Source organism: Eucyclogobius newberryi, unplaced genomic scaffold (genome assembly GCF_026437365.1).
Source record: "Eucyclogobius newberryi isolate DKJ021-1_F unplaced genomic scaffold, fEucNew1.0.hap1 SCAF_2, whole genome shotgun sequence".
Taxonomy (NCBI): domain Eukaryota; kingdom Metazoa; phylum Chordata; class Actinopteri; order Gobiiformes; family Gobiidae; genus Eucyclogobius; species Eucyclogobius newberryi.
Window position 1 is genome coordinate 32,942,692 of NW_027315834.1, and position 144,179 is coordinate 33,086,870.

Genomic DNA, 144,179 nt, shown 5'->3' on the forward strand with positions numbered 1-144,179 from the left:
TTTCCATTTCTATACGGTGAAGGCTGTTTCTTTAGTTCAATCGACTGAACTTCAACCTATAAGGAGGAACTGTTTAGGGTGATCTAATACTGTGTTTCAATGGCAGCACTGATCATAAAGACCTCTAGAGTCAGGGGCAATATGGATCTCAATGTTCCAGTCTACACCATTGCTCCCCCCGACATGCACAGTCACTCGCTAAAACTCTCATTTACACAAGGTCATGCCTTGATTGGCAAACAGAGGGGTGTGGTCTGGCCTAAGTTATACTCTACTATCCAAGGTATAGTTTGTCCCAGGACAGTTTATCCCCAGGTTTACTTTGTTCTAGTCCAAACTATACCCAGAGCATGGGTTAAACTGGCCTGTTACACCTGAGAGTTGCGTGGTCTTTGCAAAACATGATTGTAAGATAAGATAACCTTTATTTCTTTATTTGGTGTATAGGGATTATAATGTGAAAAAAAAAACAATTCTTAAATTCAAGTCAATGCAAACTATCTTTTGATAGTGTTAAGTTTTGACCTTTAAGCCTGGAACAAGCAATACAATCAAACGAAGTCCAAAGTGTGTTCGCTGTAAAACTGTGTCATTCCTCTTTAACATTCAACGTTGATACAGAAGAGCAGTTACCGTGTCCTTCCAGCTCGCCCCGCACCAGATAAACGCACCGCCTCGCCGTCGTTTCCACACTAAACACCTCCTCGTCTTCTGTCAGGACAAATTTAGACAATGTTCAGAGACTATATTCATTTCTAATCGACTTTGCTCACCTGTCCTTGTATTACCTGTTCCCCGGCCCCCCTCGCCGCCGTCCTGCTCTCGGCTGAGTGCGTGTTTGAGATGGACGTAATGAGACAGCTCTATGCAGAGAGGGAGATGGAGGGGACGGGGGTAGTGGTGTAAACAAGGTGAAAAATAATCAGGTGACGCTGAACTGGTCTCTGAGGTCCCGGTGCAGCCAGCGACACAGCCACGCAAATATAACTCACATTCACCTTCCAAATGACTTTTGTTCTACGTGGTTCAATGTTGAGTCCAGCCAATGGGATTTGACTTTTTGTGGTTGGAATAGTAAAGAAACCAAAACTTTGACGGTCATCTACAGAAAAGATGGTTTGTAATGCTTTGTGTTTTTCTCTCCAATACTAAATAGAAGGAAATATTTACAGGAGGTATAGCCTGTTTGATAAGTTCAGCAAAGCCAGCAGGTTATTCTTGGCCAAATTAGGGGTTATTATTTACATGCACGCTCAAGTCTATCCAGCCGCTAGTTCCTTTGTTTGTTTGTTTGTTTGTTTGTAATGATCAAAGTTGTTCTTTTATGGGGAGTGTTGTTACTCCAGTGCCTTGTGCTGTATGTGCCGTATATACGCCTCAACAAAGCAGAAGTGCAAGAAGAACTAAGTCCCAGGGGACTCCTCCGTGCCGCTCCCTTGAAAATCTCATGCAGTCCACAGTTTTTGTCCATGTAAAAGCAGAAAACCCAGGGTCCAAACATCACTGGTGTTCATAAAATGATCCAATTGTCCATGTAGTTTTTATTCTTCAATATAATGTAACTTGTGATTCATTGATATATATATAGTGTTTCATGCACACAGACTAATGATGGATGCACTGGCCTTACTGCCCCCGGTGGTAGTTAATATAGGCTGTGGGCAGGTGCTCTGAGCAAGTGAACCCACAGAAATGTTAAACTTCAGAAATATTTCCCACTGGCCTTGTTCCCTGTGCTTTCTGCAGACTAATGCAGACACGCAGAGGAAGAGGCTGGCCACGCAAGAGTTCACCACCGTCTTCTGGCAGCTCTGTGGGCGGAGAGCAACATCAAGAGCCAATAAAATCACTTTTTATTTGACTGTTATCTAACTTAAACTGAGATCTTGTTTTCTGTTCTGAGCAGAGTACATTATGTATCCGTATTCCGCTGGTACCTTTAAGTAGAGCGTACAACCACATAAGGACGACTGTGACCAACAATGTTGCGTTCCACACGGAAATTGGAAAACAAAAAAAGACAGAGCAGGTCATATATCATTCTTTTAACGGTGGAAAATACTGCTCTTTTTGTTGTTTTTGGCTTAATGTTTAACTATTGCTCTTTTGAAATCGCTTGCCAAATAAACACACCACATCACAATTGCACCAGAATGAAAGGTCCTTTGATAGAATGAAAGCTCTGTATTCTTACTCAGCCTTTTAAACTGCAGCTATGGAAATTAATGAATTGTATGGGGCCTTTGTATCTCTGTGTAAAATGGCAACTTATTTTTTAAAACTTTCTTTTCCAGTCTTATGTTTTTGTCTGTCTTTTTGCATCGTCTACTTTCATCACAGCTACAGTGGTGAGCGTTCTGTGTGCGTTTTGTTAAAGTGAGAAATGTGGCTCGGGCCTTTCAATTGCCAATCCCATACAGTACAGTGGTCTGCTCCTGCTGCAATACAACCGTTCCCCCCCCCAACTTGGCCTATAATCAAGGTTGCAGTGGCTGGATCGATACGACCATCCAGTCCTGCTGTAAACTATTTATTAAAACATCAAATTGTCCGGCCCTGTGGGAGCGTGCCCAGTGATTACCTTTGCAAATCAATTAGGCCACCAAAGCCATTGATCAGATATGAGGCTGTGGTCCAGGCAGTTTGTTTTTGGAACAAGTGAAGGTCAACATGTTTCTACCAGATTTTCTTTGGATTTCTTTCTTTGCTATTGAAGGAAGTAGAATTAATGTAAGAGGCTGAATCAATAAAGGAGCAGGTGGAGCTACCGTGGGCCCCTCTTCTCTTTGAGATGGGGAATAGTTTGTGAGGTTGTAATCAGTAATCCTGCATCATGTTTGGCCCGAAACATCAGCAGAGTACAAACAGCGCTTACAGTGGGACAATATACTTCTTATATCATTCTGTGGTCAATGCTGCAGCACGAGCTCAAGGTAATATCATGCTAATGTTGTATTATGGAGATGTTATCAATTTTGAATTTAAATGGCTGTATATTAGCTGTATAACAACTGCCCCGTCTTCCGTGCTTGCTTTTTGCATGTTGGTTTAGATCCAAACTCCTCACCACCACAGCCAATAAGAGCTTGTTTCTATTCAAATTTGGAAGTTAAAAAGTTGTAGAGGAAGACTATTTTACTGCTGTATTATTACTTAGATCTGATGATGGCACTTTGAGATTTGTTATATAGTGTCCCAGCTGATGAATGAGATATATGAAGAGGATCAAATGGTATAACTTCACTGCTTTATAAGTTATTAATAATAATGTGATCATATCCAGTCATAGCCTACGTTATTATTGGATTGTAACAAATGGACTTCACCCACATTTACAAGTTTAAAAGCAGATAGTGACAGATAAGACTGATCAGACATTGTCTTGAAATAAGAACAAAGCTCTAAATTACATTGAATATTACATGAATTTGAGATAAAAAAAAAACACAAAAAAATACAAATAGAGTATGGATGTCCTCATCCTCCTTGACAAATTACAGTAAGTGTGATTGTGCTTGATGATAATAACATATGAAGATGTAATTGTCCTGTAATAGCTCATATAAAGTAAAATAAATGGTAAGCTGCACTTACATCTCTAAGAAGCTACAATTAAAAACACAAGCTATGTATGTAATTAGAATAAGATTCATAAACAGCCACAAGCACTTGTGTGTGGTGTGGATCTTTTTTATTTTGTATGCTCACAAAAGGTATACACATATTATATAGAATACATATTAACCTGTTTGGTTTTACACAGCCTTGAAAATAATACTCATCATATGAATTGAATAAAATATACTTAGCATTAAACTTGTCATACGGTTCATGGACAGGATACACACATGCGGGCGTGTGCCTGCGTATGGATACAAATCTATAATTAAACACAATGACTGGTATAAGGTGCATGAACTATTTGTAAATGAAGATGAAGCATTTCAACAATACTGTAAATGGATATCAGAAATGACCGTATTAAAATGTGAACCATGAACGGCTGAGTGCGTGCGCCTTGGTATGAACAAGTCTATTTACAATCATGTGTAAATCATGGGACATGGACAATTAGGAAGTGTATTTATTATGTAAGTAATTTATTAGATCTGTGTCACATGGAAGCAGCTGTGAATATGAAATGGATTGGGGTTGGCTCCCACAAGCTTTTGCCTCAGCCTACTTCCTTTAGGCTCTGCACAACATACATGCTACGTAAATGTATCATGTATAATAATAAAATAAAAAATATAGCCGCAAGCGGCAATGATCGGCCCTCGCCACGCCGCCGCCGCCACGCCGCAAGAGGAGGGGGGGCGCTAACGCGCCCCAATTGTCCTTTTATTACGCCTACTGCTGAATCTGTGACGCTGTCACATCTTCTCCCCTTTGTTTTACCATCAAAAAGCAATTTTATTTTGAATTCTTGGCAAAATGTGCGGCTTTGCCGCACAGACACCGTGACTCTTTGAATAAAAATGTGTATAACTTTTACCCCTGAAGATGAGTCTCACCAAATTTCAGGTTAATAGGGCTAACGCCCTGGGAGGAGTTTGTGAAAGTCTAAAGTGTAAACATGTTCTGGCAATTTCCCCATTGGAATAACATGGGAGGTTTCGGTCATCGCTAATGCAAAGCCGTAACAATTATGACATGGGTCTCATTGACTTTTTTGATGGGGATGACAAAATTGAGTTGTGTGTCAAATTTCATATAATTTCGCAAAACTAAACATTTAACTTACATATAAAATCTGTAGGGGGCGCTGTGGCGCCAAATTAATTTAATTCACTTCAAGTAGGTTTAGGGCAAAGAGTTTAACAACTGATTCTAATTTGACGCAATTCTGACTTTATTTGCGCAAACGGCAGAAATTTTAAATATGGGAGATTTCTGAAATTCTAGCTACAGTTTGCGGCTTCGCCGCACAGAGACCGTGACAGGTATCAATGTAATTTGGATAGCTTTTGATGTCCCACTCCTCAGTAGCATTTTCACCAAATTTCAGCTTTTTAGGGCCAACGCCCTGGGAGGAGTTTGTAAAAGTAAGACGTTTGGAAAAACTCCCAAGTCATAATTAGCCATTTTTGAACCAATATGGCCAACATTTGGTTGGGCGGACGGCGTTGCCGTAATAATATTTTTTACTTCTCTTGTCACCATCTACCTTTGCGCCAAATTTCATGATTCTACGATAAGATTTTTTTTGGGTCATCAAGAAGAAGAAGAAGAAGAAGAAGAATATTCCGATGCGAAAACAATGTTTCCCATTTATCAAATATCATAAACTATACATTTTCGGAAAGCGCTCGCGCTTTCCTACCTCATGGTGTGGGTCCCTGGTCACTGACGGGTACTTTCGATAATTTTGAGTGGGCTCCGCCTACTTTGTGTTTTTGGCCCTCTATACAGTAATAATGTTCAATTTTTGCATTACATGCTTATATGCACGGAACATGCAAGAGATGGGGAACGTATTCGTGAGATATTAGCGCAAATGAGTGCTTTATAAAGTGCTCGTTTAGTGCGACCTTGTGGCGCTCGGGCCTAATAAAAAATAGCCCAAATAAACCAAACTAAACCAAACAATTTTTTTACCATGCAACAAATCCTTATTATGTAAATCATCTTCATCAGATGGAGTCCGTAATGTGGAGTTAATGATCATCTAAATGGGTTCTTAATGTGATTTTAAATTAATACAAAATGCTAGTGCTTTATTTTAGTTGTAGTGTACCAATCATTTACCGTACTTTACAGGTACAAGACCTTTCAGAAACAAATCTATGAATCCTTTGCTCTAGTATCCTTAGTGACTGGCTGATTTGATTATTATATGGATCTTCCCCTGGAGCAAGCGTGCGGTTTGAATTGAGAGCAGAAAACATTCTGGTCCACTCACCCGCAGAGTTTGAGCAATAAATACCTGTCGAGTCGAGAGCGCACGGAACAAAGATTCAAAATACTAACACTGGGAGATGTGGTGTTGACTTGACCATTGTCAAGTATAACGTGCAGACTGTAAAATACAAATAAACAAGTGGACTAATAGCTAGTATATCACCACATTATAAATAAAGCCCAGTTGAGTAAAAACATAATAAAAGAGGTGATTCAGGAGCAGCCAACGTCGCCCACAGGCTGATGGGAGCTGGTGGTCAGTGGTCTCTCCAGAGCAGGGAACAAATTAAGGCAGATGGTCAATGGGCTTCTTTTGTTTCTCCCCGAGTTGGAAAACAAAAGCACTTCTCCAGACAAGCTGCCGTGGAGGTGTTGTATTCCCTGCAGCATGAAGATGTGAACGTCAATGTAATTAGCGCCCACATCCTCACGCCACGCCGCGATTAGCATCAGCGCAGGTAGGAGTGTGGCAAACTCAGCTCGAAGGTGGCTGTCTCCTCCGAGACCTTTGCCATTTCACTACAAGAGGGAGGTTTTCCTGGGGAGGCAATTATTCATTAAATTAGTGTGGAAACAGGATTTTGCTGCTTGTGTACTGATGAATTACAGTGGCCAGTAATTTGCACGGTAATTAAAGATTTGAGCCCCCTGATGCGCGACAAGCATAAATCACATTTGCAAAGATGTCGGGCAGACTCTGGGAGCCACTCTCGTTACAGGCAAGTGTCCCACTCAGAGCCTGGGCTGAACTTGTTTTATCAACCACTTTTCTACAACCTCTCTCAGCCTCTCCAACACTCTGACTGCAACAGAGACAAAGCAAAGTAAAAGTAAAATGGTGTGGAAGTTGCATTAATGAAATTTCCCCATGTGGGACAATAAAGGAATATCTTATCTTATCTTATCTTAAGTTTAATAAAGTATATGGAAATAGAAAAGCTACCCTGGCTTTTCAAGTTCTCATGTTTTCAATAATTTGTCATTTATTATTTAAGTCAAATGGACAGCAACAACGAAACATTACATACATACAAATCAAAACGACTTTTGTTAGCAAAAGCATTCAGCACATATCATTCATGCATACAGAAATACTGGACATCAGCTTGTCTCACTTCTTTGGAAGTTGGAAACTGTAAAAATAAATTAAATTTCCTGGACAGGATTAACAATGGTTATTTGAACACATGATTAAAGCTGAAATAGAGCTGAGTCTTACTAAACATGCACGATTACGGAATGAAGATTGAAATGAGTAAGATTTCCCATGTAAAAACTCGAAAAAAAGGACATTTTGCTGACTTAGCTCATGACAAATTAATTCAATTTGTAATACAATAACTCAGACCTGTGCCAATGCCAAATTAACCCTGACATGTCCTAGTTGTAGCTTTAGGTTAACTCAGCACACACTATCACCGCCCTCTGCTGCAGTGTCATTAATTCTAGTATAAGTGAGTCCTTGTGTATACCTAGTTGTGTGTATTAGTTGGCCTTTCATTTTTGCCCCAAGAAGCAGCCAGGCCTAATTGGAGCCTCTCAGCATGAATGTTCTTTCCCCGAGCCTGTCTATACTAAGCCTTTATGTTTATGTAACCATCCTTCACCACCAAAGGCATGGGTCAATCTGAAGTATAAACGTACAGGCATTTGTCCTGGGTTTGGTTGGAGTTTGCATGTTCTCCCTGTGCCGTGGTTGTGGATTTCCTTGGGGTACACTTGGATTTTATTTTATTTTTCATTGGGAATTATCACAACGTGTCTCTGTAGCAGTTTTTTGTAAAAATGCTTTTGGTGGCCATTGGTCCATGCAACCTTTTTGTGAAAAATAAAATATTTTTTTAAAAATAGCGCAATTTGATGCAAAGAGGAACATCTCTGCTGTAACAATTTAGTCCATTATCAGGATTCTTGATAACAAGCTCAGGGGTTTACTGTTTATTGTCAGTAATAACTTGGAGCTTTCTGTAAACCACATGGGGACAGAACTGCAGAGGCGAGATGTGAACTCAATATTGCATCACTTCAATAAACAACAGATCATTAGGAAAATCCCATTACTTTGAAATGTAAGTGTGCTGTGCTCTGTGACTGTAAACTAAATATTGCCTGTAGCATATAATTCAGGGTAAGCTTGAGTACAGTAGCCACAGACTCTCGTGAAGCAGAGCATTCTGGAGAAAATGTTATTGCTGATGTCTCTGGGGAGATCTTGGTACATTCCAATACTGTATATTGTTTTTAAGATGTTAATTGAGAAAGCTGAAATCCTCAGTTTGATTCAACGTAATGAACCAAGAAATGTAATTTAAAGTTCATGTATTTTACAGCCAGTCCTTTGATATATGCTTTGGTTTTAGATTTATATTATTTATCCAAACAAAATATGCTGCGAGCCAGGCTGGTGAAATACTCACTGGTATCATAAATGTGGCCAACAGCAGCCCAAAGTTGCCTCAAATCAGCTGATTCATTACATCAAAAACATTTCAATATTAACATTGATTGCCATAACCCTGAGTCTGTTTGATCAAAATGTTTATCAGATTTAAGTATAAACCCTTTGTGTAACAGAACGACTGCACTCTAAAAGCTGGTACTGTTCAATAAGTTAAGCTGAGTTTGTGCATGACGCATCCACAAGGTTCACGGCGTTTACACGGACCAGGGTTTCCAAATCAGCATCAGGGAAAACTGTGCAACTGACGGTCTGAGCGGCGGAAATAAGGTCAGATTTCTACTGTCTGACTATAAATACTGCCAACGTCTTCTCCGCTGCCCTCCGTGTGTCTCAAGTGGAATTTACATGCAGAAAGTATGATTCAAGCTTTAATGTTAGCCTTGTTATGGAAACTAGGCCATGTCATGTCATCCTATCTATGCTGTTTTTCTGTGTGCAGATGATAAATGTGAATATAAGACTATGGGTAACTGATAATGTGAATATAAGAATATGGGTAACTGATGAATGTGAATATAAGACTATGGGTAACTGATGAATGTGAATATAAGACTATGGGTAACTGATAATGTACTGATAATGTGAATATAAGACTATGGGTAACTGATAAATGTGAATATAAGACTATGGGTAACTGATAATGTGAATATAAGACTATGGGTAACTGATAAATGTGAATATAAGACTATGGGTAACTGATAATGTGAATATAAGACTATGGGTAACTGATAAATGTGAATATAAGACTATGGGTAACTGATAATGTGAATATAAGACTATGGGTAACTGATAAATGTGAATATAAGACTATGGGTAACTGATGAATGTGAATATAAGACTATGGGTAACTGATAAATGTGAATATAAGACTATGGGTAACTGATAAATGTGAATATAAGACTATGGGTAACTGATAAATGTGAATATAAGACTATGGGTAACTGATAATGTGAATATAAGACTATGGGTAACTGATAAATGTGAATATAAGACTATGGGTAACTGATAATGTGAATATAAGACTATGGGTAACTGATAAATGTGAATATAAGACTATGGGTAACTGATAAATGTGAATATAAGACTATGGGTAACTGATAAATGTGAATATAAGACTATGGGTAACTGATAAATGTGAATATAAGACTATGGGTAACTGATAAATGTGAATATAAGACTATGGGTAACTGATAATGTGAATATAAGACTATGGGTAACTGATAATGTGAATATAAGACTATGGGTAACTGATAAATGTGAATATAAGACTATGGGTAACTGATGAATGTGAATATAAGACTATGGGTAACTGATAATGTGAATATAAGACTATGGGTAACTGATAAATGTGAATATGGGTAACTGATAAATGTGAATATAAGACTATGGGTAACTGATAAATGTGAATATAAGACTATGGGTAACTGATAAATGTGAATATAAGACTATGGGTAACTGATAAATGTGAATATAAGACTATGGGTAACTGATAATGTGAATATAAGACTATGGGTAACTGATAAATGTGAATATAAGACTATGGGTAACTGATAAATGTGAATATAAGACTATGGGTAACTGATAAATGTGAATATAAGACTATGGGTAACTGATAAATGTGGATATAAGAATATGGGTAGAGAGAACATTACAGCGGGTATCAGGTTCAATAAGGAAATGTTTGCATCGTGTCATCAACACATTGGCGTACTTTAGAAACTGGATGCTGGAAGTAACAAATACAAACAGCAATAATTTGTCTGTGCACAATACACAGTCTACAACAAACAAAATGTTATTATGCAATCGTATTCAAATAAATTGGATATAATTTCATATCAGTCCCAGGCTGTGTGTGCAAACGTTCACGTCACTATTGTCTGTGATTTTGAGATTGATGGCTCCAGCCATTAAAAACACAATGGAATGAGAGCCAATATGGTTTTATATTGTGCTATACCTTCAAAAAAATGATACAGAAGAAAGTGTTCCAAAATATCATACTTTTTTTGGACCTGGATACACTCATTCAGGCTGAGAGCAGGTGGAAAACAACATGAGATATTTGCACACAAAGCCAGTCTAGCTTTTCTTTACTTAATGAAGGCAACTCCTGTGAGAATAGTCTCAACGTTTGTATTTCCCCCTCTCAGATACAAAGTTAATTTCCAGATTCGTTGTCAAACAACATCTGAGGCGCTTGCCATTGTTTAATTAAGTGGAGGTGCGCTTGGTTTGTGTATTCCTCTGCTTGCTGCACAATGGAAGCCGTCCTGTGGGAACACGCTGGTTTGAGAGACTGGCGTGGGTGGAAGAGCGGAGATAGACTTGCCAGAAAAACGTACAGTACTCCACCAACACACTCAAACGCCCCAGGGAGCTCGTGCAAAAGAATTCCTCCTGGATTTTCCCTTTCAGCCTGCCATGCGCTCCCTACACGCTCTCTCTCTCTCTGTTCCTCATTTGGTTGTGGTAATACATCATGGAATATCAAAACCATTCAGAAGAAGCAGAAACTGAAGGCTGTGGTGGCTGTGAATAATTGGTTTCTGTGAGGTGCTACGGTCCCCATTGAACCCACTTGACTCTCCGTGGCAGTGTATATGATAAAGAGACGAAGAAAACCCAAGAGGCAGGCAGATCACAATGGTGCTAAGTGGACCAAGAGCTAAATGTGTAACGTCCACAAGGTTGGTGCAGGTTTGTGTGTTTAGAAAATTATATAATTAATGGTTGGGGGTAGAACCATTAAAAAAATTATAAAAATCCAATCTTGTTTCATGAATATCTATCAATCCATCATCTGCAGTGAACAATGCAGTGGCAAAAGACAGGTCTTTAATAAACTTTCAGTTAATGGAAAGCTATTTTTGTAAATTAGTAATTTACATATAAGTGCCACCGGGACAAAAAGTCTGAACAGTTGCACTGATATAAATGTAATAAAATATGTATCTTGTATAATCATGGCAACCTCTTTATGCTATTTTATATTTGTTTTTAAATTGTTTGCTATATTTTGTTCTAAGTGGACAAATATCTGGAAAGGAGGACCTTTTTTTGTCAAAATTCATTTGAATGTGTAATATTGAGGAATGAGTTTGTGCTTCCTCAAAAACTGGGCCATTGTCTGCACATCCATTACATACAATATGAACTATAATTGTTGCAGTAGAAGGTATAAAACCCAGGCATGATTGCAAATTAAAAAAAAGTCCCAAAGTCATATCAATCATCTCATAATATTGTGTTGTAGTTCCAGACTGATGGGGGTTTGGTCTGTAATTTGAGTACAAAGCGACTGGGAGAGTGTTTGAACAGGTGCAGCACTAAGAATGTGTTGTCTGAACTAAACTTAAAATGAAAAAAGACAATGCTTTTCTATTTTTACCTACAAAAAATAAACCTGCATGAATTGGTCAATACTGGTCAAGATTAATTCATTATTTAAGAGCCTTTTTGCAACCTTTGAACCTTTGAGCACAAACTTGCTATGATTAACCATTTCTCTTTAACGCAAGAAAATGCTCTTTTAACAGAGGATTAATCACAGCAAAGACAATGGACTGAGCGAAAGAGCGTGGGCCCTTTGAAGTTCGCTGTTGTATAACTCTCAACTGCCCTGAATCCTAATAAAGACCTCATCTGAGCGCGGAGCAGCTAACTGACTGAATATCACCAGCAGCCTTCAGCCCCATCTGTGTTTGCAGAGCCACTTCCTGTATCCTTGCTCCAGCTCTCAAACACTATGCTGACACCCCAAGATCCCACAGCTATCTTCAGCCAAACCCTGTCTCTGCTGCCTCCTCTGTGCAAAGAGCTGAGGAGGAGAGGACTGAACATGCCCTGTGGTTCAGACTGAGATGAGAGCGAATCTCAATTTACCATGGCATACGATCGCTCTTGACAGCAGCAGACAGTCACCGGAAAACAGGCCATGCTTTAAGTCTTTGTGCGAAAGGATCTTGGAGTGTGACCCGTAGCGTTGCGCAGATGATGTGTTCACAGTTACGTCGTTGTCAGATGGAAATTACCTCAAGTTGCGTCAAGGAAAGTCAGGTATTTTATAACAAATAACAAACACGTAATTGACCTTTAGCCCTTTATATTGAAGCCATAACATTGGATCAATAAATAATTATACTATTGGAACTGGTTCTACTCAGGAGTGGGCAATAGGAGTGTCCCAATTAAACGATATGATGTCAATCCAACAGAAATGTGTAAAAACTAGGGCTGGGCAAGTTAACGTGTTATTATCGCGTTAACTCATCACTTATTTAACAGGATCAAATATTTTAACGCGCATTAACGCAGGTTGGATTCCCCTGGTCCGCACCAGTTCTAAAGCCTCGTACAAACCGCTGCGGCCGAATCGCGCCCGACGCAGAATTTGAGCGCGTGAACATTAGAAAGACAAACGCACAGGACGCGCGTTCTCGACGCGCCGGACTCACGTCCGTAGAATACACTCAGCAAAAGACGTGCGTCCGAGTCGTCCTGCACATGCTCAGTGGAGGAGTTGTGCTGTGCTGCTTTTCTCGTGGTGTAAATGGATTTTAATGTTGGACCATGGCTTTGGTTTATTAACTTTACAAAGTCAGCGGCTATAGGCGCAGCCGAGGCAACCCGCCGGGGGCCCGCGTGAGCAGGTCCCGACGGGGGCCGTAGCTGGGGAGATCCGCGAGAAGGGCCCGGCGCGCGTGAATAATCTGGTGCCTTAGCAACTGGCTTAGTGCAGAGGAGTAAAAAAACACCAAGTTTTAGGAATCTACAAACTTTTCTCGTTCTTTTCAATGCCCTGCCAGTGGCAATAAGCTTTAGTTTTGTGTTTGATAACATTGTTTAAGTTCAAATGTACACAATGTATTTATTTGTATTTAACTGGTTAAGTGTTTGTTTGCACAACTAATGTTATGGCGCTTTAGTGTCAAGTTCTAAGAATTTACAAACTGTACTGAAGTGTTTTCTGGTTTAGGGACATTTGGTACTAGACTGGTTATGCTGCTCCTTTGAGTGTCTGATGTTTAATGAAATTACAATGTTTCTGACGTTACCTCTGAAGTGGCCTGTTCATCTTTAATGATTGTGGCTCAGGATTTTGTGGCAAGTGAATACTTAATATTTGCTACTGAATAAAAATGCTGATGCACTATACACTTCTTTTGAATTCATTTTGAATTTTGCACGTAAAAATGCGATTAATCGTGGTTAATCAGGGAAATAATGCGATTAATCGCAATTGAAAATTGTAATCGTTGCCCACCCCTTGTAAAAACATGTCTTTAAACATATTAGTTATATTGCTTCTACAACTATATAATTATGTTTGGGCTTATGTAAAATATAGACATTTTATGCACAAATGTAATACCTTTATCATAGGTATTACGTTTGTGCAAAAATATCTCAAGGTAAAGTATCCATTTTGAACATGAATGTTGTTTATTCAAACAAGAAGAGAGCTTTTACTTGCTATGATCAATATATGGATTTGGACATTGACCCATGACCAGTCATATGCTAATGTGATCCATGTGTAGTTCTCACAGCTTCCAACTTTGACAACAGGGATATGCAGAGAACACAGCAATGAAGAAGAAGAGATAAAACGCTTCACTTTTTCCACATTTTGTGATTTGTCAACATGAAATAAGGTTTTTTTGAATCTTTTTCAAATGTATTAAGAAAAAGTCTAGGGAAGGGTACAGAAATATTTGTGCAGTATTGAATCCTCCTGTGAGCACAGTCCATCATCTGTAATTGGAAAAAGTTCGCAACAACCAAGACTCATCCTGGAGCTGCCCGCCCAGCCAAACTGAGTAATTGGGGGAAAAGGGCCTCACAGAGGTGACCAAGAGCCCAATGGTCACTCTCTCTCTCCTTGTCTCTCTCTGTGGAGAGAGGAGAACCTTCCAGAAGAACAACCATCTCTGCAGCCAATCAGGCCTGTATAGAGTGGGCCGACAGAAGCCACTCTTCAGTAAAAGGCACATTACAGCCTGGAGTTTGCAAAAAGGCCCCTGAAGGACTCTAAAACCATGAGAAATTAACTTCTCTAGTCTGATGAAACAAAGCATGAAGAATGGGTTGAATAGCAAGTGTCATGTCTGGAGGAAACCAGGCACTGCTCATCACCTGGCCAGTACCATTTCTACCATTTTTGGGAGACTAGTCAGGACCAACAGAAAGATGAACGCAGCCGTTTACAGAGACATCCTTGATGAAAACCTGCGCCTGAAAACCCTAAGCACACAGCCAGGAGAACAAAGTGGCTACAGGACAACTCTGTGAATATCGGTTGGGAGGTTCTGCAAAGAAGAACGACAAATAACAAACTGCCCATAAATAAGTGTATCAAGCTTGTAGCATTATGCTCAAAAAGACAAGGCTGTAATTGGTGCTAAAGGAGCTACAAAGTATTGAGCAAAGGCTGTGAGCACAAAAAAAAAAAAAAAAAATTCAATAAATGCGCAAATAATTCAATAATCTTCTTTAATTTTGTCATTTTGGGGTATTGTTTGTAGAATTTTGAGGCAAATAATGAATTTAATATATTTTTGAATAAAGCTGTAAAATAAAATGTGAAAAAGTAAAAATTATATTCTTTTTTTATCGCTTTTGCACATTTTCTGAAACTTTTCATAATCCAGCAAACTATATCACACTTTGCAAAACTATTCACTTCAATGGAAAAACTGTTCAGGAAGTTTGCAGAATCTAACTTTGCAATTAGAACTTAGAACACTCTTGTAAAATGGACACTTTGTGTGAGTTAGACCTTTGCTGCAAATATGCATCATTATTTACTATTCATGCAACACAAAATAATTAACATTTGAGCTAATATCAGTTTTTTCATACTTGGACACTGAAGTCTGCAAACGTTCATTACATTTCTTCTACAGTCTGTCACTAAACGGACTCCTGTGTGTTCTGTTTTGTGTCTTTGGTCAATGAACCTGGCTCAGAATGTGCAGTTCTGATGTGGACAGACTGTAGAACATGCAAAGAACATGTTGCAATTGCAAAATGTGTTTAAATACTTGATCATTGTTTTAGGTACTCCAAAACGTGTTTTATAGTTTTGATTTGAGAGCTATAGCTTGAGAATCGATATAAGACAATGCCACTATAGTAGTGAGTACATTGGTATTGGCCTAACTGTACACTATATACGTCCTTATAGATTCAAACTGTATCTTTTTATTTCCAGTCAGAAGATTACCAGTTCAATGAAGCAGTTGTGTTTGTCAAGTCTGAAAATAATTCAGAATTGATTTTAACACATCGCCTCATTTCTATTAAAAGTAGACATTTTTTGCTTGTCTCTTTTTAACAAATTTCAGTCAGCATTGCATTGTATAACTCCCTTGAATACTCCTCCGTGATGTACAGTAGAGTTTTCACATTGTTTCATTTTGTTTCATATCAACTTGCACATACATGTTCAATGAAAAGGGTTGCCAGGAGTGGACACAGTTGTTTACAGTGCAAATGTATTTTATTTGTTTGTTTAGTTTTCAGTGGAACAATTTACATTAATAAACATCATTACAATGTAAATTTACTCCAATTAGCCAAAAGAAAAAAGAGAAAAAAAAGTCTACACTGTCCATGTTCATCCATGAAAAATTATAATTCAGGCCTGTTCTATTTTTAATTTAAATGAAGGTTGAGATGCCAGTGTTCAGCATGTGAAACCCATTGAACTGATGTTGGCTGTACTAGGATCACATTCAGGTGAGGTCCCGGTGTGTAACTGGCTATACTTACTGGCTATTACTTTTTAAACCCAATTTACACAGGGACAAAGGGGAAAAGCCGGTTGACATATCACTGACATGTCAGATAGTGGCAAGAGCACTTTCTCACTGGGACTCATTGTGCACTTAGGCAAGACACTACAGACACTGTAAAATGACGTGTTTATGTGAGCTATTGCATGGGAATGGATAAATCCAGCTTATATCTCAAGTATGTTATTAACATTATTAAAACTATGACGGGGTCACATAGGTCAACATTCAAAACACCGTGCTGTATCTCTGTTGCCTCAGCTGCTATGGAACTATTCATATTCCTAGTAAAGCATCACCTCATCTCCTCCTCTCTGCAGCCTATGAACATCTGCGTCCAAATAGAGTTGTCGAAACATGAGAATCCGGGGCTTAGAGAACAAAAGGAAAAGGCCAAGTTTGTTTGAGACGCGTAGAGTCTGTGAGATTAAGGCCGTCAATCCAGGCCTCTTTAGCACCTAGCCCGGCCTCCTCTGGGGATCATGCATAAAGTTGTACTGGAGACAGAGGAACTTTTTGCATTGAGCAACACACTCCTGCCCTCTCTTTATTCGCTCATATCTGTGTGGCTCAGGGCTGCGGAGATTTAGGCGAGGCGAGTGGGTGGGAAGGTTCTGCGTTGGAGAACTTTCCCTGAACTCAAGCTGGCTTTGTGTCTCGTTCTTTCATCTGGGGTCACGGTCAGTCGAAGGTTTATCTCGTTAGAAGCTGCCCCAAGATGAAACAAGGACCAAGTCAAGGCACACAACATAGGGCACACTAATTCTGATGGGGCTGTGCAAAGGACAGTGCCAAGTATTCTGGCTGGACTGCAAGGTCAAATGTGGGTCATATGGTAGTGTGTAATTATGAATTCAACTGCAAAGTATAGCTTAAAATAACCAACAACGCCAGTTGAAGTCATAGGTCCAGCTCCTAAACATAATACTCTAGCACACAAGTTTGTTACATTGAGAATGAAGCAAGAGGTTACTTTTACTCCATTTACTAGTAGTAAGTAGTGTAAGATTTAGTTTAGTTACTTTGTCTGGTAAGACAGTACCTGTGACAAATATCAGTACATTGAAGTTTGTGAAGAAAAGTTGAAAAATAAAGAAGAAAAGCTGAGCTCCAAAACAGAATCCCTCTGTCTTTGTCATAGGCAACATGTCCAAAAAGACAATTTACACACAGTTTAGATAAGCATCTAATGAATAAAAGGCTGTATCACAAATGATTATTTATCAAATCATAATGATCTTATTTGTAATATATGGATTTTGGCCCCTATTTACAGTATGTTTGCTGGATAACAGTTATGGAATTATGTATGTCACATCTGCTGCTTGTGTCCAACGAGGAAGTATCATTCTAAATGTCACAAAATGTCTAGGCGCAGTCAGGGGTCGGAGGGTGTCCGGTTTGGGGACCACAGGATCTCATCTCTGCTGTTTGCAGACGATGTTGTCCTGATGGCCCCATCAAACTCGGACCTGCAACATGCACTGGGACGGTTTGAGCCGAGTGTGAAGCGGCTGGGATGAGAATCAGCACCTCCAAATCCGAGGCCATAGTTCTCAACCGGAAAAAGGTGGCTTGCCCTCTCCAGGTGGGTGGGGTGTCCTTGCCCCAAGTGGAGGAGTTCAAGTGTCTCGGGATCCTTTTCATGAGTGAGTGAAGGATGGAGCGTGAGATTGACAGGCGGCTCTGGACTGTTGTGGTGAAGAAGGAGAGTTGAAGGGCAAAGCTCTCGATTTACCGGTCAGTCTAAGTTCCTGCCCTCACCTATGGTCATGAGCTTTGGGTAATGACCGAAAGGACAAGATCGTGGCTATAAGTGGTCGAAATGAGTCTCCTTCGCAGGATGGCTGGGCGCTCCTTTAGAGATAGGGTGAGGAGCTCGGTCACAGGGGAGGAGCTCGGAGTAGAGCCACTCGTGGGCGCCTCCCTGGAGAGGTGTTTCGGGCATGTCCCACCGGGAAGACCCAGGACACGCTGGATGGACTATGTCTCTTGGCTGGCCTGGGAACGCCTCGGGATCCCCCCGGAGGAGTTTGAGGAAGTGTCCTGGGAGAGGGATGGATGGACAAAATTGTCAAACTGGGAAAATAGGCAAATGTTTTAATAAAATCTTGAATATAATCATGTTCACTGTGTTTTAGGGAAATTTAAAGTCTTACCTGTCATATGCACTTTAAATAGCCTGATTTGGGCAGGACAGTCCATAAACAAAGGAGAAGAGAAAAAGACAATCCCACATTACACAGAGTTAGCTAGTGGACCCAATGTGTGGGGAAGACGGGCCACCCAAACCTCTTCTAAACAAACAATGATTAGTAGGTAGTAGGGCTCAACTGAGCAGACCGCCATTGTGCAAAAGTGCAAAAGAGGCTTAAGGATATATGGCTCATGGAGCCAACCTGGAGAAAATGCGTTAATCAGAGGAAGAACAAGTGACTTCAGACTCTTACGGTTTAGCTCTGACACCACCTGATGGCTGCTTAATAAAAGTCCACCCTGCATCCACCGCAAACACAGATACGGCTGAGTTTAAAGTCGAATTTTGGCAAACGTAGCAAAAAAAAAACCTGGAAAAAAAATAAATGAAGGAATAGGTAACACTGTTTTGTCATGTAAATTTATCAGTTTGTGTCAATTGTTTCAGTGTTTAGTTACACTTTAAAAAGGTTGTTTGTATTTCAAGCATGGTAACACACACAAAGCATATTAGAATGTTAAAATTGTGAAGGAAATATTTGTTATAATAACGTATCGTACCACTACCACAAGCTCAATGCAAACATTGTATTTTCATTCTTACTGTAGTAATTACAAAATGCCAAGCAAAGCTACTTCCTTTACTGTCATGAATGCGTGTGGATTTATAATGTAACATAGAACTGTTTCCCCATGACTGGGTGAATAGGGGGCATACTTTGATGACATGTTTGGATCGCTCCGATAAAGATGCTGTCAAAAAAGCTGTGACGAATTTCAACAAAAGACTATTCAACTCATTTGCACCACCACAATTCTGACAACTATTCAGACATCTTTGTGAAAAGCTTGTTTTTTACTCATGTGTTATTGGGTTACTGTCAATCTCCTTTCAGAGCAAGCTTCATCTCATTTTATGATTGCAAATTCATCTGGTCTGCAGTGCGCAATGGCGTATACATTGTTATCACAAGCTTCGGTCTGCCTATTTTCTCTCAGGTGAGTTTGATGACATTGATGACTTACTCAAATTGCCTGCCCCTGTGCATTCCCTGTTGTATCGGATGTAATGTCCTGTTTGGTTTGATCTTGCTTTTATCAATTTTGAAGCAATTTTTAGCTTCACAATAGACTGAGAAATGTGTGTCAGTGGGCAGACAATAAAATGGCTTTGAGGGAGAAATCATTTCTGCAGACATTATGTGCTGCCAGATGCTTTGGTGTTCATTGTATTGGTACCGCTTTCATTTTAACACAGGGGGATTCAGATTTTTTTTTTGTAGTGATATGAATCACCACAGAAGAGAAAATGAACACTTTTACCAATTGAATGTGTCCTTAGCCAGTGTGCAAAAAATATTCTCTATTTAGCTTACATCTGCTTGCATGTTCTACCAAAATTGTGACTTTAGCTGTTTTGATTGTAATGCTGGGCTGAGTAGTAAACACTTGTATTGTCCTGTAAAAGATAACTACGCTGTAAAGGAAAATGTTGAAATCAAGGAAGTCTGATTTGAAGTCTTGTATATTCCGTGCTGTGTTCCTTTGTCTTTAACCCCTGTGTAATCCGAGCTGTGTCGTCTTCATACAGCTCAGGGGACAGCGCCCCACAGCCGTGATCCATCTTGGTGCTAATTAGAGATGTCTTCATATTATTGGCGTGAACTGGGCCGGATGCTGGATGATGTCAGCACCAGGATGTGCATGCTCTGAGATAAATTTCTCATCAAATTTCCAATAACTAAATATAGCTATAACACTCCTGAGGACAGTTTTAATTACATTAAGGAGGACAACAGTGATGTATGACTCCAGCACCTACCATAATAGTGAAGACTGGCCGCTGGAGCTTGGTTTCATTCCAAAGTAAGCCTGTAGGCTCACCTCATGTGTGATGTCATAAAGCCTATTGCTTGAAAACAACGTAATATTTCTGAAAATAAATTGCACACATTTCCTCTTTTATAAACTACAAGAAGTTGAGTTGAACTTGAGTGATTATTTGTGTTCCTTACTTTAAATATTCTCTCAAAGTTTTTGTTTCATAAAGTTTTCACAGAATAAACGTCTCATACTATAATCATAATAATTGATTGGTGCATTCATCATGTTTAAGTGTGTGGCAAACTGCAGACTCTTTTGTTTTGAAAATTCCGCAGCTCAAGAACAAATGAAAGATTTCCAGTTGGAGACTAGTGTGAATCTGCCTCTGTGCAGAATGTGATGTTTGGAGCACACACAGCAAGTCAATGGAAACAAAAGAACATTAGACCTTACGGAAGATATGCATGATTAAATGTCTTTTCCAGTGAGCTGCCGGTCCCTGGTGCACAGTGGAATTACAAAACCCTCATTAGATTATGGAACTAGGGAGCGTATGGTGAGAGAAGATCCCTTTGATGTTTTCATGTAATGACTACAGCAAAAAGGGATAATTTAACCTTCTAGTCACCTTAAAAAAGTCACCGTCATCACCTTTTGAAGTGTCATCTCATAAAACATAAAATCAACACAGATAATTTTTTTTCTGATCGCTTCATCCACTTCTACTCTACACATACATGTGCATATCATATATATAATAAATACATTATATGGCCATTGTATTGTAAAAGTACACTTTTTTCCCTTTTTTTATTTTACAAATTAATTACATATTTCCAAAATTAAAAGAAAACCAGCTGAATTTAGGAGAGCCTATTATATGTCAATAATTCACAATATTCTAAAAGTGACAAATTTTCTAAATTAAAAAGTGAACTTGAGTCGATACTTCATGGTGTAAACATATTCTATGCATTACTGTGTTTTGAATGGTTTATGTACAAAAATACTGCATTTCTCCGTTGACTTGTTTTGACTAAAACATTATAATGGAATCGATTCCAATAGAAATCTGATCAAAATGGTTTGATTGTGTTGGTCTGAAGGTAAAGATTGTCTGAGAGGCACAGGCACTGTCACCCTGTGAATGCCCCCCAATGGCCCCTGTGTGAACACATCAATCTGCTCAGAGTCCAGTGTCAAAACAAGTGAACCTCTAAGAGCCACATTCATCTACTTATTGGCCATGAAGATGAAGTGTAAATAAAGACAAATAACTGCACTGGTCATTTTCATAGCTGCCATTTAGGTTGAGAAAATGAGTAGAGGCTTTAGTAAAGAGGAGGCTCTTGAGGCTGTTATGCAGCTAATCGAGGAAGAAGGGTTCAGCAGCCAAAATGAAGAGAAGGATTAGAGCTTGAGTTGTGGAGAAGACCACAGCATCAGTATGGACAAGGTGTCAGATGTGGAATTTGATAAGTTGGAGGCCGACAAGGGGAATGGTAGTGGCGTGTAGGAGAGAGAAGAGAAGGAGGCCAAAGAGTAGAGTTTAAGGAACAATTAGAAGGTCGGTGAGGAAGACAAGGAGAAAGAGTGGGGGACAATGGAGAAAAAGAAAGTCAACAGTTTGATAATGAGAGCTGTAAAGAGAAGAGGAAAATAGAGGAAGAGGAGGATCTTATGGGGAACGCTTGGAATGCAAGAACCTGTGCCATTATCATTAACAACTCATCAAGACAGGACTATTCATGCCATGAGTGAGTTCACCTTGGCTGGTGTGGATGAGTTTGGATGGTATCTCATGTTTGTTCCACCATATTGTCTCCACAAAGGTCAGCTTCTTTCTGAGGAGTTCCTCTGCCAGGCGTGAGGAGGTAAAAGCTTGTTGCTGGTGACTTTGTCATTTTGCAACTCATGGGTCAAGTGTGTGGCCTGATTCAACTCTATCATGTGGTCTGACACCTGTTTTGTGTGCACCAGTACTTCTAGCTTCATTTTCAGTTCATATCTTGAGCTCTCATCTTTCTCTTCATCTTGGCTTCTGAGCTCCTCTTCGATCGACTGCAACAACCTTAAGAGCCTCCTCTTTACTACAAACTCTATGCATTTTCTTACTCAAAATTGCTCCTTTGAATATGTCCAGAGAAGCTTAACCAAAGGCATTTGTCTTTATTTACACTTTGATACATAAAAAAATATCAGCCACCTTCTTGCGGTCTATTTGTTTTGACACTCGTCTCTGGGCAGATTTATGTGTTCACACAGGGGCCACAAAGGGACAGTCACAGTGTGATAGTGTCTGTGCTGGACTCACAGACAAGCTAAACCTTCCGACCAATACAATCAAGTTTCTTCTTCTTATATTAATATTATTATTATATTTTAGTCAAAACATGCATTTATAATGGAACTCAATGGTGATATGCAGTGTTTGTTTTGCCTCTCACCTTCAATACACAGTAATGCACCAAAAGAATTTTCACCAGAAATGATGGTCAGTGTGGCCTGCTGGAGCAGCAGCATCACAGAGAGGGAGAGGAAGAAGCTGGACAAAGTCATCAAGAAGTCCAGCTCCGTCCTGGGCTGTGCTCTGGACTCGGTGCAGGAGGTGGGGGACAGAAGGGTCCTGGCTAGATTCACATCTATGCTGGACCATGAGTGTCGCCCCCTGCAGGACACTGTCCGCTCTGGAGAGCAGCTTCAGTGACAGACTGATCCACCCTCGCTGTGTGAGGGAGACGTTTCACAGGTCTTTCCTTCTGCTGCTGTCAGACTCTACAACAAACACTGTTAGTACTGAACACGGCCATTCATCTTCATACTCTTGTGCAATACTGTCTTACTCATGTGCAATACTGGGACATAATCATGTGCAATACTGGGACATAATGTCAATCATCCTGGTGCAATATTTTTATATCACAGCTGTAAATAAGAGTTTTTTTTTATTATTATACTTCTGTGCCTAATCTGTATCTGTCCCTAATCTGTGTTGCACAATGGAATTTACCCACTGTGGGAGAAATAAAGGTAAATTTATCTTAACTCCGTCATTGTGCTTGTACGCTGTCTGACCAATGAGCTAATAAAAGATAACAATAATGAGATGATTTAAAAAAAAAAATGAATACAATGAGCTTCAATGATCAATTATGAATAAAAAGACATACATTCAAGCTTAAATCTGTTTTCTAAGGACATCTTTATGTCAAGACACAAAAAGGGTTTTCTAAGGACATCTTTATGTCCTTAGAAAACCCTTTTTAATCAACTATGCGAGCAGTTTATTGTTGTAAGTCTGCTTTCCTTCTTACTTCTTCTTCTCTGACTACATTTCTATTGGAGTATAGTAAAATACATCATTCATCATTATATCAACATTTTAGTCTCATAGCATCCTGCCGCTTTCTCCTCTTCTCAAATCAAATCAAATCAATTTATTTTTGTAAGGCCCAAAATCACAACAACAGTTGCCTCTGAGGGCCACAGGGAGACATAAATTCCGGCTGTCCACATAAATGTAATCGCATGGCCCAGTCTAGAAGGTCTGTGGCCTTTGGAATTCCACCAAATGTTCAACATTTGTCGTTTTGCTAAAGGACTGCTGGGGTTGAAAGACTAAGAGAGATTGATGTCTGAAGGGTGCTCCGGGAAGATGCAGAGCAAACATGAGAGAGATGCTCAAGGCAGCTCTTGTCTTGTGTTCACAGCACAACTCATTTCTAAATCATCCATTGTGACGAAGAGACAGTGTGACGATAAGACTGCTCAAACATTTAGCTATAGTAAATGTGCGAAACAGATTTGATATATTTTTAAGATTAGTTTTGTATTCAAATGGAAAGGGGTATGAAATTCTATCATATGGGGAAGCAAAGGTCATTCAGTGGGGCATTATTAATGTTATTATTATTGGATTATTATTATTACATATCACATTGCCAAAGTTGGTATAATGGAAAAAAAAATGCACAAAGAACAGTAACACTAATTGAAGGGTTGTGCACTTATAACAAGAAGCTACCTAACATTGGGAAGGCATTCAAACAATGTGGTGTCTATATTTATTTAAAAACACATGTTAATTATGTCCTCATGTCTCTGCTTGCCAAGTCTCGGAGAATTTGAAAAGATACGACCAATTTTGTTCAATAATTCTCCCAATGCACTTCCTTGCTTGTGTTCTGCAATGTAATCTCACCTCCCTAAAATGTCTTTTGATTGGAGTTTTCTGATTTGAGTCTTGAGGATTGCTTCGGTGAGTGGTTTGAGATGAAGGCCTGTGGGTCCCTTTACAGCGGAGATATAAATATTTTAATAAGCAGTTTCCCAAAGCAAGAGGAGGTAATTTCTCGCCAGGGTCCCTGCTAAAACCTTTAACAACCTCTCGTATAAACAGCCAAACTATTATAAAATGTGAAGATGAGCCTCAGTCAGGGAACATGTATAAAAAAAAAAAAAAAAAAAAAAAAACATGCCAAAGTGATGAGATAGCAATTGGGAAAGCCTTAGGGAGTATGCACGCAGTATAGCAATTAGCCTCCAAAAGGGAAAGCATTGTTACACGTGCTTTTCATGGTTTATTTTGTAAAAGAGTGTCGCAGCATGTGTTAATGAAAATTATTGGCGTTTTAATTTATTTTTAAAATGTGTTTTTCTGTCCTTTGCAGTGCTAAGGATAGAACCCTTTATACTGTGTGTACTTCTGCTGATACAAAGAGGCCCTCTGTAGTTTATGTCAGATTATGTATTTGTTTTTTTTGGGTTGGGTTTATCACTATTTAAAATTACCTTATTCATGGTTTAGTCTAGTTTAGGTCTTAGTTTGGTACTTGGAAGCCCAAATATGATTGAAATTGGTGTGACATGTAGGAAGTGGAACCTTCCAGAGCCTCAGCACATGTTGTTGAAGTTCAGAATATCAGTTTTGTGAGCGACTGAACAGTTCAATAGCTGTGGCTTCAAAAGCCTCTGAAGGCTTTCCAAATGGCAATGCAGACCTAAAATTGTTGTATATTTCATCATTAGAACATTTTTCAAATGATGTGTTTATAATTTTCTCTTTCCCCAGTTTTAAGTGCAGATCTATGTTACTGCAAATTGTAGGCTGACGACCCTGAAATAATCCTCCATGATATAAATAGCACTTCAAATTCTATTAAAATTCATATCCACGTCAAGATACAGTCCAGTTCATGAAGAAGACAGACAATGCAATGCTTTTACTAATTGTCAAGACTTTATATTTGTCATGAATTTGACAAATTATATTTGTAAAGATAATACACCAAATCCCCTATGACTGGAGCATAAGTCCTATATATATATATATATATATATATATATATATATATATATATATATATATAGACCGCTGGAACACCAGCTGCCACAGTGGGGCGCTAGAGGAAATGTCATTGCGTCCTTAGGCAAGGCACTTCACCCACGAAGCGTGATATAAATACACAATAATAAAACATTATAATAATGTACTGAGTGAGTGCAGTATTGCAGAGAGAGACGTTTAGGTACACAACCATAGTTTATTACGGCTCATCACTTACACAGACAACAGACGTGTCAGCGATACCTAGGAAAGGTGAACAGCAGAATGCTCGGATTGGTTGAAGTGTTTGTCATTTTCACTTGAGGACCAGATGCTACCTGTTTAATTTACACACTGTCACTGCGCTGTGATCTGAACTCAAGAGAAGCAATACATAAACAAAACCTGACAGGAGTTAAAGGAAATGACAGTGGTTTTCACAGCTAAGACAAACTGGGATCCTTTTCAATGTTGTCAGCGATCATAGTTGTACAATGCTAGCTGTAAAGTGCTGTATATGTTTGAGAAAACTATCCACATATTGCATATATACCTTCTGTCCAGGAGTTGATGTGAAAAAACTATAAAAAAACACGTAATGAGTACATAAAAGAAGATGAACATTAATCTAAATTCCAATAAGCATCTTAAATTGCAGGCAGTAACTGTGTCTAATGACGTTTGAAGTAAAGTTTTCTTCACTCTGCAATTAACTTTGATATAAATCGAATTAGACTGTATAAATCCTTAAAATTTGCGACCTGTGACAGAAAATGGAGCAGGAATTGCAACTATAGCCAGAATGATGAAACACAACCATTATTAGCTCATTCCGCCATGTTTGATACGAGCGTGCACAACTTCCATCGAGAAGCACTAAACAAAACCATATATTTTATTAAGTGAATAGAACATGGGATTGTTTGGCAAAAAACTTTGGGTTTATTTTTTAGGTCAATTACTCAAGGACTTCTTAAATAATCAGCATTTTGTCCAGGGATAGAGCTTCTTTTTTCTTATTTCTATCTATTATTTTACAATCAGGGTTAGGAACAGTTCATTTGGGTTAGGTTAAGTCTTAGGGACTCAGGTGACTTTGACCTGACCTTTGCTTCAACATAACCTGACCATAATGAACTGATTTATTTGGAACTACAATAGGTGATGTGATTTGTGCAGTTAAACATGCCCCTCTGAAATATGATTATTGTCACCGGCTAGCATTAGCCGGTGACACACTCACGGATGATTTTTGCTGAAAATAAAACACCATGAACACTCAAATTCACAGGCTCCTGAAAATGTTATGTTCAATGTAATGTCGCTGAAAATGATCTAATAATTGACCAATTGTCCACTACAATTTAGATCTTACACTTTCTGTACTGGGCTTTTGTCTGGTGTATAAGAAAATAAATAAAATGGCTGAACAAGCGAGGTAAAATTATAAAGTGACAAGCTGACCCATGATAAAAGCACATTTCCAACCTACTGTTCACCGTATAGAAGCCTCAATTTTGGGATGAACTTTTCCAGAAAGGAAATGTAATTTCTCTTCAAATGTACACAAAGGCAGAGTCCCCATTGTATTCCACTTCAAGCAGTACATGATAAGAAAATCCTCCATCTGGTATAAGGCTATGTATAAGTTGTCAGACGTGCTGATTGGCCAGTTTTTTCAATTGATCCTTTTCAAGGTTCATGTCTGGAGAGTTGTTTGTCACGTAGCATTCATTGTTCTGTCCAAAATATTAGTTATGCTCCACAGAACTTGAGTCTCTATTTACAGAAAGTCCATTGCATCACATCACATTCTTCTCTTTTGATGATCCAAGCAACAGCTTTACCTAAAAAAACAAAAACAAATGTTAGTAAAAGGTGAAAACCATCACTGCTAAGTTATCATCCCTTATCTGGTGACAGTATAAAAGTTACCCAAAGCATCTCTCCTGTGAAGGTCCATTTTTATAAATCATCCGACAAAGGATAAATATTGTTTGCATTGGGATATCTGGAAGTTGTTACCTTTGATTCAGGACTCAAAGTTCACAAAGAATATGCTGGATCACTACTACTTAAATGTATGTTTTGTATTACTTAATAGGAATAATAGAAATGCAGTTTAGCTTGTAATATAGCAACACAAACCAGTGTTTAATTCTAAGATGGCATCAAATCGTCTGCTTTTTCACTTTTCCTTTTCTCACCCTTTGCGGGTGGTCTCATCCCTTCATCTGAGTTTGGGTCCTCTTCCAGAGAACTAGGAGCTTGATGGTTCTGCACAGTATCTTTGCTGTTCCTAGTACTGCACTTTTCTGGACTGAGATCCAGTTTGAAGGTCACTGCCCCGAGTGCTCCGATGACCACGGGCACCACTTTCACCTTCACCTTCCACGCCTTCTCCAGCTCCTCTCTGAGCCTTTGGTGTTCCTGTTCCTGCTGCTGATGCTTGAATATGGACTCTGTCTTTCACCTGCTGCAGATTTGTGCAACAGTCTAACTATTACTAGGCTATGTAAAGCTATTTAATTTTGTATATACATTTTACGTTATGTTAGGCCCGCGACCCACCGAAGCATCAAAATTCGTGCCCAGTTGGGCTCTAATCCTGTGGCTGTCTTGTATCTGCTCCTCGGTTTCCTTATAAAAGTTACATTTCAGGCGTGGTACAGTCCTCCTGTTTTGCTCCTTGTTTAGTCCTGGTTCAGTATTGGTTAAGTCCCAATTCAGGCCTGGTAACTGTGGTTTTAGTCCTACTTTAGTTCTGATTCAGGCCAGGTGTTTCCGTCTTTGTTTAGTCCTGGTTCATGCCTTGAGTAGTCGTGGTTCTTCAGACCAGCTCTCTCACTAAACATGTGGGAAGTAGATATCTCTGTTTTGGTTGTTTTTCTATAGTAAATGTTATTGACACGTGTGGTAAAACTCCATGCATTGCCTCCGATCGATCGCTAATTCTCAGCGTGCATGTGTAATTATGTATTTAGCGTCACGCTCCATTTGAAGTCTTTATCAGGCCGTTTTTCAGTTATTCCTGCAGCAGGCCTTAGATCTAAAAAGGCTTTGCGCTTTCACTGGCTTTTCTTGTAAAGACATTCCCTTGTGTATTCATGCACCAATACAGGAAAGGAATGTTTTGGTCAGATTTTGCACAGAGTAGCTACTGCTCCAGTGAGCATTAGTACTGGGTGATACAAAATTATCCATCATTTTTTGCATTATGTAACTTGTCTGGTGAGGGTCCACCCTCTGCTTCTTATTGCTATTGCTGGATCAGTCGATACTAGCTAGCCTTAGCTAGAGCTCACAGTATGAAAGCTATTTGTAAAAAGATCTATTTAAACATCTATAATTCAATGAATAGGTTACAGGATGGAAAGGTTTATTAACTCTGACTGTGGAACATTCCTATTTTTGTATATGCTATTTAGATGTTCTTAAAAACCACCAAATACTTCACAAAAACAGAAATATTGTTATGTCAAGGGGCGCTCTCAGACCGACTCAAGTGAGAACCAAAGTGAGAATCCACTTGAATGAGCAAAAGCCTTGAAGTGCGAGTGCATCATATCATGGGACATTTCAGCCCATATAGTTTGACTTCTCCCACTCGTTAATGAAATAAAATGTGGGTGTTGGATTAGATGGTTCCAAAAAGTGTGGGTGTCACATCCCCCATGGTGAGACGTGGCTGTCTATAATGATCAATATACAATTTCCATAAACTTGAAATTGAACTATTACATAGACAGAATTGAATCCATGCAAACCCACTGTGTGTGGAAGTACATATCTGTCTGTGAGATTGGCACGCCTCGGTTTTTGTCTGGTCCGCTTGTGAGCTGTCAGGCGGGGATCACCTCTTTTCTCCTACAGCTTAAATTGCCTGTCATCTCTCCCAAGTGTTTGACTGCCAGACACTCCAAAACGCTTGCCCCAAAAGTACAATGGGCATGGGACTCATTTATACATTTATAACAATGTCCGCTAACGATTCCGACCATCTGTCACCTGCCACACAGTTTGGGGAAACCCACAGCGAACTTGTGAAACAACATTATCGCTGGAAAACTTTAGAAAGAGGACAACATGATAAGATAAAATGCACAAAATGGGCATTTGTTTTGTTGCTCTGCTGCAGCATAGCACATTGTCATATAAATAATTATCAATCATGGAGCAAGCAAATTCAAAGCAAAACACTCTCAAAACATTAGTGGTAAGACTTCAAAAGAAAAGAGATTTGCACAAGCGTAGGCAAAACAGATTACATCAATTTAGCAACGCAATAATTTTGAGCCTTTATGGAGTCATTTACTCTGGGAGCTGTCTGAGTGATTAATGGGGCACTAATGTGAGAATAATTCAAGTTTGGAAAGACAAAGACCGGTGCAGCTTCTTGTCAAAATCAAAAAAAAAAGTGATTTGAGTGAAGATGATGCTAGTTTCTTGAAGGTGCACTGGGACTTTTCTGATGGGGTTTAGTGTAGCAAACTTATCTCTTCAATTAGAGAGGTTTTATTGCTCAAAAATACAGATATTGAGCTTGCCTTTGCTCTGTTGGTGTGAGCGGCGTCAACTGCTTACCTCCATGGACATAGATAAGTTTATTGCCATGCAGTGAAACCTTTCAGGCAAACCAGTAACATCTCCATCAAAGCGGATCCTCCACCAGAAACGTTACATAGAAGACATAGACTGTATTTATGGATTATATTTCCCGCATGGAAATTCTGCACGAAAATGAGACCGAGCACGGAGGGAAGCGGAGAAGATGTTGGCAGAATTTATAGTCTGTGCAGAGAGAGCTGTGGCGGTTCACGGCTAGTTGCTTCTACAATCTCGCTTCTGATTAGCTCTGTGGTTGCCACGAAATGAACACTCATATTTCCAAATATGGGCATTGATGCAGATAAGTTTATAACTGCCTGCTGCGATTGGCTTCAATTGGTTCCACAGTATTGGGTCCTTTTGTCCACTCACATATACAGTCTATGATGATAGAGCACCTTTAATATAAGAGTACCATAAGAAGATGATAAAGAATGAGAATGTATTGAGTCACATGTTTGGAGGGAATTCTGTTGGAAGAATGTGTCTCGTTCCTGTATAAGCCCATGTCAAAGTGCTCATTACTCACAGGGAAATGCAGACTGTTGGAGAGGATGTGGCAGCAGGAGGTTAACCACTATCATGTGTTTCGGGATTGTCCCGTTGCTCAGAGGTTTTGGATCGAGTTCAATAAAGCCTTATGGACAATATATGACATTTTCATTCGGCTGGAGTTCAGTGTTTGGGCCTCAGGACTCCTGCCATGGATACAATCGGTAGATTATCTCTGGAGCATCCTCCTGGGGCGGGGCCCTCACAAACAAATGCATGACACGAAATGCACCAACAATCAAAAATTGGACAGACATTATATTGGACATAGGACAATAGAAAAATGGAACAAAACACATTTAGATTTAAATTGAAAATTTTCTGTGACATTCTGTGGCGTCATGTATTAGATTCTATTGTTTTATAGGATCTTATTTTTTTTCTCTGTACTCTCTCTGGTCTTGCTCCGTTTTTTGTTTTTTCATGTTCTTTAAAGCTTTGAAAAAACAAAAAAATCTTAAAAAAACAAAACAAAAAGACTATAAATAATATTAGAATAAATTGGGTACTGACAAAATGCTAATTTAACTGAGACTGTTTTCCATATGGAAGATTCTCACAGCAGGTGTAGGGTGTTTGTGGAGCTGAGCCGTATAATTGGCAAACCATGGTCTTTCACAGCGCGGTGTTTCCACTGTGTAAGTGTGGGCTGTTCAGAGAGTGCACGGTGTATTTTTAAAGGCAGCTGTAAAATTTGACGAAAAAAAATGTGCTAACTGTTTCAATGAAATTATAAAAGTGTGAAAACAAAGATTAAGGATTGCTCTTTTCATGTGTGGCTTTAACATGAGATTTGCTGTTACAGGCAGTGCTGTAGTCAGAAACTTGATTGCTGTGGGATAGGTTTGAATCTTTATATTTCAATCAGTATTCTTCTGAAATGTTGACGCTGCAAGCGAATTTAAGATGAACGTTTTTGATTTCCCAACAATAGTAGGATTTATTAGGAGTACTGTACATTCAGTTACAAGTTACATTGTTTTTATTTAAATAAACATCAGAATACTTTAACAGAGTGGTTCCCATTGACAAGACATTCAAAAGCCCAATACCAGTGCTTTAATTTACTGTGTACAGAGATGTAAAGTGTGTTTAAGGTCTTCACTGGGATCAGGTGTACAGTTGCATCTCATTTATAGTTACAGTACGTAGTATTTATTGCATCTCTTTTGCCTCCTGTTTACTTTGTTATCAAAAAAAATCCTATTAAACATAGCGGTTTCGGGTGACTGGAGCCTATCCCTGAGACTTTGGACGTACGTGGTTCTTACTTGGTGGTGTACTTTTTGTGTGTAGGTACAAAAACTATTTTTCGAGATCAACCTGAATGAGTAATACTTAGCTGTGCGACTAAATTGATTTCATAAGAGACACCATACAAGTGACGTGACATAATTACATTTCAGTTGAGTGCTTGCATAAGCCGACATGCTGTTTCACAGTCAAATTAGACATTGTAAATTTGTTTTAAGAATATAATAAAGTTAGATTATCTTCAAGTGCCGACACAGTATGCAACAGTTTCATAATTCAACTTTATTGATGTATTATTGATATATATATATATATATATATATATATATATATATATATATATATATATATGTATATATATATACATGCACGTGTGTTGAAGCGATGTGATGCTCTCCTTGGTTTGTCCGTCACATGTCCCGCCTCCCCCGTGCAGTTGTTTGTCTGTCTCAGTTCATGTGTGTGCACAGTGCTGTGGTTTGTTGTCGTTGAGATTATACAGCTAAAAACTGTTTTCATCCAATCTTTCTTTCGCTCAATCCGTCTCTTAATCACAGAGTTATGAGCACAAACATATGATGAACTAATACGTCTCTAGATTTGATATCACGGGTGGCACGGGTAGCGCAGTGGTTAGCACTCTCTGGGATCGATTCCCGCAAAGTTTGCATGTGCTCCGGTTTCCACCACTAAAAACATGTACATTAGTCCCTCAGTGGAACATCAGTCTTAGGGACAACAGGTGGAAATGAGCTGGAGCTACCTGATACAATGCATCTCTCCTGATAAGGTTAGTGTATATTGTGCACTGTCTCTGTCTCAGATAAACTAACTAATTAACCAGTTGTGCGGACAAAAGTTTTGGGCTTTAATTTTTTTGTCAAGACAGTCCAGTGTTTAGTGCAGCTCACAGAGGCTGTGCTCAGTGCACTGGAGAACAGAACTGAGAGCACAGAGAGGCAGCACTCCACTGAGAGTTTATCATCAAATTGGAGAAAAATAACATGTTTACAACGCCAAACATCAATTTTACAAGAACAACTTGAGGCGGGAAACAGCCCAAACTTTGAAGGTAAGCAGCCTAATTAATACAAATGCGGCTGCCATGGCTTGTTATTGCTCTGTGTAAAGCATAATCCTTCTGATCAACTTTTGAAACTTGAATGATTTAAACCAACATTGAATATGTAAACAATATAAAACAGTGTTAAATGGCGTGTAGATGCACAGTCTAGCGAAGCAGAAGCAGCTTTGATGTCCAATGTAAGTTGACGCTTCTAAATATGTGCGCATATGCAGCTTTGTTACGTGATGCTGTAGCTCCTGATGTAAGTGTGCAGTAACAATGCATATTTTTCAAGGTATCTATTGTAATGACACCTTTACAAAAAAAAAACATAAAAGTTACTTTGTGTACATTTAAATAAAAACAGCTCAGTCAAATAAAAAAAAAATGTCTGATTACCTGAAATCCACTGTGTCATTTCTGGCATTACCATAGTTGTTCTTTGTCAGCAGAAATCTGTAACAGTGAAGGGAAAGAAGATCAAAAACTTCTATTTTTTATACACACACACACACACACACACACACACACACACACACACACACACACCACACACACACACACACACCACACACACGCACACACACACACACACACACACACCACACACACACACACACACCACACACACGCACACACACACACACACACACACACACACACACACACCACACACACACACACACACACACACACACACACACACACACCACACACACACACACACACACCACACACACACACACACACACCACACACACACACACACACACACACCACACACCACACACACACACACACACACACACACCACACACACACACACACACACACACACCACACACACACACACACACACACACACACACACACACACACACACACACACACCATTTTTAGGTCCCACCTAGTCCCAAATCAATAGCATTGGCTCCAGAAAGGTGTGGTGCGGACAGTTTTAATAATTAAACAACCCAAAGCAAGACTCAAGTCTACGCCTCGTCATAACACACTAAAGACTACAGGGGCTCGGCTTACAATGTTAAAAGCAGGTAATTGGAGTGAATAATCGGACAGTTTAGAGGCTCAAAGTGGCAACCCATTGATCAGATCTCCCCGGGGTTCAGACACTCACAGCACAGAAGAGAGCTGGGGAGAGGAGAGCTGACCTTGGGTGGACAAGTCACGGGTTTAAGTGCAGATCTAAAGGTCAGAGCGCTTAACAACACTTAAGCTTGAGTGTGTTAATTAACAGAGCAAATAAATCATGTGTTTTGAGACCGTCCTGTTGTTCAGAAATTAGGGAATGGGATTAAGGAAGCGCTGCAGATTGCTTTTAGCTCTGGCATTCCATTTGATTTCCAAACTATACGTATGGGCCTCAAAACTCATGCCATGGACACAATAAATAGATCCCTTTAGGGCAGAGCTTCTCAAAGTGGGGGGGCACGCCCATTTGGGGGCTCAGGCCCGTGCCAAAGGAGGCATGAGAAGTTAGGGTAATTGTCTCTCCGCGACCTTTCCCCCCTCAGCGCCTCTGCCCCTCCACATCCGCTTGGGTCCTATCTCCCTCCGTGCTCAACTCCTCCCTTTCTAAATTGTAAAAGTTAGCATTAGCATTAGCATTGTAGTCTCTCTCTCCAATTGCATTCCGAGCACGGTGCAGAAGGCAGTCTGTGTGTGACACAGGGCGATTGAGTGATCGACGGTGATAGTCTTCTCGGTGAAACAACTGGTGAAGCGCCAGTTCTCCGCTGTCTCACTGCAAACACATGTCAAACATCTGCCCAAAATCGGAAGAGGAGAGAAGAGAGGAAGCGAAGTGCAGAGGAAGAGGATGAGAGGTGCAGAGGATGAGAGGTGCAGAGGAAGAGGATGAGAGGTGCTGAGGAAGAGGATGAGAGGTGCAGAGGAAGAGGGGGATAGGTGCATAGGAAGAGGATGAGATTTGCAGAGGAAGAGGGGATAGGTGCAGAGGAAGAGGGGATAGGTGCAGATGAAGAGTATGAGAGGTGCAGAGGAAGAGGGGATAGGTCAGCAGGAAGAGGATGAGAGGTGCAGAGGAAGAGGGGATAGGTGCAGAGGAAGAGGATGAGAGGGATATGTGCAGAGGAAGAGGATGAGAGGTGCAGAGGAAGAGGAAGACCGATAGGAGCCCTCCGAGAGGCTGTGTAGAAGATTTTAAAGGAATAACTGAGTCTCATTTCCTCGTGGCGGGGACAGCCGAGTAGTTCTCCCACATGTCAATCATTCCCTGCGTGCTACTGCACACCTGCAGCCTCATTCCCAGGATAGCAGCACGTTTCCCTGGCTGCGCATTCACCAATGAAAGTCAGTCTGAAAGCCTTTTTAATTACAATCACACTCAAAATAAGTAATTAACAGCATTCAACTCGAGTGAAATGCAATTGTGATTGTTTTATTTTTTGACAGTAAGAATATTATACTATATTATATATATTATATCATATTGTATTATAATATTTGTAATCTGAAAAGTTTGAGAAGCACTGCTTCAGAGCATAATATTTCTGGCTCCAGGGAATAATACCATCAGAAATAAAACGGATGACACAAACCAACAGTAAAAAAACAAAAAGCCCAAATTGTAACCGACATTTTAAAAATGGAAATATTACTTTCGGGCTCAATTGGAAAATTTACTTTTTATCACTATCTAAATGGGACATAAATGCATTCACTTCTTTTTCAATGTCTTGTACCATTTCTACTCTCTTTTTCATGTTCCGCTGGGATTTTTTAATATATATATATCCATCCATCTTCTCCCACTTCCATCCGGGGCAGCAGTCTAAGCAAGGACTCCCATATTTCCCTCTCCCCAGACACTTGAGGCGTTCCCAGGCCAGCTGAGAGACATGGTCCCTCTTCCCGGTGGGACATGCCCGAAACACTTCCCCAGGAACATCCAGAACAGAAGCATTCAGAACAGATTCCCGAGCCACCTCAGCTGGCTCCTCTCAACGTGGAGGAGCAGTGGCTCTACTACGAGCTCCTTCCAGGAGCTATAAGCAAGCCCACACCAGCCCGCCGCCACTCCCCATGGGCAACGAAGTGAAATGTCCACCCCCTCTCGATGTCTGAACTGTGCGTGGAGGTGAAGCCGACTATATCTAGTTGATACCACTCAACCTCCCACACAAGCTCAGACTCCTCCCCCCCAGCGAGTTTACATTTCATGTCTCCAGAATCAGTTTCTGTGTCCGGAGATCTGGTGGTCGAGGCCAATGCCTTCAGCTGCCACCCAGATCTCTCTGCACCGGTTCTTTTGGTGGTATTTACCTTGGTGGTTTTGATCTTGTTGCCCATAGCGCAGCTCCATCCCTTCAGATCAGGAAGTACCTTGCACTCCTCTCCATCAAGGCACGGATGCATCTGACACCACCACTTCTGCTCCACTATCGAGGCTGGGCCAACAAGAGACACGTTTAGGTTCAACGCTTCACAACAGCACACATCCTTGTGTTAACATAATATAATGAACATTCATTATTGATTCTTTCTTTTTTTAGTGGTTTTGCCTTATAACTGAATTGAAAGCAATAATAGGATTGTAGGGTCAGATCTTTAAGCATACACCGATACACATATTTTTTTTAAATGTTAAAATTTCCATCAGCATTTGTACTAAAATGCCCCTTGGTCAATGTGAAAATTTCACTCGAAAATTAAATGTTGACCCTATTCAATTAATGTAATCTTTTTCCACTAAGCTTTTTTATGTAGCAAATAAAGCAAAGCAAATAGATGGAATTTACATTTTAAGATCTATTCATCTTCATTTAACACAAAATATTGAAATAGAAAACATCATATAACATTTAAATAGAAACAGTTCATCGGAGTGTTGCAATAGTTAATTCAATAGTGATTCCATTTTGTAACCAATGTTAACTCAATACTCACCCAATGATCTATTTTATTATTTTATTTTATTCAACTGAATTCTGAACTTTCTCCACTTAGGTTACTCATGCAAAAACCTTGGTTGGTCATTCAACCAGTCCATAAAGTAATCCTTAAGCTTTGAGTGTGTCGTAGCAGACATGATTTTCATTTGGCGTATTACAGAGGTCATTACGCACGTTCCACATTCCCCTCCACTTTCATTAGATACATATCTAATGAACAGTACGGCTATTATATTCCACTCATAACAGCACATTCTCACTGCACTAAATTACTCTGAATGGATACTTTACGACATGAGGGGATCCATTGATATCAAGGCATTGGTAATGGCAGCGGGTCAACAGCTAACAGATGGTGCTAGTCTAATAAGGCCCATTAAAAAGCCTCATGGTGTGGATATTAATAAAAACACAGAGCACAAAGGATACATTGAGTTTAACTATTATTGTTGCTTTGTGAAAAAAGGCAGTTGTTCATATGAACTTATCATACCTTTTTACCTTTCCTTCTCTTAGCTATTTATATCCATGCAACAATATATAAGGACAGTGTATCATAATATGGACAAAAATGTAACGTGTAAATATTTGTACTGCCAATGGAAACTCAAAGCAGCAGTGCATAACGATTACTAAAAATCATCAAATTGTAGTAGTGCCAACAACAGTTTTGTGGGCGCTCATTGTCCAGCACAATGGAAAACTACTTCAACAATCGTCACTTTATCTGCAAATTAAACCTTGTCTGAACTCATTAACAAAAAAAATGTGTGTACACTGCAGATATTTTTGTTACATTCATGTACAATGAACAATACAACTACATCTATTTCTGAATTTGAGAACTCCCCCCGTGCGGACACACAAAAAAGCAAAGTGCTGTTTTTTTATTAGCGCGACGGATCGCATCGCATCTCTCATCTCCTGTAGATTTTCGGCTCTTCTGAGTCAGCTCGAACTGTCTTTCTTAATTTTGTCCTGTACACTGAGGGAACTATATTATGATAGATCCATGCGCTTAGACACGTGGAAACATGCTGCTCTCATGGGGACGAGCCGCACGCGGCTGCAGGTGAGCAGTAGGTGAGTTCTATGATTGATACGTGGCAGGACTAATCGGCCGTCCACGCCACGAGGAAATAAGACTCAGATTTGGTGCCAAAAAATCGTCCATTACGCCTTTAAATAAGAAGGGCTTGCCATCTGCTTATCACCGTGGAAATGTTCTTATTTTGCCTGGCATGCTCCAGAGTATGGCATTTAACATGTTTGTTGCCATGGAAATGCCAGGCCAGGTTACAGGTCACTTCCTTGAAAAGTATCTATGTGACATTTTGGAACTCTACATGTATTACACGCTGTCTTAAATTTTCAAATAATCACAACTAAATGCAGGGATGTGGGAGGGGATAGGGGGTAGGTGAAAACAGGAATTCTCTCAGCATGCAAGCCTCAGGACAATACAAGATTACTCAAACAAGCATGAACCAAGCAATCGAAATACAACTTTGAGGAAACTAATGATGAGGAAACACGTCTGTAAAAAGGTTAAAAGTGCATTCAATTTGATTTTGTATAATATGTTCCCTTTAACCTTTAGCAATCTTCTATGTTTTTTTTCATGTAATACCGGCTGTGACCTACAAATCTTTATGTAGATTGGGAATACCACACTGTCAGGTTACTTTTGGACACCTCTTTGAGAATTTTGTGGCCAGCACTGGTCAATTACGAATTCAGAACAATGGAGGTTTTCTCAGATGTCTGGAGCCCCATTTGCCTCCATATAAAGAGGAGGATTGTCTCTCACAGTGTGTGGCTAAAAGTAATCCCTGGCTGTAAAGAGAAAGAATAATTAAAAGGTTAAGTGCTGATCATTTTTCGCTGCAATCACCCGCAGAGCTCTAAACTCCCGCCGGCGGCTCACAGCTCTAATTTGCTCAAAATGTCAATAGTAAAATGTCAGGGAATAGGTCAAACAGGACTGTGCTGGGAGTGCAGCCTGAACCAGAGCTGCTCAGACCAAAGAGAGTCTCTGACACATTAGCATGCTAAGAGCCCCTGTGGGTCATTGACTTTACAGTGAGCACTGGACAGAGCACATTCATTCATATATTGGTGATTAAAAGAACCTTCAGGGAATCAGATATCACATTACCATTAATTATAGTGGGAATAACACAAGGAAGTTAAGTGCTGCAAGTTATACAGAGTACCGTTTGTTTCTATACAGGAGGTGCTGGTGGATAATACATTTCTTTCTTTATCCACCTTAATCAAAAATTAGCTAGGAATAAGTGTATTGACTCAGTAATTGTTGTGATAAAGCACAGGGAACATACGCAGCACAGTCTGAAGAGGAGGTGAGAAAAGTACTCACAATTGAGAGTTTATAGTGTGGAAATTCTAAATTCTGTTTAAGAGTAAGTGACCATACCAACTTGTCAATAACAGATCTCATCAGATCTCGTAAGCTGAGCCGAGCCTAGTTAGTACTTGGATTGGGAGAGCACTGGAATGCCAAGTGCCACAGTGGGGTGATACTGACGGGGATTCACTGTCGTTCTATGTCGTTTCACCGAATCACCAGGACAAGTTCCTAGGTTTGTGAATTTTTGTTCATAGACAATGGCAATAAACCCCTTTCTGATTCTGATTCTGTATCCTTGGCCCACTTTGCCTCCAGTGTCTGTGTATGCTGGTGTATGAAGTGTGTGAGGTGAATGTGGGATGGATGGCTACAACAATCCAGCGTGTTTACAGCTTTTGTATCATGTATGTTCATTCACATGCACTGACCCGACCAAATAAACAAATAATAATGATAATCTATTTTATAAAACAAATTCATGAAAAGGTAAAGCTGCAAATAGATGAGGTATCGCTTAAGACAAAAAAATGATACATTTGAAAGTTGAGTTAGTGAATAAGACACGTACCGTCTACACATGAAGGTGCAGCTCTGGTCGTGCCAGCCACTTGCCCAGGGAAACACGAACACTTGACGGTTTGTGAGCGCTCCTCAATCTTATTTTTGTTGCAGCAGCGATGCAGTGCCACCACTTCACAGGTCCCTGTCCGGACCTGATGAGTCGCTGTGGAGAGAGACAGAGGAAATGGGTGAAAATGGAGTCTATAGAAGCTGCACTGAACATGGCATTGTTGTCATCTGCTTGGAGTTTCTGGTGGTTGAAAAACTGAAATTCAGTTTATAGGAGAAAAACCCACCACATTGTAAAATATTGAATATTTAGGTTCATATTTATTTAAGTGACAGGTTATGAAGTGTTCATGAATTTAACGGCAGAGGGGAAGACACTGTTGCAGTTCTGAGAGGTTCTGTTCTGCAATGGGCAGTATTTTTCTGCCAGAGGGAAGCAGCTCAAATAGTTTGTGTCCAGGGTGAGAAGGCCAGCTGCAATCCGACCTGCTCCTGCAGGACGCAGCCGAGCACCTTCTCAACAGAACAAACAATGCACTCTTTATCTGTCCCTGGCCCCAGCAAATACACTCGATGATGAGGAGGTGAGGATCATGGATCTCTTAAATATCTGGTTAGGGTATTGCTAGCTTAAACCTGTCGTGAGCTGGACCACAGTGGTTAGTCGATTGGTGCGCAGCAAGCTTTTTTCCATTCAGCAAAATGTAAAAACAAACTGCTCGTGTTTAGCTAATACAAAGCTAACAGTTGGATTTTGTGGCAATTTTTGCCTGTTTTCTCCATTTTTTGAAAGTTAAAACTCTTTGGTTTTCTTCTTAAAAAGCACTTTTAATCTTCAGCCATGGGCCGCTCTGATTGGTCAGAGCCACTACCCTGCGTCACTTCTGGGCCACACAGCCCGGAAGATGCTAGCGGCTAAAGGCTAAACTGTCAACATGCTTTAATGGACTTGGAATGGCTAATATATAATGCACCAGAATGCCGAAAATTATGGTTGAGGGTCCTAGACCTCACATGCATTTTTATTTATGCAATATTTATTCAATTGTATTTACACATATATATATATAACAAAAATAAATAAAATGGTCACTTTAAGGTTATATTGCAGACATCAAACCCCTACGCATTATTTACACGTTTCGAAGTGGGTTGGGGGCATGTGAGCACCACTGAGCATTTCTGCTTAGGGCCTGCACCTCTCACAGCCACATCAATATGGAATTACAAAGCATCTTTTTTGTGAATTGCTGAGATCGGCCTTATGAAGATTAAGAATAATTCGGTGTGTTAGATCACATAGCAGACCCTTGCGAGCTGGGCCCTTGCCATGGAAACGCAATCCGCCATTTACAGAAGAAGCCAGAGACGCTCTGAAGTGAACCGGTTCGGGAGAACAGGACAAGTGGAGAAGTGGCTATAGAGACTACAGATGGTGGACGACTTGAAACAGTCTGAGACATGGCGTGCTGAGTTTGACTGTGAACCAGAGCTTGTCATTGTTATAACTCACCCTGATAAGTGTTGGAACCGGTCCACTAAACTTATGGCCGTGACACTAGTCCTGTCGAGTTACCCAAATGTTTGTCAGTGAGGTACTTAGAAGTAGCCAGTTAAATATTGCATGTTTGCAACTACTCAATCAGTTCATCATTATATAAAAATTACACCTCTGATAACTACATACTTATCCTTGAGTTTAAAAAGACTAACACGTTTTTGTGGCTGGGCAGCAATAATGTTTTTAAATTGCGATTAATTGCACACTTCAATTACGATTAATCACAATGAATCCATGTTGCAAGAAAAGGTAAATATTAAATTACTTTTTTGATCCATAAATAGCTCTTTATTTTATCTTCAAGTCAAAAGCTGTTGTAGAATTGACCCTGTTGTGCTATTTTGACTAGGATAGGATTTTCATTGTTACCAAGCTAAAGTCCAAATAATAACAATAGGCTTACTTAATTGTTTTGCCATTGTCTTTATTAGATATTTTCATGATTTAAAAGTGTATTTTGAAGCTAAACTGTTTTTGTTTTTTTATCAATGCATATTAAAAATCTAATCTGCGACTCTTTTTTGCTCACTAAGCCTAATACAAGAGTCCTGTTCCGGTCCTGATTCGGTTCTGGTTCAGTCCCAGGTTCAAACCAGCTGATAAAATACAATGTGGAAGGTACAACATCTATGTTTTGATTGTTTTCAAAGTAAACATCACTGATCAGGTTTTTTTGACTGATACACGTAACATGCTTTACAAAATAATTCATTGCGACAATATTGCGTTAACATACCCAGCACTAGTTAGAACTGACTGCAGCTGAGCCTGTGACTAAACAGATATTTCCAATGGAAGTTTCATCATCACAACTGTCATCTGACACCATCAAGAGTCAATGTCACTTTGGAAGTTGAAAGAGCGGCACTGACAATGTCACAGTAAAAGCAAGTTCACAAGTATTAAAATACTCTTTTCTCTGTGAGAGGCCTGTTTGAAATGTATTTTATTTATAACAAATAAAGCGTATGATGTTGTTGACGGTGATAGCAGTACTTTTTTGTACTCTTAGAAAGGCCGATTGAGTGATATAGTGATAAAAAATCACATCAGATGATATTATGAATCAATGTTTTTTTGTACAACGCAGATTTTTGCTCGAACACATAACGTTTTTGACACCCATTTCTACTAAAGTAAGAGTGACAGTTGGATTTAACAAATCAGTGAATTGTGAAATCTTAGTTGCAGCAGAGGTCTTAAAAAAACAACACCAAATGCATAAATTGTTATAAAAATTGTAATCTTTTCCAAATTTGAATTACTGTCTGTGTGCAATAATGATCACTGATAGATTCGCTATTTTTTTTTTTTTTTTTTAAAGACACACTTTAGACCTGGCATTGCTTGTACTAGATTTGATAAAACTGGTCAAGTAGAGCGCTGAAATACTTGCAGATTGCTCCCCATTGTCTGAATTATTTAAAGCCTGTGCTGTTCCATCCTTGTTTTAATTGCATGTGACATTTTGGTGACGTGTCCTTCTGCACAGTCTACAGCCGAGGTAAACAGTAAATTTAAACTGACTGGAGTAGATCTGCTTCTAACTGTCTGTGTACAGTGAAGCGAATGGGCTGAAGTGAGGTAATTAGCTTTTCACTTGGGTGCTGTGTAATGCTGGATGGCACACTGATGGAAAGTGTGAGGAGAAGGGCTGATATTAAAACTGACGAAAATGTTCAGCAACTTGAGATCCTCAGGGGAAATGTGGATATTTTAGAGGTAAATATGACATATGATGAGACTGGGTTCGTCGTTAAAGATACAAAAGCACCACACACAAGGTGGAGGCGTCGACGAGAGAGTCGATACATACTCTCAGCACAGACGTGTGCAGAGGCAGATAACGCGCTGACGTCTATGGACGCTCAAACATGGGAAAGAATCAATCTAGAAGCGATGTGTCCATCCCGGAGACATGTGTCACGCTGGTAATGTCAAACAAAAATGAGAGAGTGTCTGGAGTGTCTGGCAGTGTGGTCCAATGGACTTGGCTTTCCTTCTGGCAAATCACTAAGACAAAATGTATGTTTTATGTCAGCAAAACTGTTAAATTTAATGAATGGGAATGAAGGTTTTGTGATTTCGGTCATGTCTTTGTGATTTTAATGATTTTTTTTTCCTGTTGTGTGAAGCACTTTGAATTACCTTGTGCATGAAATGTGCTCTACAAATAATCTTGCCTTGTCTTGCCTAAATTAAATGGGCTCATAAACTGAAAGTGCAGTCTTGTTATGGGGAGGAAGAGCGTTCCAAAGTTTGGGATCGACTGCAGAAAAGGCCCGTTCGCCCAGGCTTTTGAGTCTCATTTTTGGGACACAAAGTTGGAAGTGGCCCTCAGACCTCAGGAGTGTAGGGAACACTGAGGTCTGAAATGTACGCGGGGCCAGTCCGTGAAGTACTTTAAAAACAAACAATGACATCGTAAAATCGAATCTAAAATGAATGGGGAGCCAGTGCAATGAGGATAAAATGGGTGTAATATGTTCTCTAAGACGTGGGCTAGTTAAAAGACGTGCTATGGAATTTTTAACTAACTGTAAGCGTGACAGGTTAGCGTGGCTGATCCCAGTGTACAGAGCATTACAGTAGTCAAGACGTGTAGAGATAAAAGAATGGATCACCCGCTCCAGGTTGCTAAGAGATAAAACTGATTTGAGTCAAGATAAAAGCCTCAGGTGATAAAAACTAGATTTAACCACAACATTTAGCTGCTTATCAAGCTTACACTCTCCATCAATGGTGACGCCATGGTTGGTGGCTGTAGACTTAATTTAGGGTTGGAGAGACTCTAAATCAAAACCAACTGCTTTATTAGGCTTAAAAACAACTGTTTCTGTTCTTGACTCATTCAGGTTAAGGAAATCCATAGCCAACCAAGCCTTGACATCATCCAAACATTTCAGGAGGATGCCAGGGAACTATTTTTTTACTGGCAGATAGACTTAAAAGTGATCTGATATCCCATGTTTTCTTGATATTTTACCAAGTTATAGGAGGTACAAAAAAAAAGAATAGGTCCAAGAATAGAGCCCTGTGGGACTACACAATGTAGAGGAGCCTGTGAAGAACAGTCCCCAACTTTTACATTAATTTACCTGTCAGCCAGGTAGGACCTGAACCACTCGAACGCTGTCTCCCTGACACCTACATAGTGCTCCAAGCGAGATAAAAGAATTGTGTGGTTCACCATGTCAAAAGCAGCTGATGGGTCTAAAAGCAAAAGAACAGCTGCACTCCCAGAATCACCCATTACAAACAGATCGTTAAAAGCCTTTAAAAGTGTAGTTTCTGTGCTATGAATTGACTTATAACCTGATTGATAAATGTCCATTACATTGTCTTTTTGTAAAAAAGAGTGTCGCTGAATAAAGAAGTTAGGCTTCTATTTAGAATTTCCAAAACATTATGCCCAATAGTCACCCAGACCTCTTTGAACAGATGTGCTGGAATGTGGTCTGTGGGACAAGAAGCAGACAAACAGAAATGTCAAAATCAATATACAAAGCTCATGAACCAAGCTCACGAGTTAATGAACCTGGAGTAGAAACATCACATTCTTTGTAGACACTAAAACATTTCAACATTGTAGCTTGTCGTTGAATTTGAGATCACATTAGAAATGAGTCTGCTGCTTTAGAATGTAAATCCATGTTTGCTCACTTTGGATATTTTATTGGCTAAATATAGACAAATACCTCTCTGCTAATATACAGTTCATCGTACAAATTCCCTGTTGCTTTTTGCAAAACACAGCATAATCCACAGTCTTAACAGCGATTGCAAATGTTGACAAAACCCAAACAACAGACAAGCTCTCTCCTCTTCTGTTAGCTGCTCCAACAACAGCCCCCTCTAGGTCTTCCTCTTGCATCAAAATCATCCAGGAAGTCGCCCAAAAGATCCAAGCTGCTTATGCATCTTCTGCCTCCGTACACAGACGGTATGAAAGACAAACACTAAACCAGGACTGGCTCATAGAAGAATTGCTCATATGTCCCCATGGACCGCCTCTTGGGTTTCTGACTGGATTTGGGACTTGGATGCAGACTCAGCCTTCCTCTGCCAGCAAAAATAGAGAGGCATTTTCCCTTGGGGGGGGCACCAAACTATATCAGTGCACCTGCCAGTTCCCTGTAGGGTAGTGGGCTTTTTAGTTTTTAGTATTAGGTGAAGTATGGTGCCAAGAGATGCGGATGAATGCACTCAATCGCAATAGAAATATGACAATTGAATCTGACTCCAACCAAAAGATACATCCAACAAAATACATTTGATCAGATATTCCTCATCATGACCAACGGGTTTCAAAATCCTCATTCCGACTACAAGAAAACTCTTGAAATTGTAATGAAGTTGTAACATAAGCAGTGAAGTCACAAGCTGAGTGACAGAGAACATAGAGATTAGTATCTGAGTATGACCTGTGCTTCCGGTGGTCGGCTCCAGCCGGCTGCAGTGTCGGAGTTCAGAGGTCAACTCTGACTACATGTCTAGCCTTCTCATAGCCCCATGTAGCACTCTCATCTCCTGTCTAATAAAGCCTACGGTCAACAAATTCTTCGAAAAAAAAGAAGAAAATAATTTGTCCCAACCTGTTCCAACCCCTCATCCTGATCCTTTTGCATGGCCATCACTTTTACAAAGTCATATTCTAATTCATTACATTTACGTTCTTTGCACTGCAACAGGAACCCAAGCAACAAACAAACCCACTCTCCACAGTAAAAGAAGTCCATGAAGCGCTGTTTATGATCAGCTTGCCTCTCTTTCCATGTACGCATTGTTGTGTTTGAGAAAAAACTAACAAAATTAAGATTCCTGGTCTTTTTTTTAACTTACAGTTGAAGCAATGTCTACATAGACACAGGATGGAGAATAGCCCATGGCTAAAATTGGGCATATTACTACATGCATATCATGTATGGTCATCAACATGCACTGTTCCCACTAAATAAACTAATAATAAGAATTATTATTATTATAATGTTTGAACAACACCCACTACAAAGTGTCTTGTGACTTTTACATCATTAATTCAATCAAATATTTAAAAAAAATGCTTACAAAATGGCCCTCGGTGTAAGTGTGTAATTATCTCCTTCATGTGATTGCCCGAGTATGTTGCAGTCAGAAAAAGAGTGCCGTTTCTTTGATGTATTGCTAAATCATGTATCTTATTGAAAAGTTAATGAAGCTTTGATATACAAACAAGCAACTTTAAAGCAGATCCTGGACTCAAGAAAAAAAAAAGAAATCTGTAAACAGTGCAGTGTGTACTCAGTGTTTATTCCTTTTTTAGTAAAAAGTGATGAAACGTTTTTCCTCTGAATTTAAATTACTTTCCTGAAGCTTCCAAACATTTGTCTATGGAGACAGAGGAGGCTGACTCATGCTTTGTTTTGTTCATGACTGTGTAAAGAATGATAATGAGCTGTAGATGTTAATGTATGGACTTCGGGTGAGATCAAATTATCTTTGAAAATGAATCTAATTCACATGTTCGGCAGCTCTCCGCTCAGGTTTCTCCGGTTGCTCCAGCGGCATTGAAGGATGGGTCAAATGCAGAGAGTGAATCATTAAAGTGAACCTTAACCTTAATTCCATGGCCCACTAAAGACCAGCCAGCTCACTCCAACTCCTCAGTTTTAATAACATATATACATTGCCTTAGATTAAGTGTATTATATAAAGTTTAAGTGTCAAATATGATCACAGTATCATCTTTTCATCAGAATGGTACAAACTTAGAGACATTGGAAGTCTAACGGTTTTAGGATTCATGCTGAAAATCCTGTTGATAAGTACTAATCAGACACAGTTTGACTTTTTTGTTTACAATAAAAGCATAAGTGGAAAAAAAAGTGCACTAATTTTGCTGGTGGGGGTTCTGCCACCTGCAAGTCTCTGCATTTATCCTATTACACATCTCTTATTTGAGTCTTTCCTGTTTTTCATGCTCAAACGAATGTAAGCGTTCAGCTGCCCCAGTACATTTCCCGTCTCCACAGACGTGTTCCTCCAGGAGCGCCTGTATTTGCAGCTCTAGGGCTCAGGTTAAATGGTTCTCCTTTGTCCCTGTGGGATCAACCACCTGAAGGTCAGACTCTGCTCTGTTTACTCGCTGTAAAAATATGAGGCGTTGTGATAAGACAAAGGGCTGTAAAATGTTTTGCCAAAATCTCTGTTGGCAAAGAGTGTGTTTAGTTGTACACATGGCCATTAAACAAAACAACAAAACTCCTAAAACATTTCGAGATATACATTTTTCTTTTATGTAATATCACCACTAGTTTCAGCTGTAGCGTTTAATAATTTTAGTATTAATATTACTGTTATTATTGTTAGTCATATCCAAACTAACAATTTGACAAAAAACTAGGATTTATTATGTTGCAAAGTTAAGAATGAATAATGTTTTTGCACAGGGTTTTGATATATTTGATTAAAAGATTTTTATTTCCATAGAAAGTCAAGATTGTCATTTTTTGCAAATTTTTAACTGAACATTGCCGTTGTATTACAGTAAATAAGAAAAAAAACCATGTGAACAGCTACAGCGATTGATCGATAGGTCATAGCAACACACATCACCCATAATTATACAACATGACCATGATCGATTTGAGAAGCAAAAAAACATATCGTCCTCACTGACCTCGAGTTGATATTGTGTCAAACGATTCAGTCCATCAAAAGATTTATTCAACAACACAGAAAAGCCTCACCCGATCTGCGAATCAACCTCTACACCACCACCAATGTGTGTAGTGTAGTGTAGAGTAGTGTAGAGTAGAGTAGTGTAGTGTAGAGTAGTGTAGAGTAGTGTAGTGTAGTGTAGTGTAGTGTAGTGTAGTGTAGTGTAGTGTAGAGTAGTGTAGAGTAGTGTAGTGTAGTGTAGTGTAGAGTAGTGTAGTGTAGTGTAGTGTAGAGTAGTGTAGAGTAGTGTAGTGTAGTGTAGTGTAGTGTAGTGTAGAGTAGTGTAGTGTAGAGTAGTGTAGAGTAGTGTAGTGTAGTGTAGTGTAGTGTAGTGTAGTGTAGTGTAGAGTAGTGTAGTGTAGTGTAGTGTAGAGTAGTGTAGAGTAGTGTAGTGTAGTGTAGTGTAGAGTAGTGTAGTGTAGTGTAGTGTAGTGTAGAGTAGTGTAGAGTAGTGTAGTGTAGTGTAGTGTAGTGTAGTGTAGAGTAGTGTAGTGTAGAGTAGTGTAGAGTAGTGTAGTGTAGTGTAGTGTAGTGTAGTGTAGTGTAGTGTAGTGTAGAGTAGTGTAGTGTAGAGTAGTGTAGAGTAGAGTAGTGTAGTGTAGTGTAGAGTAGTGTAGTGTAGAGTAGTGTAGTGTAGAGTAGTGTAGTGTCGTGTAGAGTAGAGTAGAGTAGTGTAGTGTAGAGTAGTGTAGAGTAGTGTAGAGTAGTGTAGAGTAGTGTAGTGTAGTGTAGTGTCGTGTAGAGTAGAGTAGAGTAGTGTAGTGTAGTGTTGAGTAGTGTAGAGTAGTGTAGTGTAGTGTAGTGTAGAGTAGTGTAGTGTAGTGTAGTGTAGTGTAGAGTAGTGTAGTGTAGTGTAGTGTAGAGTAGTGTAGTGTAGTGTAGTGTAGAGTAGTGTAGTGTAGTGTAGTGTAGAGTAGTGTAGTGTAGTGTAGTGTAGTGTAGAGTAGTGTAGTGTAGTGTAGTGTAGTGTAGTGTAGAGTAGTGTAGTGTAGAGTAGTGTAGTGTAGTGTAGTGTAGTGTAGTGTAGAGTAGTGTAGTGTAGAGTAGTGTAGAGTAGTGTAGAGTAGTGTAGAGTAGTGTAGTGTAGTGTAGTGTAGTGTAGTGTAGAGTAGTGTAGTGTAGTGTAGTGTAGTGTAGTGTAGTGTAGTGTAGTGTAGTGTAGAGTAGTGTAGTGTAGTGTAGTGTAGTGTAGTGTAGTGTAGTGTAGTGTAGAGTAGTGTAGTGTAGAGTAGTGTAGTGTAGTGTAGTGTAGTGTAGTGTAGTGTAGAGTAGTGTAGTGTAGTGTAGTGTAGAGTAGTGTAGTGTAGTGTAGTGTAGTGTAGTGTAGAGTAGTGTAGTGTAGTGTAGTGTAGTGTAGTGTAGAGTAGTGTAGTGTAGTGTAGTGTAGAGTAGTGTAGTGTAGTGTAGTGTAGTGTAGTGTAGTGTAGTGTAATGTAGAGTAGAGTAGTGTAGTGTAGTGTAGAGTAGTGTAGTGTAGTGTAGTGTAGTGTAGTGTAGAGTAGTGTAGTGTAGTGTAGTGTAGTGTAGTGTAGTGTAGTGTAGTGTAATGTAGAGTAGAGTAGTGTAGTGTAGTGTAGTGTAGTGTAGTGTAGTGTAGAGTAGTGTAGTGTAGTGTAGTGTAGAGTAGTGTAGTGTAGTGTAGTGTAGTGTAGTGTAATGTAGAGTAGAGTAGAGTAGTGTAGTGTAGAGTAGTGTAGAGTAGTGTAGTGTAGTGTAGTGTAGTGTAGAGTAGTGTAGTGTAGTGTAGTGTAGAGTAGTGTAGTGTAGTGTAGAGTAGTGTAGTGTAGTGTAGTGTAGTGTAGTGTAGTGTAGTGTAGTGTAGAGTAGTGTAGTGTAGTGTAGAGTAGTGTAGTGTAGTGTAGTGTAGTGTAGAGTAGTGTAGTGTAGTGTAGTGTAGTGTAGAGTAGTGTAGTGTAGTGTAGTGTAGAGTAGTGTAGTGTAGTGTAGTGTAGTGTAGTGTAGTGTAGTGTAGTGTAGTGTAATGTAGAGTAGAGTAGTGTAGTGTAGTGTAGTGTAGTGTAGTGTAGAGTAGTGTAGTGTAGTGTAGTGTAGTGTAGTGTAGTGTAGTGTAGAGTAGTGTAGTGTAGTGTAGTGTAGAGTAGTGTAGTGTAGAGTAGTGTAGTGTAGTGTAGTGTAGTGTAGTGTAGTGTAATGTAGAGTAGAGTAGTGTAGTGTAGTGTAGTGTAGTGTAGTGTAGAGTAGTGTAGTGTAGTGTAGTGTAGTGTAGTGTAGTGTAGTGTAGAGTAGAGTAGTGTAGTGTAGTGTAGTGTAGTGTAGTGTAGAGTAGTGTAGTGTAGTGTAGTGTAGTGTAGAGTAGTGTAGTGTAGTGTAGTGTAGTGTAGAGTAGTGTAGTGTAGTGTAGTGTAGTGTAGTGTAGAGTAGTGTAGTGTAGTGTAGTGTAGTGTAGTGTAGTGTAGTGTAGTGTAGTGTAGAGTAGTGTAGTGTAGTGTAGTGTAGAGTAGTGTAGTGTAGTGTAGTGTAGTGTAGAGTAGTGTAGTGTAGTGTAGTGTAGAGTAGTGTAGTGTAGTGTAGTGTAGTGTAGAGTAGAGTAGTGTAGTGTAGTGTAGTGTAGTGTAGTGTAGTGTAGTGTAGAGTAGTGTAGTGTAGCAGTTTCCCTTTTACAGCTGGAGACTGTCAGAGCAAACTGTGCACAGATCAATGAGTACAGACTTTAATTAAAATAAATCCAATGTCCCGAGGACTTTTGGGACCTATTGCTGTCTCTGTCCTGTTCAATAAGGACAGGCCCACACTCACAGAGGCCCACACTCACAGAGAGGCCCACACTCACAGAGAGGCCCACACTCACAGAGGCCCACACTCACAGAGGCCCACACTCACAGAGGCCCACACTCACAGAGGCCCACACTCGCACAGGCCCACACGCACAGAGGCCCACACTCACAGAGGCCCACACTCACAGAGGCCCACACTCGCACAGGCCCACACGCACAGAGGCCCACACTCACAGAGGCCCACACTCACAGAGGCTCACACTCACAGAGGCTCACACTCGCACAGGCCCACACGCACAGAGGCCCACACTCACAGAGGCCCACACTCACAGAGGCCCACACTCGCACAGGCCCACACGCACAGAGGCCCACACTCACAGAGGCCCACACTCACAGAGGCCCACACTCACAGAGAGGCCCACACTCACAGAGAGGCCCACACTCACAGAGGCCCACACTCACACAGGCCCACACTCACAGAGGCCCACACTCACAGAGGCCCACACTCACGTCTTCTGCAGTAGTATAGTGGCACAAGTATATAAGGTGTGTAGTTAAAAGTGAATTATGATCTTAGACCTATTATGCTGAATTAACCATATTAGAATTGCCCCCCCCCTTCTCATTAAACCACTCACAGTTGTATGTAGAGTGATTCATGCATATTTTAGTAAAGACAAGACGCCATTGCTCCGTCTGTTCAGGTCGTCATAACTAACTGTGTCACGCCCATTTCTCTTTACTTGCTTTGATGATGAGGTTTTGGCAGCGCTGTGTCGCCATTTGGGTATATATTTAAAAATACGGAAGTAAGGTGTCTCGTTCAAACTTCTTTCATTCCACTGCCATGTTAGATTAGAACTATGTACAAGACAAAAGCACAATAGGTTTTCTTTAAGCAACACTTACAACAAAACGGGACAGACCTTTTATACTCATTCAGTTGTAGGAGATATTTTACTGGTACCGGTACAAATACTGTAATGTTATTCTTGTTCTCCCACTTAGAAAAGAGGGTGACAATGTCTTGGGAGAGAAAATTGACCAAGACATGAAAAGTAGTCATTTAATACGTTTTTTAAATTAAGTTTTTTCCCAATGTTCAAAGCGTGAAGTCTCTGCTCTGTCTACAGAGACATCATAAATCTCCAGGTGGGGGTTGTATGATGATACAACCTTACCCGCATTCCTGTCACCATGGCAACGTTAGGAGGTCGTCTACAGTTTGCTACACAGAGATTCATTATTGTGAAAAAAAAAACATAAAATCTCTGATACAATAAAGAACATGAATGACAATGATTAATTTAACCATATCTATACAAAAGGCTATAAGACTAAAGTCTGACCTGCTCAAATAAGGAGCAAAAGGATGTTCTTGATTTTTTGGTTCCATATTATCCTTTGAATGGTAACAGGTCTACAGCAACAGAAATAACACACAAGGGAAATTAGAGGCTTCTAGTTTGTTGAAATCTATTCTGATTTATGTGTCCAGAATGATGAGTTTTGAGTGGATGTCTGACAATCAAGGACATCAGTCCTGTCTTATTCTTGTCTAATTGGTGGACAGAGGTGCTGTCCATCATGTTTATAAATGGACGCTTCCCTCTCTGATGCAGTGCAGTTCTGGTATATCACCAATTACCTGAGGCTGCTATTGTCAGCGGGACATAGAGATGAAGAGCCTCTTCAGGAGGTGTTGCTGACTCCACATAATTGACCTCCCTGGGCTTTAACTATGGACAACGCCACTGTAATATACTATTGCCTACATTGACAAGTTTACACTGCTGCCATGCAGCAATTTCCCATATTGTATTGTTTTATTTGCTTATCACACCAGTTAACCGAAGTGAAAAATCAATATTGGCTTTTCAGGTTTCTAATAACTGTGCAAGGATGTACTTAGCTAAACTCCAGTTATAGTTTATTTAACAAATAACAAAACAACTTGTTATTTGGCAGTATGATGTTTTTTCGCCTTTGAACCCGATTGTATGTGTTTTTTTATAAACTCCCAGAAACCTACGAGAAATATAAACTTGTGGGCTTAATGGGAGCGAGGTATTTGTCCATGTCCTTTCTTTTTTACCTTTCAGACAGAAGCAGCACTGACAATGAGCTTTCTATAGTGTGTTGAATAGACGAGGAGCCTCCGAGGGCCCTCCAGCTTCTCACACAGCCCTGAGCGTTCCCTGTGCGCATTATTGACATGTTGCAGATGTCGTTGAACTGTCTGTTTATAGTTCTTTAAACTCAGCCACAGAAATTGCTCTCAAGGTTTTATGATGTTTACGTGTAATAAAATGTACTTTCACTGGGAGCTACTGTTTATGTCTGGGGCAATGTTTCAGTGATAAAGCTGAGCATTTTGTGGTTCAAAATAAATTTTAAAATCGTACCTTTTCTCTATGTGAGCCTTAAAATAACTTACATCATTTCAATACACATTTAAACATGACCTCTACTCAATATGGACAGGTTGGAGTGGCCCATACGCAACATTTATGATCAAACAATAACCATAATCTGGCTTTATAATGATAATTATTGTACGTGTAATAAAAATGAGTGTATGAGTACTCACCTAAGGAGCCCTCTGTTGGCTGCAGCATGTCCCACAGGCAGACCACCAGCACCATGATGAGAACAGCCCCACTGCTTCTGCTCTGAGCGTATCTCTCACTCATCCTGCATTCAAAACAAGAACAAACTCATTATTACCACAGTCTTTTCCTTCCCTTCTTCATTGGTTTACGCACAGACATTGCAGTGGAGCCGTCATCAGACTAAATGCACCGCCACAAAGAGGCAGTTAAACTCATAGCTGGCTCGTCTCCTGTGTTTATATAGAGTTAGACAGTCTTATCTTGTCTCCACACAAAACAAACTACAGCTGTGTTGGTGTAAAAATATCTGTATCTCCAAATCCTGTCTACTCACAACCGCCTCTCACTCACAAAATGCAATAAAGCAAAGTCTAGAAAAGAGCACTGCCATCAGCCACAGGTTTGCCACATAAAGTTTATTATAGTTTAAAGTTAATTTTCGGATTGAATTGCCTTTGAAATTGTTGAACCACCAGTGCATGCAGTAGTATTAGTACAAATTAGGCATTTGAAGTGGCAAAGCGCCATAATGTATACTGTGATAATTATCCCGCAAAGCCAGAATGATGCAGTACTACTAATGTAAGCTCTGTCATATTGATCTAGACTTACACTCTTGGAAATTGTTGGTGAAGAGAAGAGACTTTCAGCTGAGTTTCAGCCCCAGTGACATGCAATAATGATAAAACAATACAGCATCATATCTACAGGTTTTTACCCTTGTTCTCTGTCCAGTCCAGCTAGTTTCACAAACACATTCACTATTTTCTATCATATATTTATACAGTGATCCAATACAGTAGGTAGGTTGAAGATGTGAGACAGGCTTCTACTCTAACAAAGTTCAAATCTAAGCTAAAGACAGTTTTGTTTAGCTGTGCGTATGACTGAAAGGATTTTTCTTCTTCTCTTTTATGACTTCAATTGTTTTTAATTAGTTAATTTTATTGTATTTCTGTTTCTGTAATTTCTTTGTGATTTTAATGCATTTTTCCTGCTGTGTGAAGCACTTTGCCTTGTGTATGAAATGTGCTCTACAAATAAACTTGCCTTGCCTTGGTAAATGTGATGAATCCACAAACAAACATGGGTATATACATATTCAGAGGGCAGGCAGTGGGTGAGCTAATGCCAAAAAGAGTCTGTCTCCAGCAGAAAGCCTCCAACTGCTCGTATCAGCTTGTCCCTCTCTGCTCTGCCTCTCTCTGATGAAGAGTCTGGACCACACTCCTTGATCCATCCGACCCACTGTGAGTCTCTACACTGACAGACAATGATCACATTTCAAACAGGGCTGCAGTTCGGTAATTACTGGAACAGACTTGGGATCGTGTGGCATCGTGGTACCGTGTTACAAGCAGCATTTTCTCCTTGGTTACCGCCTCCTGCAGCCCCGTCGCCGCCCCCGTTGATATATAGATTGGTTGATCCTCTGTGGGGTTCTCATGTATTTTCTGCAATTAATTTCATTTTAGCAATCCGAACATGACCTTTCTTGTGGATTATTTTACAGCCGCCACGTGTGGCCCGGCACCAGGAGACCCGATAATGACGTAACATAACTGTATACTCTGTGTGATCGGGGGGTCAAACCTATGCTGAGCCTCAACTAATATCCAAAATGTTGACTTATCTTATTAGATGCAGTTGTTAGGATGTTTAGATGGTGAAATGTATTAATTTCAGAAGGTTTCAAGTGTGTGTGTGTGTGTGTGTGTGTGTGTGTGAGTGTGTGTGTGTGTGTGTGTGTGTTTGTTTTGAGTGTGTGTGTGTGTGTGTGAGTGTGTGTGTGTGTGTGTTTGTTTTGAGTGTGTGTGTGTGTGTGTGTGTGTGCGTGTGTGTGTGTGTGTGTGTGTGTGAGTGTGAGTGTGTGTTTGTATGAGTGTGTGTATGTTTGTATGAGTGTGTGTTTGTTTGTTTGTTTGTTTCTTTGTTTCTTTGTTTGTTTCTTTGCTTGTCAATCAAGCTGCAGCAAAGCCAACATTCACTTCAATACTTTAGTAAACTTAATCTCGAGAGTAAGTTTCTTAAACTTATCGAGACGACTCATTTTCAACTGCAAAACTTGCTTGAGCGAAGACAACATGTCACGCTGTAGTTTGAGACATCATAAGTCTAGTTTTGTACTGTTGTCCTTGCCCCGCCCTCTTCCAAGACACACTTCTTAACCTTCACTTTCATTCTGACAGATTTACAGCGTGTGGTTGGGACAGTCTGTGTTTATAATGGGGGAAGCAGGAAATGTGTGCTTCCAGTTCAGAGCTCTGTGTGAAACAGAGTGTTATGGCCGTCTCAAAGTGCACTGCTGTAAATTCCTGTAAAGTCCCCGCAGGCCGAACCGCTGCAGGAAGACACATCTGAGATTTGTTACAGTTTGAAAACATTTTATGCCTTTGATCTTGGTGCTTGAATCCACCTGTAAAAAAACACTGCTTCCGGATCTACAATGGTGTTTTTTTTTTTAGCTCATCTTTGATTTAGTGTCAATTTCAGAGCTGAAGAAAAGATTACAGACGTTTGGTATTGTTGTTGACTTTTGGGGACTTGGGGAACAGACAGTACTCGGTTGGGTCATGGTGTTTTGGTTTGGATTTTGGGTTTATTTACTCAGAGCGCCTGTTTCAATAGACAATCTGTGACGCAGACAGTGGGAGTTGTGAACAGAGAAGCCCCTCTCAACTTTGAGCACATCTTTTTTGAAGGCCTCTCCGATGTAAACTGCATGTTATTTGACCTGCACTTTACCAATAACTACTTGAACAATAGCTGCAAATGCTGTTCATGCTTAGTCACTGTTAAGCTGTTCAAATTAAATTCCTTATTCCTGGTAATTACTGAATCATTAATGTAGGATGGATTGATCTTGATGAATCAGGGTTAGATGTGAATTGTGTGTATTTCCGTCCACATTTATGTATCAGATTAATAAAAGTTTGGAAGAAATTTGTGTATTATTGAACTATGCAAATAGGACTAACTGTTTATTATAATAAACTCTTTATTTAAACCTCTTTAGATTTGATATTGTATTGTCAAGAGGGACTTGTGGCCATAAAACAGTTACACACATTAACACAAACAGTTTATCGACAATATAGTTGAAAACAAGGGAGAACATATGGAATGAATAATGAGTTTATTTGCAAAAAACAAATCTGTGCCATTAAAAAAAAGGTTGCAATTTACTCTTTGCAGCAGTATTTTCAAAGCCAAATCTGTTAAAAGAATTTAATTTCTTGATAAAACTCAACTACATTAACGCATGTGGAAGATGGTAGAAAAACAGCAACAATAACACATATTTGAACACATTCCTATAGTATATTGATTTGCATATATAAGTTAGCTCTAGCTCTCAGTTCTGAACAGAAGTCTGCTGTTGCTGGAAGTTTCTAATAGTGTGTTTTCTTCTCTCAACACTTCATGTATTATGTATGGCTATTGTCACAGAACAGGCCTTGAAGTGCAAGTCTTAATATATGCTAATGATTGCCATAAGCACAAAACACGAGACGCGCAACGGAGCGGACGGGAAAACAAATACAAATAAACTACAGCCTCAATTAGATGTTTAATTATCTGCAGATTGTTGGGGCGTCTTCATCTCGTCTTCCGGCAGCAGCGGTGAGACTTCTATCTCCTCGCCTCTTTGAGCAGCACTCACAAAACTTTCAAATGCAAATGAACACCTTTTTGAGGAATAATGCATATTTCTTTGACTGGTGCCACCTCAGTAGTTCTCCCAGGGTTTTATGTGCGAAAAAAATCCAGAGATAGAATTTCATCCCTTTGAGCAGAATCAGTTGTTGAATGTACTATGAGCCTGTGGAGGAGATTTCCTACAACTTAAAGACGTGGATTTGTCTCAAAGTGAATGTAAACTGAAATGCCCATCACTGACTACAACGTAAGAGTCTAAAGTGTCTAAAGAGCAGGTGGTACTTTTTACTCTAAATTGAGTCATTTCTTGGCTCATACTTTGTCTACTTTGGTCCTTTTATTTTGAAGTAACTGTATCTTTCTCGGGTACATTTTTCTGATACTTGAAAACGAGATGATGCAGCTCAAAAGGGCCATCCAAAATAAATAATATATGTATCCTCCCAAGAACACAATACTGACTTAACCATGTGCAATAATGTCACATTCATGTGCATAACTGTTGAAAATAGAGTGTTTATTTTACCATTATTATTAGCATTGTCTTAAGCTAGCTGTTTTTTTTTTATTTTATTTCATTTTATTTTTATTTGTATCTTTATTTATTTTCCCCCTCCATTCCTTATTAAGAAATGAGAGGTTTGTCTATAGGAGTTTTTGTTTATAAGAGTTTTGTGGACAATAAAGGAATATCTTATCTTATCTTGTCTTAAAAAATCTACAGTCCAGATTTGTTTCATACAAAGTTATTGCTTCCAATGTATATTACAAGAACTATCTTTCGAGTACGACTACTCCACTTAATGTCTTCAAGCCTTTAGCTGGTGTATCGTCCCTCACACAGATCTCATTTCCCATTTGGGCTCATGGTCTCATCTGATACAGTGGCATTAAAAGCTAAATATAACGCTCTATTGGATCTGACAGCAGAACAAAGAGGAACACTTCAATGAATGCAGGAAGATCTCTGACCTCTTTTTAATGGCTGTCCCATTTGTGTCACTTATTTGGCTTGATTTGACGGGCAGATACACAGCTATTACACTTCTCATTAGAGAGTGGAGACCGTCGACCTTGGCCTATTTCAAGTCTGTTGTTTGCAGAGAAGTTGAAAACAGTGCGTCACTTTTGTCACCCGCTCTCTGCGTCAAGGCCGAGTTAAAAGCTGCACTTTTTCAGATCAAAGCAGGTCACTTCATTTGCATATTATCGTTTTAAAAGAAATCATGCGTTTGTTATATTCTGTCTGTGGAGGGAACAGTTGGACAAGTGTTGATGATATTGTACAGTGGCAGCTCTATCCCTGAGCAGCTTTTATGTTTCAGGAGCGTCTTCTTATCCCTAAACTGGTTTAAATTCCACTAAAACCAAGTGGATGATGTTCTCAAGGTTGAATAACTTTACAGTGCCGCCTGTCATTCATATACTTGAGGAAACGATATTTAAAGGGTCAGCTCCTACAAGCATCTGGGAATTTTGTAGACACCAAACTCTCCTTTAATGTGCAAAACAAGCTTGAGGTGCAAAATTGGCTTTTTGTACAGAAATACATCTTATTGTTGTGGCATTTGTTGTGACGTGCTTCCTTCACAACTCTGAAGCCTCTCGATCTCGTTTATTCCAGTGCCAAGTGTCTCACCTTTGTATCAAAAAGGTTGGTTGGCCTTGACTCGCTGTGTTTCGCCGAGAGCACATCGTCTTTTACGATTATTTGGCCTTGTTCCCAAATGGTCGAAAATGTTTATTAGATGATCTGTTCCTCATGTGAACTCTCAGGTTGGAAAGACGGCTCAGGACAAACTGGAGCGACTTGTCCCAGCACAGATGTTTAGGGTTTAAATGGAAGACTCTCTAGGTTAAATTGTACATATTTGTATCGTATTTGTGTTTTTAATTGTATGTATAGTATTAACAGGGCGCTCTTCCAAATGAGAGCCTCTATAAATAAAGAGTATTAATAATACAAATAGTAAGAATAAGGCAAAACATAATTTATGCACTATATGTCACAGAATCTAAGTTTAGTGTTAGGATTACTGTGAGAAAAGATATTAACATTATTTAAGATGATTGCCTAACACCAGACACACAGCCAGCTCACACCAGATTGATCTGTGTCTCATTCTGAATTTAGTTCTTCACATGAATCAATCTGGAAAGTCTCTCGTCCAAAGCCGTCGGGATGTTAAATATACATGTATTCCCTTGATGTGACTTTTTTTAATTGCTGATTATATTTGTGCATAATTACTGGTTAGATTAACCAAACAATTTGACATCCCTTAAATCAGGGGTGTCCAACCTTTTTTCACCAAGGGCCGCATTTTGAAACTTATACGGGGTTGAGGGCCAGAAAAAACAACGCTGAATTTGTTGAATACATTTGACGCCTCACCTTTAATAATAAATCGAACATTAATATTACGTTGGTATAACATCAAAATGCTTGAATTTTAAAAAAATTACAGTAAAAAGAACAACTTTTTGGTTTGGACAAATTTAGTCGGAAGCCAGAGGGCCAACAAAAAATTGTCTGAGGGCCGCTTTTGGCCTCCAGGCCGTAGTTTGGACATGCCTGCCTTAAATGCACCAAGAATTTCCAACAATATCTCAAGATCACATGTTCAGATCTGTTCCGTTGCATGAGGCAGTGTGGGCCGCGCTAACACTACTTCAGAAGTGCAACGAAGCAGACTTGTTTCGATGTTTTGCGACTGAATTTGATGGGGATTACCCGCGGCCCTCAGTCCCATCTCTATCTGACTGTGCACTTGGACCATGACGGGAGCTGTCACGTCGGACCCTGCGAGGGGGAGATTGAACAAACATGGCGCATGGGCCCAAACACAGATGTTCTCTGATGACAGTTTGGGAGGGAGGCTCTCTCCGTCCTGTCACTGCAGACAAGGGAGTGTGCCCATCGCTTTGTCACACGCTCCACCAAACATCTGCAGCCAATCCCGCCTCGCTCAGTCCATAAACAAGACACGACAAGCTGTCAGGGCCCACTGAAATTAATGTATGAGCACGGATGATGAAAGACCACTGGTGTAGATACGTCCACTGATGCCAAGATTGCTAATCATACGGCATCTCGAGCCAGGATTGTAGTTAAAAAAAAATATATTTTTATAAAGCCCAAAAAACACAGCAGCAGTTGCCTCGCAGGGCTTCTTAAAGTTGTTGCATTCATTAACAGAAAGTTAGAAAATCAACATTCGTCAATAATAGGGAAGCAGATTAACCAATGTTCACAGAAAATAAACAATAAGTAACTTACACCATCCTTCTCTGCAAGTAAAATGTACAAAAACACTTGTCAAATCAATGTCATTATTCTATGTTGTGGCCCTCATTGCACTTGCAGTAAAATGTGTTTCAACAAAATGTTAATTCAGGTATTTCGCCAGACCAGATGTTGATTAACATTCTAAACATGAATAGACATAATATTAATTATTTTGATTTATAAAGTGGCTTTCACGACCCCATTGCATTTTTCATTCACTCCACACTGTAGTAAGTGAGCTTTAGTCGCTGCAGCCTGGGGCAGAGCAACAGAGCAAAGCAAAACACTCTTCATCATTGGCCCCTCCGGCTAACACCACTCACTCACTCACTCACGCTTCACCCAGGGGTAAAGGGTCTTGCCCAAGGACACAAGGGCACAGTGACCGTAGAGTCACTTCTTCCGTCTGTGGCACTTTGTATTCCACTGGTGGAAGAAATTACACAATTGTGTAATCTTCTTTCAAATGTAGTGAGGAAAAATTACAAAGTTACCACTTTAAAATGTTCTTAAGTAAAGTACAGATAACTAAAGAGATGACGTAAGTACAGTACTTTTATTGTCTCCCATCCAGTACTATCCAGACCTGCACTTCAGAGATCTGACTTCTCATTTATTCACTTAACTCCATAAGTTGACTCTTCTTTTGAAGATAATTTTAGTCAGGTCATTCATTCTGATTGCATTTAAATTGTATTCATTACATTTCATACATACTGAGAGCATAGAAATAACGTCAGGATGCGCTACTGGACACTGATGCTAAGTGCTCTTAACCACCGTGACCTTCTCGTGCCATCTGAGAACAAATCCCCATCTAAACCACAAATGGTCGCAACCTTAGTTTTCCTTTGATCAAAATGTCCATGCATCAACGTCTCGTGATCCAGGCTCGGATTTCAGGCCGAAGCCGCTGCACTGCCGTCTCCTCCAGACTTCTCACGCCATGTACGGTATTAAAGCTGGCATTTCACATAAGGGTTTCTTATTAGACTCATTATGAAATATCCATAACAGTGGTGTAAACATTTTGGGAAATAAGCACCTCGAGCTGTGAACAGAAAGTCAGGTGAGGCTTTGGGTTTCATACTATAATATAATATCTACAAGGAGAAATCTCTATCTGGAGGTGTCATATTAGACCTGTCAGAACACTATGAAATACAATACAGTGAACATCTTGTTTCCAAAATTATCTTTACTATTAATTTAGCTTTACTTTGTCTGTTTTGTTTCATTTAGATTCTTATTCTACATGTTTATTGTCATGCAATAAACACTGCTTGTGCCCGGAACTATTTAGTTTAATATTTTAGATCAGGAATACTAAATGAAAATAAGATAAGAGCACTCATAAAATAAGGTATTAGAAATAAAGAGGTATGAAAATAAAATATCTATTATTGACCATAATAAAAACATAAAAAATGAAGCTTCCCCTAAATTCTAAAGGGAAAATACAGACAGTTGATATATTGAAGGCATAATATTTTTCACTTCATTGCTCAGTAAAAACAAAATTACTCAAAAATTAGCATAAACCACGGCGTCAATTTCACAAGTACAAATAAATGTTAACCCCTCTTGCTTAGGGGCCTATTTTTCCAAAAACACCTGAAAAATGGACCCCCATTTCAACCTGAAGCTGTTCCTGAACCTCTGGAGCCTTTGTGAAGCTGAGACTCTGTAGTTTTGGACTCTGACGTCTGTTTTACTCTAATTATAAGTAGAAATCAGACTTTAAATCCCGGCTGGATTTTTTTTGTTAAATATATGAATGAGTAAAGCTGGTTTCTGGAGGTATCGGCTGATTGACACTAAAATGAGCGTCAGTTGGGTTTTGACAATTACTTTTTAAAAGCTGAAGGTAAAGTCACTGAAAATTTGTTTTAGGGACTTGTAATAAAGCAAACAATGTCCAGGTGGAATCCATGTAAAAGTTATTTTTTTTATTTTATTGTAGGGTATTTGTTTCCTTGTGGGTTTGGCGTACAAACTGATGCTGATGCTTCCCAGAATGATTGATTTGATTGGAAATAAGTGGATTACAGCTTTATTTGTATGTACAGCTCATCAAGCAGCTTGACAGTTTTATTGTATAAGATGGTGGACAAAATGGAATAAAGAAAGAAAAAGTCCAACGTCGTGGGACGCCATAAGCACAGGTTAAAGCTGTGTGAAGTGGCCCTGTGAGCATGAGTCAGATTTATAAATCCTTGGAGTGTTACAAAGGACATGGGGAAGTCAAACCTCTAAAAGTACATCCAAGTAGGTTAAATGTATTTGTCAGCTGCTTTTACATTACCCTGGTGTGACTGGCCGGTCCTGAGTCCCTGATGTGATGTCTAAACCGCACATTAGCACCATTATTATTTCATATTTGACTATTTTATATGTTGTAGTCAGTATATTTTATTATCGTCACACAATGTTTCTCGCATTGATATTTTAAAGTGTGTATTTATTTATTTATTTTAATATATATATCCTTGTGGAGTAAGATGAATTCTCGCAATATTTCCTAAACTCACAAGAATCCATCTTGAGCCTGTTCTGCTGCTGCTGCATTCGAGCTTAAATTCACCTGAGGATTTGAGCTATTAGACCAATCTCAGGGCAGACTGGATTAGGCAGTAGCCAAAAATGAAGCACTCAAACCAAACAAACCAAAACATAATTTGTGCTACTGATGGATGTACCGTACAAAAGCCTGCTTTAGCTGAAATTATCCTTTTGGGGGAAAGGGGCTGAACGAAAATGTATTTGTGGATGAAAAAGGTCTTTATGTTATTCCTCACCTAGAATTAGCAAAAGTATGATTTCTGTTGTTTTAACACTTTGCTCCAATCAGTTAGTAGTATTCGACTGAATTTGCAGCGTGTTCCCAATCGCTCTGAGAGTGATCTCAGAACGATAATGAGGAGCACTCCACATGAGGGTAAAACATAACACATATACATCTGCCTTTTGCCGTCTAATAGAAACACCTTGTACGCTTTAATAAGTGTTAACTTCAAGGTATGAGTTTGAGAGGTGTCAGGTTCCTCCCCCTGTGTGAAAAACACAACACTTAGAATTAAACAAATAAAACGGGTTGGAGGAGTTGGTGAGTTAATACATTTAACGCTAAGAAAAATGCATTGTTAAGTAATTCTAAATCTTTTATAAGATATTTAGAGTAAGTATGCACATGCAAAACACATGCACAATAGGTTAGATATTCATGGTGGTCCTGAGCAAGCCAAGCACAAGATCTGGAGATGGGTCCCTGTGAGCCCACTGCTCCTGAAGAGAGGCCCCAGCGGCAGGATGGGTCAAATGCAGAGGACAAATTTCCCTACGAGGAAAAGTAAGTGAACCTTAACTTAAAGACATGTGTTTTTTATAGGCTAGTTAATCTATGTAACACATAGATTATTGTTTTACGTTTTGCCTATTGATCTAAAACAATGTAATCATAAAGACGGGAGGGACCACTGACAATCTGCCCCTTTACAGTACATCACCACAAACGTCATCAAAGTGGCGTCCTGCCGCACCATGACGACGCAGTGTGTAGTTGTCGTTCACGATAAAAGGCATGTTTTTTTTATAGCCCGATGTGTAAACCTTTTTGTACAGGACAATAACGATTACCCAAACATGCATGAATCACTTTAAATACAATTTTGAGTGTGTTAAGGATCAGGGGAAACCATTATAACATGTTTATAACACAAAGTTGGTTTTGTAATAATACAATAATGATATACTGATCATTTGTCTCTTTTATAGCTTTAATGGAAATGGCGTCAGCGTCAGAAAGAAGGATCTGGGTGAAAGAAATGTCATGTTATTTAGTTTTGTTTGCTTTGTGTACAAAATATTGTGACAGCGTTCCTTCTATTTCTCACTGTGTGTGATTGAAAACCTTAAGAATCTCGGCTCGGGTTTGTTGCAGTCAATAATTGCAATTGGAAACAGCACCAGACAAATCTTTGTTTGTCGAGAAGAGAAAGTAAAGACTAGAGTGTCGAAGCATGGGGGTTATTTTTAGATATCTAATGAAAGTCTCAGTGATGCACGCCTGACAGAGACAAGTCGAGTAGTGATTACATTACTCACACTTACATTACTATCTATTTACCTTATGGTTAAAAGTTCATAAAAGTTCCTTGATTTTGTACAATAAGTCTCCTTTAAACGTACAGTTGAAACTACCAGAGCTGTAGAGGTGTTAATTTATGCTGCAGAAAGGAAATAACTTGTCACCAACTAGTTATTTCACTGTTTCGCTGGAGAAACAACACAATTATTTTAGTAATTTGTGCATGTTGATTAGTAAGTGTCAGCCAATCACAGCTCACCTCTCGACTGATCATCTCTCAAGATAAAACACGAAAAGATAAACTTAATCATGTTCAAATCGCCCATTTTTATTTACTTTTACCTCTTCATAATTATTTCATATCTTCGACTTTCCTCAAACGTTATTTCCCCCAGTTTTCCTTCTCGCAGATATCATTACAACCACTGCGCCTGTTCGTAAACTTCCTCCAAACTTAAAATGAAACCAACCAAAGTCAACTATGAGCTTAGGGAGAAAAATGATTCCTTTGTAATTAATTTAAAGTTTTACCGTCCAGTATATAGAGCCCACACTCAATTACATGCTGCACTTATTCCACTTAATTTTTAGGCACCCTCATCGATCTCGGAGGGCGAGGTTCAGGCAGCGTGAGAGTGGTTAGAGGACTTGTGGCGGATGCAAATGTGTTATGGATTCATCGCTGCACTGGTCACGGGGAAATGTGGCCATTTTTCTCAATGCAAATGAGTCAATTATAAACTTGTATCTGTTGTTATCACCAACGGAGGATTTGAATTGGCCGCAAGCATCGTATTCTACTAACTTTCCAAATACCAAAAGTGCAATTGTACCGTAGTTTCCGGACGATAAGTCAGTTTTCCCGGGATGTGTCTTATACTTATACTTATAGCGACTCGTATGTGATTTTATTCGTTATTTTCACAAAGCAGCAGCATTTCACATGTTGATTATTTTCACACTGACAACCTCAAGAGGGCGCTCTAGGCTCTAAGTGACACAGAAGAAGAATCTGCACTTCCTCTACCTCTGGACTTTGTGGAGTTGTTTAGAAGTGACACCGAGAAAGAAGAATTCAATGGATTTAGTGATTTGGGGTAAAACTGATGCTTTGGTAAACTTGTTAGCATGTTCTTTATGCTATAGTTATCTGAAGAACTGTTCATATGTTACGTTAACATACCAGACACTTACCACAGTTCTGTCTGTGCCTCATGTAGCTGAAGGTGTTAGCGTTAGCATATGTACAGCTATTCACCATGTTCTCTAATCTGATATTATTTCAAATTACATTTCAAGATGAAATGTCTGTTTTTGGTCTTGGATGTTATCAAATAATGTCCCCTAAAAATGCAACTTATACTATTAAAGTTAGAGGGATTATTTCGTCGCTCTCACACCGAAGAATCCCTAAAAGCATGGAAAAGTTGCCTGCTGTCCTATAAGCAGGCTCTGCGTAAGGCCCAAACCAGATATTATTCAAATCTAATAGAAGTCAACAAAAGTAACACTAAATTCCTTTTCAGCACTGTAGCTAGGCTAACAAACTGTCACAGTGCAGTAGAGCCCTCAATCCCAGCTACACTTAGCTCTGATGATTTCCTCCTATTTTTTAACAATAAAATAAAAACAATCAGAGATAAATTAGATGAAATTACCCCCGCTATTAGCCCTGAACTAGCCAAAGCTGTAAATCTAACGTCCCATATAAATCCACCTGTAAACTTAGAAAGGTTCACAGCTGTTGATCAAGCAGAGATAACTTCAGCCATTATGTCCTCTAAAAGCTCAACTTGTGTCCTAGACCCCATTCCAAGCAGACTCCTCAAAGACATTCTTCCCCTAATTATAGACCCTATTCTTAATATAATAAATACTTCACTCGAAAGTGGCTATGTTCCACAGTCCTTCAAACATGCAGTCATTAAACCTCTTCTGAAAAAGCCTAATCTAGATCCCGACCTATTGGTAAACTACAGACCTATTTCAAATCTTCCCTTCGTCTCTAAAATCCTTGAAAAAGTTGTAGTAAAACAGCTTTGTCGCCACCTGCAGGACAATAACTTATTTGAAGTTTTCCAGTCAGGGTTCAGAGCCCACCACAGCACTGAAACTGCACTAGTTAAAGTCACAAATGATTTGTTATTAGCCGCTGACGATGGACTGGTCTCAATCCTGGTTCTGTTGGACCTGAGCGCAGCGTTTGACACCATCGACCACAACATTCTACTGCAGAGGTTAGAATGTGATGTAGGTGTTGGAGGAACAGCCCTCAGCTGGTTTAAATCCTATCTATCTGATAGGTTCCAATTTGTTAATGTAAACAAGAGCTCCTCACCATGCTCTAAAGTAATTTACGGTGTGCCACAGGGTTTGGTACTCGGTCCAATTCTGTTTACTCTTTATATGCTGCCATTAGGCAACATGATCAGAAAGCATGGCATTAACTTCCACTGCTATGCAGATGACACTCAGCTGTATTTATCAATGAAACCTGATCAGAGCGATCAAGTAGACAGACTTAGTACTTGTGTGAAGGAGATAAAAACCTGGATGACACTAAACTACCTGCTTCTTAACCCTGAAAAAACCGAGGTCATTGTGCTTGGCCCTAAGCATCTACGAGACGCTCTATCTGAGCAGATAGTCACACTGGACAATGTCAGTGTAGCCTCTAGTTCTACTATAAGAAATCTTGGAGTCTTATTTGACCGGGAGCTCTCATTTAAAGCTCATATAAATCAAGTCTGTAAAACAGCATATTTCCATTTGCGCAACAAGAGCCAAAATCAGAAGAATCCTGCCTAAAAGCGATGCTGAAAAACTTATCCATGCATTTGTAACGACTAGATTAGACTACTGTAACTCCCTGCTTGCAGCGTGTCCTAAAAGCTCCATAAAAAGCTTTCAACTGGTTCAAAATGCAGCAGCAAGATTACTAACAGGAACAAAAAGAAGAGAGCACATTACGCCAGTGCTGAAGTCTCTTCACTGGCTCACCGTCGAGTCTAGAATCAAATTTAAAATTCTACTCTTGACCTACAAAGCCATAAATGACATGGCCCCATCCTACCTCAAAGATGCTATAGAACCATATCATCCAAACAGAGCTCTTCGCTCTCAGAATGCCGGCCTTCTGGTGGTCCCAAGAGTCTCTAAAAGTACAGTAGGAGGTAGAGCGTTTAGCTACCAAGCTCCTGTGTTATGGAATCAGCTCCAGTCCATGTTAAAAATGCTGACACAGTCTCTTCATTTAAGTCCAGGCTTAAAACGTTCCTCTTCGAAATCGCTTATGGTCAGACTAGTTAGGAACAGAAACATAAACCCACAGCTTTAGCTACGCTGCCCTAGGAGTAACTATGCTGGGGAAGTATGACAGCTTGAGCACTATCCTCTTCTTCTTCTGACTACTTATGCCATCAAACAATATTTATTTTTTAATTCCACTTGCAAACTGTTCACCGCCTTCTTTTTCTTTCTCTCACTCCTGAGGACCTGTGGACCCAGATGCCCCTCCCCTGGTGAAGTGGTCCCTGCCCTGTGTGGACGGTCCCCCATCTGCCTGAAGAGTGGGTCCAGCTCGACTCCGACGGTCCCTCATCTGCCTGAAGAGTGGGTCCAGCTCGCCCCCGACGGTCCCTCATCTGCCTGAAGAGTGGGTCCAGCTCGCCTCCGACGGTCCCTCATCTGCCTGAAGAGTGGGTCCACCTCGACTCAGACGATCCCTCATCTGCCTGAAGAGTGGGTCCAGCTCGACTCAGACGGTCCCTCATCTGCCTGAAGAGTGGGTCCAGCTCGACTCCGACAGTCCCTCATCTGCCTGAAGAGTGGGTCCAGCTCGACTCAGACGGTCCCTCATCTGCCTGAAGAGTGGGTCCAGCTCGACTCCGACGGTCCCTCATCTGCCTGAAGAGTGGGTCCAGCTCGACTCAGACGGTCCCTCTTCTGCCTGAAGAGTGGGTCCAGCTCGCCTCTAGACGGTCCCTCATCTGCCTGAAGAGTGGGTCCAGCTCCAGTCTCCTCGTGTCCGTCTGTCCGTCTGTGAGAGTCGGATCTCTCCTTCACTGGAACTCCTCCAGGTTTCTACGCTTTTTTCCCAAAGAGGTTTTTTGTAGTTTTTCCTGGCCGAGAAGGAGAGTCTAAGGACAGAGGACCCTGGGACATTGTCCCTCGTCACCACAGACATTGTCTGACTCCCTCGCCACCACAGACATTGTCTGACTCCATCGCCACCACAGACATTGTCTGACTTCATCGCCACCACAGACATTGTTGATTCATTTCTCCCTGTGGCCCTCAGAGGCAACTGTTGTTGTGATTTTGGGCCTCACAAAAATAAATTGATTTCATTTCATTTGATTTGATACTTGCACAGTTAGCATACGTTTATCATACAGCCACTTTACAAATACTCTGATCATGATGACGTCGACACGCTTACCTGATCTTAGCCTGTATGCAAACTATTATTGTCTTTTAAAATCATATACGTTTTTATTGTTTGTTTATAGAAAAGCAATCTCCAGTTCATACATTTCTGGCACTAGTATCTCTCACTACAACGTAAGTTACCTCAAGAAAGACACAAATTGGCGAAAATGATATCCTTATAACAATATTCAGATGATATTATAGCAATCCAACAGAAATGTGTTGAAACGTGACTATGTTCAACTATTCAACTATTAGTGGAAGTTTAAAAGAAAACTAGGTAGTTTCTGTAAAACAAATCACAAAAGTTCGGACATATCACCTTGTGTGAAAAGTGTATTACAGAACCTTTTTTTAATCAGCTCAGTAGCATTTTTTTCTCTAAACAATATACTCAATATTAAAATGTTGCATTACCTTCCAAACAACATGTATTCATTTCGTTTACATTAAATTGTGTGAATGAAAAGGAGCTGTAAACGTATATTATCTGCCCCCTGACAATATAACATTCCCGATATGATCTCAAATTCAATATTGTGTCCACCCGTGTGTACGACTTGCATGTAAACTTTACATTGTGCACTATATTTTCACGTTATCCAGGCTTGATGGCATAAATTACGGCAAAATCAATCCAAACAGCCGTTCCCGCTCCCAACCCTGCAATGTGTCGGTAATTCAGTGACAGTTAATGTGAGATGAAAGACTCGATATAGATGGAAAATCAGACGCCATGAACAACAAAAACACAGAACCATCAATTAAAATGAGAGAAATCAAAGCGACTGTAATGCCAAGCGTCCTCTCACTAAAAGATCGGGCAGCTCCAAGTTAAATTATTCCTGATGACCATTCAACGTGTCAGAGGCCAGAACAAGTAATTAAAGGCAAGAAAAAATGGGAGATTTGCTCAAATTAATCCACAAGTTTTCCCATTTTCCCAGACAAAATGCTGAAATGGAGGGATATAGAAATGTAGCAGAGCATGGCAGAACTAATTCCTTTGCACGTCCAAACTGGAACGAGAGAAGGCTAATGGATCCGCGGCTATGTGGATTTAGGTGATTAAGAACATGGTGGGCCCAGCACTGCCTTTGTCAAAGCAAATGCATGACAATAAATGTGAAGATGTGGAATTCCGCTATCAGAGAAGCTGTTGGTGTTGCAGGAGTTTGGGTTACACTTGCTATGATTGGGAATGTGGTAAATTGAGCCCTGGCAATGGAAAGAGGGAGAATCCCACGATTAATACCTCAGCCAAAACCTTACTACTAATAAAAATAATGATAATAATACAATAATAATAGAATGATTAAAAATGCATTAAATGTATATAGAAACTACTCAAATAAACTACATTGCATTATTCGACTCCTCGTGGCGGTAAGCTACTGTACAAACATGGACCCAAAAATGTAAATGAGAAACGGTTTTAAGATTGTACACAAAATCCGTAAGACCCATTATTATAGCCATTTATAATGTATTATACCCATTTTTAATTACAACAAATTATGATCGATTGCCAGATTTATTTTTCATGAATTCATACATTTATTCATTAAGCCCTGAGAATCATTTTCTTACATTTATCCAAGTAACTCTTTTTTAACTCTGCAAAACAGGGACTAAACAGGGCTGCTCAGAACAACAATTATTTATTTTATGGTTGATTTAAAGGAGACGTGTTGTGCTTTTTTCAAGTCCTTAAAATCCGTAAAGTGACATTTCACTGTAACAAGCAGCAGAGTGTTGTTTACATGTTGTTATTTTTGCAAAGTAGCTACTTGGCATTTCTCAATCCTTTTCTACAATCCTACAAGTATCACTCGGGGTCTTCGTTTTTCAAATGATCACAGCAAAAAACAGGGACGTGGTCGGGGTTAGGGGGTAGGTGGAAACAGGAATTTTCTCAGCACTTGAGCCTCAGTTGCAGGACAATACAGAATTACTGAAGAATTTGTTGTGTTACCATTGGAGTTTTGATCGAGTGCACCAACACAGTTTAAGACCAGGCGTGGCTGTGTGTTCACAAAAAAACAGGAGATTCTGAGCTTGTTGCCTGGAAACATCATAGATTCTCTAGTTTAATAGTGTAAATTATCCAGGAGTTGCATCTGTCAAATCAAACTTGACCAGCAAACATGAAAAAGCGCACATATTTGTGAGAGCGTTAGTCCAGCAGGTGCACTCGCTCCTGCTCACTCGGATCAGATCGCATGTTGGGTCATTGTTGAGGGAGTGGCTTTGGTTTATTTGCTTTACAAAACCCAACAACGGAGGTGATCGGCTCGGCGGGTTGTCTTGGCTCCACTAGATACTTGGTTGCTGCATCGCATCAGCCGCCAAAAGTTCAGCTTTGTTCAACTTTCTCCCAGATCACCCTTGAAAAAGAGGTCTCAATATCAATCTCAAACTTACCTAGTTTAATAAAGGTTAATAAATAAATACAAACTTCTGCTTAAGACGCTTAAGAAAACTCTGGACGCTGCACGGCAACCAACACTGGACATGCCACTTTGAATATAAACTCGACACCTCGACGCTGTGGTCTGAACACACCAAAAGGCACAGTTTTGCATGCACAGGTGTATGATTGAACTAAATGTTTGACTAAAATCCTAAATCTAAAACTCAATCATCCCAGTCTATCATGCACTCAGGAGCTGTTCTCTGAGTGGAACAAGTGGAACCCTGCAGAGAGCCTGCATCAGTCTGCAGTTTAGAGTATTGTTTGACATGACCCACATCATAATCTCTGCAGGTCATCTGCATTTGCTGTGAAAACGATGGAACCAAAAGAAAAGAAAAGACAAAACAAAACACACATTATCACTTTATGAAACTGAATGAAAACATTTACGTCAACACATGATAGTTCTGCACAAATGGTTATTCTTTACCAGGGACTGCCAGAGAATCAGTCACAGGCGGCGTTCACAAGCACCGGGTCAAAATTGAGACTACGCAGGGACTAAACCAGAACTAACAACTAACCAACTGACTAAATTACTAACTATCTAACCAAGACTAACAGTAATGTCACTCACACCAGGAAAAACAATGTGAATGCACCCACATAGTACATATAATGCGCATGCCCTTCTCAGAGGAGTTTTTTTTTTTTTTTAAGAAACCTTCTTCCTATTAAAACCTTTTTATTCTTCTTCCCACTGTGAGAAAGTCTACAAGTGGACAAAAGGCTTTGAACAATTGTGTTTCCAATCATCCAATAAAATTAACATAAAGCTATCAAATGTCACTCACACCAAAAAACTGTTACTTCTACTCCAGATACTATTTTGAAGTAACAGTAAAACCTTTGACCACTCTACCCACCTTGTGTGTATGTCAAACTGCATTTCTGTGCATTATTAGCCATCATAACAGGTGCATTTCTCATTTAAATATTACGATAAAGAGCAGGAGAACATGGATCTGATCTATTTTTATGATATATAAATATGCATTATGGTTTGTATGAAGCCAAAATAGAGCACATGTTGTCGAAGTGGAAACAGTGTGAAGACAGACTCAAAAAGTGAACCTCCACTTGAGAAAGTGGTGTTTAGTTTCCATAGCAAACCTGTCTCATTACCGGGGCCCATATCAAACCCAGGGGCGGGGCGGCGTGTGCGTGGGGCTCTGAAGTGCCGCCATCTTTAGACAGGTGCAGATAATTGGGCAGCATGCAGACTACAAGCACCGCCGCGCTGTCTTCTGCTGCTCGTTACTATCAGTCAGTCTCCTCCTTAAAGCCCCAAGCACCGCACGGTTTGCCCACGTCCTCAAACACCGACTGCAAAAGACCTGCCATTCACCGAGCTGCTGACGGCTGTTTGGACACATAAATGATTGCGCTCGGCACGTTCGCAGCGCCAGTGCACAGGGATCGACAGGCAGGTTTGACGGAATACCAACACACGCAGGTGATGGGAGGAGACGGTGTTAAACTGGGTAAATAGAGGATCCTGCTCCTTAACTTACAGTGCAGAACAACTATTCTGTCTTTGTTACCGTGTTGGAAATCGGTCCTGTAATCACATTTACAACACCAGGGCTTGAATCTAAAAACCTTGATGTAACTCAGAATTCTCCTCACTCTTTCGCAGCACTAAACCAAATAGATGTAATTGGGTGATTTGGAACGCTTTGAGCAGACCTTGAACAGGGATAATTGAATCATTCATTAAGACGTCTAACGCATGCGCAGCTAGAGAACTAAATATTTACAGTTTTGAGATGTTTATTCAGAATTTGTCTTTGTCTTATTTTACTAACTGATAAACTGGTATTTTCTCACATTTTAGCTTTGTGATCTGTGGAGAAAGAAACGTTAAAGCCGGTCCTGACTGTAGTTTATTTATTCATTCATTTATTTAGACTATTGAGAACAGCCACTGTTATGACAACAGCCAAAAGCCACGATCCTCCTCTAGCATTTCTCAAACTGTGGAACACGGATGCTTCTTCAGTTCTGGTATTTTAAGTATATTGGTGTACTACTAATTAAGATCTGGTTTAGCCCCAGTTTATCCCTGAAATAGTTCTGTTATGGACCTGATTTAGATCTGGTGCTAATTGAAATGTCAACTCTTTTCTTTAGTAGTACTTGTGGTAAAAGGTTTGAGAACTACTGCACTAAAGTATTTGGACTACAACGCTCATCAAATGAGTTGGATCACCTTATGTGCCCAATCATAAGGGCAATATCTGACTATGCTGCATGAATCTTCTAAAATGTATCTTCATATTTCCAATAGACTGGGATAAATGTCAGATTATGACCTTTATGTGTGATTTAAAACTCAGTACTCATCTCTAAGAGCCATGTGATATTTTGGTACATCGTGATATGAAAGAAAGCTCCCTAAGGAGTGGGGATTTTTCCACAAGGACAATGTGGCTGTTTTGTGGTGACATTTTGCCCTTACATTTGCAGTCTGACTTTATTAGAGTTTGGGCTGCAATTACAGCTCTTATTGCAGCTCATAGCAGTCAATAAGTGGCCATAATTACTTAATGCCTTTGACTTGCCATGGAGCAGAACTCTTGTGACTTGCAGGGAAATGGGAGGATAGAAAGTTTGACGAAGCCGTAGCTATTATCGTAGCCGCCAAAGGGGATCACAGTGTGTGGCTAAAGGACTCAGTTAGATTGGTGCCCTCTGACAATGCTAATAAAGCCCATTATAAGCAGCCCTCTTGACAAAATTGGATGCAAATATAGGCGCAAGCAATTTGTTCACAACCAAATGTTTAAATTGGAAGAAAAGTTTGAAACCTAACAAAGTAACTGCGACCATATATGCATTTTTATTATGGGAAATACAGTACAACCTAAGCAAGTTAAAAAGGAAAGCAGCGATTTCTCTTTAAGTGGCTAAATTGTGCAAACTAAATGAGCGCTGCAATAGCATCATGCGCACACACTTTCATGTCTATTCCTGCTCTCATTAGGAACATAGAGCTATGTAACGCCAGGTCCTCATTACTGACTGAATAGTAAGTGACTCATAGTCAATATGCCAAGATGTATAAATCACTAAAATTATGTCCTTATAATGTGTTGTGTTGTTGTTATTATTATTCACACAGAAATGAAAAAAATTGTGAATCTGGCTTATCATTGGTGGTAATATTGATTCTAAAAGCAGGTACAGCAGTTCGAATGCCGTTTGGACTAAAGTTTAACCATCCCTCTCTCTGATACACTCTTTTTAGATAGGTTTGAATGGTACTTTATGCCCCTAAAACTCTTAGAGGACTTTGCCTTTATACAGGGATGTGATTCATAAAGTGAGTCCATGTTTAAAAAGACAATTATTAAAACAGTGAAAAGGTTTGCAATAAATATGAATAGACATAGGCCTAAAAACAATATAAATATGGTTAAAACTTTGCTAAAAACGTTATGTGCCATGTAACACAAATAGTTATGTAATTTTGTTTGAAGTCATTTTGACCAATAATCAGCTCGAAAGCCTGAATCCTTTAATTGATCATGTGGTAATGTCCTTCACTCACCACTAGGGGGTTTCACATTGTTTCTCCTCATTGCATTAAACTCCTGCAAGAGGGAAACACCTACACATCGCTCTCGTCATTCTTTCTCCCTATTATCAGGTAAATGTTGCCAAAGGTTAATTTACTGTCTGTTACCGTGCATTGTCAAGACGTTTTACAGTTAATTTAGCATGTTTAAAGAAAGCTCCTTCTAATTGTGTCTGCTGAGAACGACACAGCACGTTCTTCTGCGCTTGTGAACTTGCGCTCTGACATCTTGTGATAATGCGAGCGAGGTGGTGCCAATGTTACAAAGATGGAAAGAGATGATTTTGTCATTTGTTGTTTTAGAACTGTGTAAAAGAACTTTGTAAAGGCATTCTGTACATAATAAGCTCTTGTTCCAACGTCTGGACAGTGGAAATGCTTTACAGTTTAAAACGTTATGTTCATATCACTGCATTAAACTCCGGCAACACCTATAAATTACTCTTGTGATTCTTTCTACCTATTTTCAGTGGTGCAACACTTTGAACATAGCTTTTTAAGGCAAAATTGCATCTTTGTCTGGATACAAAGTCAAACGCAATTAAACGATATGTGCTTTGTGAGTTTTGAAAGCTTACAATGTATCCCCTGTTTGTTCCCTATTGTATTGTATAACTACTATATGATTCAAGTAAAAGTAATCCTTGAGTGGAATGGCCGTTCTGCAGTGGATGTCTGCTGCGGGTGCGCTCTTATTAAACTACGCTCACAACACATGTCCCTTTTTGTCAAACAGAAGGGCAAAGCCTAAATCAACTTCTCAAATACTCAACGCTAATGAGGCTCCAACACACTCACCAATTACTAAGTCGGGCTGTGTGTGCTGACAGCTAATTACTAAAGCTGAAGAGTGGAAACGCTTACAGGGAGTCAGGGATGTGGCAGCAGAGACTCCGACTGTTGGATTAGACTCTCACTCGACTAATGTGCAAGTAAACCAGCTCACACCATGTTTATTCTATTTGAATACAGACTGTTGTTTCTGTAGTACATGAGATTTTAGCTGTAGTGGTTTGATTAAATAACGTCTATGGCTCGTTTCCCTTCCACGGCTCTTTCATCTGCTGCACTTCCATGTTTTTAGTGAAACAAAGCGATTTTTGTGTCACCTGCAGTACTTGTTTTAATAATACTGTTTATCAAGACATTTTTCTATGACAATACATCGTACATCAAAATTGGATCAAAGTATTTGCCCCCTAACCGTGAATTCCTGCTCTTGTGCGTACTTGGGCACTTCTCATCTTTGTTGCGTTTACTAATTGCGTAGTAAGAAGCTAAGAATATTGTGTAATTGGTCATGTTGGTGAATAAGAATTAGACATTGTACCAGGTCAAATAAATGTATTATGCCTCAATAGTACCTCACAACATCAACAGCAGTACACAGTAATAAATGTATAGTCCATACACCGCCAGACTTTATCAAGTACTGCTATAGTAGATATTGCTGGTTACAAATGGCTCCCTTCTTCACTGTGTAATCAGACGCAAGCCAGGCCCCCACTGGTGTTTTTCAATTTCGCATTTCCTGAAATCTAGACTCTAGACTCAGTACGGACAAGCCCTCAAACGCCCACGGACAGAATAATCTCCGCGAGCGGAATAAACTGCGGACGTAATACAAAAGGCTGTTTTTAAATGTAATGAATCAAGAAATATTAGAAATTCCCACTAACTTTTACCTACCACAAACATAATAACAAAATTCCCACAAACAGCATAATTATTACACTTGTGGGAATTCATTACATCTGGAACGTTAAAAATAGAAAATCAATAGGGAAGTGAGCAGGTATTTTGCTCAATCTGATTATGGCTTCCTTTAATTGGCCACTGAAAATGTTGGTTAGTTGTAAGATGTGCGTTTTGTTTTTAATTGTATTTATCTATTTAAACAGGTAGATGTAGAATAAATGTGTAGAGACCATATAACAGTTACAAACACATTATCACGAGTAAACAGTTGTAATGCATCACAAATGTAGCTGTACATTGTAGTCATAGGTTTCTGTAGATGTCTTTTCAGTCGTGAGGAAGGCTCCATATTTTACTAACTGACAATGTAACGAAAAGTATTTACTCTCATGTAAACATTTTTAGAAATTCTAATACTTTTTTTTAAATACAGTGTTTCATTTTTTAGTTCATTCGTAAATTACTTATTGGAATTAGTATCAGAAAAGTAAAACTCATGGTATCGCACATCACTAACTTACCAATTACTGAAAAACTCATATACATAGGACAAACTTTTACATTTTTTAAATTGTTTCTGAAATGGTTATGATCTAAAAAAGCTAAAACTGATTATCACTGTGGTATCAAAGTCCGGGTCAGGGTTGGGTTTTTCCTTTGCATCAGGAGTTTAAAATTTAGCATCATGACAATCCTCAACCAGATTGGACAATTTCACGTCCTGTAAATGCATCTTCCACAATTCTGTAAAAAAAAAAAACACAAATGCTTGTCTCCTGTGCAATTCAAACATTTCACTGAAGTGGTACTACTTTAGTACTTTACATGTTTATAAAGGGAAATGGTAAAACAGTCACATTTATACAGCTCTTTTCACAGCACGCAAAGCACTTTATCTCATGGAACCGCTCATACATTCACAGACCAGTGTACGCAGACACTGAGGGCGGGGCGGGTTAAGTGTTTTGCCCAAGGACATAACGGCAGTATTCCTCTGAGGCAGCTGCGATTGCACCACAAACTCTACCAAGGATGTCGAGAGCAGGATTTGAACCGCTGACCTTCAGATCAGAAGACGAGCACTGAGCCTTTTAGAATCAGAATCTAGCTTTGGTGATTCGGTGCGACATAAAACAATGAACAATGAAACAACATATATAAAATCAAAAAGGGCATCCATTAAAGAAAAACAATTTGCTATAGGGTAAAAAAATATTTATACTTACTGTACAAAAAATGTGCAGTTAATTTAAAGATGTAGTGCAGAAAGTGAACAGTGCAGTGAGTGATACAATTAAATAGTTGAAGTGGCAAGTGTTCATGAGTCCAACTGCAGAGGGAAAGAAACTGTTCTTGTGGCGGGAGGTTCTGGTCCGGAGCAGCCGATCACCTTCTCAGCAGAGGCACAATGCGCTGTAGTCTCTGTTTGTCCCTGGCTGTGGCTCCAGAGTACCACACGTGATGGAGGAGGTGAGGATGGACTCAATAATGGCCGTGTAGAACTGCACCATCATCTGCACTGGCAGCTTGGCTTTCCCTCAGCTGCCGCAGGAAGTACATCCTCTGCTGGGCCGTCCCAGTGAGGGAGCTGATGGTGGGCTCCCACTTGAGGTGATGGTGCCAAGGAAGCAGATGGAGTCCACAGTGGTGATGGGGGAGTCTGTGATGGTGAGGGGGGGCTGAGGGGCTGTGACTTTACTGAAGTCCACAGTCATCTCCACTGTCTTCTGGGCATTGAACACCAAGTTGTTATTTCTGGCCCAAATTAATATTATTGGCCTAGGCCAAAAAAGTGTGTCAAATTCCCATATTGGTCAACTTCCAGATGGCTCCGCTGAGTCATTTTGTTTTGGACATGTACAATTTTACTCTTCAAACAGGAATTTTGCCAGACCTGATCACAGTGCCAATTTACACAATGTTTACGTGATGTTGAGAGCTTTAAATTCGCCAAGAAAAAATGAAAAAAAAAAGCAATTTCAATTGAAACAGAAAAGTAATTTTCATGGGTTTTCCTTTAGTTATTACATTTATGGGGAGCTAATACATTTAGAGTAAGCTCCGATTTTTACTGTCCCACAAATGTAATCCATTCCCACAAATGTAATAATTATTACGTTGGTGGGAATTTTGTTATTACGTTTGTGAGTTTATTACATTTAAAACGGACAACTTTTTTATGGTTGCGGTTTATTAAGTTTGCGGGGATTCCGAAGTTTATGTCCGTGCAGGTGACTGATTCTGAAATAAAACACCCAAATAGTAGAAAAGAGGCTGAAGAAAAGACAAGTAGGCAAATAACATTTAGTATCATAGCACCATAATTAACGTGGTAGTTTAGTGTTAGACAGATTCTAACTACCTGAAACAAAGTGGTCACTGCACAGTGTGAGTGATTTCTGCACAGTGACTCCACTGGTTTCTCCTGATGGCCGTAATTCATTTGAGATGACAGAGTCTTTGGCAATGTTATAGAAGAGAGACGTATTGTTAGCACAACGCACAGCGCAGCAAGCAGCCTCAGTCCTCAAGATGGTAGTGATAATGAATATGTCACACCACTTTGGATCCATGAATAATCTATGGAGGAAATACCAGGTTATGGTGTCAAAGGGGGAAAAAAGACGTATAATAGTACTTTTAAAGCTTGGGTACCTAATTTTCCCACACTGAAATCAGGAGCAGGTATTTAAACTTTTCCCTCGCTCTCACAAACCCTTCATGCATACATTTTGTGGGCACCAGCACAGCTTTAGGACAGTATTCTTGGAGACAAAAGTGCAGTAGGGTGGACCACCCTCGCACAGCCAATCAGCTTTTATCCCAAAGCATCATGTTGTTACTCCCATGGCTCTTTCTTACAAGTTTGCAAAAATGTACTAATTATGAGGGGGGAAAAGTTGGATACTTTACAGCTTTAAGGTAGGAAGTAAAGTAGGGAAAGCGAGTTAAAGTCACATGCCCCTATCTCCTTTAGATTAGAAAAATAATGAGAGAGGAATCATCAATCAAGCACAAGTTTGTCCAGCCACTGTGACGGACTGACAGCCAGCAACATCTGTTTCCGAGCGGCACATAAACAAATCCCTGAGCCTTGAGACTGGAGCTCTGTGGGGCTGAGCCGCATGGAGCTGCCTGTCTGCTTTATTCTCATATTCATTAGCACAACATATTTAAAGGCAAAACCTACAGCACTTTTGAGCAGAAGTGCAAAAGACAAATGTGATCATGACAACCACCAATTCCTGTTGGTTGACACATTAGCATAAGTGGCACTAAGGCTTTATTCACAATACACTTTTGATTCAAATCAGGATTCGTTTGCCCGGCTGGTTCGGTTTGTTTGGGTAATTGCGATCGCGTAGTCGAACTCTGATCCGGACCAAACAAGGGAACTCTGGTCCAGTTGGAAAGGTCAGTCTCGGCCCGATTGAATCAAACTCTGGTGGGATTCATTTGAATTGTGAACGTAAACAAACCAGAGAGCTGAAGAAAACCAGTAAGTGAGACACATGTGAGGCTCAGGATCGAAACCAACTCCTGTGTGATATTGTGATATTGTGTGAAGGGACAAACACACAGAAAGGCGTGAAAGTGACAGCAGCAAGTTGCTGTGCAGTTTGCAGAAAGCGCACAGATATGGGAAAGAAATCAATCTGAAAGTGATGTGTCCATCCCGGAGACACCTGTCATGCTGTAATGTCAAATAAATATGGGAAGGAGTGTCTGGAATGCCTGCCAATGTGGTCCGATAAATTTGGATTTGGCTAGGCTTAATTTTTTATTTAGTTAATTTTATTGTATTTCTGTTTCTGTAATTTCTTTGTGATTTTAATGCATTTTTCCTGCTGTGTGAAGCACTGTGAATTGCCTTGTGTATGAAATGTGCTCTACAAATAAACTTGCCTTGCCTAACAAGTCAAAGTCTGGTTTAATTAAAATTACTAGTGATCACACTAAAATATATCACCGTTTCCAGTGATGACACTTACAAAAGTAACAGTGTTTTAAATCTCAATGGAACCAAACATAAAAAAATAACACAAATGCTGACTTTAACATGGAAAAAGTCTCCTATATTCATTCAATTATAAGCTGCACAACTAAATATGATGATGTCATACCTGTCAGAGCCTGTGTTTATAAAACAGCAGAAATTTTCAGTCTGCTTCAATTTGTATTGTGAACGTGACCAAAGTCAGCCAATTCTCCCGGATGCATATGTTATTGTACTGCAAATGCAAAAGAATTGTTAAGTACCATAAGATCTGTTCCCTGATGCACGCCACTTTTTTAATTAGTTTGGCCTGTGTTTTAAGATTTATTGCTGCATTTACATTTACCACAGTGTTCTCACATCATTGACCTATGCCATGTCACTTTCGTTGCCATTCTCTGTGCTCGGATACACACGTCTACCTGCTGTCAGCCAGATGTAAATGAGCCTATGATGGCGTCGCTCTGCTAACTCCATTCTGCGTAAAAACACACATAACTGACATTTACCTGGCCTTGGTGTTGACTATCTCCTCATGAGGACAACCTGGGTTAAAACAGACGGATGAAGTTACATGAATCAGGTTCAAAGACAAACATATAAACGCAGTGTAGCCCCCAAATGGATATCTATATTTAAAGTAAAGGTAGAGTGAAGGGTAAGTGTTTGAACAAAGGGATAAACAGATTCTCATGTTTGCAGACTATTCACAAGGTAAAATTCAATAAAAATGTCCACAGTGAAAGCTCTCAAAACATAAGTACTTCCACAAAGCACATACAAAACAGATTTTTTAAATGCAATAAAGTAAAATCTGTTTTGCCCAAGAACAGACATAATTATTGTAAAAGCATCTATTAAAGCAGCACCGGATAAGTTTCTTGATAGCGGGCTCGCCACCTGCATTACTGCATGGAGATGGAAAGTTAAAACCAAACTTTGGAACATTCTTCTACGAGATAGATCCTTTTTTTGCCATTCTTTGGAACGTTAGAGACAATGTAAGAACGCTTCCATGGAGACAAGCAGGCGGCAGATCCGTCACCAGAAAACGTATGAGTAAACTTTGTGGAGAAACAAGCCCCATCACAGCTAGAATGTGTGTTTTTAAGCTTTTTCAGTACTATAAAAACACCTGTGATTAAATATTTGTGTTATTTAAGTTTTTTACATGTGTAGCAAAGTGGATTTTACTCTATTTTGTACACTGTTTACATACACACATTACCAACAACGCCACCTGAGGTTCTGGCTCAGGACCAATTTAAGGCACGAGAGTGAAGGCATAAATCATAATATTGGTCATTTATTAATACAATTATGAATGGTTTCATAGTTGGTAGTTTCCACAGTTAGTCCATTCAGTTCATGCACTGTGAGACAAGCTGTAAGACAAGAGTTCACATAAAAGGGGTCACAGAAAGGCAAGACAGGGTCTTCTCCGGGCACCTGAAATGAGATGGATGTAACACTGCACAGCTAGCGCTTGGACAGCGAGGCTTTACGCCGCATAGCCGCCCGGCAACAGCACGCCATAGTAGCCCCGCGGCACACTGGACTGAGGAGCGATGTGGAGCAACCAGCAACCAGGAAGTGTGTGAGGTCAGGGGGCGACTGACGTCACCAGATGCTAATTTTTGGAGCTACTCTAGATCGATTCACCTATCAGGGGTGTCTAAGCAGTGGCAGGGGCCCGCCTGCAGGCTATCCTGCCACATTATTCCCCCCCAAGTGAATCGTCGTCCCGACGATTAAAACACAATCACACTGAACCACATACAAGCACCAAAAACAGCCCACCACCAATTTTGCTGCTCCTCTTTGTTACACCCTTCACCTGGGCTAGAGGAGTTGCCCTGAAGGCTTCAGGTGGGGGCTGGTTTAGTGTTGGCAAACACTCATACAATGGGCAAACAACTGCCACTACTGTCTATCCTCATCGTACCACCGCTCAAGTTCGGCTGGAAGAGGTGCCGTGAAGGCCACAGTTGGGCCTTGTTGAATGCCAATTCCGACACACATACTAACTGGATGTTTACATCCCATTACTGCTGTCACAGTTAACAGTTAAAACATCGGATCAACCCAGCTGCCCCATTATCCACCTACGCTTATGGCTAAGTGGGGTGCCTTCACGGTCACCAGCTGGATTAAGTTAAAATAAAATATTACAAACTTGGCCTCGAGAGCACTGTACCTGTGCATCCTAAACTATAGCAATAGCTGCAATAACGCCAAAGATAACTGGGAGCACCCTGGTAACTGCTCCTGCTGCAGCTCCTACCTCTCAGCTTATCCACTATTGCCTGGGTGGGTTTGAGCCAACTCCAGAAGACTAGGCACAGCCCTCCTCTACTTGCCAAGGCTGTGGCCTCACACACCTCCTTCCAGCCGATCTCCACAGCTACCACGAACGCTCCAAACCACTGTCTTGCCTTTAACATGGAAAAGAGTTACATTTTTCACAGTCTCTACACAGCTATATTCAAAACATTTATATTCATCGTCTTCCAGGTATTTACAGTATAGCAACATGACCACAGTTTTAATATAAACTAACTGCACACAGTTAAATAACAAAAAGAAAAAACACACAATGTAATGAAAATCAAACCATGCAAAAGTACAATTAAAACGCACAGTCAGGAACAAACAGCTTTAACTCATTTCAATAGGCTACCTTGTTATGAATAGCTGTAGCATATGCATAAAACCACATGCCTCTGATTCTGTCCAACATCCTGCCAGGACAACGCCAAATGTGGCAAAGTGGACTGGCGCTTTCACTATTTTACTCTATTCTGTACACGGTTTACACTCACATTACCAACAACGCCACCTGAGTATTTAAGCACGCACGTTCGTTGTTGAACGACAGAGGCAACGTTTAAATCATAATATTGGTCATTTATTAATACAATTATGAATGGTTTCACAGTTGGTAGTTTCCATAGTTAGTCCATTCAGTTCATGCACTGTGAGACAAGCTGTAAGACAAGAGTTCACAAAAAAGGGGTCACAGAAAGGCAAGACAGGGTCTTCTCCGGGCACCTGAAATGAGATGGATGTAACACTGCACAGCTAGCGCTTGGACAGCGAGGCTTTACGCCGCGTAGCCGCCCGGCAACAGCACGCCGTAGTAGCCCCGCGGCACACTGGACTGAGGAGCGATGTGGAGCAACCAGCAACCAGGAAGTGTGTGAGGTCGGAGGGCGACTGACGTCACCAGACGCTAATTTATGGAGCTACTCTAGATCGATTCACCTTTCAGGGGTGTCTAAGCAGTGGCAGGGGCCCGCCTGCAGGCTATCCTGCCACACATGAGAGGGCTTTAAGGTGAAAATGAATTAATTGTGCGCCATTTGCATCCAATACTAGTGTTTTATTCTTCGCAAAGCAGGAAGTGCACTGTTAGCGTGCTAATTGTTATTAGCTTTATTGTGACGACAAAACTAGCTTCAGCCAAAATTTTGAAAAGCACTCATCGTGGTGAATAAGTATGATGCTCAGAAGGCATTAGTTTAGTGAGAAACACTGTATTGCGTGGTTTCAGATGAAATCACAACATTCTATAGGCCTATAATATTTAATACAGTTGGGGGGCAGCTAAAATTAATGGTGGTATACAGATTTTTGCTGAAATATAGTGAGTTCTAAGATCTAGTTACTCAAATAATAAGATTCAACATTTGTGAATTTGCTTTTTAGATATGGCAAAGTCCAAGTTACCAAACTTTTCTGACTTTAAGTCGCTACTTTTTCCCCACACTTTGAACCCTGTGTTCATCACAACGGTACGTCAAATTTATAGATTTTATGGGCTAACAGCCACCAGGGGGCGATCTAGCAGGAAGTGCAAGCATTTGACACGCTATTGAAGATGTCAGGGGACACTTTGTGTTTTCCATATTTTAACCTTTAAAACGCTGTGGATTTTATCAAATAGGACTCCTATTCATAGAGAAATTAGTCTAATGAGGAAGTTAATCTAGACTCGGCTGAACACAAAGACACATAGTGATACACTGCAATCTGCAGTTTAGAACCAGCCACATTGAAATGAGACTTTCTTGGCCAGACCTGACTCACGGAGCAAAATACAAGCAGATGAACCAGATGTGAAGGCACAGACACAGGTAAAATTCTGTGTTTTATTACAATCCAACTCATATTCACAAAGAAATTAGTCAAATTACCCTGGTTCAAAAGACGAGCCCGTATATGGACAAGTTCTATTTTCTTCGTAAATTTTGTTTGGCTTTTATTCAGGAGCGCTGTATAGCCCGAAACGTACAGTAATAGGAACATTTGGCTCTTGCACCCCATCTGAGATTATCACGTTCTTAAAACAACCAGTAAGTGGACTGCTGAGAAGACTAGTTTGTTTTTTATGTTTTTAAGAGAGCAAATATCAGCTAAAGCCCCTTTAGATTAACCAACCTAAGCTTAGACCAAATTTTCTGAATACATTTTCTATCTCCTCGTCTCATCCATCACCTATCCACACATCTCCACTGCAGCAGCAACATCATCTGCTGTTTTCCTTCCCCTTCATCACCATCAATGCCACTGCCTAAACCCCAGGAGGAATCACAAATTCTACTACTCTTATGTTTTAAGAATTTGAGGTCTCTCAAAGCAACTGTACTTTCTATTAAGTGAATGCACTTGTCTGCAGACCTCTCCAGGACAGTGTGAAATTAATAGGCTGGCCTCAGCTATTTCCTGACTGGAGCATCTCCTGGGACCCTGCGCTCTGTTTTTCTGTGGTTGTCTCTCCTGTTACTAATGCCTGACTCTGTGTAACCCTTATCTCCACACTCACTACATGCACTGATAGGGCTCTGTGTGTAAGCAATTAAAAGGGCTTATAGGCCAGATGAGAGGAGGGAGCGGTCAGATAGAAAGCCACAGCCTGCCAGGATCAGGTCTTTGAGTTACACAGTGGAGCCCCAGGGTGCACGGCTTAGACGGATGCATGGGATCAAACTGTGAACATGCACTCCACATACACAGCTGTAGGTCAAAGCAGAACTGACGAGTCTTCAGATTAGTATAGGCCAATAGATGTAATAACTTCACAGGGCAATACATAACAGAGTGAAAAGAGCCCTGACAGACCCATCCCTCTATCACCACCGTGGACTCCTTCCGCGTCCTCTGCACCACCATCACCCAGGACCTCCATCAGCTCCCTCATCCAGGAGGCCCAGCAGAGGAAAGCCAAGCTGCCAGCGCAGATGATGGTGCAGTTCTACACGGCCATCTTTGAGTCTATCATCACCTCCTCCATCACGTGTGGTACACTGGAGCCACAGCCAGGGACAAACAGAAACTACAGCGCATTGTGCCTCTGCTGAGAAGGTGATCGCTGCAGACTTCCATCTCTGCAGGACATGCAAGTCTCCAGGACTCTGGGACGAGCAGGTCGGATCACAGCCGACCCTTCTCACCCTGGACATGGACTATTTGAGCCACTCCCCTCAGGCAGGAGGCCACTCCCCTCAGGCAGTAGGCCACTCCCCGAAGGCATTATTCAAACCAATAACCATTCATTTTTCATGTGATAAAATGTAAATATATGATTATATTTCTGTGATGTATTTTATCTACATAGTAGTGATATATTATCTGCATCATTAGTCTAAGAGAAAAACGGCATGTGTGACGAACTGCATTTGTGAAGGTATTGTAAAGATGGGCCAGGGGAATGTTTATCCTAGGGAGGGGGTGCAACAGCCCAGGGGGTTTGGGTAAACATTACCCATGCTTTATCTCTAACGAAGAAAGACAGTTGTAAAAGACAAGTGCCTTGATGTGAAGCTGACCAATGAGAAATGTGACCCGCCTATTCCATAATATCTAATAAAACCAACCTGCATGAGAAAAAACGTTGTGAGACGCAGGAGAGTCACCAGGCTGCTTACAACAGCCTGAGTGACCCAGCCCGGCGTTTTCTCCCATGCTTGCCACACAAAAGTCTGATATTTCTGTGTCGTTTCATATTCTAAGTTGAATTGTGTTCTCTGTGTGTTAAGGAATAGCATTGGTGTATGTCTCATTCCATGACAGTTCACTGTTCACTTTATGCACTATTTCGACAAACTGTAAACTTTGTGAACATACATCAGACCAAGTTTATTTTTATCATAAACTATTAGTAAATTCTTATTTTTATGCTATTATTATTATTATTTGTTCTACTATGTTGCACCTTAATGGCAAGTTCCTAGTTTGTGAACTTTTTTCACTGACAATGGCAATAAAATGTTTTCTGATCGGCCTTTAAACATGCTGTTTTGGCATCTTATGTTTTAGAACTTAAAAACAAATGTCTTCAAAACACATTACTTCATATCAGTCAGACGTTTCCCATGTCAGGAATTGCGTTAGAGCTCCATCCATCAGCAGTAGACCTAGCTTATCCCCGACATATTCATGTAGCCACACATTTGTAATAAAATCCATTTGACTGCACAAATGCTCACGAGTCTGGTGAGGATTCATGCACCTATGACATCACAAATATGGGAAATTCATGTTTTTTGAGGCTCAGAGGGAGAGGACTTACTAAACAGGATTAACATGCATGAATGAAGCTAAATGTATCTCTGGGTATGTTTTTGATTAGGTAACAAGTTTATAACATGGTTGAAAGCTAAAAAAAAAGTCAAGGTTGCATAATATATGTCCCAAATTAAACTTTCTCAACATACAAAATGTACACAACACAGCTTTAGTTGTTTAGTTTTCCTGATTTGATCTGACATACCGACATTTAAGCTTCATGTACTGCAGTGTTCCTTCAAAGTTTTTCTCTTGAATTTATAGTTCCAACTCCACACAAAGCCAAAGACTGCACTATAGACGTGTAATCGCAAACATGTGCCAAGTTTGTCAAGTCACTGTCAGTATCAAAGTAACATAACCAAGATATTAGAGACTCAAAATATCCTTTTAACTGTAATTAAATACATGCATGATATACCAGCGCTAAGCCTGTTGTGACAGCTGTGTACCTTCCTTTACAGTGGATTTGGTCTTATTAAGTGAGTGTATTCTGTGTGAAGCAGATCGTTCCCCAGTTCAAAGCCTGACTCTGATTTCCAGCATTCAGGCAGGTGCAACATGATCACAACACGCTCTGCCCAGGGACCTAGAGCTGCAAGCTAATCAAAAACAACGCATCAAATTATTCTGCATGTGTGCGGGGATCTGATTGGTTCCCACCTCGTCATCTCATGCAGTGCACAGCAGATGTTATAGCACTCCGGATCTTCCACCAAATACTATTATGAATATTAATGCTCGGAAAGACTCTATGGATTTAACAACTGATGTATGTATAATTAGCGACTGCATAATAAGAACTTTAGTCCATTTATTCAATCATTGATTTGCATTAGCTTACAGGTCACTTGGGCCTTAAGGCAGCATAGAACTCCACCAAGGCATTTTGCATATTTTAGGGATTAGGGATTGAACTCCAGGGGTACAAAGTCTATGAAGGAGATCAGGATATCAGAAGCATCACAGGTTTATTGGAAAGGACAAATCTTACCAAACACCAGTTGAATAATACTTTATTTTATGTCTTTGAACATGATTGCTAATGTATCTTTAACACATCCTTACTCAAATATTTGAATCAGAGATGAATGATAAGAGTCTCAACATACTGCCATTATTTACACAATAATTAGGTCCATTGTGATAATTACAGGTTATGTATTCATTATGAATTCAAGTGTAAAAACACTCCTTCATCACTGTACCGATAGTGACACTTTGAGCAAACGAGGATTTAAATAATGCCAAAGAAATAAGCAGGTTCTGTATTTTTCATGGTTTTCTGCTGACACCCCAGTGAATTATTATTAATAAGTAGCTGACAGATAAATAAAGCTTTCAAAATTGGCTTATTTGAAGTGAAATGCAGAAGACGGAGCCATAAATGACAATCGTTTGATTATTCATGCTCAAGTTATGGCTCATAAAGCACATGTTTAAGCATGATTTCAAAAAGAGTTTTCATTAGATTATGTCTCAAAAGTGTAAAACAGGTAGATACAACTCTTTACAAAACACAGAAAGAAATTCTTTAACCATAACTCAGGGATACTTGGTCAGTATGAAGGTCTTGGTGTGATGGTGTGGTTTGTGCTGATGGTGAAGCTGATCTTTCCACTAAACGGTCGGCCAGTGTTTTAAAGGGGACATACTATTCGAAATATTGTTAATTATTGACTGATGTACAGGAGGTGGACCACGCCATCACCTACTCCTACTCCCCCCCCCCCCCCCCCCCCCCCCAACCACTCCTCCACGCCCAGAAGCCCGATTTATACAGGCCTGTCCCAGCATCTCTTGTCCCTGCGCTCTCAACCCGACCCTCCCATCCCATGTCTCATCACCTTCACCATCACCCTCTAAAGGAAGGGGGGTTCTGAATCGGCTGATCACCTGAGACGGACCCCCATCCTGAGTCTACACCCAGCCACCTCTTATCGATCTATCATCGATCCATCATCAATATTATCAATAAACATTCTCTCATTGGGGTGCACAGTGGCAAAGGCGGTTAGCGCTCTTGCCGCCCAAGAAGGAGATCATGGGTTCGATTCCCAGACCAGACCAATATCACATGATCTCTCTGGAGTCTGTATGTTCTCCCCGTGTTACCGTGGGTTCTCTCCAGGTTCTCCGGCTCCTCCATCTGGTATTACTAATAAAATGTCTGCTTTCACTTATGCCATATTTCCGCCCACAGTGCTGCACTTACTTTTGATTACTTAGAAAAAATAATCCAGACTCCAGGTCATAAACGTAGGGTTCAAACATTTAACAAAGCCATTTCTTAACAATACAAACATGACACAAGAAATGTAAATCTGAAGCTTGCTATGACTATGAAGGTTTATCAGTTCTACAGTTTGTATTATTAAACCATTTCAGATCAATATTGTGGTACACACTGAAAAATCATGATCTATGTGTGCTATAGTTTATTACTAAATACTTGAGAAAAAACGTCTTCATTGGGAAACTCAAAACATAAAGCACATCTAGCAAAATATTGTACATCAGCAGTGAATTTATGCGACATAATGGATTTGGGCTGTCACCATTGTCACCAACATTTTACACACTAATAAACCTTGTAACCGCATCTTACGCTTTGAAAAGGAAAGTTGCCATAAAGTGACAATGCAGTGCTGAACAAAAACACGATATGAAAACAGCCTTGGTCAGACAGTCCTGTGTGAAGAAGACGTGGCAGCAGGACCGGCCTTTTACTATGACTCATACACACTGTAATACGCGGTAAATGTGGTCCATCTTTTGTTGTAGTTGGTTAACAGAATATCGAGGGGGGCAAACAGAAGTGAAAACAGAAGTGCTGTAAGGAAACGCATGGCTGTGCAATAGGGGCTGTTTCAGTGGCGCACACCCTTGAAGATGAACTTAAATACAAAGAAAACTGAATAATATAAAGAAAGTGTGACTTTTTTTGTAGTAGAGCACAAATTCTGAGGGCAGAGGCCAATTACAAAATTACAAAGTCACTGAAATGATGTAAAATATGTGTTAAAAACTCACTTTAATAGATGCATGGTGTAGAATGGATCCAACAATGGGTCAAGAACCTTATGAAAAATAAAGTTTAAAATGAGGCTGTGAATGAGGCAATTTTTACAATGACGATATGAAATAAAAGTAAAAAGATATCCTCTGACTGTTTCTGTTCATTAGGTTTCACGCTTGTCACCTTGTATGCAACGTTTGACAGTTGTGACAAGTGTACATTTGTCATTCCTTTGAACTGTCCAACAAATCAGAGAAGAACTCACTGATGTGCCACAGAAAAAAAGTAGCAGTAGAGGTAGAAATGACAGTTATTACAAATTGGCCGAACCAGTCTGCAGAGACCAAGAAAGACCCACTTTTTATTTTGCATTTTGAATAATGCAGGAGATTGTCACAATGTTAATTTTCTTTGAAAAAAAAACAGCTAATGAGGCGATCTGACCCGCAGTTCAGTGTTCTCAGTGAAGTGGTCTGCTTCTCCAGGTTCACAGCAATTAACAAAGTTTATGGTTTACTTAAATGTTTCTAAAGTACACTAATTACTGCCTTGATCCTATTCTTACTTTACAGAACAAACAGTCCGTCTCCAATTCAGATAATAAACTGCCAAAAATGGATGAATAATTCAACTGCATTCAGACAAAGTACAGTATAATACACAGTACAGTAATTGCTTCAATAGGAAAACAATACATTAAAATAGCACTATAAATGCTGATGCTTACAATTTGACTCCATTACAAATAATATTAGTTACAAATAATGATACAGTTAAAGCTGGAGTACACATACAATAAGTAGTACGGTAAATTATGTCGGTGTAGTCCCTCATTCGTCCAGGAGTGTTCCATTGTAGAAAAAGCTTCAGTTGTAGTCATCTGGACTTAGTTTAGAAAAAGCTAGACATTTTCACTCTCATCCAAGAGTCATTGTCAATAAGCGAATTTGGGCCGGGAACTCAGATATTAATGACTCTTGGATGAGAGTGAAAACGTCTAGCTTTTTCTAAACTAAGTCCAGATGACTACAACTGAACCTTTTTCTACTACGGTGAATTATATTTTTCCTAAGAAAGTGTATTGTGAAAGCAGAACTTTGGGGGCCATGTGAGTCACGATATGATCAGAACATATTAGCTGTGCAAGGCTGGTTAACTCTGGTACACTTTTGTAACTGAAAAGGCTGTTCTTAAGCTGCTAGTGACCAAAGAGGAATGCGTGGGAATAGTGTGCTTAAAGGGTTTGCGAGGGCTTCCTTATTTCACCTTGAACTCACCTACTTCTCTCTATGAAATATGTTTGTTTTGCCTGGATGTAACTGTATCTATCTTGGCATTTTACAGGTGTGTATATTGTGCAAAAATGTTTGATAAATTCTTATTATTAACAGTCTGACTTTTCCATTCATCTGACATATAGCGCGGCATCACCCGCTTGTCTGCAAAGAAAGAGAGGGATTCATTTTAATGCTACTCTGGAACATGAGGCATTCGATAACATCTCTGTAGTGGAAGGTAAAAGTTGCATAGTGCACCTTTAACATGGGTGCACTCTGAAAAATCAAGCTTAAAGAAATGGCAGCATTTTAAACGTTTGAGGCACAGCTTCACATAGGTAAAGCCTTTCATCAAAATACAATAGCATAACGGAATCCAATCAGTTTTAGGATTTTCCTGAGTTGAGTGCTGCAAAATCAGACCTGAATTGAAGTAAAGTCAGAAGGAGAGATGTAATTCTGCGGCTCAAAGCTCTACAAACCGCCGTGTGCTGTTCAGAGAATTGTCAAGAAGCTGGAGAAAATGTGGTTATTTATAGCGGTGCTATAACCATCTGGATAGCTGTAAGAAGTGTTTTGGTTGTTAGTCACTTATGATCACATTACTGCTGTGCTAATGCTGGGCACTATTTTCCACCAAGTTTCTTTTTGATTTCTTCACTGTTCAAAGGCATTCATTTTGTACAAACCCAGCATGTGTGAGTCAAAGTGAGCCTTTGAGGGGTTTGTTGTGCGTCTCCTTTGTGCAACCTAAAGCTGCCTCGGCACAAAGAAGTCAGCACACGACCATGAACTTTTCTGTAAACCATTCTGCTTCGACCAGGAGAAGAGGAGATAATGTCAGCCCTTCTCACACATGTAACCGCAAAAATACTTGTTTTAATAGCTCTCTGGAGAAGATACATTCAGGATTGATTTCATGTCTATATGTGAATAATGACTAGAGCATTGGTTGAACATTAACCAGAGATTAAGCACCATTTTAATTGAAGTATCAAGAAGTATTTTACTTAGTAAATAAGCAGCACAACAACGCTTATCAATTTGATCCAATATTTGTTTTCATTTTGGCAAAATATAAACCGTGCCCCACAAGTCAAAGCCTGTCTTATTACAGTGCGAATGCTTTGGAATAATTCAAACCTTCATCTACAATTTGCAAACCCAACATTATTTCAAAGGGAGCAAATATATGAAATGAAATAGTTTCCATAAAAATCATATCGCTGTAGTGAGATAGTGTTTGATTACTGCTGGTGGTCACGCAGCATGCTCCAGGTCCTTCATTAGTGGGCAGTGATGTTGCAGGTGAGTGGCTCAGTGTTGGGGCAGCTGCAGTCTGTCACCATGTTTCATCATAAACAGGATAAGGACTGGCTCCAGGCCTGAGAGCGCGTCGATAAATCACTATTAAAATGAGCTCACTTCCAACTGGCTCCAGCGCACTTCCCCAGTCGGATCTACAACTACATAGGCAGCTTTAATGTTAGAGGAAGACAGTTCACATCTGTCAGAACAGCGTGCCCTTCTGTAAATCCTATTGGAGAAAAGCACAAATCATCTGCTTTCGACCAACCATGTCCATTGCATACACTTTCTCCAGCCTTGTCCTTTTATATTCTTAAGGCTGTAAATAAACTTAGATCACTAATGTTTCAACAGCTCACCAAATCGTGTTTCCACCTGCTCTCAAATTAAGAGAATAAAAATAATAAAATTGTAATAAGATAATAATAATTTAATACAAATAATAATATTTAAATAAGTAATACAAATCATGAACAAGCAATAATTGTACACATCTATAGTCTACATAAATTGATAGGGACATCTTAAAGTTTCACTAAACTTTCACTCAATGTGTGAAAAATGTAATCAAATAAAATAATATTAAAGTGAGACAAAGATAAATGACATTAAGAAGGTTCATCACATCAAAACGTAATTAACTCATGAGACATTTTGTCATTCAGACAAACCCGATCCAACGGTCTCTTTTGAATATTGACGCATAAACGATCACGCGCGGACAACATTTAGGGGTCACGCGTTTGATTGACATTGGCAAGGTGGCAGTGCCTCTTACCTGTTGGTGTCCCACTCCCTTCCCGGTCTTTCACGCCCTGTTTTATCGCATTTGCAGAGTGCTACAATCCACGAGTGACCCACTGCGGCGCACACATCGGCGCGTCGGATCTGGGGGCAAATGCGCGGTGGTTGTACCGAGGCGCAGCGGTCCTCCTTCTGGCACACAAAAAAATAAAAAATAAAAATAAATGTTGATTTAATAGCGGGCGTGTGTCTTCAGCTCTGGCATCTCAGCTGAGGCATCTCACATGGGACGCTCCTGGTATCCGCGCTGATGAGATGCCGTTAAAATCCAAGTACTCTAGTGAAAAAAAAAAAAAAAAAAAGGAGAAGTTTTGGAGGATGTCGAGTACGTCCCGGCGTCTCACAGCGTCCTCCTGCATCCCCCCCCACACTTGTGTTGGAGCCGTGCAGCGCAGTGTGTGCTGGTGCCTCAGTGCGCGCTCCTCCGCCTCTCTGCGCGCTCTGACGGACCCGGCTCCGCGCGCACCAACTTTTATGGAGTGTCCAGCACCAGCAGCAGCAGCGTTTGCACTTTGTCTGTCCCCACGCGTTTATAATTGCTCGTTAAGATCAAAATTGTAGATACTTTTTGTGCAGGTCGTTTCATATTAAGTAGGTCCTGTTTTTTTTTTAGAATAAACTCCAATAACGTGTAGCCTGGGGGGAAAAAAGGATTTAAACTAGACTAATAATTTACTAACACTTGTATTTTTATATTGTATGTGGAAATAACCATGGCTTCTATACTTACACTTTCTGGATAGGCTTTGGTGTGGATTTTGCCAGGTCCAGAATTTTGTTCTTCAAAGATTAGGCAACACCGTCATCTAGTGGTCATATGCTAATTCACCAATTCATCAGAACGCAGTAAACAGCAATCAATCCAAAATCAATGTAATTTAGGCCAATATATCATGTAAAAAATGTTAATGTTTGACTAATTAAAAGGCAATTGATGATACACGCAAAAAAGTACCCCATTTACCTCAGAGACAGCACAAGACATTTTATCCAAAACATGTTTATTTGTGTGAAAACATTCTTGTCACACAGCACACCCCCATATCTTTATGAACAGAAATCAATTTTAGAGAACACAAAATCATGAGAGTGAAATAAGTACTAGATGATTGGTTCTGCAGGTTTTTGTTTGTTTAGGGAAAAAAAAGGTATTTTAATTTCCTCCCATTGTAAAGTACTTTATAAACATTTTCTTTGGACGAGGTGCTGTACTGTACCCCAGCCCAAAAAACCCAAGGCCACCTTAAGACATGTGAGATAGAGGCTCCGTTTTCCGATTGTCCATGCGGCTTTAGAAGGCATTACGGCTGGACCCAAATGGACCAAGACCAGAGCAGGATTAGTTCATGTTATGGCCAACATTTGTTTCACACTCTTCTTTGATGTAAACACTTTCATCCATGTCAGATTCAAGATGCTCCAAGCGCTCAGCCTGACCATTCATGATCTCATCTGGGGTTTTCATGAACCTAAAAATAAGAGTATAGAGGGCATAATGAAAATAAAATAACAATTAAGTATAAGTGAAGGATTATACGGTAAATGATTATTGGGATTACAGTGGCGTACCTAAATAGAAGTCTCTGGCCAGGTTCTTTCCTGATAATGTTGAGTTTGTAGTAGTGTCTCAGTGCTCTCGACATCTTTTCGTACGTCATATTTGTCCTGTTCTGTAAAGAGAACACATGCAGACATAAGAATACATGAAAAGTAAAGTAAAGTAAGTGCCAATACTCTTATCATTATCATGCAGTGCACACCTGTTCTTTAGAGAAAAAATAATATAATAACTCAAATATAATAATAATAACTAAAAATAAATTCTTATGAGTTTGTTAAACGTACAACTATCGTGAGAATTCATCCTGCCTGAGAAGGTCAAATCTACACAAGGATCCTCTGAGGCAGCCAAGTTACTGTTTCTGAACACTTAAGCCAAGTGTACTACACTTACTTTATGATTGCCCCACAGCCTGGCCAGGCCGTTGGGGTCCATGATGCGGAAGACTTTGCTCTCAGGATCCTCCCAGCGGATGTAGTTCTCGTACCGACTGTCAGACAGGAGCTGGTAGACATAGTCCCAGAGTAACCTGCAGTCTATGGGCACAGCATGAAAACATCAGCAAAACATTCAGACCCACAATTAACAAGATGACAGATAAATGAACAGTCTCTGAAACCATTGTTTTTGCTTTAGATGAACATAATAAGTTAAATTAATACTTTATCCTAGAATTCTATAGACATTCTTTCTTTGTTGCTGCCCACTGCTGTGGGCCTCACCAGCTGCTCTCACCTGCTATCCGCCCTATGGGCATCTGCTGCTCCTCTGGTGGCGACACTGGCATGATGATGTTTCTGTACAGTACGTCCTCCTGCTTTATGAGGTGCTGTTGCTGCGGGGCAAGTGGGTGGAGCAGGCCATGGATCTTATTGTCCCGGCCATTCTCCATTTTGACCTGAGAGGGGGGTCCCGAGCGTCTGAAGTCTAACCCTACTGAGCCCCTGTTGGGGCTGAGCAGCAGAGGGTTCATAATGGCACTGGGCATGAGCTGAATGACTCGTGGAGGGCCAGCCTCCTGAGGGCCCGGGCTCCCCGGACAGGGGGCCTCTTTAGGGGTGGCACAGCGACCATTGGGGGCGGCAGGGGACACACAGAGTGGGTATATGTCTTCATGCAGGTGGTGGTTACTGTCTGGCAGCTGGGAGAAGGACTGCATGTGGTCCTCGATGGTGGGACGGGGGATCTGCTCCGGGGAGGACTGTCTGGCCATGAGGTGATGAGGAGAGCGGGACCGGTGTCGGAGCTCAATGGTGGGCATGTGCTGGGGAATAGGCTCCGGCCCCCTGGATGTCCTCCGTGCCGTCTCTGGACATAAAACATAAGGTAAAATTAAGATCCATTTTCATTTTGGTAAGTCAAGAAAAGTACACATTGTCCTGTGTATTATTTACAGCCAGAGCTGGGGGTAACATGTTATCTGGTAACGTAACACGTTATCTGATAATGTGTTAACGAGGAACATAACGCGTTAGTTTTGTGCACCCGTGTAATCTAGAGCTAGTTACTTCAAACCAGTGCAATCCCAGAGGCGGGTTGTCGACAAACTATATAACTTATATAATAAGATAAGATAAGATATTCCTTTATTGTCCCACATGGGGAATGTTAATTATTGGTAATGCGAGAGTACTGTAATGTTTTACTTTTATAACACGTTAGTTTCCCAGAGCAGTAACGAGGTAACAAGTTACTTTTAAAAGTAACACTATCCAACACGGTCCACAGCTCTGCTGTTCTGTTAGTATTATGGTCAGTGTTGCTTTTTTAGTTTGTCTTTTTGTCCACTAGGTGTCACTGATATATAATAGTATGCTCATGTGCAATATCCTATTATTCACACTAAAGACAATTTGAACTTGGAAAATGTTCAACCCAAACCTGTAGTTTTTAAATAGCTACACAGTTTTTAAATAGCTACACATTCTACTCTGCAGCTCCTTGAAGGTACATGAAGCTACATTTCCTTGAGGAACAGGTTTTACTTGAACATAAGTCTGAATACCATAGAATGGTATTTCCTACCATGACAATTATAGACTCAAGTGTGTCAAGCTGTAATGAAAATGTTTCCTCACGTTTGAGGCTGGGAATATATATGGGCCGCATAAGCTCAGGGCCATCTATTGTTTTATAACATTTTAGAACATCTATTGTTCTATAACATTTTAGAACATCTATTGTACTATAACATTTTAGAACAAAAACTGTCAATATTCACTAAACAGAATATGTTTGCTTCAGTTTCAGGAAACAAAAGGATTAGTTTTATGAATCAAAGTCAAGACTTAATTTTGGTATTGAACTGACCGTCCATCTTGGTGTGCGATGGCACTGCAACACTGTCTGGCTGCAGGTGGAAGGAGTTCCCAGGGAAGTAGGCTGAAGGGAAGAATGCATGAGGCTTCCTCTGCTTTAGGATGTGCTGCAGAAGTTCATAAAGGACATCACCTGTGACAGACAAGGTCAAAGGTCACCATGCATAATGAATCCTAATGCAAATCAAGTTTCTCCAGTTTCCTGAGCTGCAGGCTTGAACAATAGTGAAGTGACCTCTAAAACAAAGTCTTAACTATGAAAGTGTTATTGTGGCACACACACTATGCCACTAAGCTATAGGGCTTTAATGTTTACGGTTTCACCTGAAACATCAAACCGACCAACATACAGCAGTGTTCATCACACCAACTCTGAGCTCCGAGCGGGCAGTGGCAGAAAGGCCCAGACATAACAGTACTTAGACCTAGGGTTGTCAAAAGTATTGAAACTCAAATACTAAACGATACTAAAACTACAATCAAAACTAGATACTCATTTGAGCCAGTATATTGACAAAAATGTCCCAATAACAGAACAACATTTTACATTTTATGAACAGTTATAAAATGATGAGCTTGATCTTTATCAGAGCTAGCATTAGAGCACAATGTTTAATTGTTTATTTTGTGATGAAAATGTCAGTTTATTAGGTTTCATTCTATCAAAATCGGTATCAAGGACTGAGTTTCCCTTTCCTTTAGCAGGATCACTATTGCAACAACACATCACCAGTAGGGTAAAACTAACCTGTCTCACGACGGTCTAAACCCAGCTCACGTTCCCTATTAGTGGGTTTTGATAATCCCTGTTTGTTAAACTGTTTTGCGATTTCTGTCATGTCTTTGTGATTTTAACCCATTTTTTTGCAGTTGTGGGAAGCACTTTGAATTGCCTTGTGTACGAATAAATTGTGCTCTACAAATAAACTTAAACCTTGCCTATTTCGTCAGAGGAACCACCCAGCCCTCCTCTTACTCGTGTTCACATTGGTTGTGTGGCTGACTGTTTTAAGGCTGTTGTCAGTAGTTTCACTTAAAGATTGTCCCTTTAGACTCAGTGAAGAGTGAATCTTTCTTTTTTAGCACCTGTAGCCATTTGCAATGCCGTGTCCTCAAAATCTAAAATAATGGTATTTTTATTTATTTGTTATTTTAATCCATGATCTTAAACATCTCAGTAACTTCAAATGAAAATCACAAATTATTAAACAAGAAATAAATCACTGCAACAAGTGTGAGGCTGAAGATGCCAGCTGTAAAAATGAGCTGCTTTTGTTTGACTTAGAAGCTTTGAGTCCACGGATTGGTCGAATACATACAACACCTTTAGATGGTGTTTAATTACAAGATATACCAACTTAACCTTTGCCATAATGTTATCTCTGAACTCTTAAACTAACAAGGAAATAACTCTCAAAAGGAGGACGGGGACATTTTCAGACGAACACACCCCTTTCACTTCTCGCTTTCTGTTTGTTTTGCATTGATTAAGAAGTTTGCACGGTCATTTTCCAACTTATAAACGTGTATCACAGCAAGTTATACACAGACAAATCAAACTATTATACTTTTAACACACAATACAATGAAAAACCAGTACAGCTTGCCAAAGTTCATCATGTAGGGCTGCACAATTGCTTAAATTTTAATTGAAATAGCAATTTTAACTGTTGAATGCAATTATTTATGTTTCACCTTTATTTAGTCAAGCCGGTAAACATGCACATGTGCTCAAATAATGCCTTACTTACTTGTTCACTTACATATCATTAACAAAGAAAGAACATTGTTTGTAACCACAGACATTGTTTGATTCATTTTTCACTGTTGTGATTTTGGGCGTTACAAAAATAAATTGAATTGAATTGAATTCTTCTTAGTTGTATAATGTATGTAAATATATATTTTAATGTCTTTTGTCAAATACACTGCTAAATCCCAGCTCTCATTTGGCTATTACAGCAAATACTAGATTTCTAGATTTACGCAATGTACAAACCGTTTGACTTTTCCTCTTGTGAGTGTCGTAAGAGGAAAACAGGCAAAATGTCACGACTCACATCTCTAAATAATATTTCACAATGGTTACCGGTATGTATTCCTCTCCTACACTGATGAACAAGTCACATGGCATTATTATTTTACCTCCCAAAAAAGCCAAAATCAGGAAATTAAGAAATTTAGAAAACAACTCAGCCATAGATACCATTTTGCTTGTTTCTATGGCTGAGTTGTTGTATAAACAGACTTTGTCCAATAGCTTCCTCCATCGTATGATGATACTAAGGAAAGTCCCCTTTCCTTATTTATGGATTATAAAGCACTTAAGTGTGCGCAATAATGCATTTTATAGTAGTTGAAGCTACAAGTTGTCACGTGTACTGTAAGTAAATTGAGCATTGTTTTAAAAAGGCACTTTTCCTCATTTAGAATCAATTTTGAAGAGAGATTACGCTTGCTCTCCACCTCTTGGTGGTGATGTTCTTCCGAGTTATTCCATTCACCTTCACCAAAATAAGGTTGAGCCAACATAATTCTATACTTGCAGCTACTCTTTAAAGCGTGATAAAAATCTTGCTCTTTGCTCTCCAGAATACCAGAAACTGAAGTCTCACACCTACAGTGGTATGGTTTCCTCTTACTGATTTCTTCTTTTTGCATGTTTGTCAGACACTTTTCATTATTAAGGGAAATCAAAACCCAAACCTACAAATATGGTCCTATGCAAAAAAGTAATTGCCCCTTAAACGCTATACTGTAACTGGTTTGGCCACCCTTAATCAAGCGTTTGTGATAACTTGCAATGGAGTCTATTAAAGCGCTGTGGAGGAACTTTGCAGAATTGTTGTAATTCAGCCATATTGGAGGGGTTTTGCCTTTTTAACACGCCTTTGTCACACCATCTCAGTCATTCAGAGGTTGCTGGTGTTTTAGATAATTGTCCTGCTGCAGAACCCAAGTTCACTTCAGCTTCAGGTCAGGAACATTCTCCTTCTGGTTTTTTTGGTTGACAGCAGAATTCATGGTTCCATTAATCACAGCAAGTCGTCCAAACAGACCATCAGACCAGCACCATATCCGACTGTTGGTCTGATGGTCTTTTTCTGAAATGAGGTGTTACTCTCACACCAGATGTAAAGGAACACACGCCTTTGACTTGTCAGTCCACTGAGTATTTGCCCTTAAGTCTTAAGGTATATTTTCTGACATTCAATTTGAATGTTCTTCTTTCCCGCAGTGGTTTTTCACCCTGGAACTCTGCCATGGAGCACAGCATTGCCCAGTGTCTTTATGGTGGGGTCAAGAACACTGACTTCCACTGAGGCAAGTGAGGCCTGCAGTTCTTTAGATGCTGTTGTGGGGTCTTTTGTGACCCCTTGGATGAGTCGTCGCTGTGTTCTAGGGGTGATTTTGGTCAGCCGGTCACTCCTGAGAAGGTTCAACACCTTCCATGTTTGGGCCATTTGTGGATAATGGCTCTCACTGTGGTTCGCTGGAGTCCCAAAGCTTTAGAAATGGCTCTATAAACTTTACCAGACCGATAAATCTCAATGACTTTCCTTTTCATTTGTTACTTTGGATCCCAGCATGAGGTCTAGCTTTTGAGGATCTTTAGGTCAACTTCACTGTGGCTCGAGAAATGTGATAAGCCACAGTTATGTCATGTTTGAACAGGGGGCGACACTTTTTCACACAGGGTTCACATCTAGGTTTGATATTTGTTTTCCCTTCATAATAAAAACCTTTATTCGAAAAATAGCATTTCAGTTTATTTGGCTCATCTTTTACTAATATTTCAATTAGTTTGATGATCTGAAACATTTAAGTGTGACAAACATGCAACAAAAATACAAAGGGAGAAAACACTTTCTCACGCCACTGTAAGCGTTGGTGTTGGTTTACAAAAGCTTTCACATTCGGTCTAGAATCCTGTATAAATATTGAGTCATAACGTGTTAGGTACCAGAGTGTGGTGATCTGTAGCGGAAGTCCTCTTTAGTGAGCAGCAGCAGAGCTTTGCCGTTCATCTGGAAGGAGCTGCTTGTGATGGGTCTCAGTGCAAACTCTTTCTCGGCCCATCGCAGCCACTGGGCCACGTCCTCTCTGCTCCAGCACACCGGCTGCAAACCTGTGCACGGGGAACAGAGACCGCACGTTGCTATTACACTCTATTCAAACAATTCCAAGAAAAGACACAATGGGGCTTTTGATTGTTGATGTCTGAGTGAAAGATCGTGTGCTTTCTACGATTACCGGTAGCTTTTCTTTTGTTTGTTTCTGCTAAAAAGGTGCACGATACAAGTTTCCTGGTCAAAGGTCCACTACCTGCTTGAATGAAAAGAGGATGAATAAGTTTGCATCTCCATGGAGACAAGCATATGAAGGCCAAAAGAATCACAGCAAGAAAGAACGCATGTTTTTCAAGGTATTTTGCAGCAATAAATAAAGTGCAAACAAAAATTGCAAAGGAAACAGTTACATTTTTCCTGTTTTTTGATTAGGAAATAAATACTGTCCTTATAAAGGCAATTGTAACTCTACAAAGGGACTGAAGAGCAGTTTGTTTGAGACAGGAAGGAAGGAAGGAAGCATGAGCTCAGCGAAGATGCAGCAGAAGGGAGAGGAGGGGGTGAGGGGCCAGGACGGAGGTAAGGAGGAAGGAGAGAGGAGGCGGGGGAGGGGCACAGGAAGGAAGGAGGCACGGCCGTTAAAAGGATATTGAGGAAGTGGAGATAAAAGCCAAAAGGCGGGAGTGATTACGGGAACGGCTGCTTGGATAAAAAGAAGAAGAAACACATGGAGGAGGAGACGATGAAGAAGAGATGAAGACTAAAGACGGGAGGGGCCTGATGAGATATGAGAAATATGGAGATAAATTAGGTTTGATATGATCTTTGCTCCTTCAGCCCACATGAGGAAGCTGACAGTGTATTAGTTTGTTTTGGAACATTAAAGAAGAAAATGTATGCAATGTCCTTTTCCCGGGATTTATATTATACAGAGCAGAGCGTTGTTGGAACAGGAGTGTGAAATATCAGTAAACAAAGAAGCAAGATCAGAATCAGAAAAGGTTTATTATGTCCATTGCTAATGAACATAATTCACAAACGTAGGAACTTGCTTTGGTGATTCGGTGCAACATAAAACAAATAACAATGATAAAACAACCTATATAAAGTCAGAAAGAAAAACAATTTAAATCTGCTATGGGATAAAAATAAAATAAAACAGGCTTACTATGTACACAACATTTACAAGATGAGGTGCATTGAAAAAGAGGGCCATGTCACAAGTAAAGGTGGGATTTATAAATTGAAAGATTTAGGTTATCGCAATTGTTAAAAAAAAAAAATAGATAAAGAATTTAAAAACAAGATATTTGTTTTCTACACTAATAAATAAAGTACATCTCCTATATGTTCAGAATAGTAATGTTGAAAGCAATCGTTATTTAGAAGAAACTTGATAAATATGAAGAAACCCATAATTTTACCAACAAGGTTCAAATACTTCCTTTTCCATTCGCGCTAAATAAGATTAAATGTACATAATAGTGATTTGTATGATAATTTTTTGCCATGGACTTTTCACAGTACCTTTAAAGATTAAACACTGGTTATCAGGGCTTGGGGCAACATTTGAATAGCTGCTTATTTCTGATGAATAAAGACAATGTAACATTTTTTTATGATAGTATTCTCTGTAACTTTGGGTGTGCACAGCAATTCCCAAAAAAGTACAACATTAATTTCCTAAGACAGATTGAACACTTTCACTGTACCCCATTGTCAACATGACAGTGTCACAAACACACACCTCGCCGTTCAAAGGCCCCGCCCCCCCTGAGCTTCTCACTTATCGCTCGCCTCAAACACTTCCTCTGGGAGTTGGACAGCTGTTATCTTCGGCCGCCAATGTCACTGTCGCACCAGTAATAGGAACCTTGTCCTTGCAGGCGAACCCCCGCCTCACAGCCGCTCGTCAAACAAAGGACGTTTTCAGAGAGAGAGTGCTATCAATATCAAGAGAGAACCTGTCGAGATCACCAACTAGGGTTGTCACGGTGAAGAAATGGGACTATAATGTGACTGTCAAAAGAGATGGTTTTATATAATATTGCGTGATAATCAAATATATGTCGAAGACCACATTATTCCTTTTGATATTTCAAACTTTAACACATAAATATTTCAGTAAACATGCGTCCAAAAACAAATTTGCAGTAAAACATGACCTGAAATTAACAAATACTACAGATAAATGTTTGAAAATCAGTTTTTATATTAATAATGAGTAGGGCTGGGGAATTAATCAAAATATTGAGCGATTTAATTCACAGTGTACAAGGAATACTCTGTCAGTAAAAATAGAGCTCAGACTTTAGGAAACAAAAAAAGTTTGTTTTTTTCTATTAAATCCCCAATCAAAAGTTTGTATAGTTAATGTTCATGAAAGCATTAATAAAAGAATAATCAATAGAAGAATAACTTTGTATTTTTTCCCATACTGCCGAGCCCTTATAATGAGTGAAAGCTATATTACTGAAACTCTTCAAACGTTAATAACATAATACAATAAACTAAGAAGCTGTGTGTGCAATAAATATACTTGAACAATAAATCTATAAATCTATGTAATCATCGTGACAGGACTATCGCCTGCTTCCCTTTTCCTGAATCAATTCTGAAAGCCTACTTGACCCGAGTCTCAAATGATAAGCAAAAGGTCATAAAAAGCAGTGCCTGGCTGACAGACTTCGACCCCCAGCGTCTTGACTTAAAGGCATATCTTGAGAAAGTGTCAGGCAAAGGGAAGCAGGTGCTGCACGATGACAGGAAACGTGGGTCGGATAAGGAAATGTGTTGCTCCACATTTCCTCCATTGTTTGCAGCGAATCAACTGCTAAACGATTATAAAAAAAAAGCCTGAATATTCAAATTGTAGTGTCGTTACGCATGTCACACTAAGGTTGAATCTTAAACAAAGTCTTGCTCTTACTGGATGTATTTATTTCATGATGAAAGTTTGTTTTCCGTTAGATAGTAATAATCAAATTAAACCATTACTGTATTTTCCGGAGTATAAGTTGCACCAACCAAAAAATGCATAATAGAGAAGAAAAAAACATATATAAGTTGCACTGGAGTATGAAATGTGGTTGCAAATGTGAAAATAACAAATAATATCACATATAAGTCTCTCCGGCGTATAAGTATAAGTATAAATATAAGTATAAGTTGCACCCCGGCCAAAACTTTGAAAAAAGGTGCAACTTATAGTCCGGAAAATACGGTATTTTTCCTCGTAAAAAAACAAAAATATAATTGCCAGCTTCAATAGTTCTCTACTATACACATTGAGTGCAATAAAAAAGGGGACACTTCAGAAGTAGTTTAGTCTGTTACTGCTAAATATAGATACTGCTAAATATCAATGCCCTACTTCACAGAAATTGATGGAAAGGGAAAGAATGAAAAAAAAAAAAAAGAGCTTCAGAAACAGGTCATCAGTGACTTGATCAATATTGAATCAAGCTGCCATCTGCCCGGCACAGAGCAGCTGGACTCGGGTCTCCTGTGGGCCACTTGAGAGCGCTCAGGGTCCGGGGCCAGGCAGCAGTACAGTGGGGGGGTCGCGGGGTCACGGCTTCGGTATGCTTCCTCCAGAGTACCGCCACTCTTGCCAAGATCCCTTCGAGATCCGGCCCCGGCCATCTGCACACGGACCCAAAGGAGGAAGTGCAGAGGAGAGAGTGGGGGCGGACCGAACAGACGTGTCCCATAACAAGCCGGAGCAGGAAGTAATCCAGCGCGGGTTTGGTTTCAGGACCGGAAACTTCCCCCCGGTGCGAGGTTAGACGGTGACAGTGGGATGTACGAGGAAAGAAAGGAACAGTGCGTTTTGAGGACGGAGGAGTGAGAGGTGGAGAAAACAGAAGAGGTTAAATCGGGCTGTGGACGGACAAAGAACTTCTCGGACGACTAAAGTTTTTCTGAGCATCAAGAAGTTGACTAAAGTGTAACAACAAGCGCGGGCTTGGTTTCAGGACCGGAAACTTCCCCCCGGTGCGAGGTTAGACGGTGACAGTGGGATGTGCGAGGAAAGAAAGGAACAGTGCGTTTTGAGGACGGAGGAGTGAGAGGTGGAGAAAACAGAAGAGGTTAAATCGGGCTGTGGACGGACAAAGAACTTCTCGGACGACTAAAGTTTTTCTGAGCATCAAGAAGTTGACTAAAGTGTAACAACGCAAACTCGCAAAACGATTCAATATCTCTTCATTTGCATGCGGCTGAACCAAACGGATGGACTTACAAGACCCAATAATAACAATAAATATAAAGAAGTACTAGTCTTCACGCTTTCTCCATTCTGATGCGGTCCTTATAAATCCTTTTAATCCTGATAAATTAAATTAGTCAACTAATAAAAATCATTAGCAAGACCTGTCGATTAATTACTGGAAATGATTATAAGCTTACAGCCCTTTTCAAAAGTATGGTCCTTTTCTGGTGGAGAATGTGATATGTATTATGTAGTTGTTTATACCTTTGTCTACAGGTGAGGTCTGTGGAGACGTGACCCCGCACGCTGTAAGAGCGCATGCTATCAATAAATACAGCTATAACTGAGCATGTGTGCCATATTGTGGAACTTTCTCCATGGAGACAGGCAGATGGCGGACAAGAAAAGTTACATTTTTGACAGTGGAATGCCTGGAGTGAGCCCATATGCGAAGTGAATTTGCTAAGGCAGAAAACAACTTTTACACACATTTACAACATCTGCAAAGTACACAGAACATAGTTTGATATAGTACATAAAACACCACTAAATCTCAGGGATTAAACTTTTCTATATTGTTGCCAATGCAAGCCATGTAATTGCTTAACATCACTCGCAATCTAATTAAATATCGTATTTTTCCGGACTATAAGTCGCACCGGAGTATAAGTCGCACCAGCCAAAAAATGCATAATAAAGAAAAAAACATATATAAGTTGTACTGGAGTATGAAATGCGGTTGCAAGTGTGAAAATAACAAATAATATTACATATAAGTCGCTCCGGAGTATCAGTATACAAGTATAAATATAAGTCGCACCCCGACCAAAACTATGAAAAAAGGTGCGACTTATAGTCCGGAAAATACGGTCATAGATTTTCAGTATCAAAAATCTTGACATGTATTGATTGCTGCTTCCAAAATCCTGTTTCCAATATTTTTGAAGGCTTTTGCTCTTATTAAAAGTAGAGAGGTCGTGTGGGACAGACTGACTTCTGGTTGCGTCACTCGTGAGCTCCACTTCTCATCAAAAGGCTCTGAAGTCCACGCCGCTCTCCTCTGTGGGGGCCGTGGAGGTGTGTGCATCTCCGGACAGCCCCAGTGAGTTTTGGCAGCGGGACGGAGCTCATTATCTCGTCTGGCTTTGAGAGTGGAAGTCGATGGCTTCTGTACCGCAACAGCGAAACAAGACACCAATGATCTCATCCTCCTCTTCCCTTCATTCATCCAAGCGCGCTCATGAGTTGCCCTGGTAACTCTGTTCGCGGCAGAAGCTTCCCACAGAAAATAGTGTGTGTCATCAGAGGAGATTAGGAGCCCACGGTTTTGACACAAGCGTGGAATTTTTCTCCATGTTTGATGTGGTGCACAAAACCGTATCTGGATGTAAATACAAATAAAAGATTATGCCTGAATTATCTATGTTTTTCTCATCGAATCCGGGACTTTGGAGGCACAAAATTAAACAGTAAGCGACATTTGTTGAGTACAATTGTCGCTTGCTGTATACATTCAATCTTTAAGCAGTCTTATTTGCTCAGTACAGTTAGTTATTGTGAAATGTTTATCCTATACAATAGGCAGGAAGTGTGATTTTCTCCAGGAAAAGACTGCAGCCGCTTAGTAGGAAGCTGTAAATGATATTCACATTCGATTGTCAAAATAATAACACAATAATTGCACAATTTTTTAGAGATCAGTCAGATGAAAAAGTACAATTTAAACTATATTCCTGTCCACTGAATTTTTTTAATTTTTTTTTTAAATCAACAGATCACAAATAATAATGGACCTGTGTACAAGTTTTGGACATCTCATAATTAAGTATTTTACATCTCGTCAACCTTAAAGTAAGAGGTGAAAACCGTGCTCTGATTGGCTGCGCTCGGGTGGTCCACACCAGTGTCACTTCACAGTCTGAAAAAAAACTGATTTAAAGCAGTGCGTGAGCCCAAAAAGTAATGCACCAAATAAATAACCAAATAAATGTGCAAAAGCCATGTTTGGTCCCTTTCTATAGATGTTTTCTTTATTATCACTTGCTTAGACCCTGTGAAAGCCGATACCTTCATGCTATTTCTAAGCCATGATCCAAAAGGAGGAACCATCGGGCTTGCCAGTTTTATGCAAAGTAGAACCATATCTTTCTTGCAGTTAACAACAAAGTATACTCAGGAGATACCACAATAAAGCAAAAAAGCTGGCTTGTCACTTCCTCATTGTGTTCCATTGCATATTGTAAAGCACAATTGTCAACGAGAATGAAAGGCGATATATTAAAAGCAGATACAAAGATTTACAACAACAAAAGACACATCAGACTGCAAAGAACACACTAAGTCGACAGCATGTGGGACCGCGATTGAAAAGAAACACACAATCTACGTGTGCATCTGACCGAGGGGGACTTTGCTCTGGGAAGTGAACGCTCCTTAGTCACGCTTACTTCTGTAAATGTTTGTCTTTTTGGTCAAAGCTGCAGTGGGCGGATATTGGTGTAGCTATCTCAATGGAGTAAAGGATTTTCTTTCTTCAGAGGCAGAGGAGGAAGGACGGAAGTGAGGAGGGAGGAGGGACGGGATGAGGGAAGTGAGGAGGGAGGAGCGAAGTGAGGAGGGAGGAGGGAAGTGAGGAGGGAGGAGGGAAGTGAGGAGGGAGGAGGGAAGTGAGGAGGGAGGAGGGAAGTGTGCATTATAGCGTTTTTGAAAATATATATTGTAGATTACTTAATGTTGTTTCTATAAATTATGAGGTAAAAACATGTATTGAAATATGAATCATGCAATTCATCTACTAAATGTCAGAATAAATTGTATTATTAGAAAAAAATGCTTTGCTTTTCTGGTGTTTTACATTGCATTATTCATACTCCCCACACTCGGAGATGGTAAGATCCAGCACACGCAAACAGAGACAAGGTGGGCTTGGGTTTGTGAACAACGATGTACAATCCTCCAATATTCACATAACTGATCACACTTCTGCATCATATTTGAAGTGTTATTGAGGAGGACTGTACTGCACCAAAGACATCACCTGCTTGGTCAACATTTTTGTTCTATCTCACCTACATCTTCTGAGGTTATAATATAATACACCCTAAAATGAAAGCATAGGCAGACTTGAATAGACAATACGTTGTGTTCATTCACAAACATTGAACCTCATCATGTGGTAGTGACTCCACAAACCAGCAAGATTCATCTCATGGTTTAAAGTCCTTTCAACAGACAACAATCAAGACTTTGGAATTGAATAATGGCACAACATTCTAAGGTTATTCTGAAAATATACTTTCACTTTAGTTTATTTATGATGACAGAGAAGACTTTTAACAAACGTGGATTGGACCTTTGGACATAAACCAGGTCAACAAAGTTACAGCATGTGATCACAATGTGTTCACGTCTCTGGGTCCCTTACTGATGGTAAATAAACTTCTGCATCTCCCAGGCCACTTTATTCCTCCTGATATATTTGGAGCATACTTCTGGCAGCAGTGAAGGCCATTACAAAACTGCACCGACAATCAGGGACTGGAATGACATATGGGAAAAACACATTTGGACTTAATTTGAAAATGGACAAATTTGAACTATTTAGTGTGCCTTAAAGGTGGAATGGACGATTTTTTTCAGCAAATTTTTTATCATATTTCCTCGTGGCGTGGATAAATCATTTGCTCTGCCACGTATCAATCATAAAAGGCACCTACCGCTCACCTGCAGCCGCGTCAGGCTCGTCCCCACGTTTCCGCGTGCCTAAGCACATGGATCTATCATAATATAGTTCCCTCAGTGTACGGGGCAAAATGAAGACGGAGAAAGACAGTTCGAGCTGACGCAGAAGTGGACAGAAATCTACGGGAGACGAGAGATGCGATGCGCTCCGTTGCGCTAATAAACAAACGCACGTGTGTGTTGTATCAGTCCGCACGGGGGAGTGGCATGCGCACTCAAATCGCCGAAAAATCGTCCATTGCGCCTTTAAGTTTATTTTCTTTTTGTTTTTTGTTCTTCTATGTTTTAAATTTAGAATATACACACACACACCGGTATATAATTTCTACACCTCTGCCAGGTGGGAGGAGTGACCGAGTCCAGTGAAACTCCCATGTACTGCTTCCTCCTCCGGTGTGCACGTGGCCGCCCCGTTCGGCCCAACTGGACCAGATCCAGTCAAAACAAACATTTAACAAGTCACATCAATCACACACACGTTTATGAGCAGGAAGTGGCTCGACCTGTTTCTGATAAGTCGCTTTGGCAGGAACAAGCCGGCTCTTGTACTTAGTTCCTGAATTTGCCTCTACCTGACACTCTTCCTTTTGTTCTCGTGCAAGGTTTTTTTTTTCTTCTAGTTCAACTTCCTCAACTACTGTAATAAAGTGTGTGCAAACTTGAAATGCATTTGTTGGTCTCAATCCCACAAACCAAACTTTAGTGAGTCAAAGTTTCCACCAGGAGAAAGTCGAGCCAGGATATCAGCAAACTGTCTCAGCCACAATCCTTTGCATTTCAATTCCAAGGAAATATTCACATATCTTTGATTTAAAGTCATATGTAATTATTTGCTTCTCAAAAGAAACTTAAAATCTAATAAAAAACACGATTGTTCAAAGTCAGTAAAAAAAGCACAAGGTCACACCAATTTGACATTTTCGGAAAGGTCAAAAGGGTCATGTTTTGTTTACAAGACAAATCTTCAGGGCAACTCAAATTTCACAGAAGAATGAAACATAACTGCACCAGCACTACTCATACAACAGTAAGGGTACAAAAAAGATGCAAAATAGGGTCTATACTGGCTGTATATATTATTTAGAGTATTATTATTAAGAGTATAAACCTGCTGAAGCCTTATTGAAGACTCTGAAACAGGGAGAAGTGGAGGTTGTGCCATGTGTGAACAGTTTCTCTTTCAGTCCAGAAACACACACAACATCATCAACAGCAACATTTATTCAGGAAGCCTTGTCTACCCACTCAGGAAATTCCTGAGGACAAGAGCTGCTTCCAGGGGCAGGAAATTTCCCCTCTGAAAATCTCCAAACACTTACAACATGCTGGATTCCATCTGTGAGAGGACTGAGATGGATTCATTTCCTGGAGGCCTATGAACCATAACAAGCCTGAATCCAACAGTGGATTCAAATGTTTCAAAAATCGAGGCCTTAGAAAATATTTTAAGTACAAAGTACAGAGTACTCAAAGAGTCATGTCACTTACAGATGAAGTAAGGACATTCCTCATGATATAATACATTTCATTACAAAAACACACCAGCAAGAACTGTTGCCTATAAAGTTGCTATATTCTGAGAAATATTTAGTTGAAACAAAGAAAAGTTTTTTAACAGGAAGATACTGTGTTTTTGTTGTGATTTTAGTTTTTCCCATTTGTGACGCTTCGGATCTTTCAAAGCTTTGAAACTTCTGCCAACTGTAAATCTGGTTTCATCCAATTTAATCCCAATTTAGCAAAAAACAAGTTTCGAAAAGCAAAAGCAACATTATTATAAGGTTTAGAATGCCCAGTGAAAACAAACAACTACATTGCCACAGCTTTAATCATAGAGACTTTGAAGTGGAACAAAATGATAAACTGGTCCAACAACACACACACACACACACGCATGCACACACGCACGCACACACACACACACACACACACACACAGGCGTGCACACACACACACAGACACACGCACACACGCGTGCACACACACATACACGCACACACACACACACACACACACGCACACACGCGTGCACACACACATACACGCACACACACACACACACACACAGGCGTGCACACACACACACAGACACACGCACACACGCGTGCACACACACATACACGCACACACACACACACACACACACGCGTGCACACACACATACACGCACACACACACACACACACACACACACACACACAGGCGTGCACACACACACACAGACACACGCACACACGCGTGCACACACACATACACGCACACACACACACACACATACACGCACACACACACACACACACACGCACACACGCGTGCACACACAGACACACGCACGCACACACGCGTGCACACACACACACACACGCACACACGCACACACACGCACGCACGCGTGCACACACACACACGCACGCACGCACACACGCGTGCACACACACACACACACACACGCACACACACACACACGCACACACGCGTGCACACACACACACACACGCACACGCACGCGTGCACACACACACACGCACGCACGCACGCACACACGCGTGCACACACACACACACGCACGCACACACACACACACGCACACACGCGTGCACACACAGACACACGCACGCACACACGCGTGCACACACACACACACACACGCACACACGCACACACGCGTGCACACACACACACACGCACACACGCACACACACGCACGCACGCGTGCACACACACACACGCACACACGCACGCACGCACACACGCGTGCACACACACACACACGCACACACACACACACGCACACACGCGTGCACACACACACACGCACACACGCACACACGCACACACACGCACGCACGCGTGCACACACACACACACGCACACACACGCACACACACACACGCACACACGCGTGCACACACACATGCACACACACACCTACACAGACACGCGCACACACACACACACACTAGCACATGTGGAATGAATTGCATATACAATGTACACCTACACATGCAGTGGCTTCACATATGATTTACTCGCTCGTCCACCCACTGCAGCCTGTCGTTCCAGCTGTGCAAAGACGGACACACTCGCACCTACAATAAAGGAAACTAGCCCATCTTGTTTCCATGGTTTCTATTAACTCCTCACTAAAGACATATAAATAGACTTCAAGACTCACTATTCTTCTCAACTCGTGTGCATCCGAGGAAAACAAAGCGGGCTTATGGGGCGACTGACACTTTCAGAATAATACACGCTTCTTCCCACTCAGATCAACTCTAAATTATGGGTGTGACAAGCCCAGACGTATTACTGAGTTCTGTTCAGGATCAAACAAAAGAAAAGGAAATGAAAGCCTTGGAAATTACTATGGTAATGTATTGTTAAGACAGCGGTGTATCACTTACGTGTTGAATGGATGATTAAATAGGTAATGCAGTCTAAAAACGTTAACTAGTGTCCTTGTTCTGAGGGGGCCCGGCTGCAAGTTTCTCCCCGGTCTAATCCACTTCCTCTTCAGGAAATGGGGACTTCTGCCCACACTGCAATTTCCTGCCTCATTTTTTTTCCTCTTCTGGCTCTTTTCCCTCTGTCCTCGCTTCCTTCCCACTCCTCCCTCTGGACTTAAGCGTCTGCAAGGATGTGTAAGCGTGGGTGTTGAGGATGGACGCCAAGGAACGGAAAGCAGAGGTGGTTTTGGAGCGCGGAAATGTGTCCAAAAGTTTAAGCCGAGGACGCCTTAAAAGGGACATTATCATTGTGTTCTTGTATTTTTTTGGAAAAATAAATGTGATGGCAAAAATCTATCGTGATTTTTTATTTTTTGTTTCCTCTTGTTGGTCAATCTTGACTTTTGATCCGTTTTTGTGGTTTCTTTTGAAAAACAAATAAATATGACCATTTACTAATTAGAACTGAATAATAATGTCCATGTTTAACAAAAAAGACAGGGCAGATTTAAAGGATACAAAATAAATAATAAGCCATTAAACACACAAAATTATCAAGAGTATTCTTTCAAGTTTCGAACCTGATGATTTTACTGCTGAAGGAATGGAAGAGACTGTAGGTAAAAACACCAAGACAATAATTGAGATCTGCAAAAGATTAAATCTTAATTGGATGAAAACAGCGATGTGATTGTTATCTCAAATTTCTGAATGACAAGCAACTGGTTATTATCAGTAAATCTCATACACATATTCTGTGAAAAACCACTGAGTTTGACTTCCACCATTGTGCGGATGTGATCCGAGCCACTGCTCGCTGTTCAGGAAACTGAACACGGACCTGCTGAGGCTACTTCCTCTTTCTGTAACAATGTAAAGAGGAAGTGCACTGAGGGGGTTTCCTGTGTGCCTCATCTACAGCCCTGAACTTCTCCTTCACTTTGGAATAGATAAATAACAAAGTTAACTATTGACGGACAATTGGAAAGTGGTGGGAGTTTAGTCTTTGGACAGAGTTATCTGCATCTGCTGGCAGCGGTCCAGCCCCGCCCGCTCTGGGATTGGACCAGCCATAATGAGCAAATACAAACCTACGGTGGCCCAGATGTCCAGCCCAGTCAACTTCAACATTAGAGAACAGTGAAGATATGTAGGCAGTTCAGTTCAGTATTGGTTGTTGTAAACTTGAATAACTATTGACATCTATTAGTCAAGTATTAATAATGAATTACAGTATATTTTGAAAACGTATTTAAAAAATGATATTTTTTTGTTTCACTATACACTATATCTAGCCAGTACACAAAAACGCACAAATATCGGTTGAAATATTTGTCATTGGCCAATCATTTTGACTGCTTGTGTCTCATTTATTCATATTTTATACAGTATGTGCAGTACTCCACAGCTCTGAGAAAATACTTTAAAATACTGTGCCTTTTGTGATAATAACTATTATCCAAATTTGGGCGTGACAGACTTTAACTATTAAAGTGATAATCCGCAACATCTTTACTTATTCATGCGCTCACTCCTCTGATGTTTCTCACTGGGAGGAACATTTGCTCCTCTACATTTTTACCCAGGCCAACGTTGCAAAGAAGAAATGGTTCTTAATATTTTGCCTGGTGAAATAAAGGTCAAATTAAAAAACAATTACAAAATAATAAGGGGCACAGAAAAGCCATGAAAGCAGGAGAGTAATGTCATCCATGTCCACGATCCTACACCTTCTAACATTTCACACCAAAAGCAAAAGAGTCACTCGTTTTTAAAAATCTATTTTTAGTTACTTATTATTAGGTTCGACTTTCCACTGTCCAAGAACAGAGACAGGTAAACATAATGGGTAATAGTACTGAGCATGATTCTATGAGAAGGAGAGAAGTACAGTGTGTATCTTGTCATCTACAGTGAAAGTTATGGTTTCCGACAGCTAACGTTTGCTGTATGACGTTTATAGAATAGTATTTGGGGCTAAAAAACATGATACAAACAACTCATGGGAACATTATGAACCTTTTGGACCAAAATAAGTCATCATCTTGAAATAAAAAAATCAAAAGAAGTCATTTTAACAGCCCCAAGTTTAAATCAGACACGCACAGATCAGACTCCACAGGTTATACTGCGTTTTGCACTTTCTGCAGGCGTTAATATAAGGTTCACGCGTATTTGCACAGCCTATTGTCAGGGGCCCCGAGTGGAAGCGTGTGCGGTGGTGTGACTCACGCAGGTGTGCCGGCAGCCTGTTGGGCTCGTCCTCCATTCGGCTGGCTGGCCTCGAGGCGGGAGCATGGACGGGGGAGGAAGTGGAGTTTGGCAGCGGGTTTGCGGAAGGACTGAAAGAGCTCCTCTCCTGCTATGAATAGACACAGAGACACAAACAGGGCTCAGATACATCCCAATGCAGCAGCAGTCAACCCAAACAGCCATGACAGTCTCCTCATCCCACTTCCTGTGACACCAGCATCTTAATGATTGTTCACTTGTTTTACTGACAGCTATTTACTGTGACACATAACAGAAGAGTGGAAATGATGAGTGTTATTAGAATTTCAGAATATACTATAGAAATAGTATATTCCACAGAACTGCTTCTTTGAGTTTGTTTTGATCTGGTTTGATCATCGAATCATAGCTTTGGAAGCGAAGCATCTACAGTTATTTAAACTATTAAGATCCAACTATTTAATCTCTAAACTTTGATCATCTGAGGACTACAAAATATATGAATACATTGTGTTGCTTAAACACAGGGTTCAATCTGGTCAAGATACAGAGTCAGTGACGTCAGCGAATTAAACACTAGCAGGAGAAACAATGTCTGGATCACATGGCGCTCTTTGTACATGTTGTAGTTTGTGTTGTACATAAAAACATGATGTTGTACAGCTCTGAGGCACAGTGGGTAGAGTTTGAAGTACATACCATGTACAGGTGCTGCTCGGGCAGTCTACTTTAAATCCTTTCTCCTATTATAGGCTGCTCTGCTCATGCATATCTGACTTTCACACGTTTTATGTCCATGTAAGATCAGAAATAAAGACTGATTTGTGATGTCTCAAACAAGGACAATAACACCACCTGTGTTTCCTTCAGAAAACAAACGGCTGAGGAACTGATCTAATGAAACAATCCACAAGTGTAAAACTTTATGCATAGTATTACTATCATTTTCTTCTCCTAATAAGCCCCAGTAATTGAACTGTAGTGCACACAAATTACTATATTTACTGTAGATGTTATTTCTATGTTGAGATATTGTCTATATCTATCTGATTTTTGTTTTATTGTAAAATAATAATCCAGGACCAGGACACATAATGTAGAGAAATGCAAGAGGAACTTTTAGGCCTTTAAGTAAGGCTAATTTTAAGATGTAGCATATCTCTTATTGCACATAATTAATATTCTTAACCTTAATACAGAGTCGTTCTTAATGAATAATTTGTTCATCATAAGTTAAATATTTATTAAGACTAATAAATGATTATATATTTTTACCATTTATTGTCTCTGGAGTGAACCCTGTTAGTTGTGGACTTCTTGGATGAACATGTTAAACATTGAGTTTTGCAGTGGTTAACATAAACTACAAGACACATATTTGAGTCAGCTGAATGAAAGACAAGATCTCTACCAGCAAAATATGATCCTCCAGCTGCCATGAAGAGTTGAATTATTCATTTCAATAGACACAGCATTTTTGTTAAGGAATAATATTTCAATACACCATTCATTTTCAATGTGTACAGTCTACTCATGGCCAGAGAGGTCCGTACAAAACAAATAAATGCTTAGCTAGAACAATAATAAGATAAGATAAGATCATCTTTATTCGTCCCTTTACGGGGAAATCCTAGTGTTGCAACACAGATTAGGCAGAAGTATAATCATAAAAACAGATCACGTGGAAATCACTCATAATCTAATCATCGTAATAATAATAACACCCTTTTTTACAGCTGTTATATGGATATATATTTATTTATTTTTTTGATTGCCTATTTGACTCACGCTCTTAATTGATTACTCAATTGTCACATTGCCTCCTTCCAAATGTGTCGTAATAACCGACTTATTCATTCGCATCGCCCGCTGTATTTAGGCCCTGTATTGTGTGTGTGTGTGTGTGTGTGTATGTGTGTGTGTGTGTGTGTGTGTGTGTGTGTGTGTGTGTGTGCGTTCGTGTGTGTGTGTGTGTGTGCGTGCGTGCGTGCGTTCGTGTGTGTGTGTGTGCGTGCGTGCGTGCGTGCGTGCGTGCGTGTGTGTGTGTATGTGTGTGTGTGTGCGTTCGTGTGTGTGTGTGTGTGTAGCCGTCACGACATGACGAGGAGCAACAGATGAGAGTCCAAACACACGCACTCCAGTCGCACTACAGTCTGCACATCTGCAAACGTGTCCATGTGAATGTCTGCCAATGTGTCCCTGTGTGTGTGTCCCTGCCAATGTGTCCATGTGAATGTCTGCCAATGTGTCCCTGCAAACGTGTCCATGTGTGTGTGTCCCTGCCAATGTGTCCCTGCAAACGTGTCCCTGCAAACGTGTCCCTGCAAACGTGTCCCTGTGAATGTCTGCCAATGTGTCCTTACAAATGTGTCCCTGTGAATGTGTCCCTGTGAATGTCTGCCAATGTGTCCCTGCAAATGTGTCCTTACAAATGTGTCCCTGCCAATGTATCCCTGCAAACGTGTCCCTGCAAACGTGTCCTTACAAACGTGTCCCTGCAAACGTGTCCTTACAAACGTCTCCCTGCAAACGTGTCCTTACAAACGTGTCCCTGCAAACGTGTCCTTACAAACGTCTCCCTGCAAACGTGTCCTTACAAACGTGTCCCTGCAAACGTGTCCTTACAAACGTGTCCCTGCCAATGTGTCCCTTACAAACGTGTCCCTGCAAACGTGTCCCTGTGAATGTCTGCCAATGTATCCCTGCAAACGTGTCCCTGCAAACGTGTCCTTACAAACGTGTCCCTGCAAACGTGTCCTTACAAACGTGTCCCTGCCAATGTGTCCCTTACAAACGTGTCCCTGCAAACGTGTCCCTGTGAATGTCAGCCAATGTGTCCCTTACAAACGTGTCCCTGCAAACGTGTCCCTGTGAATGTCAGCCAATGTGTCCCTTACAAACGTGTCCCTGCAAACGTGTCCTTACAAACGTGTCCCTGCAAACGTGTCCTTACAAACGTGTCCCTGCAAACGTGTCCTTACAAACGTGTCCCTGCAAACGTGTCCCGGACCGTGCAACAACAAAGAGCGACCCGAGCCCGTTACCTTGGCCACAGCGGGGGAGGATTCAGACATTATCTTCCGTCAACTTCGCCGCGTCTCCTTCCTCACTTTCCGCGCTCCTCCTCGTCTCTCTCTTTCCCCTGTTTTTCTTCGCCCAAACCCGGCCTCACGACGACGGCTCGCGCGACTGTCGACTTGTTACTGACAGAGAAGTTTATTCCGGTGCCAGTCCGTGTGTTCTCTATGTACTGGCCGTCTCCATGGCGCAGCTATCGATTAGGAAACTTCTTTTGTCTCGGCGCGTTTCCCGTCCGCAGCTCCGCCGTGCGCGCGTTAATAATAATCCTTCCTGGAAGCGCACCACAGCCCGCTCTCCCGCGCTCATTGATCTGGATGTGTGCGTCAGAGTGCGTCCGCGTGCGTCCCGCGTGCGTCTGCGTCTGCGGGTGCGTGTGCGCGTGTGCGGGAGCGTGTGTGTGTCTGCGGGAGTGTGTCCGTGTGCGAGCGTGAGCGTGTGTAAACGGCGAAATGACGTGAATTCCCAGCATCGAGCCTTGCCTCCTTTTAAAGGGAAACCCGAAGCAGGAAGTCGCGGCAGGTCGTGTTGCAGCAGCAGCGCGAGCCCCGAGCGCGAGGCGGAGAGGCAGATGACGGACAGGGGCGCGCGCGCCTTTGTCATTTGACCCAACAAATGTGGTTAAACAAGTGAAGAGGGCGGTAATACATCCAGTGGAGCGCGTACAGTCAGCTGAACAGGACTTTGATTTAAAAGGAAAAGTGAGAGAGTAGTTGAATGTTCATTACCAGCTTATTCTGTTTAGTTATGTTATTTTACATCCGTTTATTACTACACAATTTCTTCTTTGTCAAACAGTGCAATGTTAAATACATGAAATGGCCTTCATCCAAACTATGTATTATATTTGGTCATCTGGAGTAAAAAAGCAGACTAGGGTTTATTCTGCTAGAAACAAGAAAAAGTTTAAAGGTTTGAGCCACATTATCTGCCTTAATTGTGTACACATTAATAAGTAAGTACCTTATCAAATTGGCTCCTTTTCCAAGGATTTAAAACCACTGCTAAAAACCTAACGTGATCAGGTTCCAACATAGGTCAGCACTGGCTCTCTGCTGGAAAAACATGTTTGGAAATGGGGATGTGGTCAGGACTAGGTATGGAGAGCCATAGAAGATGGAATGAGAGATGGAACTTGTCTTTCATCGAGATGTTGTGTTTCTGGGAAGGGAAGACAGGAAGCAATAAGGAAGGAAAACAGACTTCCACTTGTTCATCTGTGTATGCAAGAGTCTTAACAGTATTGATAGAGTATAGACTAGAGATCTGTCCAGCCCTTTTACATAACCCAACTGATGTGCAGGGGCCTTCTGGTGCCTTCTGGTGCCTTCACACTTGTCCCAGTTTAGTCCTGATTTGAGCCCAGTTTAGTCGGAAGTTAACGTGACAAAAAACATTTGAGCCCAGTTTAGTCCTGATTCGGTTTGTTCCTGTTCCAATCGTGGTTTATTCCTTGTCTAGTCCCAAATTTGATGTAGTGTGTGTGCATCATTGACCTGTTTACTTGTTAAATTATGGTATGGACTTGGTTTGTTCCTATTTTGGCACATTTAATCAAAACATTTTGGCGTGAGAAATTTGAGAAAGAAAAGAAAAGGCTAATTTAAAGTGCATATGACCTGTTTGACTACAAATTTCCCTAAAACATGGTGAACATTTAACAGCCACCAACGTTTGACCATTTTGGTGAAGTGGATGGACATGGGCAGAGGCAATTCAACTGTTACCTAGCAACCATATTGTAAACAATGGCCAAAATCCATATAAATAACGCAATTGGTTATGATTTTACAAATTATGATACCCGATAATGGCTTTATCTGCTTACATAAATGTGTTTGAACCGTCAGAAAAATGTGTCCGTTGCCTGTAAACCATCCCTGCATTTCCAATGACACGTCGCATATAGACATTAGAAATCAGCTCTTATTCTAGTCATTTTCAACATTTATTTTTCATTTTTTTCTTCACAAACTGCCACCTGACCGATGTAAAGCTATGATAAATATTTACCACAGGTTCTATCCCACCAAACTAAGTCATCATAAGGAAATGCATGCGAGTCATATGTACTTTTAGTCATTTAGGCTCACTGTAGAGAAGCCTACATTTTCCCAAATAATAAGCATTAGTCATACTTTTTTCTCTCTTAAGTAGGTCTGTCCTACTTTATAACAGCTTTATTACCGCCACCATTTATTCTTCCAACATCATGAGGCAAGCACTCCCCCTCGTGGTGATCGGCAGCCACTACAAGCAGGAGGAGGATTACGTGGGATTACGTGGCGGCGCACCATTGATCTATCACAGACGCGCTTCCGTTGGAATAGCACTATTATTAAAACCTTTTGGAGAGATTGTTTACAATTTATAATACGTCACATTGAACCCAACTTCAGTTTAAAATTTGAACGTGTAATTTTTGGTTTTCATGATACAAAAGTAGACTATAGTAAAAAAAAAAAAAAAAATCTTATATTTAGCAAATTCTACATTCATAAAAGTACATTTTTATCATCGGTATCCCTTTTTTCCCCCGTCGTTATCAAACAAATTGAGTCATATTTGCTCACCATTTCCAGAAGTTTAAACAAAAAAGCAATTTCTACATATGAACATCTTTGAATGTTTTTGATTTATAATTATAATTGTAATATGCCACCCCCTGGCATTCATTTAACTGTTTTGTAATAAATGTAAAATGTAATTTGTTAAAACAATTTTGACAATAAAAAAACAAAAAGACGCGCTTCCGGAATGAGGTGACGCTTCCGGAGAGAGGTGACGCTTCCGGTAAGAGGTGACGCCTCTCGCTTTCGTTTTCCTTCCATCATAATAAGAGCCTTTCACGTACGTGACCCTTGCGGTTCTCGGATGCGAGTTGTTTTCGTAGGCCACATTCATGGAGACGGATATTTTGACATACATTTTGGACAATCAGGGGGCTGTGGTCACCGCGGACCTGCTGTTTAATTTGTGCAACGATACGACACTTTCAGACTTAATTTGCAACAACGACAAGTTCGTTCCGTGTTTGATCAACGGGACCCCGCATGTTGTTGTCCGGACCAAAGTGCGACTCTGCTGGCGCAAGGACTGCCCGGGCTGCGGAGGCCTGCACCTGTGCAAGGGCTTCTTCCTCACGGGCTCCTGTCACTTCAGTCACACGAGGTAACTACTGTAAATATGACCTTTGACCTTCCATTTAGAGGCACAGAGTGAGTCAATATGTATCGTTATGTTTCTAAATCCCAATATGGTGTCGATGCACTTTATTGTTTTGTTTTTATCAAGACATTAATGTAGTCACTGTCACATGACCACAAGAGATTTTTTTTCCAATACTTCTACTACTTCTCAGTCTTGTTGATTACAGATTGTTCAACCATTTCTTATTGTTCACATTGTCGTAGTCATGTATTCACCATGTTTGTTTTATCCACAGAGGAGTGGAAACATGGGTGGGGATTTGCAACACTTGTATAATAACAAGGGCTATTATCAGTGTATTATATAATGTGCATTGTGATGTCATTCACCTGGTTAGTCTGTAGAAAGTTTACTCTGATATTAACATTCTTGGTGTGGTTTTTTCTTGTTTAAATAAAGCAACAGGAAATACAGTAGGTTAGAGTTCCCACTTAATTTGAATAATGCAAGTATTTTGTTATTTAAATGACAATTATGTTATATTTGAGCACTTTTAACATATTATTTTCATATTATGTGGAGAGAGGGGTTAACAGCCAGATTGAGGGGCAATATTATTTAAGCATTTTATTATTACAGGCTGAGAACACTGATTGAAGTAGCTCTTCTGACACTAATACTGCCTGATGTCACAGGAGAGGATGCATATTCTCCCATGATCTCCACTCGCACTACAATGGGAAGATCCTTACAGAGTTTGGTCTGGAGACACTGTCCAGGGCCCAGCTGTGCCTCCTGCTTCTCCAGAGCAACAGCAATATTCTGCCTTCTGTAAGTATGACTGTAGTTCAACTCACACACAACAGTAAAGAATGGTTGCTTTAGGTACATATTCAAATGTGTTTTGTCTTTCGTTGACTCGAGTGGAGGAGGCATGATGCAGGCTAAAGCTCTCCAAACATTAATAAGTTTAATTTAATGGAAGATAGACAAATAAGGCAAAAGGGGTGACAGATTATAAACATTTACAGCACCAAACAGTAGATTAATTAAAGTATAGACATAACAACACACAACAGTTTGTAGGTTTAACAGAAAAAACAAGTGCTATTTACAATTGTGCATCACACCTTTGTGTGTACGTGTGACATTTTAAGATATCTCTATAATCTCACCATGTATCTGACCCAAATGGCCCAATGACACTGTATACTGTATACAGTGTACTCTACTGTATTTATGTGCAAGCTAAATAAACTGACCAGTCACTTCCATAGCTCCTGCTAACTCAATCCAGGCCTTCTTCTTCCTGTTGTGGTTCATATAAATTCTTATAATCAAAATAAAAATATAATTTATTATACTTCAACAAGCAGTAACTTCCCAGCTGACTAGTAAATCATGTTGTGGAGAAATACTCCTAAAAAGGACATGCATTAATCCAACACACTGTAACTCTCCATGTGCTTTTCCTCTTTAGATCTGCCATAATTACAATAACCGTAATGGATGCGAGGACAGCTGCCTGAGACTGCACGTTTGTCAGCGGTTCCTGAGTCAGGACTGCAGCTGCTTCAGGACACACGACTTTCTGGCCCCACAGCCGCTGAAGGTTCTGCAGGACAAGCGAATTCCTGACTGTCTGATTACATCCCTGAAGTCTATTTATGCCAATAAAGAGGCGTTGTGGATCGCTGACAAGTCAGACAATGGGAAAAACAGAGGAAACCCGAGCAATTACAGTGAGACACGGACAGCCTCTAGTTCAGATTTGACTTCTGATTATGACAGAAGACAAGACTCACTCAACTCCGGCTACAACCAGAATGAACACAGGGGCCGTGGTGGTCGGGGGAGAGGAGGCCATTTTAGAGGAGGCAGGGGCAAAAGTGGCAGTAGACAGGATATTTCATCTAATAATGACTTCACAGCTGCTTCTATAAGCTTTATGAACAGTAATGTTCTGCTGAACAGTCAAGACAAATGTGATTCACTGGATTCTGGAAGTTCTGATTCTGATTTAAGTAGTACTGGTGTCCTAGGAGGTTTTGGAAAAGGAGAAAACACAGGAGCCAGGGGTGGGAGAAGAGGCAGGGGCAGAAGGGGCAATAGTCAACAATCTGATGCAAGTCACTCTCATTTAATAGCTACCAACAAAGTAGATTTCAGAAGTTATAATCCAACACACAACAACGATAAAAGACAAAGTCAAGGACAAAGAGGTAACGTTCCCTTTTACACAGCTTTTAATGTAGCCACGTGTTGTAAACAATTAAATACAACACATTCCTGTTTAGATAAAACTGAAATCTGCATGTTCTTCATCAAGGGACACTGTAAATATGAAGGTGAGAGATTTAAGATTGTATTTAGTCTTAGATGTGGGTTTGAACTGTTGATCATGTGTGTGGACGTGGACATGTTTTCAGATCGCTGTTTCAAGGCTCATGTCAAGATGCCGTACGTTTGGGAGATGAATCTGAACGGCCAGTGGACTGCTATGGCTGATAATGAGAAGATCGAGCAGGCCTACTGTTACCCTGAAAACACATACAGGTGAAGTGTCCCGTGTCGTTAAAACAATGAAATGAAACAATACATACTTTTTGCTTTGGCAGGAGGGTTCATTAAGTTCACGTTTTTTTTATTATTCTACCAATTTTTTGAGTTCCTGTCAAACCATATCAAACCATGTGTTATTTAAATAGACAAAATATTCCTAATTGTACTAACATAGTTCCCCGTCACAGCTCCACCTGCCCTCTGGTGTATTTCGACACAATGAAGTGTGGAGAAAATGCCGTGCGACGCCTCTCTACCATTAACTCTGTTCTGGAGCCAGACTTTCTTCACACCACTGACTGGCTTTGGTACTGGGAGGATGACCATGGCAAGTGGCTGCAGTACGGAGCTGATGTGAGTGGCATTGGCATGTTAGGAACCGTATCTAAGCAACCATTAGATACTGTGACTTCTCTCATACAGTATTTTGGCTTGGTTTACTCTGGTGAAGCTTTGATCTTTTGTCTTATTAGGCCCAACACCGCTAGCTAGCAAGAAGGCTATTATTAGTTGATGAGGATAGACAGAGGAGAAAATCTGTAATATAATGCAGTGCTCCCTCTTGAAATCTAAGTGTGTTATTTCTTATTTTATAGACAAATGTGCATCAACTGGCCAGTGTCACAAGTAAACACCTGGAGGAAATGTATCTGAACAATGACAAGGCTGTGGTGCAGTTCAAAGCGGGCTCACAGTCATATGAAATCAGTTTTCAGGGTATGCATGCGGTTATTGTGGTCATTTATTACCACATCACACATTGTACAGACACTGAACCGTTACATATTTGTTTCCTTTAGATATGATTCAAACCAACATAAAGTACAGCACTAAGAGGATTGTGAGGAGACGGCCTCAGTTTGTCTCCGCAGCTGAAGTCCCGACAAAGAGGTATAATAACTCTTATTGTGCACTGTAGGAGCTTTTTAAATCCATTTTTTTTATTTACTTATTTTAGGAAGCGTGTAACAAACCCCACTGCTGTACCAGACTACTGGGACAAAACACAAATTTCTCCAACTGAACATAAGGTAAACATAATATATGGATATGAAGTTAATTATACTTTAGAATTGTTCCTCTGACAATGCCTTGTACATATAACTGTATGTGTGTTATTTTCATAGCGCATCAGTCTCCAACCCTCCCTGGCTGAATATAAAGAGATCCACAATCTTTTTTGTCAAACCATGAATGGATTTGACATTCTGAAAATCGAAAGGAATCAAAACAAAGCTGTTTGGGAAGCGTTTCAGCTGTATGTATTTTAGATCAACGCTCCAAATAATACATTTTCTTCTGTGCTTTCACAGTTTGTTTTGTTTGTGCCATTTTAAGACATAAGACTCACATGAAGAACAAGAACAGTGGAAAACCAGTGGCCGAGAGAAAGCTTTTTCATGGGACCGACCCTTTACATGTAGAAACCATCTGTGCTACTAACTTCGACTGGAGGCTCTGTGGAGTCAACGGCACTGCTTATGGTCAAGGTCAGTCCCTAAAGAATGTTTGAAGTAATAAATAAATAATGCCGTCTTAATGGATTGCTAATAATTATTCTCAAGTTGGCCACAAACTCTCAGTGAAAGCGCACCTGTCGTGGCTTTTTATTATCCTCCTGGATTATAAATTGTTGATTGTCGACAACCACTGCCGTTTTTATACCAACTTGTAGTGCAAATACATTTTACCTCATTATTTTCTGGTCTTTTAGGAAGTTATTTTGCTCGAGATGCCAAGTACTCCCACAGCTACACTGGCACGTCACAACTCCGGTTCATGTTTGTGTCTCGAGTTTTGGTCGGAGACTACGCCAGAGGCTCCTCCGAATACAGACGACCTCCGTCCAAAGACGGAAGTAACATGAATCTGTACGACAGCTGTGTGGACAACATCGTGAACCCCTCCATCTTTGTTGTGTTCGAGAAGCAGCAGATCTACCCGGAGTACGTGCTTCAGTACAAAGAGAGGAGTCAAACTACCTACCACCAACCAGCAGCCTTAACAACACCTGCACCGACACCTGCAGTCACGCCCTCTGTGGCACCCGCCGCCTCAACGGTCTCCTCTAATGCTCTGGTGACCAATCTGACCACTACATCCCCATTAAGACCAGCAAATACTCTGGCGTCAAATCTGACCACTACATCCTCAACAAGACCATCATATGCTCCGGTGACAAATCTGACCACTACATCCTCAACAAGACCAGCAAATACTCTGGCGTCAAATCTGACCACTACATCCCCAACAAGACCATCATATGCTCCGGTGACAAATCTGACCACTACATCCCCAACAAGACCATCCAATGCTCCGGGGACAAGGCCCGTCTCTCTATTCTCATCAACATCGTCACACCCTTTGCAAACAAGTCCCTCTTCAGCCTCAGTGAGATCGTCAGACTTCTTTGTATCAGATCCGTCGTTCAGATTTTCACCAACCACTTCGCAGGCGAGCTCAACTCCGACAAGATCGAGCACCGCATTCCCAAGGTCATCGTCAAAACAACAAAAAACATGTGTTGTTTCATAGAAGGGGACGACGGTGTGACAGTGTTTTATTGTGTGATTGCAGTAAGACTTTCTGTTGTGTTTTCAGCAGCCTTTTGCACGTCATTACAATTAATAGCATTTTGTTTTATCATTTTGAGCGTGTGACTGTTATCAACCAATCAAAGTGTAATCTCAGTGTGTCACATTGTAAATCATCTAAACTGTAAAGCAAATCAGGTAGAGCAGAGGGATTCCCTGGAATTGAAGGGATACTACAGCTCCCCCTGCTGGCGGACAATGAAAAACAAAGCCCAAATCATGTGTCTTATGATTTGTTTTGGTGTACATTTAATATAGCTATGCATTTGATTTAACTATGACAAAATACATTTAATTCTATGAATCTATTTTCAGTTTAAAATGTTATACATGCACTAAAGCAGTTGCCAGTAATAATCATTCCTGTACGTATGAATGTATGAATAAACATGTGTTTTTATTTGTTATGCATGTTGTACATTTGTTATAAAACTAAAAATAAATGTCACTTCCCCTCTTACAAAAAAAACGCAGTTATGTCAAGGCTTAAATTATTTTTACCAGTCGGTTGTTGGGTATTTTTTTCAGGAAGAGTCTCAAAACAGCCACTTGATGATTACAGATGGTGAGAGGGAAGATATATTTGAGGTTAAGATCAGGTTGTTTTCTTGTATAATTTAGAGCGAATGGGAAATAGAGCAGGAGTAATTCTGCTTTTCAACAAAGAACATGATGCATTTGAAGGAAAAAACCAGTAGATGGCAGCTCAGCCACGTCACTATTTTACTCTCTAGTCTCCTGTATGTACTATGTTTAATAATTGCAACTAAAAAAAACCGTGCTGCTACAAAAAATATAAAAAAAAATGTAGCAATTTTTTGTAGATAATAGTTGAACACATTTAAGATATTTTAAGAACTATGTTGATAAGCACCTTTTATCTAAAACTTCTTTAAAAAATGTAACAAATAAATTAATATTTCATATTGGCTATGTTTGGCACTTCAAGCATTCTTCTTTTGTCTATTTATTAAATGTATTTATTTAAGAGTGTATGTTGCCTAGGCAGCTTCATTACTGATGGTCTCCAATACAGATCCCCTATAGAAAGGTCAGAGGCGCCACTGTGTGACCGCGGCCTCAGACTCGAACTCAGACAGACACTGCTTTGTCTGAATCCACTCCAGGATCTTCACTTCATCTGTTCTAAATAAGGCCCTCATTCTGCGGCCAGAGCACAGTTAAGAGCTTTTTCATGTGAGTCACTTCAGTGTAATGTTAGGAATTTGGAATCTTTGGAATGTACACTTACCCCTTTATTTCATTTAAACTGAAAATAAGAGAAAAAAATAAGTACAGCTTTTCCTAGCAGATTTGACACGCTCTTATATTAATTTGACCTTCAAGTTCTGCATAGTGTTCACAGCTTGCTATAATAACATGGTAATTAATCTGCATGAGGTGAATCCTGTTGCGTTTCTAAACTGGTGCTCTATTTGGAGCTAAACTAAACCAAACTGATTTAAAAGCAGCATTCCCTTTTCCCTGCCTTATACAGGGGACGAGGGCTGATGAATCCAAGGCCAGGGACATAAAATAATGGCACAAGCAATTCTTATTGTAATAGTTATAGCTTAAATATTTCTATGGCTTGCATTGAAAAAAATATGTTTTTTTTTTTTGTTTTGTTTTTACACGGTAAGCTTATCAAAGATAGGCCAAGTCAAGCAATTTATTCTTGATTGAATTTCAGAACGTGTCTAATATGCACAATATTCCACGGGCAAAGTGTGGTCCATTAGAGCTCTGGAACAGGACCCCAACAATCCATTGAATCCTATTAACACTGATTACAATGACTCGCTCCTAAAGGACAAACTAACTGGCTCTTTTTTACTGTGGTGTGCAGTCCTGTTCCCTGTGTTTATTTCTGCAGTTGCAATTCTTTTTATTTTAGCATGGGAGCTGGATTAGTATATGTATGGATAAAAGACCTCTCCTTGAACCGACATCTTAACGTGGTGGAGGGGTTTGAGTGCCCGAATGATCCCAGGAGCTATGTTGTTGGGGGCTTCAAGCCCCTGGTAGGGTCTCCCAAGGTCCTAGGTGACGGGTCAGACAAAGATCGGTTCAGAAGCCTCTTATGATGACTACAAGAACAAGGCAGTTTACGTCGCCTGGATCGGCGTGACCGGGGCCCCATCCTGGAGCCAGGCCTGGGATGGGTGCTCCATGGCGAGTGCCTGGTGGCCGGGTCTTACCCCACGGGGCCCGGCCCGGCACAGCCCGAAAGAGCGACGTGGGGCCGCCCTCTCGTGGGCCCACCACCCGCAGGAGGATCCATAAGGGGCCGGTGCAGAGAGATCTGGGCGGCAGTCGACGGCAGGGGCCTCGGCGACCAGATCTCCAGACACAGAGACTAACTCTGGGGACATGGAATGTCACCTCGCTGGGGGGGAAAGAGCCTGAGCTTATGCGGGAGGTTGAGCGATACCGACTAGATATAGTCGGCCTCACCTCCACGCACAGTTTGGGCTCTGGAACACATCTCCTCGAGAGGGGCTGGATGCTCCACTTCTCTGGTGTTGCCCGCGGGGCGAGGCGGCGGGCTGGTGTGGGCTTGCTTATAGCCCCTCAGCTCAGCCGCCACGTGTTGGAGTTTACCCCAGTGAACGAGAGGGTCGCGTCCCTCCGCCTTCGGGTGGGGGACAGGTCTCTCACTGTTGTGGCGGCCTACGGGCCGAACAGCAGTGCAGAGTACCCGGCCTTCTTGGAGTCCTTGGGAGGGGTACGGGACAGTGCACCGACCACGTGGGCAATGACAGTGACACCTGGAGAGGGGTGATCGGGAAGAACGGCTTCCCCGATCTGAATCCGAGCGGTGTTCAGTTATTGGACTTCTGTGCTAGCCACGGATTGTCCATAACGAACACCATGTTCAAGCACAAGGGTGTCCATCAGTGCACATGGCACCAGGACACCCTAGGCCGGAGGTCAATGATCGACTTTGTTGTCGTGTCATCTGACCTCCGGCCGCCTGTCTTGGACACTCGGGTGAAGAGAGGGGCAGAGTTGTCAACCGATCAACACCTGGTGGTGAGTTGGATCCGCTGGCGGAGGAGGAAGCTGGACAGACTTGGCAGACCCAAGCGCATTGTGAGGGTCTGTTGGGAACGTCTAGTGGAGCCCTCTGTCAGTAGGGTATTCAACTCGCACCTCCGGGAGAGCTTCTCCCATGTCCCGGGGGAGGTTGGGGACATTGAGTCCGAGTGGACCATGTTCTCCGCCTCCATTGTTGATGCGGCTGCTCGGAGCTGTGGTCGCAAGGTCTCCGGTGCCTGTCGTGGCGGCAACCCCCGAACCTGGTGGTGGACACTGGAAGTAAGGGATGCCGTCAGACTGAAGAAGGAGGCCTATCAGGCCACTCTGGCTTGTAGGTCTCTGGAGGTCATCGACGGGTATCGGCAGGCCAAGCGAGCCGCGGTTCGTGCTGTCGCAGAGGCAAAAACCCGGGCCTGGGAGGAGTTCGGGGAGGCCATGGAGGAGGACTATCGGTCGGCACCAAAGAAATTCTGGCAAACCGTCCGGCGCCTCAGGAAGGGGAAGCAGTGTCTCACCAACACCGTTTACGGTGCGGGTGGAGGCCTGCTGACCTCAACTGGGGATGTCGTCGGACGGTGGAAGGAATACTTTGAGGATCTCCTTAATCCCTCAGTTTTGCGGTGACGTCATTTCCGGTGAGTGTGTCGCGTTTTCAGAGCTGTTCGTTCTTAGAGCCTTTTACCGATTAATCCACAAATTATACACACTATTTACGCATCATATACACGAAAGTGAACGTTTGATTTCTCCGCAAACAATCCGGAGCCTCAAGCCGCTCGCTTTTCAGTATTTCGTGGATTAAAAAGCCCTCTTCACTCTCTAGCTCCAGCCTGAACTAGCCTAGCGTAGCCTAGCCGCTAGCGTCATGGCTGGATCTACCTTTACCTGTTTGAGCTGTCATATGTCGAGTCAGAACCCTGGCTCCTTCTCTGATGATAGGTGCGTGAAGTGCAGTGTAGTGGTAGTTTTGGAGGCCAGGGTTACGGAGTTAGAAGCGCGGATCCGCTGTTTAGAGGAGCTTAAGTCCAGTTATAGTTCGGTTTTAGCGCGAGGGCTACCGGACCGCGCTGCAGGGCGTAGCATTAGCATTAGCAGTAGCAGTAAGGCCGAGCTCAGCTACTCAGCGTCTCCCGTGCAGCCGGGACTAGACCAGGAACAGAATAGGGACCAATTTGTGACAGTTCGGAGGGGACAAGGCGCTAAACGCCGAACCTCAGAGCGTCGTGAGCTTCACGTCTATAATAGGTTTTCTCCCCTCAGCGATCACACGCCCGCTGAACACACGAGAGAAACTCTTGTAATCGGGAGTTCTATTGTTAGAGACGTGAAGCTGCCAGCTGCTAGCGTTAGGTGTTACCCGGGGGCCAGAATGGGTGACATCGAAGGAAACCTTAGGATCTTAAAGCGGAGCAGGACCCGTTTCCGGCGAGTCGTGATTCACGCAGGCGGTAACGACGCCCGGCGGAGACAATCAGAGGTGCTCAAAGTTCAAGTAGCCGCGGTGTGTGACCTAGCGAAGTCGATGTCAGACACTGTAATATTTTCTGGTCCCCTGCCCAATCGGATCAATGCTGAATTGTACAGCCGTCTCTCAGCATTCAACAACTGGTTATCCAGATGGTGCCCTCAAAACAACGTTGTCTTTATTGATAACTGGAGTGCGTTTTGGGGAAAGCCCGGGCTCATACGCAGGGATGGCATCCATCCGACTTCGGAGGGTACATCCCTATTAGTTCGGAATTTGACCGATAGTCTTAGTCGTGTTAAGTGACCATCTAGGGATGAGTCCCAGGTGCAGAGCAGCAGTTCAAGACGCTCCTCTGTCGCTGAACTCTCGCCCGTTCTGTTACATGTGAAGTGTTCAGATTCAAGACAGATAGAGACTGTGTGTGTCCCTCGTGTTCCTCGTACAAATAATGCCAAAAAGTCACATCTCAGAAAAAATATTTCAGGCGTCAGACCAAATAACTTAAGGAAAATAACAATCACAAATGACACAAATACACAAATGAATAAACACGTAAAATGTGGACTGCTAAACATTAGAGCAATTTCCTCCAAATCGCTCTTAGTTAATGAATTAATTAGTGACTATAACATAGATCTTCTAGCTCTAACTGAAACGTGGCTTCAACAAGACGACTACGTCAGACTAAATGAGTCCACCCCACCCACCCATGTTAACTTTCAGACTGCCAGGAGCACAGGCCGAGGTGGTGGTGTGGCAGTGATCTCACACTCAAGCCTACTCATGAGCCCTAAAACTAACAATGCATTTCACTCATTTGAAAGCCTTATGCTGTCAATCACATGTCCAAATATGAAAAACCAAAAAGGAGTTTTGTTCATAGTTATCTACCGACCCCCTGGTCCCTACTCAGAGTTTTTAACAGAGTTTTCTGACTTTATATCAAACTTAGTGTTAGCCTGGGATAAAATAGTTATAGTTGGAGACTTTAATATCCACGTGAACATGAGTGATGACGCTCTCAGTAATGCCTTCAGCGCCTTGTTAGACAGCATTGGTTTCACTCAGAATGTAAATAAACCGACTCACACTCACAAGAACACTCTGGATCTTGTCCTAACGTATGGAACAGAGATTAGTGACCTCATTGTCCTCCCTCAAAACCCTATATTGTCAGATCATTTCCTAATTACCTTTCAGTTTATTCTTAAAGATCATCCAGTCCCACAAAATAAAGTTATAATGAAAAGGACAATATCTGAAAAATCTATCTCAAAATTCAAAGAAATAATAGAGCCAATATTCAGTGACATGTCATGTGATCCTGCTGAGAACAGCTTTAGTCCCAGTTTAAGTGATCAATGTGTCGACTTGACCATGAATTCTCTGAAGTCTGCTCTTGACGTTGTCGCGCCGTTAAAACAGAAGGTCATTAGGCCAAAGCGCGCCTCCCCATGGTACAACCAAGAACTGCGTTCACATAAACAAAGAGTTAGAAAGTTAGAGGGATTATTTCGTCGCTCTCACACCGAAGAATCCCTAAAAGCATGGAAAAGTTGCCTGCTGTCCTATAAGCAGGCTCTGCGTAAGGCCCAAACCAGATATTATTCAAATCTAATAGAAGTCAACAAAAGTAACACTAAATTCCTTTTCAGCACTGTAGCTAGGCTAACAAACTGTCACAGTGCAGTAGAGCCCTCAATCCCAGCTACACTTAGCTCTGATGATTTCCTCCTATTTTTTAACAATAAAATAAAAACAATCAGAGATAAATTAGATGAAATTACCCCCGCTATTAGCCCTGAACTAGCCCAAGCTGTAAATCTAACGTCCCATATAAATCCACCTGTAAACTTAGAAAGGTTCACAGCTGTTGATCAAGCAGAGATAACTTCAGCCATTATGTCTTCTAAAAGCTCAACTTGTGTCCTAGACCCCATTCCAAGCAGACTCCTCAAAGACATTCTCCCCCTAATTATAGACCCTATTCTTAATATAATAAATACTTCACTCGAAAGTGGCTATGTTCCACAGTCCTTCAAACATGCAGTCATTAAGCCTAATCTAGATCCCGACCTATTGGTAAACTACAGACCTATTTCAAATCTTCCCTTCGTCTCTAAAATCCTTGAAAAAGTTGTAGTAAAACAGCTTTGTCGCCACCTGCAGGACAATAACTTATTTGAAGTTTTCCAGTCAGGGTTCAGAGCCCACCACAGCACTGAAACTGCACTAGTTAAAGTCACAAATGATTTGTTATTAGCCGCTGACGATGGACTGGTCTCAATCCTGGTTCTGTTGGACCTGAGCGCAGCGTTTGACACCATTGACCACAACATTCTACTGCAGAGGTTAGAATGCGATGTAGGTGTTGGAGGAACAGCCCTCAGCTGGTTTAAATCCTATCTATCTGATAGGTTCCAATTTGTTAATGTAAACCAGAGCTCCTCACCAAGCTCTAAAGTAATTTACGGTGTGCCACAGGGTTTGGTACTCGGTCCAATTCTGTTTACTCTTTATATGCTGCCATTAGGCAACATTATCAGAAAGCATGACATTAACTTCCACTGCTATGCAGACGACACTCAGCTGTATTTATCAATGAAACCTGATCAGAGCGATCAAGTAGACAGACTTAGTACTTGTGTGAAGGAGATAAAAACCTGGATGACACTAAACTACCTGCTTCTTAACCCTGAAAAAACCGAGGTCATTGTGCTTGGCCCTAAGCATCTACGAGACTCTCTATTCGAGCAGATAGTCACACTGGACAATGTCAGTGTAGCCTCCAGTTCTACTGTAAGAAACCTTGGAGTCTTATTTGACCAGGAGCTCTCATTTAAAGCTCATATAAATCAAGCTTGTAAAACAGCCTATTTCCATTTGCGCAACATAGCCAAAATCAGAAGAATCCTGCCTAAAAGTGATGCCGAAAAACTTATCCATGCATTTGTAACGACTAGATTAGACTACTGTAACTCCCTGCTTGCAGCGTGTCCTAAAAGCTCCATAAAAAGCTTTCAACTGGTTCAAAATGCAGCAGCAAGATTACTAACAGGAACAAAAAGAAGAGAGCACATTACGCCGGTGCTGAAGTCTCTTCACTGGCTCCCCGTCGAGTCTAGAATCAAATTTAAAATTCTACTCTTGACCTACAAAGCCATAAATGACATGGCCCCATCCTACCTCAAAGATGCTATAGAACCATATCATCCAAACAGAGCTCTTCGCTCTCAGAATGCCGGCCTTCTGGTGGTCCCAAGAGTCTCTAAAAGTACTGTAGGAGGTAGAGCGTTTAGCTACCAAGCTCCTGTGTTATGGAATCAGCTCCCGACCCATGTCAAATATGCTGACACAGTCTCTTCATTTAAGTCCAGGCTTAAAACGTTCCTCTTCGAAATCGCTTATGGTCAGACTAGTTAGGAACAGAAACATAAACCCACAGCTTTAGCTACGCTGCCCTAGGAGTAACTATGCTGGGGGAAGTATGACAGCTTGAGCACTATCCTCTTCTTCTTCTGACTACTTATGCTATCAAACAATATTTATTTTTTGATTCCACTTGCAAACTGTTCACCGCCTTCTTTTCTTTCTCTCACTCCTGAGGACCTGTGGACCCAGATGCCCCTAACCTGGTGAAGTGGTCCCTGCCCTGTGTGGACGGTCCCTCATCTGCCTGAGGAGTGGGTCCAGCTCGCCCCCGACAGTCCCTCATCTGCCTGAAGAGTGGGTCCAGCTCGACTCCGACAGTCCCTCATCTGCCTGAAGAGTGGGCCCAGCTCGCCTCCGACGGTCCCTCATCTGCCTGAAGAGTGGGTCCAGCTCGACTCAGACGGTCCCTCATCTGCCTGAAGAGTGGGTCCAGCTCGACACAGACGGTCCCTCATTTGCCTGAAGAGTGGGTCCAGCTCGCCTCAGACGGTCCCTCTTCTGCCTGAAGAGTGGGTCCAGTTCGCCTCAGTCGGTCCCTCATCTGCCTGAAGAGTGGGTCCAGCTCCAGTCTCCTCGTGTCCGTCTGTCCGTCTGTGAGAGTCGGATCTCTCCTTCACTGGAACTCCTCCAGGTTTCTACGCTTTTTTCCCAAAGAGGTTTTTTTTGTAGTTTTTCCTGGCCGAGAAGGAGAGTCTAAGGACAGAGGACCCTGGGACATCGTCCCTCGCCACCACAGACATTGTCTGACTCCATCGCCACCACAGACATTGTTGATTCATTTCTCCCTGTGGCCCTCAGAGGCAACTGTTGTTGTGATTTTGGGCCTTACAAAAATAAATTGATTTGATTTGATTTGATTTGACTCAGTTACGTCTTCCGAAGAGGAAGTAGAGACCGGGGACTCGGAGGCTGGCTCATCCATCACCCAAGCTGAAGTCACTGAGGTTGTTTGCAAACTCCTCGGTGGCAGGGCTTAGGGGGTGGATGAGATCCGCCCTGAGTACCTAAAGTATCTGGATGTTGTAGGACTGTCTTGGTTGACACGTCTCTGCAACATCGCGTGGCGGTCGGGGACCGTGCCTCTGGACTGGCAGACCGGGGTGGTGGTCCCTCTGTTCAAGAAGGGGGACCGGAGGGTGTGTTCCAACTACATAGGGATCACACTCCTCAGCCTCCCAGGTAAGGTCTATTCCAAGGTACTGGAGAGGAGAATCCGACCGATAGTCGAACCTCAGGAGGAGCAGAGTGGTTTTCGTCCCGGTCGTGGAACACTGGACCAGCTCTATACCCTCCATCGGATGCTCGAGGGTTCATGGGACTTTGCCCAACCAGTCCACATGTGCTTTGTGGATCTGGAGAAGGCTTTCGATCTTGTCCCTCGGGGTGTCCTTTGGGGGGTGCTCCGGGAGTACGGGGTCCGGGGCCCTTTGCTCAGGGCTGTCCGGTCCCTGTATGACCGGAGCAGGAGCTGTGTTCGCATTGCCGGCAGTAAGTCAGACCTGTTCCCAGTGCATGTTGGACTCCGCCAGGGCTGCCCTTTGTCACCGGTTCGGTTCATAGTTTTTATGGACAGAATTTCTAGGCGCAGTCGGGGGTCGAAGGGTGTCCGGTTTGGGGACCACAGGATTCCATCTCTGCTGTTTTCAGACGATGTTGTCCTGATGGCTCCATCAAACCCGGACCTGCAACATGCACTGGGACGGTTTGCAGCCGAGTGTGAAGCGGCTGGGATGAGAATCAGCACCTCCAAATCCGAGGCCATAGTTCTCGACCGGAAAAAAGTTGCTTGCCCTCTTCAGGTGAGTGGGGTGTCCTTGCCCCAAGTGAAGGAGTTCAAGTATCTCGGGGTCTTGTTCACGAGTGAGGGAAGGATGGAGCGTGAGATCGACAGGCGGATCGGTGCAGCGGCTGCAGTGATGCAGTCGCTGCATCGGACCGTTGTGGTGAAGAGGGAGCTGAGCCGAAAGGCAAAGCTCTCTATTTACCGGTCGGTCTACGTTCCTACCCTCACCTATGGTCATGAGCTTTGGGTAGTGACCGAAAGAACAAGATCGCGGATACAAGCGGTCGAAATGAGTTTCCTCCGCCGTGTGGCTGGGCGCTCCCTTAGAGATAAGGTGAGGAGCTCGGCCACACGGGGGGAGCTCGGAGTAGAGCCGCTGTTCCTCCACGTCGAGAGGAGCCAGCTGAGGTGGCTCGGGCATCTGTTCCGGATGCCTCCTGGGCGCCTCCCTCGGGAGGGGAGGTGTTTCAGGCAAGTCCCACTGGGAAGAGGCCCCGGGGAAGACCCAGGACACGCTGGAAAGACTATGTCTCTCGGCTGGCCTGGGAACGCCTCGGGATCCCCACGGAGGAGTTAGAGGAAGTGTCTGGGGAGAAGGAAGTCTGGGAGTCCCTGCTCAGACTGTTGCCCCCGCGACCCGGCCCCGGATAAAGCGGCAGAAGATGGATGGATGGATGGATAAAAGAAACAATTTTTTTGTTTAGTATTTATTTGAAGGGACAATTGAGACTCATAAAAGACAGATGTTTTCACAAAATTATAGGTAGATAGCTCATTTCCTTATGTAGTCCCTGTGTTTTTAGGAATAATTTATGCAATGCAATTATACTAAATCAACAATAAAAACAATTCACTAAGTCTACTGTGTGAGCCAAACAGTCACAGAACATCAATTAGAATACAGTATACATTATCTGCCATTTCTGCTTTTCCCCATTAAAACAATTCATAAGTTATATATCACAGTTACAGTAGATACATGTTTATAAAGGATCTATTATCAGGGGTATCTAACATGTCATTGTCAGCGCTGATATGTCTGACTATTCCACAATATTTTCTATAAAGAACGTTGAATAGCCTTAAGATTGATCCGTTCCTTGTTCCTTGTTCCTCTCCGTGTTGTATGAGAAGGCTGTTATGTTTTGGTGTGTTACACTGGCCCCTGGTGGTGTTACACTGGCCCCTGGTGGTGTTACACTGGCCCCTGGTGGTGTTACACTGGCCCCTGGTGGAGGCCTGTGTGGCTCTGGAACTCACAAGGTGCATTTGTGCAGCGATTCTAACGGCTTCAGAGTAGTTTTGTCTGCCTGGAACCAGCAAATCATAGAGTAATAACACCGGGACATGATCTTCACGTTAAAACATGCATGTATTAAAGGTGAGACGGAATCTAAAGTATGAGAACATTGTAATGTTTTGTATCACTATTCACATTTAGCACAATTTTGGAAGGGTCTATTTTTTGAGAAACAGTCTAAAAAGGCCACATTATTTGTCATCTTGTTCAGGGCCATTAAAGAAGAAGGGGTTTGTAGTAATTGGCTAATGTCAATTACTATGTCAGCTTATTCATGGATCCAAAAATAATTGTTTTGAGATTAAAAGTTGAGGGGTATTAAGAAAAAAATAAAGAGCATCTCTGTTGTGTGCATTGTCCTTGTCACTCCTTGCCTAGTTAGTTTGGCCCCGCTACCCTTCTGTATCTTTAAGCTAATTGCTGTTGAAGGTTGGTAACCCCACTTCTAAAACAGGTCAATGTTGAGCATTTGTTGGTTCCTTTCCAATTACCACAAAATTAAGTTAGACTCCATCCAGCCTCTCCAGTGAAAAATACTTTTTTAATGATAAGCAGCTGCATGAATGGTCACATGGGTTGGACCTCAGAGTGAAGTGCATGCAGCATCTGTAGGTCAAACTATTTGTACCATCTTGCTGACTTTCCCCCTATTGAACAACTCTTTTGAGTCAGGCTTTAGTGAAGGTGACAGATGACATGCTGAGCACTGTCTATGTGTCTGCACTATCAAGGTCAGCTATGCAGATGTCAGCAGGTGAATGTGGACCAGTGGATTTACTTATAGTAACTTCATCCAACACATCAGTGGGTGAGGATGCAAAAAAAGGGTAAAAATGGGCTCAGGCTTGAACTTTAACAGCCACATCAAATCAATGATATCAGCAGCTTTTGCCATTTAAAACATTGCCAGAAGTGTTTAAACCAGACTGAGTGTGACTATAAATCTCTTATCTGCAAAAGAACATCTGCGGCTGGTCCGTCCGTGGGAGCAGGATCTCTCCTTCACTTTGGTTCTCCCTGAGTTTTCTACTTTTTTCCCACAGGATTTTTTGTAGTTTTTGCTCACAGAGAAGGAAGTTTTAAGGACAGGGAATGCTGGGAAAGTAATCCATTTGCTAAATCCCTGTGAACATTGTTTGATCTGCTCCCCCATCGCCCATTGAGGCAACTGTTGTTGAGATTTTGGGCATTACAAAAATAAATGTAATTGAATATGTAACTTTTGCAGTGGCTCACAATAACATATCCAAGGAGATAAGCTGCTGAAAACTTACAGGAGACGTATTTGGTCACAAATGAACAGAAAACAGCTGCAGACCATCTAGAACGCTGCTGCACGGGTCCTGGCCAGAACCAGGAAGTACGATCACATTAGTCCTGTTCTCAGGTCTCTGCACTGGGTTCTCTGCTTGTGCACAAGTCTCTCCATGGCCTAGCACCAAAGTACATCATTGACATTTCAGGACCTCAGGGAGAGGGTTCCTGTAAACATGTGGAAATAGTGTTTATGTATATTTAAAATTGTGTTTTAGTTTTATGTAACTTGAATGTGTGTCTTTGTCTACTTCTCATGGTGTCCACTTATTTCATGCTCCACTAAAATGCAATATTTCCTCTTTATGAACAGAAAAAGCTTTCTGAGTGTTTAAATTTCCCACAAACTGACATTCTTGTTATTTAAATTCAGCATACAGTCATGCACTGCCAAAAGTGCAACACAAAGAGACTGTATTCCACAATCTGATGGAAGAGTAGCAACAGCCTCATTAATCAAGTAGGAAGCACTGATGCTTCTGCTGACATTAAGCTGCAGGAGCACAGATAGCTGTAAAACATAACACAATGCCATAGGCAGGAATCATTTTATTCAATTGTTGTTAAGATGTAATGTTATCTACAACATTAACTTAAAAATGCAGTACAAGTACAACCAGAATACCCAGTGCTATTACAACCCTACAACCATCTGCAACGTATATTCTTGCAGATTAAACACACAAAAAGAAGAGCGCGAGAATCCATCAAACTTTGTCTGTGCTTTTAAATGTAGCACTGTTTTATTTTTTTCTTAAATGTCTTTTTTGAATGTGTAAATGTTTGTATGATTTGTGTGCTGGTGCTTTTTCACATCAACCCACACCACCCTTGGAAAATAAAACACATGATTATAAATAGTTTTAAAATGTGCTTCCTTTCCCAAACTTGTTGCGTCTGCCTATTCAACCCATTAACACCTGAAGATCCCACGTGGCCCTCCAATAGGCCCTCCAATAGGCCCTTTTCCATTAGCGCCCAGCTAATTCTGGTGCCATAAAAGTCAATTTATTGTCTATAGGCCACCAGATGAGGCCCACATAAACCCCACTTAGATTTAATGTGGGCCACGTGTGGGCAAACCCATAGGACCTACATGGGTAAACTGATTTAGGGCCCATATTGCGAGCCCATACAGATCCCACATGGGGCCTGAACTAGCCAGTCGGTTTCGTAAAAAGGGCCAAAAATAATTCAAACAAACAGACTATGTAATGCTTTTACATGTACATCAAAACGAAAATGAAACAGTTACTAATCACCTTATTCTGGAAGTTTACCCAAGAGCTGCCATGCAACGTAATCCTCCTTCCGGTTGTATTAGTTAACATAGTGCTGCTGACCTCAAAAGAAAATAAGTTCTACACAGGCTGCCCAGGGAATCGCTGCATTGTTGACTTGTTGGTCATTTGACACAAATCAATCTACTTAACAGCGAGACTTTTCCAGTGTTCTTCACTTCGACCAGAAGTGCGATGACAACAGAAGTGTTGATCAGTTGCAAAAATGGGCAGGAGGCAAATATATATCAAGTTGATTTCAAATTCTAATATCTTTTGGGGGGTGTTAGGCTTTTCACCATTCAAAATATGTAATATTTTCAGTTGAATTGTTAATTGCAAAAACAATTGTGCTAACATCTCGTCCATGCTCAGCACAGACGTGTGCAAAGGCAGATAGCGCGCTGAGGTCTATGGATGGATGGGAAAGAATCTAAAAGCGATGTGCCCATCCCGGAGACACCTGTCCCACTGGCAATGTCAAATAAAAATGGAAGTCTGGAGTGTCAGTGTGGTCCAATAGATTTGGTTTTCCATCTGGCGGATCACTAAAGCACGGACAACATGAATGATTCATGTCAGCAAAATTGTTAAATTGAGTGAATAGAAATGAATGTCATGTCTTTGTGATTTTAAAGCATTTTTTTCTCTGTTGTGTGAATCACTTTGAATTGCCTTGTGTACGAATTGTGCTCCTCAAAGATAAGATAAGATATTCCTTTATTGTCCCACATGGGGAAATTTCATTGGTGCAACACAGGAAGATAGAGAGGTAGATACAGAAGAAAATAACAGATCACTTATAGGAAGTTTGAAAAGCACTTTCAGTAGAAGATCTCCTATAACTTGCCTTACTTGCATTGCCTATTATTGGTGAAAATTGTCTGAGTCACTTCAACCATAATTTAATCACCCACTGCACTATTCACTTTCTGCACTATATATGTAAATTTTACTTACATTTTGTGTACATTGTAAGCCTATTTTTCATTTTTTATCCTATGGCAGATTTAAATCTTTTTGACACTTTAGGTTGTTTTACCACACATGCTTGTTTGTGATGTCTAAATGGCCAGCATTATAAAGATCGACATCTACTGTGGGCTTTTGTGTTAACTTTTAACTCATCCAAGCCAAGCACCATTTGCGTCCTGGCTGTGGTGCTGAAAGTGAAACCCGTTTCTTCGTAAAGATTTGATGTCGGTCCCTAAATCTTTATTCTCAAAATATAACAATATTAGTCTCGAAAAAATATGACTTTTAATCTCGTAAAATTGCCACTTTAATCTCGTAATATTAAGATTTCTTTGACTTTTTTATACTATATACATATACAACCCTGTTTGTTTCCCGTGCGTGCTTACGTCACCGGTCCACTACGTTCCCGCCCCCTCGGTGGGCTGACGCCAGGCTGACGCTCGTAGCTCTGGCTCAGCATCAGCATCAGCAGGACGAGAGAGGGAGGGAGAGAGGGAGAGAGGGAGGTGTATCCTGACCGTCCTGCCCGCGCGCGGTGAGCGTATCGCATCAGAGCAGCCGGGTCACTCACGGAGCTACATCCGTTTCTCAAACACGCACCTCCGGGCGGGTTACGCGCGCGACACAGCCACGGCTTCAGTGATGGAGAGTCTGCTGGATAACCCCATGAAAGCCGTCCTCTACCTGAAGGAGCTCACCACCATCGTGCAGAACCAGCAGAGCCTCATCCAGACGCAGCGCCAGCGCATCGACGAGCTCGAGCGGAAGGTGGAAGAGCTAATCGGGGAGAACCGTAATCTGCGGGAACCTCACCACTACGTGCCCCAGCCTCCAGCGCCGACGGCCCACCATCACCACCACCACCACCACCCCGTGACCGCCACCGCCACCACCACCACCACCTCCTCCTCCTCCTCTCACCGCAGCGCCAGTCCCCAAGCACCGGGGCACCTGCATCAGCACGCGGCCGGAGGAAGCAAAGTGTCGGCGGCGCATCACCAGCCCGCCGCACCGCCGCCGCAGCTCCAGCAGCTCCAGCAGCTCCAGCAGCTCCAGCAGCTTCAGCAGCTCCAGCAGCTCCAGCAGCTCCAGCAGCAGCAGCAGCAGCAGCACCATCACCACCACCATCATCCGCAGACCGCCCCTGCCGCTGCTCCGCCCGCCTCCCATCCCCATCCAAATCATCACCCTCAGCAGCTGCAGCTCGTACCAACCTCGCCCCTGTCGCCCAAAGGGAACCAGGCCAGTCTCGACCTGAACGAGGAGGACAAGAGGAGCCCGTGCTGCAAGTCCCTGGTCCCGCAGACGCCCACCACCACGCTCTGTCGCTCCGTGGGAATAGCCCGGAAAGCAGAGTAAGTTCACCAATGAGGGGGGGATCAGATTCACGTGCCGGATAAGGATGACCTATCTATCTCCTTAAAGGTTATTATTATGACAAGCTTTGATTTAGGTTGTTCGAAACATTGGCAAATAGAATGGAATGTAGCCTAAGTAGTGCCTTTTTGCCTATTTATCATAGTCAAATAGACATTCACATTGGCCTATTAAAAGTCACATATACAGAATTGGCTAGCAAATTATTCTAGAATGTTTCACTTTTTATTTTTTATAGAAATCGTATGTTGACCTGAATTTAAACAGTCACTGCATCACTTTCTGCTTTGGCGCTTTAGTCTTACTTTGTTTGTCCGTATTGAATGCAGCAAATATGCTCGTGCAGATGTTTCTGTCGGAACAGATTCAATTGCGATGGTACGTCTTTAATTAGGAATCCCTGTTGATGCTTTGCAGAAACATCATTCTGTTTGTGACATAAGAAAGCCATCTTCTCTTGTCCTCGGCGATACTTTGAGTGATCCTTGTGTCCTGAAATGCCCGTGCTTTGCCTTTGATTAATGCTTCATCCATTTGATAAGAGGGGCTTAATTTTCTGACAGGTAATTCAGGCGTCGCCTTTTAAATCAATTGAAGGTTTAATGGGTATTGATTGGAAAATTTTAACTGGCATCGAAACAGAGGTGGGGATTTGTTAATTTGCCACCCTCATGCATTGTTTTACATCAGTGTATGTATTTATATTTCATGCATCCTTTGCTGAACAAGTTTGATATTTCATACCTGATATAGTTCAGTATTAGTCATTCAGAAAGGTGACATAAAACTGTTGTACATTACAGATTACACATCGGTGGTTGTCTTTCTTTTCAGAAAAATCTGCATTATATGTTTATCAAAGAGGTTTATGAGGATTTGTTTAATTATGTATTTGCAAAAGACAAAAAAAAAAGAAGACATCAAAATTAAATTCAGGGTAAGGGTAAAATGATGATTAACATGTAATTCAACCAGGAAAAAAATTAAAAATTAGAAGAAGAAATTATAGTTAATTGAGTTTTGTGGCATTGGTTTGTATACATTTTTTGTACTTGAATGGATTGATTGAGCAATGTGTATTCACTGCTGAAGGAAGAGGCGAGCAGATGCTTTTTGGGTCCATTTATGTGCCAAAGTACTTTACAATATACGTATTTACATGTTAACTATAAGACAAGGCATCTGTTTTGTACTTAACGCATCTAGATAGCACGTTGCAGTTGTTCCTTATGCCCATATATCCAGGCAACAACAATCCTACCCTTGAACATTTTAACCAAATGATTCAACATAAACATTCCTATTAGGAGCCTAAATCATCTGGCTAATTTCAAAAGTATTTACTATAAATATACCTGGAATTGTCCAGTCCAAAAAACATCAATTCAGGTCATTCTCTGCTTTGTCCTTGGCCATTGCACTACAGTCTACTGCATTCATCACCAGATGCTCGGTCTGGCATACATTTTATTTGGAGTAATGAATAAACTTGTTCTCCCCCAGTATATTAATAGTGTTATTTGCTTTGGTGCCGTCCGTGGCGCTGAATCTTATTTTGTCCCCATTATCAAGGTCAGATG

General features: G+C 40.9%; 4 protein-coding genes across 9 annotated transcripts in view; 2 read left to right on the forward strand and 2 right to left on the reverse strand.

The window, feature by feature from the left end:
* Nucleotides 1-27,035: 27,035 nt before the first annotated feature.
* On the reverse strand, nucleotides 27,036-93,776 carry LOC140367313 (chemokine-like protein TAFA-2). The gene is made up of 6 exons (XM_072453723.1): nucleotides 93,635-93,776; nucleotides 53,446-53,549; nucleotides 39,859-40,014; nucleotides 36,291-36,415; nucleotides 33,387-33,443; nucleotides 27,036-27,354 (listed from the first exon to the last, which is right to left on the reverse strand). Exons 2-5 carry the CDS (start codon nucleotides 53,546-53,548, stop codon nucleotides 33,414-33,416), a joined length of 414 nt encoding a protein of 137 aa, XP_072309824.1. The 5' UTR covers nucleotide 53,549; nucleotides 93,635-93,776; the 3' UTR covers nucleotides 27,036-27,354; nucleotides 33,387-33,413.
* Nucleotides 93,777-94,848: 1,072 nt separating this feature from the next.
* Nucleotides 94,849-118,665, reverse strand: etv6 (ETS variant transcription factor 6). 2 transcript variants are annotated; one of them, XM_072455055.1, is made up of 8 exons: nucleotides 118,286-118,665; nucleotides 115,242-115,368; nucleotides 101,504-101,668; nucleotides 97,532-97,672; nucleotides 95,957-96,529; nucleotides 95,615-95,757; nucleotides 95,230-95,330; nucleotides 94,849-95,129 (listed from the first exon to the last, which is right to left on the reverse strand). In XM_072455055.1, exons 1-8 carry the CDS (start codon nucleotides 118,313-118,315, stop codon nucleotides 95,000-95,002), a joined length of 1,410 nt encoding a protein of 469 aa, XP_072311156.1. In that variant the 5' UTR covers nucleotides 118,316-118,665; the 3' UTR covers nucleotides 94,849-94,999. The 2 variants fall into 2 exon arrangements, with proteins under 2 accessions (XP_072311156.1, XP_072311155.1); XM_072455054.1 differs by having other exon boundaries at nucleotides 115,242-115,371.
* A 2,527-nt stretch (nucleotides 118,666-121,192) lies between these two features.
* LOC140368150 (protein mono-ADP-ribosyltransferase PARP12-like) lies at nucleotides 121,193-126,953 on the forward strand. The gene is made up of 12 exons (XM_072455057.1): nucleotides 121,193-121,490; nucleotides 122,165-122,300; nucleotides 122,950-123,691; nucleotides 123,767-123,817; nucleotides 123,899-124,025; nucleotides 124,220-124,385; nucleotides 124,628-124,748; nucleotides 124,832-124,922; nucleotides 124,990-125,062; nucleotides 125,159-125,289; nucleotides 125,370-125,521; nucleotides 125,746-126,953. Exons 1-12 carry the CDS (start codon nucleotides 121,222-121,224, stop codon nucleotides 126,564-126,566), a joined length of 2,880 nt encoding a protein of 959 aa, XP_072311158.1. The 5' UTR covers nucleotides 121,193-121,221; the 3' UTR covers nucleotides 126,567-126,953.
* A 14,758-nt stretch (nucleotides 126,954-141,711) lies between these two features.
* iqsec3a (IQ motif and Sec7 domain ArfGEF 3a) overlaps nucleotides 141,712-144,179 on the forward strand; it is a 95,514-nt gene continuing 93,046 nt past the window's right edge. For 4 of the 5 annotated variants that reach the window (XM_072455058.1, XM_072455059.1, XM_072455060.1 and 1 more), the window contains exon 1: nucleotides 141,712-142,577. In XM_072455058.1, coding sequence (XP_072311159.1) covers nucleotides 141,865-142,577 — 713 coding nt within the window. In that variant the 5' untranslated portion in view covers nucleotides 141,712-141,864. The remainder of the gene's footprint in view (nucleotides 142,578-144,179) is intronic. The other variant, XM_072455063.1, reaches the window with a different exon arrangement.

Bases quoted from the DNA above. Each gene is read 5' to 3' on its own strand.
- etv6 (XM_072455054.1), bottom strand. From the start codon at position 118,315: ATGTCTGAATCCTCCCCCGCTGTGGCCAAG. The intron at 115,372-118,285 runs GTAACGGGCTCG...GTCTATTCATAG, and splicing joins CCTCCCCCGCTGTGGCCAAG to CAGGAGAGGAGCTCTTTCAG. The intron at 96,530-97,531 runs GTCAGTTCAATA...TTTTATGTCCAG, and splicing joins ATCGCACACCAAGATGGACG to AGACGGCACGGAGGACATCC.
- LOC140368150 (XM_072455057.1), top strand. From the start codon at position 121,222: ATGGAGACGGATATTTTGACATACATTTTGGACAATCAGGGGGCTGTG. The intron at 121,491-122,164 runs GTAACTACTGTA...CTGATGTCACAG, and splicing joins TGTCACTTCAGTCACACGAG to GAGAGGATGCATATTCTCCC. The intron at 123,818-123,898 runs GTGAGAGATTTA...ACATGTTTTCAG, and splicing joins GGGACACTGTAAATATGAAG to ATCGCTGTTTCAAGGCTCAT.
- LOC140367313 (XM_072453723.1), bottom strand. From the start codon at position 53,548: ATGAGTGAGAGATACGCTCAGAGCAGAAGCAGTGGGGCTGTTCTCATC. The intron at 36,416-39,858 runs GTACGTGTCTTA...TTGTTGGCCCAG, and splicing joins TGCACCTTCATGTGTAGACG to CCTCGATAGTGGAGCAGAAG. The intron at 33,444-36,290 runs GTAAATACCACC...TCACTGTTACAG, and splicing joins ACAAGATCAAAACCACCAAG to ATTTCTGCTGACAAAGAACA.